The sequence below is a fragment of the Rhinolophus sinicus genome, chromosome 15 (genome assembly GCF_057876585.1).
Source record: "Rhinolophus sinicus isolate RSI-liver-muscle chromosome 15, RSI-T2T, whole genome shotgun sequence".
Classification (NCBI taxonomy): domain Eukaryota; kingdom Metazoa; phylum Chordata; class Mammalia; order Chiroptera; family Rhinolophidae; genus Rhinolophus; species Rhinolophus sinicus.
In genome coordinates, this window is record NC_142515.1 from 108445671 (window position 1) to 108589849 (window position 144179).

Sequence of the window (144179 nt, forward strand, 5' to 3'; positions counted from 1 at the left end):
ATCAACTTTAATTAAATAAAAATATTTTTTCTTCCTGAGAAAAACTTACGAAAACTGGATTTAGCTCTAATGTTATGCTTTCAGAGTCAAGCTGATTAATAGAGAAACAAATTTATATGTGGCTGGAAAAGATTATCAGACCTTTTTATAAGGCTAGATCTACCATCATTATGTCAAAGATTCATCCACTTTGAGCACTGAAAGGTATTTCAAAGTTTACATTGTAAAAATTTATTTTTCTATATGAGGAAAGCTTTTATGAATTTTGTTTTGTTAGGGAACAATGAAAAATTAAAATCTTAGCCAAGAAGTAATAATTAGTAATGAATTATGTCAGAAGCCCTGGAAAATTTTAAGATTCCCATGAAACCAGAGGTAGATATACTTTCCTGTCTCACCTAGTGGCAGTTGGAATCCAGCACTTGAACTACACATGTCTATTTCAAGACAGTCCACACCTCTTAAAAGCCTCTAGATACTGCATTAAAGTACTGCTTTTTTCTAGTCTGTATCCAATTGCATATCGAATATTGCTGATACAAAAGGAAATAGGGGAGAATGAGAGCCATTGATTTATACCTTCTATAGGGTTTTTGATAAGGGTCAAATGAGTTAACACACATGAATGCATTTTATAGACAGTACAATTTAATGCACATTGGATTTGCTATCTTTATTATACGATTCTCTGTCTGAAATACATGAATTTTGAATATTATTCATGTGAGAAAATACCATGAAGGGGTAAGAGAATGAGATTCAGAAGATTTCTGGGTTTTGGCCTCACTGTGGACACGATACTAAACTTCTCTAAACCTCTGAAAATAAGGGAATCGTGGAGATGAAATCCGATAATCCATGTAAAGGATGTATTACAGTGCTTGACACATGGCAAATGCTCACCAAATGTGAACTTTATGATCCATTTAAGAAATAGGTATATAATAATGTAAAGAGTCCATTTTCATAGGTGTGGGGTTTAAGATAATGCTTAAATCCCACAGTGGTATTGTAGAGACTGCAAAGCATGGTTTCCTGATCCCTTCCTTTATTATCAGTCCAACCGCACAGATAGGAGCCACTGTCAGCAGAATAAAGCAGCTCTAGATTTGTTCCCTTCTGTTATCCCAGGTGAATGAAAATCAAACCACCCTGAGGTATGTTTTTCTGTGCATTCACTTATTTTGAACTGTTCTTATTTCTTTCTTCTTTGTACTCTGTTGCTTTCATTTTCATCCCTGCCAAGAAACCAGTAAAAAACCCCACAAATAATTGGTCATAATTTCCAAGGCTATTCAGTCCTACTTTGCGGGCCTTCTATGGAAATCTTTGGTTTTTCCAGTCTAACCAGGGTAAAGATGATTTTAGTGAAATCAAGAGTTTTCTCACATGAAAAAAAAAAAAAAAAGATACAGTAAAGTGAACTGAGTTGGAAAGTCCTGAGCTGTGAGGTGGATCTTCCCACATATGTAACATTAGGTATGCTGTAGTAGACAGAATAATGCCCTCCCCTCGCCACCTCTCAACCCTACCTCAAGATGTTCTTGCACTAATCCCCGAGCCTGTGAATATGTTCCCTGAGCCTGTGAATCACAAAGGTCCTTATAGGAAAGAGGCAGGAGTGTCAAAGTCAGAGAAGATGTGATGATAGAAGCAAAGGTCACAGGGATGTAAGGAAGGATCCATGAGCCAAGGAATGCAAGAGACCAGTAAATGCTGGAATAGGCAAGAAAAGGATACTTCCCTAGAGCATCAGAAGGAATGCAGCCCTGCTGACCTTGATTTTAGGACTTCTGACCTCCAGAATTATAAAGTAATAAATGTGTGTTGTTTAAAGTCATTACATTTCTAGTAATTAGTTATAGCAGCAATAGGATACGAATAGTATGTGTTGAGTATATTTTCTGAACCAAATTCTGAAATGTCTCCAAGACCTTATTAAGGACTGAATGCTTGTGTCCTCTAAAATTCGTATGTTGAAGCCCTACCTAATCTTCAATGTGAAGGTATTAGGGCCTTTGGGAGGCAATAGATTTAGATGAGGTCATGTAGGTGGGGCCCTTATGATGGGATTAGTGTCCTTATAAGAAAAGAAAGAGTCTTCTCTGTGAGGACACAGCAAGCCAGGAAGAGGTTCCTCACCAGGAACCGAATCTGCCAACACCTGATCTTGGATTCCCAGCCTCCAGAAGTATGAGAAGTAAATGTCTGTTGTTTAAGCCACCCAGTTGACAATATTATGTTATAACAGCCCAAGCTGACTCAGACAGACCTATAAGTTACATTTCTATATTGATCTTTCAGAGATGTCAATAACAGAAAGTCTCCCACTCTATTTCACACATATCCTATTACTATATGTACCTACCTTTTGTTCTCCTGTTGACAATGTTGTGTTTCACACATGCATTATACTGCTGTAGCTTATGTATAATGTAGGACACTGCCCCTTTTCCCTCCAATGTATAGCCAAAGCATTCTTTGAAAGAAGGATCCCAGAATTAATTGTCATGGAAATTGTTGGGCTCTTTATTCAAAGTTCTGCATCGCAAGCAAAAGAAATTAGCTGTGGGCTGACTTAAATAGAAAAGAAACGTGAGAATATTGAGTGTTCACAAAATCATAAAGACTGGAAAATTAATGGGAAAAACATAAATTACGTATAATTCTATTCATATTTCAATACCCAAAAGATATTGATTTGAGTCTGTTGTATTGCATATGTGTCTAGATTTTTTTGAGAAGGGTGATGTTTTACAAATAAATAGCATTATATAATAGTTTTTGATTTGGGGAGTCAAAAGTTATCTTTGCTTTTTGTTCTGGTAGGCGCATTTAAGCCTCTAACGTTGTTTTTTCCTAACTTCTCACTGCTAGAAACACTTTTTCCACCACCATTAAAATCCTTGGTCTGTTTCCCAACATTAATTCATTTCTCCATTTTGTTCACTACATTTGAACATCAGGAAAACGTAGGGGGGAGTAGTTCATCCTGGGAGTTGAGAATGAGGTTTGAGAAAAATCCAGAAGTGCAGCTAGAAGGCTGGGAAAGGAAAAGGGGAGCAGCATATGAAACTATTGAACTTGGGGATAAGGAAAAAAACCCAGAGCAGAAGATGAGTCATATTTCAGTGATGAGCCTGCCAATAAAAATTAAAAGATTATTTGTCATGGATTGTGCTAAAGATACTGATCATACAGTTGAAAGTAAATGCAGTAAAAGCTCATTTGGTTGGCTTTTCTAGATCTCAATTCTACCAGTTCGTCTTCTAACCTATGGCTCAGCTATTTCTCTTTGGCACAGGTACTTGGTGACTGCCATTTATGTTCATCCCAGATGTACGAGTAAGTAACCCAATGGTATATGGGTGGTCCAGTTGGTGTCTTTTACTTCATCTAAAGTCGGGGGAAATTCCATAGCACCATTCTAACTATGGCTCTCATCACTGGAACAACTGCTTACAGAGTTTGCATAAACAGTCAGCTATCCCTCCAGGAAGCTTCCCTGAGTAATCAAGGAAACTCACTCTGGAGAGATCTCTGTAGCCATCTGCAGGCCTCATGACCATGGTGTTGCACTGAATCCTTGAAGAGCTTTTGTCCCTTTCTCCTTTCCCAATGCTGAGCTTCCATATAAGTACAGTCCCAGGTTGCACATGGTGCTCCTGGAAAGAAAGTGTTGTTTACCATTTTCGGAATCCCCAACGCGGATTCAGGTAGGGTGCACTAGTTGACAATACCTCCTCTGTCGCTTCCCAGAAAGCTGGTAGACATTAGGGTTCCCAGTTCAGTATGAATAAATGAGTCTATGCTTTGCTCGAGGAGGCCCTCGCTGAGCGCAATTGTCCCAGCCTGTCCTACAGATCCATGACAGCAGCCTATGGCATTCATTAGGCCCATAAAATGACTGAGCAGTAGCTCCAGGAACGGGGCGAGAGACAGGTAGCTTGTGTAGGATATGCATGAGCTATTAACAATAGCTTTTTGAAATTGGATTTTGGCTACATTGACCTATGCATAGCAAAAACCTGAAATCATGATTATTGGTCCTGTGTTTCCACCCGTTATGTTGGTTTCCTCTCTCTGTATCAGAATAAACATATTTGTATTACTTTGAATAATACTGTTTTTATTTGAGTCAATGGTTCACTTTGTTTTTAAATAGAACTCATTTTAAATTTTAAGAAGGCTTTTATTTAAACACTTTTATTACAACATTCATGTGGCAGCAATATCTAACAAGCTTCTGAGACACAGGATAACTTTTTGATAGGCTTTGCAACACTTCCAGAAGCAGAACTCAAAATAAACATGTTATTTAAAGAAACTGTGAAAGTTACAATAAAGGGAGTGTTGTTAATATCAAGAAGATTTTCAATGCAAGGTCCAATAGCATCCTCTTTTACACAGAGAAAAAATGAAAAAATATACTTAAATTAGGGGGCAAATTGGAATACCAATAGCAATGCACATTTACCAAAAGCTAGAGAAAATGTGTTGAGAGATGTATTAAATATTTGCTGAAAAGAAAATTTTAGTTGCTTGTATGTGAAGCCCCATGAATCATTCCACAGAATAGGAGAAACACACACACCCACACACACACAGACACACGCACACACACTTCCTTTATTCCTCAAAAATGGAAAACGGTCTCATCTAAACAAAAAGTCACAGACTTTTTCCCAGTTTCTCTTCTCATTTCAAAGGTTATTTGCTATTTCCACCCTCTAAATAACATATTCTTAGTTTGAAGGTCTATGCTACCACACTGGGGTGGCCTACGTGTAGTCTCTAGGGAGTCCTTAAACCTCTGGAATTATGTACGTAGAAGTCTTGGGTTGGAAGGTCATATGCACGTTTTTGGAGGAGTGATGGCCTATATCTTTTATCCAGTTCTCAAAGTAACAGGTGACTCAAAGAAAGTGAAGATCCACTAGCCAATTGTAGCAGTTTCCAAAATAAAATATAAAGATGATACACTAGAGTAAGAGAAGAAAATACTGGGATTTCTATTTATATTCATGTTCACTTAAAAAATAAAAGAAGCTTTACTACTATATCGTAGGATACAAGTTTGACAGTAGCATATTATATTTATTAATCATAAACACTAATACTAGTTATATTACAATTTTTTAAATATTCATAATGTATTGTCCATGCACTAAAATATTTTATGCGTAGTGGGCAGGAATCCAAAAGGCTGGAGAAGACCTCTCTAGAGTAGCGAATATCATTTCTGTTACAAGATTTTGCAGGGCATCTTTAATTTACATGTGGGAAGAGGTGAAGGAGCAGTTAATACTCAAACACTAATATATATTTTATTTGCTTCAGTTTTGCAAGATACAAGTTATTTGGGGAAGAAGGCAGCTCACTGTGATGGAACAGTGTCTGGAGGCTGCCCACCCCTAAGTCACTGGGCAATACTATTTCCAAAGGCACAGAACTCCATGACCAGTATCACTATAATTTCTGAAAAGGCCTGTTTGTCACTTTTATTCCAGGTGTGGAATACACTGGATTGTCCAACTTCTATAATAGCTTTTTTTGTTTCTATTTGTTTTGTTTTAATTTTCTTTGAGGCCACTTCCTATTTCTTTCCTCAACACAGATGGGTTTGGCAACATTTCAGACTAAACAGACATCTTAGTGGATGCTTTCAGATTTGAGTATTATGCAAAGTCCTTTTCTGCCAAGCAATTTTGTTCACAATCTGTAAGGTTTATTGGCAATTTAATATTGTGACATTAAGTACTTAAAAAATTGAAAGGCAGCACAACCTTATCCAAAATATTCTACCAGAATGTCTGAGATTTAGTCCTACTAGATCTGCCATTTAATTTTGTCCTGGTTTCTATCCCAATGTGTAAATCTAAAATATTAACATTTTCCTGAAACCAAGTTTATCATGATGGAAAAGAATCAGCACTGATGACAAAAGAAGCCTCGCTTTCAGAATATCACTTCCTCTTCTCTCCCCCTTTGCTCAGTTTAAAAAAAAGAAAAGAAAAGAAAAACAGAATCTATGCCCTTATGCTATTTTTTGGCATGCCCTGAATATGGGAATAAATGGGCATAAAGAAGAAAATAAGAGAATAGTTTTGGACGAAAAAGTGTGTAGATTCCATGAGCTAGCCAAAATAAATGAAGGCATGACAAATTTAAAGCTATTTAAAGAGAAATATAGATGGCAATGAAATGTAAAACGTTTGTCATAGCTTAAAGTAAGAATATTAAAGGAGTACACATCATCAATGTAATAAAAAAGCATTGAAAAGGGAGCCACACTATCTAAAATCTGGAAGCAAACATGCAAAGAGTAGAAGGAAACTGAACAAGGGACTAATGGCTCCCAAGCTCATGGCTTTCACAACAGGAGTGGTTCTTTCCCTTCGCTCTACAGGATACCAAGGTTTCTCTGGATTTGAGAAGAACCCCAACAAAGAATGTACATTATAACACTGTAAACTTTGGTTTGAAATTACATTTTGGTGTTCTCTGCTTAACAAAGCAAGCTGTCCCTGCTTTTAGCCTGTGATTAATTAGACAAGAGAACTATATTTCCCTATCCTTTCTGCAGCATTGAGTTTTTGTTTTGCAGGAGATAGTAAGTCCTTCCTCACAGGAATCACAACACCTCTGGTCTAGCTCCTCTAACGACTGCCCTTCTACCTCTCTCACACACATTAAATCCTTCCATCCTTCCACCCTTCAAATCTGCCTTCATTTAACTTTCCAAGCGCAGATATCTAAAGAATGACACCAAAGTACATAATCATGCAAAACGAACACTATGTTTTATTGCTCAGTGAAGGGTCGTGAGCTATCCAGCCACCCAACAAATAGGTATCAAAGAGATTTGTTTCCACGTTTTAATAATGAGTTATCCAGGTAAACTCTATGCACTTAAAACTACTACAATAATTCATTAACCCATTCTCTTTGGGACTTTTAACTGTTGCTTTAACAGGGACCTGAATGTAGCTTTCAAGCATTGAACAGCCCTAGACTTCATTTGGGCTTTGCGTGTAAAGCTCTACTTGGGCACTTTCCGAACTAGGGAATCTCAGGGGGTCATGTCTATTCCCCAGATCTATGTGGAAAAGGCACCCCCCTTCATCATCTCTTTCACGTGCTAGGCAGAAGCAACTCTTCCTTCCCACCAAAGGATCCAGAGGACTAATGGCCTCGAGAGTAATATGAAATTCCAGTGCCAGACATCCCAGCTTTATGTTCATACTTGTGGTAAAATACCCAGGATATAGCACAAATCATACCCTTCTGAGATATGGAAGAATGTTCATTTGGTCATCTGTGCAAGTAAATATCCACCCTTATCCATGCTGTTTCTGACTTGGTCTTTCAAAAACACACATCCGATTTTTATCATTTCTTCCTTTAACATCTGACATCTCCCGTGGCTACTTGTAGTTTTAAAACTGTTGGGGAGGGAGGCAGAAGCCAATGGTCTACTTCTTTTACTCTTTTGCTTTTTTTTTTTCTCTTGTGAGATTTGTTTTGAACCAAGGTCTCCATAGAAATAAATAATGATGATTGTTAATACTAATAATAATCACACACCTTAACGTGACAAATAGTCCCCTTCATGATTTGTATCCAGTGGTCTTTCTGTCCTTGTTTTCCTCACTCCAACTCATCCCTGGCCACTTGCCATCAGGGTATACTATGCATCTCCAAGACTCCATTTCTTTGTGTGTACTTGATTATTTGCTTGAACCAAGTCCTTTCCTCTTGGCTTAATGGACTCCTCTAAGATCATGACACTTCGCCAAGCACTGAGTCTCCTCCTACTTTGTACTCTCACAGAATTTTATAATTAATTATCTTATGTTCATCTTTCATTTTCCTTTTTTGATAGAATGGGCCATATTTTATCTTTGAATTCCAAAACAATATTATTCCTGGCACATAAAAGTCATTCAAGAAATGATGAAATAAATAAATGAAATTGAGTAAGTGAATCTATTTTTCTTTAGGTTTAAACTTTGTGTTTTCTTACAAAGTATAGATGGAAATAAAAAGATGAGAAAAAACGGGAAGAGACATTTTAACTCTCTATCCCTCTTTGCTTCTTGATGCAAATGTCTTTAGAAAATTTCAGGGGAACTCTATGCTTGCTTGAGAAATATATATGAAGAGAAAATTTATTTTGTTTAAATTTATTTACTGGGCACAAGATAATGGGGCAAGAAGCCATGAGTGGAAACAATGAAATTTGAATAAAAGGAACAGCTCCTGAAATTCTCAGGAAAAACAAGCTGATAAGGAAGCAGTCTTGGGACCCCACATTATTTTTTAGGAAAGTTAATCTGGCAACAAGATTCAGAACCCTTAGTTCCCAACCCTTCCACAGGCCCTCTATGTCCATTCTTTTCTCAGTTCTCAGTTCATTCCTAAATCAGAGTTCCTGTTTTGTTAAATTATTTCTGTGAGAATTACCTTTTAGGCTCTTTGTCCCTAGCTACCACCAGTGTTCTGGATATGAAAATGCCTCCACAACCCTTATCCTCCAAATTGGATAAAACAGAGGGAAAGGGAATTCCTTACATTTTTTGTGTGGATTTTGAATGTATTCAATCGTGGAAATGCTGTATGGTCATCTTGCTCAAGGTCCACAAAGTATTCCATAATTAATGAAACTTTGTAGGCTGGTGTAGGGAACGTATCACAGATTATTTCATTTCTGTGGGAAAATATATTTTTGGTGACTTTTTATTCATATAAAATGTCAAATTTATAGAAAGGATGCAGGAATAGTACAAGGAATTCTCCTATAGCTTTTACTCAGATTGCATACATTTTACTCTATTGATTTTGTATGTGAACACACACAGAGAAAATATTTTTTGAATTCTAATTGGACTTACAAACTTTTAGAACACAAATAATTACCAAAGTGGGGTCTGTTTAAATATTTGATAAAGACATTTTGTTGTATGCTTTTAATTTCCTTAAATTCTTATTATTTTCCCTAAGGGCTCAATTCCAGGAAAAAAAATGTATGTAAGTATTAATTTTCCATTTAAGTATTTTTATTAACTTCATATATTTGTAAGACTATAACTATATTTTTCCCAAGGCCTATGGTGTTTTCCAACAATAGGATTGGTATTTAATGAAACACATTCAGTCCTTCAAGATGTTAGGGTATGACGTAGTTAATAATAATCAATGTGATATCTGTATTAGTAGACTCGGGATTCTAGAGGCCAATCAACAATTACTTTTTATTTCTGAGGTCACCATGGGGTAGCCTGGGAACTAGTGGAGTTAATTAAAGAACTTTTAAACTGAGTTACTTCTTAACTCCCCAAAGAAGAGTTCAGCATATCTCTGGCTCTGTTAATATTGATTTAAAAACTATAATGTTCACCTTTCTCTTGCTTTGAAGATGAGCTCTTTTAAAATCAAATCCTTATCCTAAAACAAACTCTGTAGGTTATTTAATTCACCAGAGATCTTAGACTAACATCATGAAAAATTAAAGTTCAAGCTCCAGAAAAATGTTGAAAAGTTTCCAATTACCGCATCACTTTCTTCAGCACTAACAGTCTCTTTAAACAATATCATTGAGATATTTCAACTAGAACACAAATTCACAGATGTGTACTTAATAAGAAAAAAAAAAATGGATAATTCTTAGGACACATACACACAATAAAGTGTTCAAATACTCAAAAATACACTGTCAGAAAAAAAGAACAAGTCTTATTTCCCACTTCTGAACTTTGATTTTCTTATTGGAACTTTATATGGCTCAGCATAGCAACAGAGGTTGTCTGCTGAAATAGACCCAAATTACTGTGTGTTGTAATTTGTGTTGTGTGTTGTGTAAATTACTGTGTGTTGTGTGTGTGTGTGTGTGTGTGTGTGTGTGTAAATATTTTGTTTCTGTACTTTCTGGAATTTAACGTGAATGTTTACTTACTCTCATGTTGCTTCTGGTTAAATTAACTAGAATGATATTATTGCATTTTAACATAGGCTGTAAGCCTCTTTTATCCTAAATACTATAACGCAAAAATGAATAGGAATTAAATTGCTAATATGAATTAAAATAGCTTTCACCATGTGTAGAATAAAAAAGAAAAGTCAAACAAAAAGAAGTATTTATTGTTAATGACACATCATGTTATGGAGAATATTTTTATAAAATAATCTTTGATATTTACATAAGATCTATTTTATATTCACATTGCATCTAACCCATAATTGCTTATTTTATTAAAGAAATAAAAAGAAGAAAGAAAAGTGCAACAGGAACAAAAAACTTAATCTATTTTGTTATATATGCTAAAAATTAAATGAGGTAATAAAAGGCAGAGTTGAAAGGTTCAAAGAACTTACGGTACTGAAGATTATAATTTCTATTCAAAAGCTTTTTTAAGGCAACACTATCACAAATACACTTTAATAACCATGGCATTCCACCAGGACACAATATTGCAAGTGACTCCATCACATTGTACAGGTCACTACAAATGCCTGATATATTATGTACAATGTGCTAAATAAGTGATTGTTATATAATAGATATATCCCCAAAAGTCACTTTTCGAGGTTTCTTTGTTTTTTAATTTCACTGAAGAGTTGAATTATTAAAGTAAATATATTTTGTCATGTTAAGTGGAAGAAAAAGTAGATGGTGACTTAGCTCCTGAAATTTTAATACTGCTCTTTAGCCATCTACTTCCTAAAGTGCTTTCAGAGATTCCACACATGCTCTAAGGAGTCAAACCCCAAAGACTAATAATCGTGTACATATTTTACTAATCTATTCCCGATGCTTTGCCTAAAAAATTAGCATTGCCATTTTCAACATCTTTCTTTTGGAACCACGGTTTTGAATTTGTTCCTTGTTGATAAGCTTCCAGAAAATAACAAATTCCAGGAATTTCACTGGGGAAGTTTGGTGGAAGTTCCTCCCTTGATCGAGGGGTAAACACAAAACCAGGACAATCTTTGAGTAATCTGAGAGATTAAAATAAAAATATTACCATTAAAATTTAATACTGACATAACTGTCTACTCAAAAAAAGTCATAACTAAATGACTATACTTGAGAATATGAATAAACTGGTTATTTTCACTGTGATTGACAGAAAGGTCCTAATGATGTTAACAAACACATTCACAGAAGTACAATAAGTAATTAATTCACAGTAACAAGAAAATTATACCATATAATGTATTTCACTCATATTAGAAAAAATTAATTATAAGACATTTTTGCAAAGATATAATCTATAATCTATATAACAGTGCTATTCACAGTAGTGGGGAAAACAAATAATTCAAAGGTCTAATAACAGCAAAAACACAAATACATAAATATAATGTTATAGAATAAGGCTTCCCTAATTTGAAAGAGTTAAAACATTGTCCATTTATCGATTCATTCATTTTGTAAATATTAGTGAGAAGTAATCATGGGCAAGAAGCTGTGAAGGAAAAGTTTTACATAGGTGTGTGTGTGTGTGTGTGTGTGTGTGTGTGTGTGTGTGTGTGTGTGCGCGTGTGTAAAATGTAAGAATAACTTTTGATCTCTCAATGGAACTTTACAAATTCTAGGCTAGTAGGAGTTAAATGAGATTTAATTGTACATATTGACACTCTACTTCCCATCTGGTACTTGTAATATTTTTCTTTCCTAAATTCATCTATTCTATGAAATTTTATTATTTGCTGCTAACTGCTTGTCCATTATACTAATCCCCTTTTAAATTCCAATCCTACTGATTAAGTTACTGGCTCCTCTTCTCATTTGCTTCCCTAACTTTGTCAAATGCAAACTTAATAAGCATCTCTGTAATCAATTATTCAGGCCATGAAAAATGTTGAATAGTTTTGGGCTCTACACCAACTTCTATATAGAAAATCACTCATCATATCTGCCCAACCAATCATGGTCTTCTACTCACCAGTCTGTGATGCCATGTTTAAATGAAATAAGATGATGGTGCTGCATTAGATTTTGATACTATGACACCCTTCTATGTACTGAAGAAACCAAATGAATAGAAATCTAGGTCTCAAGAATGACAGACCTTGAGTAGAATACAACATGTGAGTATTTTAACTATTTTTTTTTATCAGTGCATCACTGAATATAAAATCTGCAAAGTAAAACTAATGAAAATGATGCTTTAGTCATGAATTCCTAAATATTTTTGAGTGCCTATTTTTTATAAGGCACGGTATTTGGTAATATATAATGAAAAGTTACAGAATCCCATAGTAAAGGTATAAGCTTCAAACTCTGGTAGATTTAGCTTTGAATAGCAGCAAAGATGTCAGTTTTCTAAACTTTAAAATGGGTATAATACTACATGTCTCTGAGGACAGCTGTGAAAATTAAACAAATTACACAAGATTGATCAAGCATTAATTAGATGTCACATAACACCCATCATATTGGTAACAGTAAATCTGATAATATCAGGCTTTGGGGAAGAGAAACCTTCATACACCATTGGTGAAATACATATTGGTAAAACCAATTTGGTCAACAAATTGATCCTTAGTAAAGTTGAAACTGGATAGAGCCTTTGATCTTGGAATACCATTTATAGGTATATTTTCTAGATATGCATGTATAAGAATATTTATCAAATCACTTTTATAATAATGAAAAACTGGATACACTCTAATTAACCATGGATAGAAGATGGATTCTGGCTTATTCGTACTCTAGAATATATATTATATCACATGCACGTATAGTGACATGCTTGGTCTGGCTCGTACTGGCTTGTGACCATCAATTGTTGAAAATTCATGAATTTTGTAAGCTATCAGTGGCCTGAAACTTGCTATGTTGAGAGTATTGACACCAGAGAAATTGGTAAATGCTAGAAATCAGGGATTCTCCATTTCACTCCCCAAAGCTGGTTTACCAACACACCATTGCATTAGAAATAGTTTAAATAAATGAACTAGATTTGCAAGAGCTAGATGTATATTTTGTCAAGAAAAATTTCTCAAAAACGTAGTGTAGGCGTGGATTCAAGGCAATGAGATAAAAGGATATGAATAGGGTCTGTGGAAATTTATTTTCCTCTGGCTTTACTTTTCCATCAGGAGGAATCTAAATGATAGTTATACTTCTAGCTTCTTTCTGCCCATTTTCCTTCCTGATAAACAGAAGCAGCGTATCTTATTACTCTACTCAGTGTCTTCCTGCCTCTCTATTTGGGAGCCTGTTTGTCTGCAGGATGTATATTTTCTCGGATGTTCCTACAAAGCCTAAGGGGTATAGAGTTCAGTACGTCAGACTGAGAATGAATAGGGACAAAGAACCTGTAATATTTTATTTCTTTCATAAAACAGGGATCTGAAACAAATATGGCAAGATGTTGATATTTGTTAAATATTAGTATTGGCTACATGAGTAACATATTTTCTTTGATTTTTTTCCTGTATGTTTGAAATGTTTAAAAATGAGTTGTAAAAATGTATAAAACTATAAAGGTTTAATAGACAAAAACGTATAAAACCATAGGTGCTTAACAAATTTGAAAATATTTTTTCTGCCCTACATTTCTTATTAAATAAGGTAATTACAATCATAACCTTTGTATCATTTGAATTTATTATATGCCTTGCTCAAGATCCCACAGCTGGTAATCCCTGTATTTGGAACCATCAAGACATGTCTTCTGAATACAAATCCCATGCTTTTTAAAGAAACTTCCAGATAAACACAATTAGTGTGTCATGGAGTTAGAAATGTTCATTAAATCATCTTTAAATAAAGATCAAAGTTTATAAGAAAAACAGGTTAGAAAAATATAACTGTTTAGATGAAAACTTGATGGCAGTAAGACCTAAAGATGGCAGCAAAAGTCCCAGGGCAGATGTGCACATACGATGGGCATTTTGCTTTACTTCCTCTTGACCAAATACCATTTCCCCCAATAAAATAATAAAACAGTAAATTTCAGGTGATCAATGCAACAGTACCTGTAAGTTGTTGGACTGACATTGATTTTCCGTGGTACACTGCAGGACTCAAATTTGTTAGCCAAAGTGACATTGTTTCCAAAAAGACAATAACGGGGCATTTTAACTCCAACAACTCCAGCAAAAACCGACCCAGAATGCAGTCCGATTCGCATCTGAAAACAAAAAGTACCACAATGTTCCTGGTCATTGGTAAAACATTTCCCACTTGTCAGTGTTGTTTGAATACTCTGTCTAAACTGTTTTACCAATCGCTCTCACCACACCACTCCCTCCTTCCTCAAAACCTCCAGCCAACTTCCTTCTACTCCTCATAACCGATTAAACATTACCAGGGCAGAATCAGTCTTACCTCTTAACTTTTCCCCATTTACGCACTTTTATTTCACCTGTCTTCAACATCTAAGACAAATTTCCACACATACCTAGCACAGTCACCATAGTGACAAGACAAAGTGTCTATGCACTCTTTATGTGAAAATGCTCTGTCCATCAAGTGAGACAGACATAACTTCTGGACTACAGGAGTCATTTCCCCAAGCATTGTCAGAGAGGGGGCAAAAGAAGCTAGCTCTCACTATATAAAGTATGGGTTTTTAGGCATTTTGCTTTGAAAGAACTTTATGCCAAACATTACCTCAGTATTCAAATGATTATAGCTAGAGAAAGGGAATTGTAATACTTAAGCAAAAAAATAACAGAGGAAGCGGGAAGTTGTTGCTGACGCCCAAATTACAGTGACTATATACACTTTAGTTGAAAACATCTAGACCCATGGAAAAACCAGTGTTGTGCCATATCTAGATATAAGATGCAGTCTGGAATGTGCTGTGGCAAAGGTTTAGGAATTCTGAACGTTATCAATGATTTGGAGAGCCAGTGGGACAGAATACTTTAAACTGGGATATTCTAGAAGATTTAAATAGTTGATTATCTTAGAGGATGCACAAAGTCTTAAATCACTGCTAGTAAGTTAAAGTGTGGATATTTTAAATGACCATCAGAAACCATGTGCATTATTTTCAAGTTCTATGTTCAGTTGACCATTTAAAAATAAGTTTTATTAGATATATGCCTTTTAAACAAAGGCTGAGTACTCAGTAACTCAGATTTTAGAACTCAGTAATCTAGAATTCTGAAGACTCCAGTTCTGCCTTGTTTTATAGCTTATTTCCGATATCTGCTAGAAACTTTCTCAAATTATTTGCTTATAAGGTGTCAGATCATCAATTTTGCAAAATTTCCAAACAAAAGCACCTATTATGAATCAGGAGATTTGTATTTTAAACCAAACTCTGCTAATAATGGCTAGTCTGACTATCTGTAAGTCTTTCTCTCCCTCTCTATTTCTTCATCTATAAAATATATTTTGATATATTTATATTATATAAAGTATAAAGGATGGACAAAATCCCATTTCTTTGTCACAATTTTACTTTCAGCAACAAAACTTAGATGTCTATTACATCTGGCTTTTTCTTCTTTAGGAGAAGATGGTTTTACATGTATAACTACTAAACAATATAAACAGACAAGAAAGATGAGCAAAAGCTATCTTCTGACTATAAACAACAGCCACAAGTTTAGAACATTTAGGTAGAGAAGCTTTTGCTCTCTTTCTGTACTCTTCTGGGTAAACCAGTTTCTCTCTCCATACGTAAGTTATTCTAGCTTTTTATATGGTAAATTTAGCATAGCATTCTTATTTTTCTATTTCATATATGTATTTATGAAATAGATTCATTTAATATATTTTTCCATTTAATCAATGTATAAATACATTCTCCGTATAAAAATCCAAAGAATGCAGATAAACCAAATGCTCCTTTGGCTTCCCCCATGTAGCTCTCCCTCCCACCTCCCTTCTCCACTTCTGAATCTCACTCTCAGCTCTACTGCTTTCTTATCAGGGAACTTTGCAAATGCAGGAACAAGAAACTGACCCAAAGTTTAAGATGCATATTGTTAATGCATCTCTTTTCCCAGGGAATAGACTTCCATGTGAAATCATAAAAGAGACAAAATTCTGTATTCTGGCAAAAGCTTGAATGGAACTCTGCTGAGGAAGTCTTCCATTTGGGGACCACTTTCTTTTTTTCTTTTTTTCTTCTTTTTAGAGGAGCAAAGATTTTTGATTAAAGTGAAAGTACAGCTCTCTCATGAGTGGGTACCCGAAACTGGGATGGCCCTTGGGGGCCACTTTTGACATAGTCCTTTCCTCATCATCACAGGCTTCTGGGAATAGGGAAGGAGGAGTACAAAAAGTTTGCTTCCAAGTTCACTTTCCAGGCACTGACTTTCACTGCTACTTCAGCCCTCCGGTCTCTGTCAGTTTCCTAAGCCTGAGTGGGTGGATGTTAATGAAGAAATCAGTAGGAATCAGTGAATAGATGACTTGTACACAAGACACATTGGAGAAAACATAGAGCTTGAAAAGAAAAAAAAAAGGAAATATTTCCTATTCTTTCACTTTGATTTCATTTCATAGGATAGCTGGGTAAGAGGGAATAAAAGCCTGGGCTTTGAAGCCAAATAGACATGACTCCAAATCCCGATGCAAGAGAAGCTTGTCTATACTTGTCCGTAAGTGAATTGTGGATTCCTATTCCTAATGGTGTTATAAAGATTAAATGAGACAACATTTAAGTCACAATCCTCTCTCTCTGATACACATTAATGTTTCTCTCTCTAGTAAAATGACTCTTCAGTTCTGTCTCTGTGATATTTTATGGGTAGCTCCTAAGGCTACCAGGTATTTCCTAGAACTGCAGGTTAGTACAAATAAAAAGGTGTTTAACATATCACTTTACAGGCCATTAAAACTAAACTATTATTACCCAGGTAATTATCTTTGAAACAAGCTATAAATAATTCCTCTAACTATAAAACTCTAAAAATACACTTCTACAGTAATAAAAATAATATCACTAATCCCCCTGCAACCATATACTTTTTAATTACAAAATACATTTAGAAGTCACAGGTTTTATTTTAAAATTTTACTTTGATGCTATGAGTCGTCTCACAAAAAATGGGGGATACATAATTCTACTCTAAAAAAAAGTGCAATTATAGAAATTAAATCAGGAAGAGTCAGATGCTATGATGCTTTTTAAACACAGCTGCAAATTATTCCACTCTTCGTATTGAGACATGGGGCCTAATTCTCCTTCACTCTATGCAGACACATGATTGCTTTGACAAATAGAATATAATGGAAGTCTCACTGTGTATCTCCTAAGGCCAGGTCATAAAAGGCCATGCAGTTTCTACCAAACTTGTTCACTGGGACAGGAGCCACCATGTAAGAAGTGTAACTACTCTGAGGTTATGTCACATCTAAGCACACGGGCAAACAGTCCTTGCTGAACCCAACCTTTCAGCCATTCTCAGCAAGGAACCAGGCATATGAGTGAAGCTACCATCTTGGAATGGGTCCTCCAGATCCAAGTGGTACATCCAACTATTCTGAATGCCCTCCACCATTTGAGTTTTCCCAGCTGAGGTACTAGCTATTGTGAGCAGATATGAAGAATTCCTACTATGCATCATCCAAACTTCGGACACACAGAATCCATGCATAACAAAAGTTTGTGTTTTACAGCACTAAATATATGGAAGTGTGTCACATAGCAATATATAAGTGGGTAGACAGTGAAGTTAGACAACAATTATGAAGGCTTATGTGTATGGTTTCTGTTAACACTTGAGAGTCAGGACTAGCAGTACCTTTTTTTATTGTATTATAATCATCACCTAGTGTTTTTTTTTCCCTTAGAAAACCATCTAACAATAAAAGAGGATAATCTAGAACTATCTTTTAAAAAAGAGAGAGCCAAGACTAAACTTCTAAATATTATAGTCTTGTTTTAAAGCTTCTTTTCTTTCTTCTCTGTATATCTCATAGCATACCAGAGAGGATTCTATATCATTTCAAAGGCCCATTTCTGAAAGTCATCAAGAGAGGCCTGTTCTATAAAACTTAAGTGGTGATTCACTGCAAGTGCCACAAATAAAGATAATCTGCTCATGTTCTATCTATTAAACCAATGCCTAGCATGTTATTTTTATTTTCTCATCTGCAATAAAATATTATTCTGGGATCTGGTTCATCCAGAAATTTTTGAATTTTATGTGCCCGAGACAATTCTACCATAACATCCTCCCCTGAAGATTAAGAAAATAAAAATTACATTTTCCAAACTCACTGTCAATTTCCATATGCATTTAGGTTTGGTGAATCAGATACACTTGCGTGAGATTTGCAAGCCAGGATTTCTGCTGTGACTGCACTTCTGTTGCTTACAAGTGCAGGCAGACCTGTGGAAGCCTTTGGATTTTCCATGGCATGTTTAGAAGAGAACTGTTTCCAGTCACTTACTTTGTGTGTGTCATGATGAAGGATTTCCATGTTGCTGATATTATAGTTTTGTTCTGTAGCCAGTATTAGAGGCAGCAGCTTTCTCAACACAGAAGTTCCCTGATTGTGGCTGATGTGGTATGTACTTCTGGAGCCAACTTCCTCATCGTGGGAAAAGTAGTGGTTCTCAAGTGTGGCTGTGGGAGCCACTTTTTTGAGAACTCAGCTTATACCTGGGTTCTTTGGTCCTCTCAATGATTATGTAAACCATTTAATACCATGTAGTAAATTTCTTTCTGCTTAAATAAGTTAGAGATTTTGCTCTTTGCAACTAAACCCCAACTAATAATACACTGTTCCTTTGATAACTAATAAGCATTTACTCTCATTTCCTAGACAATTTTTGATCTACCTTACCTTGATAGGTTCGCCATGGGGAGACATGACTTCATCAGAGAGCTCCATCATCTTGAGGGCCATCAGAGCTATTTGAATAGCGTGGGTATCACTTTCTTTGTGTAATCCCCCAGCCACACAATATGCGTCACCAATGGTCTCCACCTACACATAACATATTTTCCATATTACAAATAAAAGTTCAGGAAAAATCAGTAGATAACATATAGCAGAAATTAAGATTCATACAGCAGATGAATGAATCTTAGTGGTATCTGTCTGTGATACTGGCTATGAAAAGCTAACAGTTCATTTAAATCCACACACACACACACACAAATGCACCAAATTGTAATAATATAATAGTTGCATTTTTCTTCCCCTCTAAATATTTATTGTAACTTAGATCATCTCACTCCTCTTATACAAAGCTTACAGTATGGAGAAATGGAGATAAGAAAGGGAAAAAGAGACACAAACTTTCAGTAACTTTCCATTTCACTCAGAATACATGCTGAAGCCCTTGTAATACACCCGAAGTTCTACTTGACCCACCTCTCTGCTAATCCCTGCTTTTATCTCTTAATTCTCCTTCCTGCTCACTCTGACCCAAAGTCACTGGCCTCCTGCTTTCCCTCAAACATACCACACAAGCTCCCAATTGCTATTCCATTGCGTGGAATAAGCTTCCTGCAGATAACCACTTGGATCATCCTTCATTTTGTTCAGTCCCTGCTGCAACAGCACCTTAGGAGAAAGGCCTATCCTGACCACCCTCTACAAAATAGTAATCATCCCTTATCCTCTGCCGTTCTACCCCTTAACCTGCTTTATCTTTCCTCCAGAATATTATACTGCCTGGAATAAATTTACTTATCTGTTTATTGTCCTTCTTTCCCCCAGTAGAACTCTCTGAATTTGTCTATTTTATTAACTCCTATATCAGTGGTGCCCAGTATATTCACCAATGAATGGACAAGGCAGCCATGCCTAAGATTAAGCTTTTCCTTGGTAATGGATACATAAGAAGTGCTTAATATAAAGGCTAAGAGATCACAGGTGCTCAATAAATGTTACTACTTAGAAGTGGTACTCTCACCCCAACTTGGAGTTAGGTGCCTATTCTCTGTGCTGTGATGTTGTAGCACCCTGTACAGACTTAAGTGAAATGGAGCTTTCAACATGTCCCATGGAGATCTAGCATTTGTCAGTGCCACCCCTCCACTGCCCTCCCACATGAACTCTTCTCACAGGGATCGTGCCCACCATGCTGGCAAGTTCTGGATGACTAGTAGGTATTTGCTAAAACAATGGCTAAATAAATTACTAACACACACACACACAAAAAATGACCAAAAGATTGAAAGACAGAAAATAAAATTAAATAAAGTCCTGATATCATCAGGTCCTGGAGTAAATAAACTTGACTATTTCTTGGAAGCAATGACACCTATAGGTCAGCCTATGATTATACATTTTGTATGTCTTAAATTTATTTTATGGTTAAGACCCTTATTTATTTACAGCTGTCTCCAGGTGTTTTCATGCCTGGAAGCGAAGAGAAGGTGGAAATAAGGACTAGTAAAGACGATGATTCACTAGCTTGTGCAGGAGCTGGGTTCATCAGGGAACTCCATGGCTACCACCTTCATAGTAACGAGACTAGATTCTGAACGCTTGATAGGAATCACCAATTTGAAGCTTGTAGAAGAGGCCCACCACTTCTGCTATCACTCACAGCAGTTTGCAAAGGAGAGGAAGACTTGCTTCTCACAATTCTGAGACAGGAAACATTCTTAGATAGAAACTATCTACAAAAACTAGTAAATACAATAAATTTCACAAGAGGTCATCAAGCTTAACCTAACTGAAGCCAATGATTTTATCTGTAGTTATACATGGACCTATTTTTGTCCCAAGGGATCATAGTTCTGTCTGGAATTTCCTGTTAGATATCTTTAAAAGGAAGGGTTTCTTTGTTTGTTTTGTTTGTTTGTTTATTTGTTTTATTTCTAGCATCTAGATTGGGGGGAAAAATAAAACAGGGGCTTATGTAGTCCCACAAATAATTTTCATTTCTTCCTCAATCATTTATCTATTCTGTGCTGAGTTAAGCTCTGAAATGCCAGATTGTTATGTGGCCAATTAAGAGATGATTCCACCCACACAAATGAGAAGCATGTTTTACTCTTAATGCTGGTATCTAAAACAATGCAAAATACTTAAAATCAGTAAAAAAGATGTTTTACTTCTAAAGAGACAGGCAGAACATGAAATCTCTTCCTTAGTTCTCTTATTGATAATAGTTACTTTTTTAAAAAAATAATTTATGGCTTAGGGACAATCACTGTACATTCACAGTGCCTGGAATGATGCCTGGTACCTCACAGGCTCTCAAAAAATCCTGTTGCCTGAAGAATAACAGATATTACTTACCACAATATTTATAACAATCTTGTTCATAAAGATTATGGGACATATTGTATATTATTCATGCATACAAACTCTGGGTGCATAATATTTTCTCTGTTGCAGAAATGAGAAAGGTTGACTTTCTCAGTTTACAAAGCAAGTCAGGTAGAGACAAGGTTTGAAGAACTCTCTGCTCTCGGCCTCTTTGTAATAATGCCGTACATAGATAATTTGGATTTCTGTTAACTGGCCATGAAAATTGTCATGTTAACTCTATTCTCAATTAATCTATTGAAATACAATTTCAATAATCCTGTTTTTTTTTACTTTTATGGATCCAAAACAAAGTGTGGCTCATATAAGCCACACTTTGAATGATCTCATGCTTAATAACTCAACTCAGTTTCTACAGTCAAGTGTCACGTTCATTGACTTTTCTTTTTTTTCGTCGCAGGTGTACAAAACAACATAATGATCACTGACATTTAAACTTTAACTTATCCTGGGTGCTACACTCCATCCTCTACTCAGTGTGTCATGACACCATTCTATGCCTATTCTTTGAGAAGACAATATGGCAGGCCTTTCACGGAATAATCATCTCTGTTTCCGAGCAGATTCAGAGCTCTTTCTGGCTGGAGGACACCCACATAACTGATGCACAGTATCTGCTCTCAGATGTGGCTCCCAGGGTAACCCTGCCAAGGAAAGCCTTTTGTTTGCATTGTAACTCAGGTTCTTGCTGCAGTGCTTTTTCTCAGGGGCTTTTGCCTGGAATACGGGCATCGCCCCCCTCCACCCCTACCTTATAGACATCCAGCTCTCCGCACTGCTGGTCAAAGCGTGTGTAGAGCGCATTGAGCATGGTGATGACCTGCAGCGGGGAGCATTGGGAGCAGATGGCCGTGAACCCAACAATGTCTGAGAAAAGCATGGTGACGTTACTGAACTTCTTCGCTTGCACAACTTGCCCTTGCCACAGCTGCTGCGCAACCTCGCAGGGAAATATAGAGCAAAGAAGATCCACTGTTTTCTTCTTCTCTTCCTCCAGGGCTTGGTGGGCTTGCTCAAGGGTGGCCTTCAGCTTGCCCAGCCTCTTCTTCAGGCCATCTTGTGCTCTGGCCTGTTCTCCTATCAAGACCACATCCCTCAGTGCATTGTGAATCGGAATGTCTGAGAGGTAGAGCCCACGTCCTGTAAAATCTTCTAACCTGTCCACACAGGGTGACCCCAAGAACAAGATCGCACTGGATTCAATGATGTAGATCATTTGGCCTTTGAGGTCCATAACCTATGAAACAAAGGAGAATCGATTGCAGTGGTTAATTCAAGTTTCCAATACCTTTTTGAGACAAAAGGAGAGGAAGTTGATACACTAATAAACGCTTTGTATTTAAACTTGATTTTTTTCTACCTGCTGACAAAGAACAATACGTTTTCTCTAAACTGGAACAATAGTTCCAAGTTACTGTGAGTTCCAAAATGCATGCAGCTATTTAAAGACTATATTGGAGTATATTCTACATATAACTTTCAACGAGCAGTGCAAAAAATTCTTGCTTGAAGGATTTTCTCACTAAGTGCTACGCGGATGTATTTGTTACTACATCCCGTTGATAGTAGCAGCCAGCAGGAATAGTGTATCTAGGAGCCTTGAGAGGGGTGAGACTTTAAGTGATCATCCTGTATCATAAGATTTACTTGAATGAGTGTGGACAAACACGCATATGTGTGTTCACTGCAGCAAAGAGTCCGAAGCAACCTAACTGTCCTTCAACAGCAGACAACTAAATGGAGGACAACTTTACAATGGGTACTACACAGCCTTTGAAAAGTGAAATAGACCTATAGCTAATGACAATGGAATATATCTAAAATACTATATTTTTAGTAATAAAAAGGAAGTTATAAATAGTATTTTTCTGTTTTAAACAAAAATGTGTATAATTAATATTTTTGATTTTTTTGCTGCAATGGACATCTTTTAAGTTTTACCATTTGAAAAAAGAACATTTAGCTCTACATTTTTATGATAAAAAGTAATAAAACTGTTTTCATTTTTGGGAACAAACAGTGCATCTGCTGGGCGTATGCATGTCTAAAAGTTATACGCATCATAAGCCTCTCTATTGCTTTGCTTGTACTATCAACTATGATTTAGCAAACTTTCTTTCCTAAGACTAAATAATTACCAAAGTTCTCTATCATGAGATGACAGAAACCTTTCCCCCCACATTCTCTAACAATTAAACAAGTTACTGATTTTTTTTCTATGTCTATTAAATACTGATTTAAAAATCCACTTAGTGGGGTCCTATAAGGAACAATTGGTTTTTGTTTGTTTGCTGTAGAACAATACCTCTTGTATTCCAAATTAAGTCAGCTATTTCACGATGATTGAAAAAAGGTAGATGACATTCAATGAATATTTGTGAAGAAATGGGTCAAGTAAGCAAGCAAATAAATTCAGAAGGGGTCTTGGTTTAAATTTATTCCACCCTTAAAAGTACCTTAGAGTTTTTCAAACATAAATGTTTTATCAAAACCTTTGAAGTGATGCATATATCTTTATATTTTCTTTTTTGTTTCTGGTCCCTAAATACAAACTAATTTATTTCATATTCAAAATACTGTTATGTCGCTGCTCTTACCCTTGAAGATTTCTTCACAGAACTGTCCCATCTCCTCACACGGACCATAAACTGCATATTCAACATAGTCATGATTCCACTAAATGTTTGGCTGATTTTGGGAGTCAGAATCTCGAAATACTCTGCAAAATTAGGCTTTCCTTGGAAGTCTCTCCTGTTCATCAATCTCCTGATGCCATTGCCAAATTGCAGAATTGTCATATCTTTGTCAAACATGAAATGGAACGGAAATGTCTTACAGAAGAGAGAAGCGGGAATGACCAGCGAGGACTGGGGTTTGCCTGGGGACAGGGATGGTTTGGTGCTTTTGACATGAACGGAGTATAACAAATAAGGCTGATTAACAAACTCGCTGCCATCATTACAGAAGCAGGAAGGCACTAACGACACTTCCACTTCGGTTTCGTACAGGATGTGAGCAGCTGCCTTAATGACGCCGGGAAGAATCAGGGATGTGACCTTCTTAGGGAAGAAATAGTAAACATTTAAGAAATCTTGATCTTTATCCAGGCAGAGAATGGAGGCGTCCTCGATCCTGCCCTTCTTTTCTGCTTCTTGGCAGTGGCTGCTCTGCTTCAGAAGGGTGCTGAAGCTGTTTAAAAAATCTTTGAGGGTTCCTCCAACTACACCCAGGATGTGTTCATCTTCCTCATAACATATTTTAAAAAGCTCTTCCCCGAGAGATTCTTTGATGGTCTCCACTGGAACTCCTGAAAGCATATAATACATTTTCGGCCATATCAAATACGTCATATTGGTAGCACTATGCTATTTACTACTATTTCTAACATTGTTTTATTTGATGATTCATTTCCCTTGATATATGGGAATAAGAATTCCAGCCCAAATTAACCACCTACCTTCAAATTATCAACATACATTAATTACTAAAATTCTGGTAACTCTGAGTAAAAATCCAAAATCAGTTAATTAAAAAAGAATGATCAATTGTGTATAACATCCAACTTTTTATCTCCCTTAAACTTAACTATGAAAGATCAATTGGAATTACAGGATCAGGTCCATTTCAGAAAAAGCTCTCCCATTTCGTTAACAATAAAATCAGCACATGTTGATGAAGGGGTACTGTTCCCCTTGCAGGGCATCCAGGAGTACAAGCTTCAGATACAGGAATTAATTTGAAATCACTGGTCGTGAAACTCAATTTTGTCATTTTTCTTTCCAGATTATAAAAAGCAGGTTTTTGTTTATGTTTGTTTTCTGAGTAAAATACCATTCTTGTTGTTTAATGTTACTCGAATGAATATGTGTTTGGAATGTATTATTTACTTTCTACAACTTCCTCCCTAACCTCCTTTGCTTTTAAACTCTGTGTATTATATTTTTCTCATCTGTAACTTAGAAAAGCAATAGTGCCCTCTTCATAGCACTGTTGGGATATGTGGGGGATGATGTTTACAATAGTTCCTGGCTCCTAGGAAGGGTTCAATATAAGTTAGCCATCATCACCACTATTATTATTATTATTGTTGTTGTGGTTGTTATTATTATTAAATTCTTAATATCTTATACTTTTATAAAAATTTAGCCTATTGGTCCATCCATGTATTCAAACTCTGAAAAGGTCAGTGTGACAAATTTACTCATCTACTTGTCTCCCTAAACTAATTATTAATATGAGAACACCGTTAACCCCTTTCCACATGATTGTTTCCAACATTAAAAAAAGTCATTTATTTTACTTTGTTGATTAGGATTTTCCATGCATAAATGAGGAATACTTAGACAACTTCAAGACCAAAGTATGTAAATGTCTATGAGTCAGTTTCCCATTTGGCCTTATCTACTTCTCAGCAAATAAACAGGACAAGAAGAGGAAATGTTTTAGGTAAAAAAAAAAAATATATATATATATATATATATATATATATATATATATATATATATATATATGAAAAAGAGTTAGTCATTATGCTAACACAATATATAACATTGAACACTTCACACTGGAAGTCACCAACAAATAAATATAAATACTTTAGAAGAAAACATTAGTTTTATAGGTATTTTCTACGAATAGAAAATGGCAGTTTACAGGTAAACTATTAGTTGTATAATTATTTCCTAATTACATATACTTAAACAATTCCATTACCTGCTGCAAGTGCTTGGTCTGCAATTATTTTCTCAAAGTCTTCTCTTTCCACAGATTTTCTGAAATTATTTCAATATTTAAATTATAAACTGACAAATCAACGCCAAAACTTCCGATTATAACATACAGAAATGACAGAAAACAATTTAAATTACCTTTTTTGTAACAGCAAATCTGGACTGACTGTCAAGTTTATAGGAAAGGAGCAGCGACATGTACAACCCAAAACAATGCTAGAAAACTTCCACATATACCTTATATAAAATGTTTCATCTTTTTTATGATGTGGACTCATCTTTTTACTATCCACAGGTTATATTATACAGGTCTACACTGGTAGGGAACCAGGAGTGTGAAATGGTCCAAAAAGAGATGATAGTAAAGCAGCGCAGGTTTTTTTGATAACCCAACCAAGAAGAAACACCTACATCCTGATGGATTTCACTTTTAACTATCACTATTTTTTTTCTAAGGTAAATACACAGTGTAACTTGCTTTTGAGTTTTAGGTCCTAGATATTTAACTGTCAGACATCATTAAACTTTTATCCTTGATCTTGTATAAAAATTAGTAACTAAAAAGTCTATTCTTTAATGTAATAGCATACATTTTAATTGATAGAAGGCTCTCGCAATTTCAATTGGACAACTTGTTGATTCAGGTCTGCCTAATTGTTTGATGATTTCTTATAGCGATGACTTATTATGAGCAAATTTGCCAAACAGCAGAAGCATATTAAAAGACACCCAAGTTCTATTTGTGGTTTAGTTTACCATTAGACAAGCCAAGTTTACAAATAGGCATAAATCCAAAATTTTAAACAGATTTCAATAAAACACTATACATGTAGAGAATTTTCAAAAGAAAATATTTTCAAGAAAAAAAATTGCTAAGTCTACTACTTTGTCACATAAGGGTGTATTGCTTATAATTATTTTAAATGCTCAGTGGAAATATTTTCTTACCTAAATTGGTTTGGGATCACTCTACAATATTATCTAGTTTGACTCTAGAGAGCCCTAAACCCATAGATATATACGGAGATATATATATACACATATATGTATATATCTATATATATAACAGTATACATCTATTAGGGTGACATTAGTTAATAATAACATTATATAAGTTTCAGGTGTATGTCCTTATAATACAACTGTGTACTCTGTTGTGTGCTCGCCACCGAAAGTCTAGTCTCTGTCCATCACCAAACTCCTTGATATATATTATTTCATATTAATCAGTCCTTTTATTTACTTTTTTTCATTTAAGCAATTTCTATTTCTTGCTAAAGAATGAGAGGCAAATCTGTTCAGAGAGCTACAATTCTGCCAACTCCCAGCACCCATGATATGAGATGTGAACAGAGCTTAGCGAGTCCAAAGGACACATATTGCACTTCAAAGTAAGTTCCCTATCTGTCCCTTCAAAATAAAAAAAAGGAAGTGTAAGCTTGTATGTGCACCCGTAAATGTCTGTGTGATGTACACAAACACCAGCCATGAGTTCCTACATATGATGATGTGAACAAAAGTTCCCATAACAGAAACGATGCAAAAGCTCAATGTGCAAACAACCTAGAGAAGTATCAGAATGGCTGCACTAAAATTTATTTAGGGACAGTTTATTACATTGTTTTTGTTTATTTTTACTTTTTAAATTATATAAGATAAGAAGCAGTCCAAAAAGGGGTTAAGGTGTGTTCAACAGCTGGCAAAATGAGAGCAATAGAAATGGTAGCTGCCTTGCCAAAAGGAAGATTGGGGGAAAAAAACAAAAAACAAAGAACAGAAACAAAGAACATACCCACGAACTGAAAAAACAAAGCAGAGAAAAACCATTTGGCATATTAGCAGGCACTCTTACGAGAAAAAAGGGCCCTCATCATATTTCAACAACTGAATGTTATCATGAGGACAATTTAAAAGTAAGATCAGTTCTTTAAGAAATCAGGGAAGTGGTAAAAGATTGTTCAAGATTTCCAAATAAAATCTTTTTCTTTGTTTTTTTCAGTTTCGAGATTTTTAAAAGAGACACACTGCTGGGACCACAACCTAACAGAATCCCTGCATCTAGTTTAGGTACATTTCAGACCTCAAAGTCCTGAGAATAAATTTTGAGTAAACTGGCTGCCAAGGACTTAAGCAGACAGACACAGTAGCACAGCTATAATGACGTGTGGGTATCTTATCAGCGTGACTGAGAATTAAGGTCAGAGGCATTCTGGAATGCTTTTCATGTCACTCGTGTAAACAAAGCTTCTGTCAGACACATGGATTCACACTCTCTCCTTCTGGACCCATCTGTGATGCCTTCTTGGCAGCCTGCTGCCTGCAGTCTGGGACAAGTTAGTCAGCAAGGAAAATTAAGCACAGATAATCCACAGAACAGATTATTAAATCATGAGTAGTAAAGAGATGAATGAATTTATAAAACATTCCTGACAATTGTACTACTTCGCAAAACTTCAATGTTCAGTTCTGTACATTTGAACTCAAGTATTTATTCTATCATTTACAGATGAAATAATCCTTGAGATTTCAAGGAATCAAAAACAAGGCCAAATTAAGTTATCTACCAGCAGTAACTATGCCAACATATATTTGAAAAATTAACTCTATAAGTCAGATCTTTTTAAAAAAAATCACCTTATATATTAAGCCTCTACAGAAAGCTTTCTTAAGAAAATTTCAAAGACAGAGTCCAAGAAAATGTGTACATGGAACTGATATTCAGCCAATGCACAGCAGTATAACCAAACTAGTTTTGAAAATACTGAAAGACTTCCTTAAGGATTAATACATAGCTGCTGCCCCAAGCCCCCCATTCACCCACGTTGATCCTTCTTCCATCTCACCTCCTGTTACAACAGCTTAAAGTTTAACCTGGGTGGGAGAGGGGCAGAAGCGAGGGCAGAGGTATCACTGGGACCCTGCCCCAACCTTTTAGCATATCCTTCAGGCAAGGAGTCTGTACTGATTGTCTGGGATCCATGGCTTACCTGTTAAATATTTCAGAAATTACCCCTTAGTAGGAAAGAAGAGGTCTATGGGAGTTTGTTAAAGCAGCAGTATATGGAACATGGTTAAAATCATGGGCTTTGAAAAATAAGGTTGGAAATTTAGTTTGCCTTTTCCTAAACCCCTATGAAATCCTAAACATTTTATATAAACCTTATATTATGTAAAATATAAACAATAAATGCACTTACTTTCAGATTCACGGCAGCTAAAACACTTAGTCCAGTTTCTGGCATACCGTAAGGATTCCAAATACATTCATACTTTCAGTAAGTGTTGGTTATTAGTAATAGTATCAGAGATGGTAACAGGAAGTTCAGACAATTAAAAGGATTTAATTTACCTGCTTTCTTTTATTTTGTGTTTTGCCAGTGTTCTCTGAAGTGCAAGATTCAGCTGCTCGAACTGAAAATTGAAAACAAAAGTTTTAAACATTCCCTTAACTAAAATTTACTTGAAGATATATTTTAAACGTTTATCCCGAAAGTTTCTTGTGAAAAAGCAGATACAGCAATACTTAAATGATAAGTGTTGTGAATTTACACTTTGGAAAATGAGATTGATTTTCAATGGGTTTTTTCAAACCTGGGAAGAAACAATGAGCTCAGACTCCTTTGAGTTTGGATATGGGCTGTGGCCCAGGGGCTTTGCCCTTGGTGGGTGGTCTCTGACAGCCACAGAACAAAGTCAAGTTGAGTTGGAATCCAAATAGAAGACTCCAGTTTGGTAATGTCAGGTCTTCCATGAATGAATCCTGGGCATCACTACCTCTGGGTCAGGAAATCTCCTTCGATGCGCTGCCAATACTTCAATGTCAGCATGGCTCGAGCCAAGCAATTCCCTATTCCTTTCACAAACCCATCACATCAGTGACTCTCAGCCCTTAACTGCAAATGCCCATTAATGTTTCAGGCATCACTTACATCTCCTGCTCAAGGAAACTGGAGATATCTGTCTTTCCCCTTTCTTTTATCCCAATCCAATCTGTTACCAAGATCAGTTAATCATTAACTTGAAACAAATCTTGGATTTGCCCTAACTTGTACTAGCTTCCTTTCTTTGAACTGACAATCTTCACTGAATAGTTACAGTTTTACTCTCTTTCATTGATTGCTGAGTACTTCATGAATTTTCCTATACTGCAAGATATTTGTGTATAAGCTTCCATACTTTTATAAACTTGTTGACTATTAATCTTTCTAAACAGGTAGTCCTCTCTAGTTAATAAGGGGATGTAGAGCATTGGTAAAAAGTGATGCCAATTTTTTGGCATTCCATATAAAAATCATATATATCTACATGTGTATATATAATCGTTGACTCTTTCTGTAGATTACCCAGAGGAAAGTGAAGAATTTTCTGGCTATGCTCCAAGTTGGGAAATTCCTTTCTCCTTAAGAACTATTTATATCTCTCTTAGAGTTTCCACTGGTCAAATGAGGCAATAGAGTTCAGGAAAATAGCCAATCCTGTTTTAATGAAATAAGGTCCGAAAAGAATTTTCTGTTTTAATATACATTACAGCGCTTAGAAAAAAAATCTGAAATTTATTGAACGAAAATGCAAGGGCCAAAAAGAAATAAAAGAAAACTTAAATTTACTACTGTGTTTCCCCGAAAATAAGACCAGGTCTTATATTAATTTTTGCTCCAAAAGATGCATTAGGGCTTATGTTCAGGGGATGTCATCCTGAAAAATCATGCTAGGGCTTATTTTCCGGGTAGGTCTTATTTTGAGGGAAACATGGTAGTAGAACAACTTCTCTGTTCTGATAAGGACAGGCAAGATATGTCTGCCTCAGGATGAACGAAAGGCTGGCGGGAGACTTCTCGAGTGGGCAGATTCTAAACAAGGTCCGGGGGACCTGTGTGGTGGCAAAGGGCAGGATGCCTGCCAGATGAGGAACATGTTTGGGAAGGGCACGTTTCTCAGCAGTCTTTTATGTCAAGAAAAGGGGAACGTTAAATTGGAGACTGTAAATGAGGTGGATCAGCCAGTGTGCTTGAAAAGCTTCAATTTCCCAAAGGCGTTTTTACTTCGTAGAAAGTTACTCTGGCATTACTAACACCAGCATATTCAGGTGGATTAAAACCCATGAAACCATGGGTTGCTGGGAGTTCTTTCTTCCCGCAAAACATATCCATATGGGCCAACAGGTCATCAATAAAATGTGGGTCATTGCCTTTGTGATGAGTTCTCACTTTGCCTTCATGCATTTGTCACCTGCTGCTATTATTATTATTATTATTATTATTATTATTATTATTATTATTATTTCCTCCACTAGAGTGGAAACTCCAAAAGGGAAGGGAACACCTGTTTTGTTCACCACTATATATCCAGCACCTAGAACAGTACATAGCCATAGGAGATGCTCAATACATATTGATGGAATGAATGAATGAATGAGTGACACTCCCCATCAGAGGTTCAAAGTCTTGAAAGCTTAATATATAAAATTGTATCAGTGAAGCAATAGAGCCAAGTAAGAGGCATTACTCTTTTACCTTGTTTACAAATACATTTAGATTTTTTCCAATTTAAAATAATTTGAATTAGATCTGTTTATATACCAGTTGCTCCTCTGACCAAGAACTCTTGATGGGCAATGAGAAAAAAACCAACCATCCAGTTCTGCCACTGAAGGATTTGTCTGTCCTCCTCCCAAGTGCTAGTAGAGACATCATTCTCTCCCTCTTTACCTCTGATTAAATCCTCAGGTGTACTCTTTTACCCTTTTCAATCAAGATCTTTCTTGGCCTTTCATTTACTTCTCACTCTCACCAGGAACTTCTTTTACTGGTGCTTTCCACTTAACGTAAATGCTGTCATTGTAAGAGGGGAGGAGAAATGGTCCTTCTTCCCATTGCTGGAGCTCGTGGAACATATGTGTTCCTAACTTTTCATTTTGAATCAGAACTTGTTTTTCTAAAGAAAAAGGTGCTGAAATCTTAGCAAAGCTTTAGTAGCATACTCTAGTGATATTATGGGTTAACAGACTTTTATATCTGCTTTTATGATATATCATTGCTCTTCTGGAAAATTGTTATAAGGTAAAAAAAAAAAATCAAAACCCACAAGCTTTCCAGGTAACACATTTATTGTAAAGGCTGATGGTGCATAGAGGTTCCTGCCTTGGCTCTATAGCTCCTATAACATATCCTAAACCTAGACCCTGGGATGACACAATTTCACAATAAAGCCATTGGCAGGACTCAACTTTGAGTGAGGCCTGTCATACAAGGCCAACTTCAGGGCCTCATGACATACAATCAGAACTGCTCTAGGAAGGTCAAATACTCCACATTCTGACAAATCCGTATATTGATTTTTAGTTTAGCATGGTAAATTAGGGCTAAATCCAACATGTTCTTCAAAACACGGTTCCTGCAATCCAATACACATAAATATTGTGTAGTAGTCTTCTGTTGATATTTAGTACCTGACACCCAAACTCCCTTTTATTTGGGAAAGCCTGCATTTGATGTTTGGAAAAATGGACTCTGCTTACATCCACAATTCTTGGACCTGGAAGTGTTGTGGATCATGGAATTTCTGATTCACAGAGGGGGCCCTGTCCCCAAAAGTAAATGAAGTGTTGCTCTCAAGTTTGTTTCTTTTTACTTAACAATTATCTTTTGACTTGATAAAGGATAGATATGTATTCATTGTTAAAACCAGTACTTTTCTCACAAATAGACTATATATTAATATTTCAGGTATAACTATCATTTGATGCAATATTACTGTGAACACTGAATGGAATTTCATTGGTATGGTTTGACTATTTCAGTTGATTTTCAACTTTTTTACAGTTGTAATGATTTTCCAGACCAAAGATAGACCAACTGTGGCTCCTACTACATAGCAAGTTCCTCAAGACACCATCCCTGAAGAGCCTACAAAATTATCCGGGAGCAATAGCCATGAAAAAAATGTGCAAACAATATTATCACAAATAATGGATTGTGAATGAAATGCTGAGACGGTTCCATTTCTTCAGTTGTCTCTTTTACGTAAAGCAAGTGGCCTAACTTTATGTGCCTTGATTTCTTCAACAGAAATGAAAAGTTTGCATTAGATGATCAATAAGACCGTTTAAGCCTGACTATTCCACAACTATGGAATGATACCTCCTACTTTAAATTTGCTAAGAGTAATGAATTTTAATACTTGCCCCCTCAAAAAGAAACACGATAAATTGGGGAGTTAAATCTGATTATCTAAAAAGAACTATAATGCTGTCAAATGGCATTTTGAGTCTCTTCCTTTGGATTACCAATAGAACTGAAACTAGACAATATACTAAGAATTAAATGTGTCTACTGAAAAAAAAAAAAAAAAACAGTCCGAAAAAAGTGCTATTTAATTAAAGACACGCAGATGTTTGGACAGATGATGAAGTAGTCTAGATGATTATTACACAGTCTAAATGTGTCCAGCATTAGGACATTTACTGTTATAAGGCAAATGGCCTCACTTGTTGGAAGAAAATTTCTAGTGATGAATGCCAACTATACCCCTCCTGCCTCTTAGAATTCTTTAGCTTTGCCTTCTCTGTCTTCTATATGGCAGTGTAGTCCAATCTTAACTACCATGAGCTCATAAACAAACAACACAGATTATTCTAAGTAAAGACAAAGAAAAAAGTAAAATATCATTTATATTGGTATCCAGAATGTTTTTAAAAGAGCTTCCAACATGTGTATGATTTCTACTTTAGGAATTCAACATTTATCAAACAAACTGATGAAGCCAACATGGTAATGACAAGACTCAGGGGAAGCATGGATGTGCTCCAGCTTTCCCATCATCACCATCTGTTCAACTCTGGGCATCTCACTCTGTCCTTGGAAATGAGAATACCAACCACTTCCCAGGCTGTGATGCCAACCAGCTGCCTGACAAGGGCTACATCCCTCATCCCAGCCAAAGTTGGCTGTCTAGTGACTAGAGTAGGGTGGGAATAATTAAATACTTCCATTCAAAGGCAATTAACCAAAGTACTTTTGTGTTACTATTCTATGTGAAATAAGCACCTTCAACTTTCTGCTAATTCTAATTTATCCATGCTTCAAGCTTCAATTCAAGTCTCTTCTTTTTCAGTCACTCGAGCCCATATGATTTGACAGCAATAATTGCTTCCTCGGCCCTTCAAAAATTGTGTGACTTTGGTCAAGTTACTTAACTCCCCTAGTCCTTCTAGGGAGGGGAAACAAGGTGACCTCTGAAGTTCCTGTCAGTCATTAAAAGTCAGCAAGTCTGTGCTCCTCACTGCTTTGGTGTTACATCAATTGAAAATTACTGGTAGATTATGATAGCTGGAGTCTAATTATATCAATGTCGAAACTCATAGGTTAAGCGGGTTTCTATAAAACTGAACACATCATGAAGGACATCATGAAGACTTCCAGTTTCTGCTCTCTTTAGCCCTACAAGGGAAGAGGAGCTTTCTACATGCCCCTTCTATTTCTAAGACATTTGACCTAGTTAGGTATATGCCCTTTCCCCAGAGTTTCTTATGAAGGTAGATAAACAGAAAGAGTTCCATGTCTCAAAATGGCATTAGGCTACACAGATGACAGAGCTCTACCAAAAAATGTCCAAGCTAATTATGCATAGATATTGGCAACCACCGGCCCATGACTCTGATCCAAAGGAGTAGGTCAAGCCTGGCTTCAGCAGAGACTTCAGTCTCAGAACCAGTAGGAAAAGGGAGATTTTCCCCATCTCAACAAATAGTCAGGGGATACACGATGCTCTTTGGAATCAGAAGAAAAAGAAAACACTGCAGAATATAATTTATTCTTCAAGGATTTTTAATTTTAAAATAGTAGCTAACAATTACTGGGTGTTTCTGGGGGATAGGAACTGTTATCGTTTCTGTTCTCCAGGCAAGAAAGCTGATGCTAAGGGGGTTATGCAGTTGCTCAATCATAAAGCTTGTCAGAGTGCAAGATCCTTTTGAAACAATTCAAGATCTTAAACATTTTAAGATAAACACAATTTAAGAATATGATTGTTTTAAAGGGATTTTTTAAATATGGTTCCAGGAAATAGTCTACATCTATTATAGCCTTGAAAGTGAGAAAGCAAGTGCTGACATTTTCCTCAGAAAAAAACATCCTTTAACAATTTTCAAAAGAGCAGTAAAATCGCCAAAGGGTGAGTACTCACCTCCGGGAAAATCAGTTTGCAAATGCTCTCTGCCAAAGTGTGGAGATAGACACGGGTCCGACTGGTCTTCCTTTGGGGAAGACTTCCTTGTGCACTCTTCTCAGAAACATCCTGACAGATGGGCAGAGTGGCTTGGCAGCTGCCTGAGCTTCCTGCTGCTTCCTCTGCTTGCTCTTTAGGAACCTGCCCTGGTGCGAGCAAGGAGAAAGGACAGTCCCCTGTGATCTTGAGATCCTTCAGCTTCGTACAGAACATGGCGTTGGTGGCCTCACCTTGCTGTGGATCTCCTCCTGGAGAGCAGTTTTTCTTGTGTGGGATTGACAAACAGAAGCCACTGTCAGATCAAGGACACGGGTGACTAGGGTGTCTGTGAACAGTAGAAAGTCAGAACAGAAAGAGAAGTGACTTTGTACACTTAGGAAAACAGAAAAAGCCAGGTGTGAAGAAGCAAAGACTATACAGTCATACTGCATTTTCAAATTAAAAAAAAAATCTGGTGGAAACGTCAATTATAAAATGGATGAAACATTTGATAAAGATCTTTAATATGTGTGTATTTTAGTATACTAGTAAAATACTTCCTTTTAATATTGTAATACTTTTCAAATGAATATAAATATAATAAGGATTTTTTTTTCCTCCAAAGTGTCCTTATTAGCACAAACTACTGATGGCCATTTTTATAGCCCATGTGGTCTAGTTTAATTCTACATGAATAGAACTCTATGGTTTTAAAACAGAAGCCAAGTCTAAATCTGTTTTATTAGTGCTAATTCTACTACATTCTCATTATGCTCTCATTTCTGATAAATCAGAATAGCATAAACCATTATGTATATGATATATATATAGATAGATAGATAGATATATAAAATCTTGTGTTTCCCCGAAAATAAGACCGGGTCTTATATTAATTTTTGCTCCAAAGACGCATTAGGGCTTATGTTCAGGGGATGTCATCCTGAAAAAACATGCTAGGGCTTATTTTCTGGTTAGGTCTTATTTTCGGGTAAACACGGTATATGTAGGCTTCAATATATGCAGATCTGGAATACTGACTTGTAGATGAAAAAAATTAATTGAAATAGTTACCACAAAAGATACTAGTCTCTATAGTCAAATAACTTTAAAATATCATCACAATGAAAAAAATAATATTTCAAAGAACTCCTGATACCAAAAAACATGCCATTGGATTTGCAAGTCTCTGAATTCAAATCTAGATAACACTGGAGTAAACCAAGAAGGCCTCTCTTCCCAGAAGGCCACTGAAATCATACACAAGGCCATTCCCCTTGTACTTCTGTATTTGTTGATGTTGTGATTGTGAATCCTCACATAATTCACAACCCATTTATCATTGGTTGTTTGTCACTGGAACTGTCTAGTTGTGAGTTCAGCTTATGAGCAATGCTAATGGTATTAATTAACTGGGTTCACCAACTATTTCCACTCTTGAAGAACCAAAAACACAAAAAAGAGTGGAAAATAACCCATGTTTACTTATCCCCTATTATGTGCCTGGCACAGTTCTGAGAACCCTGTATATACATTTAAGCCTTATAGGAATCCTTTTATCCTCATAGCAACCATATGACACAGGTATTATTATCCCCAATGAGCCATAAGCTTAAAAGTTTAGGTCATTTTCTTTCATTTGAAATGCTAGAAAGTGACAGAACTAGAGTTTAAATGTAGGTCCATCTGACTCCAGAGTCAATGTGTTTTCATTTAACCCAAACTTATGTTACCAAATTACACTGGTTTCTAAAATAATCAGGTTTAATTTGTAAACTAGGATCAGTTTAACGTAAAGATATGGCTTAGAAGATTACATTAAAAAACTAACAAGAACATAATTATTTTGCTCATTGGCTGGTGGCATTTGAATCATCCAGGATAAAAAGCCTTATACTTCAGTCTTTACAACTAGAGTTCAATTCTTTCTTTTTTTCCCTATGTGCCTCAATGCTCTTAATATGTCCTTAATATGTATAAGCAACAGCTTGTATAATTGTCACAGATAAGTTATCTAATAAGTTTAGAATGATGGACAATTCATTTTCTGAAATGAGACAAATAAGAAAGCTAAATTCAACATCTGACAATCCTTGGGATGTCACGGGCTATTAAGTATGGGTGAAGATTATGAATGCTGACAGGCCAAAAGAAGCTACCAGTACTCTCTCTTACTTCAAGTCATACCCCAAATCTGTGACCAAATGTAATTTACGTAATTTATGAATCTTCAAGAAGGTACAAGGAAGATCCTATACATTCATGAGCAGAAAACATATTCTGTCAGAATAGAATGAGGAGCTGCCTATCCCAGCAGGCTACTGAGTGACCCAAAGGTAATTTGGCGATGAGTGGAATGGTTACTTGGATTCTGAAAGACCTGAAAATGTAATGCTCTCAACCATATTTCTTTAAGATTCAATTCAACAATTATTTGTTTCTCAGGCCTTAATGTATACCAGCATAATTCTATTATTATTTACTAACTGCTGTCCTCAATGTATGGTTTAGATCAGTGGTCAGCAAACCTTTCATAAAGGACCAGAAAATAGAAATCTTCAGCTTTGTAGGTCTCTGTCAAAGATTCAACACTGCCATTGCAGCATGAAAGCAGCTATAGCTGATGTGCAAAACATTGGGCATGGATGTGTTCCAATAAAACTTTATTTGCAGAAATAGGCTGTAGATTTGGCCCACAGCTGCAGTTTTCTGACCCCTGATTATAAAAAGCTGAGCAAGTTAAATGAAGCATTTTAATCCAAATATAATTTTGACTATAAGGCGAGTTATTTCCTCATCTCTTCTACCTATCCACTCCTAAAATATAGTGGATCCAGTTTTGTACATGAAAGTAAGAAAAGAGAGTGTAGTAGATCATATTAAATAATCACTTATGTATAAAAATTATATCATTACTTTGTGTCAATTTTTAAGAAGAAGAGCCGTATTAACTGAATCTCATGATTTCAGCTAAATCAACCTATAACTACAAAAATTACAAGAAGAAATTAGACGAACAGTTGGAATTTTTTGAGGGTACTCAAAATAAAAGGGAAGGCAATAAACAACAGTATTCTGATTATAGGTTAAATCTAATGAAGGTGTACAACTGCTTCCAAAAGTAAGGTATACATTAGAATTTTAGTACTGGATTTAGGAGTTTGATATAATATAGTTTATGATAAAGTCTTCCATTAGCTTAATCTTCTCATTAGCAATGAATTCCAACCCTTGTCCCTAAACCCAACATTTTTATTCTCATCTTCCTATTCAATCTCACTATGGCAGGATACAACTGAGCAGTCAACCTTCCTTGAAATTCTCCTGTATTGCACAGTATTGTAATTTCCAGAAAATATATCTAGCACTGTTTTTTATGAAACTAAAAACACAACAAGTTGTGCTCACTTCAAGATCAGTTAAGTGTTTAGTCTCATTAAATCACAAATGCATAAACAAACTAATTAGCATTCTTTATCTGTTCAACTGATGAAATTATACTGTGAAACAGATGCACGCAGTGCTGGTACCTTGGAAACCTCTTTTGTCTTGTGTTTGCCTTCCAGGAATACAGCAAAGGTCCATCAACTCAACCAGTGATTTTTTTCACGTGTAACATTAGCAGTAACCTCACAAATAGCTTGATCGCTTGCTGAATTCAGTGCATACTGTGTTTCCCCGAAAACAAGATCTGGCCGGACAATCAGCTCGAATGTGTTTTTTGGAGCAAAAATTAATATAAGACCCGGTATAATAAAATATAAGAAATATAATATAATATAATGTAATGTAATGTAATATAATACAATATAATATAATACCAGGCTTTATATTAATTTTTGCTCCAAAAGATTCAGTAGAGCTGATTGTATGGCCAGATCTTATTTTCAGGGAAACACAGTAGCTGGTTGTAGAAATGACAGTAACATGGTAAAGGAAATGCAAATTAATTAAAGTAATAAATTTGGTGACAAAGCCTTGGGAAGCTGTGGGCTGTATGTTCTCAGAAACTCAGAGAAATATTTGCCATTCCCAAAGTTGATGATTAAACAGCCTCCAAATATACAGGACGCTCTCTCCTTCTTACTAGTAAGTGATTAACTGCTATGGTGAGAATAAGGACCCAGTTAGTGACCTTGTATTAATAACCAGGAGGCCTTATTGTTCAGGTAAAGGGAAGCACCATCATTTAGGAGCCAATTAAGCACAAAAACTGTGTTTTCTACATGTAAAAAGACCTGAGGAAAACACTCCACGGGTGCTCTCTGACACAAGAAGACATTTTTACAGCAGCAAGCATTAAAGAGCAGATTTTAAATTAGAAATGGGTGTGGGCTACGAACTAAGTCTCCATAATCAAAGCAAATACCTATATCTATGTCCAACATCGTACCTAGCAGTGCCCAAATCTGGGTTAAAGAGATGGAAGTGTGTTAAGATGAAATTCCAAAGTCTAGATTTTTAAGAGTAGCTGAAAGGAGGAAAGAACTTCAAAACAAACTGCCTTAGTAAGGATAAAGTTTGCATACTCCGGTACAAACTGCCACAGCCATTTTTATAAACAAATGTCAAGAAAACAGCTTAATTTTTAGGTAGACTGAAAATCTAGAAAGTTTTCATTCCTCCCAAATTGAAAAAATATTAAATAAAATCCCATGAATCAAGAATTTTAAAATGTTTCTTTTCACTTTGCGGTAGGAAATATTTATAGACTTTTCCCCTGTGATATATCAGGAAGGGAGGACAAAGTAGTAGGAAAACCGGTGAGGGTGTCCAAGTCTCTCCAGTACTAAGTTAAGAAAAAGGCAAGCAGATGAAGGTCAGACACTTCAGACCTTCCCTTCTCCCTGGCTTTCCCGTGATCTCTGCTGCCCTTTCTAGTCACACTCTGGTAAGATCAGGGCTTCTGTGCTGTGTTCACTTCCTTAAACAATATTTATTCCTAAATCTCCAACTCTCTGGCTTTTGCTTCCACTGTGTTACTGAAAACCTTCCCTGAGAAATTAAACAGTGAGCTCCTAAAAGTTAAACCCCAAGAATCCTTTGGCTCTTAATAGGCTTCAATTCTCCATGCCATTGGCATTTTCTTTTCCATAATATCCACTCCCATAGATTCTTTGATATACTGGATTCCCTTCTACTTCAGTCATGTATCCATTCATTCTATTCGACATATATTTATGGATGGCTACAATGTGTCAGGCATTCTTCTAGATGCAGTGACAGAGCAGTGAGTAAAGAACATCCCCTGCTCTCAGGGAGTTTCCAATCCAGCTGGGAAACTATTTCTGACCCATTAGTCCAAGTGTGACATGTGCTACAAAAACGGGAGGCACATAGTGCTCGAGCAGTGCAAATCAAGCATCCATACCCAGTCCCGGGAGGAAGAGACATCTGAGCTGAACTGTGGCCCTGAGCCAGGTAGAGAGAGTTGAAGAGAGAACAGTATGCTCAGAGGTCAAGACAGACCTGGTCATGTTCTAGGAACTGAAGTAATTGCAGCCTGGGCAGAGCATGGAGTCAAGGAGAGAAAGGTGGTGGTGGTGGTGGTGGTGGTAAGAGATGAGACAGGCTGGGGTCAGGATTTGGAGGGCTCCATAAACCATGTTGAACAAATTAAAACTCTATTCTGAGGTCAACCAACTGAACGATTAAGGAGTAAGAAAATGAACAGATTAGATTGCATTTTTAAAAGATTATTTGGAATGCAGAATGAGAAATGCATCAGAGTTGGACAGATGGTTGGTCTTGGTTGAACTAAGAGTGACCCTGAGAATGAAAAAGTAGATCAATTCCAGACGTAGTTCAGAGAGAGGATCCACAGGCCTTGGCTACTGACTACATGGGGACTGAAGAAAAGGCAGAACACATTCCTCTCACTTTGCTTCTCAATACCACAGCCAAAGAAAGACTCCAGGGTCCATGGGGAACAATCAAAATGGTCCATAATGTAGTTCCCATGACTCTGGTTATTTAGTCATGAGCAAGTCCAGATCTGAGGTTTTCAATATTACGTAACACCTTGTAGGCGTTGTTGTGCTCCAACTCTCCTGTTAAAATCTCCTTTTGGAAAGCAATTTCTCTGTTTTCAATAGCCGAGACATGGGAAAGCTGACTCCAATTTATGTTACAGAATAGAGCATTCATCTTCCCAACAGACAGCATTTGCATGCAAGTATACGGTATTTTTATCTATCTTCAGGAAGAGTAGAGGGAGCTTATCTTAATTTTTGGTAACTACAGAGCCCATGCTGGTAACTCTTCCAAAAGAAAGAGGTCAACTCAAAAGGTGATGGCAACCTCACCTCTAGGGACCCAGGAATCCGCCCCCCCCATGGCAACTGCCTCACTAAAGCTGCAGTACCAGACACAAATTATGTTTAATAAACTATATTAACTCTTTATTAAAAATAAGGTGTGAGCCACAATCTTTTTCACTGGGGTTAGGGGGCAATTTTATGACATCTTGGAAGTAATAGTAAGGTTTAGTATACTCTAGAGCAGGGAGACTTTAGGAATTAGCATTTTGTGATTCTCAGTCTGTTTTTATATCAACATGTATACAGAATGTTTTATAACTAATTAAAGAGCAAAACCTTTGGGAATATAAATCCTAAATATTTATGATTTTAAAGCTCTCTAGTGTGATAATCACTGAAATTTGAATACAGGCAGTTAGCACTTCTTCAAATTAAACAGCCTTACCATTTATGATAGATCATGCAGGTTACAAAGAAATCAGATAAATGTTTCAATATTTTGTTCCTGAAATATATCAAACATTTTCCTGCAGCTATTTCTATAATTCCCATCATACTTATATTGCTAAAATAGTTCCTCACAGAGACTTAATTATTTAAAAATATATTTACTGAAAATACAATGATTATGAATGGAGTTAAGGGAGAAATGTAATTCCTGTTTACACTATAAACAGTCAATGTTTTTATCTATTTTCAGATAAATACTGTATATTTCTGAAATGTGAATCAGCTCATAGGCAATTATAAGTAGGAGAATACTGTACTATAAAGTAGCAGTCATGCTAGATTCTCACCCACCCCATGTTCTTCCCCTTTGCTCAGTTTGACCACATGCCGTTTTTAGAAGTACTTATTGCACAGTTTTCCTTCATTTTTACGTTGTCTCCACAACTCAACAGGCTCGACTTCTTTTTATAGTCCCTTCCCCTCCAGCTACTTTCACTTTTTTCCCTTAAGCTAGGCCTATAGTTACTGCAGTACAGTATCCGTTAGAACTCAACCTGTCTTTCTAATATGTTTTTAAGGATTGTTATTGCTTTTGTTAGTGCTCATAAGTGTTGATTGGCTTCACCCTAACACATTTTCTTCCCATAAGTTCTTTTTTTTCAGCACATAGTTTTGCAGTATACAAAGATTTTCAGGAACATATATGTCATGTTATGTCAGAAATGCTTGTACTTTCAACAGTATTTGATTCAAATTTATACGTAATGTGAAAAGGCTACTTAACTACCTGGGAAAATCACCTAATCGGGTCACATTCTCTAAGACTAGAGATTTCGAAAACATAATCTGATGAAACTTTTAAAATGAAAACAATTCCATGATGATTAAACAATTGGGCTGATTGATAACTTTCATTTAAGTGACATAATGAAACTGGTGACTAATGACATTATAATTTCCATTTTCTCTTCTCTTTAATTTTGGCCCATCAGGAAGTTCTGGATGCACATCTGTGACTTCATATCATACATACATACACATATACTTATTTTTCCCTCTTCGGCAATAATGATTTTTAAAGTATCACTCATGTAGATATAGAGAGAGATCAGGTCCCATAAATGTAGCCTCAGGGTTGTGCCCTGAGGTAGTGGAGTTCGCACAGCAGTAAAGAACTCAGACTCTAAGGCCAGATGGTCTGTGTTTGCTTCTGGCCTCTACCATTTACCAGCTCTGTGACTTTAGTCAAGTTCTTAACCTAACGTCACCTCAACTTTCTCTATCTGGAAAATAGGGATATTAATAGCAATTATCTCATAAATGTGCGGTAAGAGTAAACATCAATAAATGAAAAGCACTTAGGAAAACACCTGGCACGCAGAACGTGATGAATAAATGCTAACTACCACAACATTGGACAGTAGAGAAGTTAACCTCATTGAGCTTCCGTTACCTCATCTGCAAAATGGTAAAAAAGGTGATGAAACAGAGATCCATGAAGAATTAGAGAAAATACAGGCAAAGTTATTCTACAAGGGAATAATGCTAACAGAAGTCACTAAATAAATAATTGACAAATGTGTTCCATCTTCTCAAGAAGATCCAGAAATGTTTTATACCTATGACACTTTTTCTTATCGCTTTTCAAAGCCAGAGGAACTCTGCTATATAACAGGTGCTTGGTACCATACAAATATAGAAAACATTCTCCACTAGAAGAACATTAATGCAAGAAAATAATATCTGTGTCAATAATTAGGGTTCCTTTTATTGAATTACAAAAAGAGTTTACAGCACAGCCCCGAGGAGTAAGATTCTATTTTGGTTTTATCTTATGTAGTTCCATTAGCTAATAAGTTGCATGCCAAATTTCGTTAATAAAATATTAGAATAAAAATTGAAGGACTATGCTGTATTTTAAATCTCTTTTTCTACTCATTAAATGAAACCTGCTATATAAATCAAGCAAGCCTTATGTTATTAGAGTATATATTGTATTTTGTTGTGTATAATGTGAACCCACATTTTTGGCCTATACTTTCAGGGGAAAAAAATCTTTCGTTTTAATTTTTTAATTCAAATTTTTATTTGTTTACATTTAGGTACTTGTTTTTTGTATCATAAAGGAATTTTAGCATTTATTTTTTAACATATTATGGTACAAGAAATTTTATGCAACAAATAATTACAAAACACAAGAACAAATACAAGGTAGGAGCAATTTCACGTACCAGTAACAAATTTACCTTGTCAATGTTTACTTATTTTGTGAAAAGATTTAGGTGATGGGCAGAGAAAGGTGAGATACTAACTGGCGTGTTAATTTTAGTATGTTTATGAAATCAAGGCAAGTCACCGAGAGTTTAATGAGGAGATGTAGGAGTTTCTGACAAGAATGAAGTGGGTTCTGGGATTGACTCTCATACCTGTAGAGCATTTGAATTAACATTTGAACAATGAGGAGGTATCAAGGTGGCCATCCTTTATGGGAAGGAAGTGGTAACCTTATGAGCACGTAATTCACACTATGACAGAATAAAGTCAAATTATCTGAGCTGTCATATTTGGAACAAAGATTCTGGAAGGAGACACAATAGTGACCCTCATGATTCTTCTACTCCATCCTTTGGCATTTTTCCCAAGATCCTTGAGAAAAATGACAACAAACCAATTGAGCCATGAAAACTTAAGACTTGTAAGCTCTGCTGGAGATAGAAACTTCCTCAATCTAATCAAGAACAAACTAATCAAGAAATGTAGGCCTGGCCACACAGAAAACAACAGAGAAAAAACCAAAGAGAATAGGAACAAATGTTGTCAGTGGTTGAGGCATAGGCAGTGGAGGAGATGCCTACACTGGGCCTGGACTGAAAGGGTCAGACAAAGCTAAACCACTACTGAGGAGAACACTGGACACTCACGACACACACTCACACTTGAAAATAGGGGTTAACAACAAATGGCTTGTGAGCCAAATCTAGCCTGCTGCCTGTTTTTTTATCAGCCCTTGAGCCAAGAATCATCTTGATATTATTAAATGGTTGAATAAAAGTCAAAAGAAGAATATTTCAAGATATAGGAATATAGATGAAATACAAATTTCAGTGTCCCATAACTAAAATTTCATTGGAACATAGTCACACTGACATTATAAGAAACATATATTTGGTCTTTGCCCATCTTCCCTCTTTCCCTGTTTCCTGGCACATAGCTCATAAAACTCTTGAATTGCCAAAGTGATAGCATCTTTCTGTATGCTAATGAGGTAACAGGAGGCTGGGGGTCCTGGATATGTTCAGGATGGAGCCTAGTTGGCAGGGGAACCATCCAGGTGATTAGAGGGTTGGGATTTTCCATCCCACCCAGATCTCTGGGGATCAGAGAAGGGTTGGAGGTTGAAGTAATCACTAGTGGTCAGTGATTTAATCAATGGTTGAAGTAATCACTAATGGTCAGTGATTTCATTGCCTACACAATGAAGCCTCTATAAAAAACTCCTAAGTGGGAGCAGTCTTGTAGGACTGAGCCATTAGTCTATGGGATCTGCCACTAACTCCAGGTAGACAGTGTTGGAATCGAATTGAATTGTACAATATCAAGCTGGTGTTGGAGAACTGCTTGTGAGGAAAACAAACATTTAATGTCAGAAGTGTAGTACTGACAGTAAAAGAAAAACAGGAGGTTTACTTTTACAAGCTCATTTATGGACGTATGGCCTATGGCTGCTGCTTTCAAACTACAACAGCAGAGCTAAGTAATTACAAAAGGGACCACGTGGTCAGCAAAGCTTAAAATATTTACTATATTGTCCATCTTGTCCTTTATACAATCAGTTTGCTGATCTCTGCCTTAAGGGATGACATAGGATATCATAAGCATTATCTCATTTAATCTGCACAAATGGGGAAATTAGTGTGTGTGTGTTTAAGGGTTACTATTTTTTACATAAGAAGAATCTGAAACATAGATTAAGTCATTTGTCCTTTGTCATCGCTAGTGAGTGGCAGAAGTAGGAAACGAACCTTGGCCTATTTTATTAGAGAGCCAGTGCTCTGGATTGGACTTGAGAAGTAAGGGGCTTAGTTATTATTACTGAAATTCCTCTTCCCACAAATATAATCTGGAAACTAAGGATTAAATTTACCTGCTAAAATAGAAGACAGAAGAAAATGGAAGGTCAGACTGTCGGGCATGTCAATTGAGGGAATGAAGCCTCGAAATTCCAGAAATGCAGGTATGAGAGAAACTTTCAGGGTCCCAGTGAGCTCTAAGGAGACTCCCTTTTGTAAAATATTACTTTGAGCCTCTCTTGTACTAGGAATTAGTGTAGATCTGAATTTTTGCATAATGATTAGAAGACATCATTACCAGAAATGAATTTTGGCTTCTGAACACGTACTTTGCAGGTATATATCTGGATACTCACAAAGGATATGCTAAGAAAGACTGAGTTCTTTCCCATTAAATCTGAAACCACATCCATATTCTTTTAACATCTTCTCGCCTCTAATTGGTTCAAAATAGTGAAAGTAAAAAGAAACTGTCCTGTTCACAGTAAACCCTAAACAATTGTTCAGTATCTCTTACATAAAAGTCTACATAGAGACACGGGCATTTTCAGAACAGAAGTTTAGAACCAGAAGCGACGTTAGAGATAAGGTATTGCAATCTTTCCCACTTACAGATGCTCAAGCAGAAGTCCAGATTTTGGTGACTTGACCCAAACCTCAAACTCTTGAAGTATAGAGACCAGACAGTGCCTCAGGCAGTTTGACCAGGAGCTCAGAGTTCACTGTAATGTAGTCTGATCACCTACTCAACTGCAATGCAGAGAAGCGCTCCTCCTTTTGTGGACCTCCAACAATTGTAGCAACTGCTTTGAGAAAAAGTTAACAGTATTTTTATTCAAGTTCCACACTGAATCATTTGAGGCTTATTGTAAACACTTCATCTTAATCCCATCAGAGGCTTATGTTTCATCTTCATATCACACTAATATTAATACACACTATAAAATTGTTTTGGCTGTCTACAGTTTCTAAAATATTTCTACAGGCTCTTCTGCATGATTTTCTCATCACCTTTTGAACTTTCTCAAGAAAGCTATCTTTAGTCCGTTTCAATTTTCTAAATATATTTTCTAAATAACCTTACTCATTATCCTGTCTTTGCCACTTAATTGAAAGTGAGACTTGTTTTTAGCCTTAATCTAACTAACCAATGCAGATCACGATTTATCCAACTTTGGACTTCCAGTAAGTTATTTTGTGCTGAAATTAAAAGACAGAACTCCTGGCTTGAAGTCATCTGGAAGGGATACAGATAGCTTAAGTTCTTATTATCAAATTGACTCAATTTTTTTCCTTTTATTTTCCTTGGATCTTTGGTATGTACAGAGACAAATATACATATGTAAATGACACACAAGAAGAACAACTCTTCAAAAAGTTTTCCTGTATAGTTTCCTTTTTCATTTTATTATTTTATCAGCTATTTTATTTTTTTATTTTTATCATTTATTTTCCTTTTCTATTTTATTATTTATTTTTTACCTTTTTGGAAGGGAGAAATCTCTCCATACATAGAAATTTATGAAGTTCACTAAGATCTGCCAAAAAATGCTCATGTTATTCCTTAGTCTCCTGTTCTACCACTTCACTATGAAATTCGCTAAATGGAAAACCACACACGCTTCCTATAGTTCAGTGCTTTATTAGAAGCACTGAGCACAGTATTACGTATTATTAGGCGTTCCATAAATATTAACTAAAGACAATAAAAATACTAATATTAGGTTATTAACTATAACCACTATATGGGGCAGAACACAGGGAAAAAACCAATAAGATGCAAATAAGATGAGGCTACTTTAGAGCGTATGGAATGCCTGTGTTTCCTGAAAAAAGTTTTATAATGAGTTATTAATAAGTTTATTTATAAATCAATCAATATTTTCTGAGCTTCTGAAGAGAATAAAACTACTCCCTTCTTTAATTTTCTTCAAAGTCTAGTATGGGTGTGTATAAGTGTGTGTGTGTGTGTGTGTGTGTGTGTGTGTGTGTGTGCCCGCGCGCGCACGTAATTTTCTTAAATGACTAAAATAAAAAGTGAAGAATAGGTAGAGACAGAACAGTAACAATATTTATAAGAAATATAACTTTTAGGCAGTGGCAGCAAAAGGATGATCAGGGAAAGCTTTTTGGAATCTATGAAATTTGAGCTTATTTTTTGAAAATGACTAAGGTTCAGACATAAAGATGTTAGCAAAAGGGCATTCCATAGAGGAAGAATGGGGTAAGTGCATTTGAGCAATGAAGGAAGTTGTGGGAAGGGACAGGAAAGGAGGGCTGCTAGAGATATTATAAAATTAAAGTTGTCATCATGTGGCAACTGACTAGATCTGAGGAGCGAGATGACTCTGAGGTTTGTCTGGTAAGATAGTGGTGCCATTAATAGAAGGAGGTAACAGAAGTAGGCTTGAAAGAAGGGATGTTGAATTTTGTTTTATATACACGGATCTTGAACTATTAGTGGAGCATCTACTTAGAGATGCATTTGAAATTTGTAGTCTTTAATGAAGGAGCATATAACAGACTAGTGATATTAATTTGTGGTCCTCCACAGAGAGGAAGCCATTAAATTCAGGAGTTTAATTCAAACTGTTCAGTGTCAAAGGGTTAGAAGGAGAAAGAGAAAATGGCCAAATTTAGTATCCTGGAGAAAATTCATATTTAAGAATTGGAAAAGGATGTTATGACTAATGTGGAGAAGCAGCTATCAGAAAAAAAAAATGATGAGAATGTAAACAGAAGAGGACATGCTCAAAAATAAGTATATGTTATAAGTCTGAAGAGGGTCAGGAGGTCTATTAGTCAGCTAAAGATGCCATAATAAAATGCCAAAGACTGGAGGACCTTACCAACAGAAATTCATTTGCTCACAGTTCTGGAGGATGGAAGTCCAAGATCAGGGTGCCTGCAAGGTCCAGTTCTGGTAAAGTCTATCTTCCTGGTTTGCAGATGGCTACCTTCTTGCTGTATCCTCACATGGCACAGGGAGAGAAGAGAGCAAGCTCTCTGGGTTGTCTTCTTCTAAGGGCACTAATCCTGTCACTAGGGTCCCACATTGATCACCTCATCTAAATCTAATTATCTCCCAAAGATAATCTAAATATCATTACACTGGGGATTAGGGCTTCAACATATGAATGGAAGGGGTCACAATTCAGTCTTTAGCAAGTAGACTGAGAAAATATCATTAAACTTTTAGATGAGACAGACACTTATGACTTTGATGAGACAAATTACAATAATAACAGTGGAGTAAAATGAAAGGAAATAAGGAGCTATGGTGAGGAAATACCGCAGTATTAAATGAATAAAGATGATATTAAGGACAATGGATTAAGGAATAGCAAGTTTGAAAGAGGGATTTTGAGGATTAGAAATCTCCGGATTTATGTATATTGGGAGCTTTCTGTAAAGAGGAATACTTATTCCTACTACACACTGTACAAAGTTAGCTCAAAAAAAGTAAAAGCGGAGTCTACCACTTCTGATTAGGTTACAGAAAATCACAAGAGACTCCTACTCCAAACCCCAATAATAAGAACTAGCTCGATAAGCTATACAATTATAGTTTTTTATTTTTTTTTATTTTTTTAATCTATCCGACAGCGTCTATTAAAAAAAAAAAACTACAGTTAAAGTCATGCTTTAAAGTGAAAGTCTGAACACTTTCTCACTATAATCAGGAAAAAGGCAAGGATGCCACCTTTTACCACATCTAATCAATATCGTATTGAGGCTAGGTCCTAGCCATTGCAATAAGTTAAGAAAAAAGGCAAAAAGATTGGAGAGAAGTAAAACTGTCTGCTATATGCACATATAATTGTTTATGTAGAAATTTCCAAGGGCTTTACAAACTAATAACTAGAACTAAGAAGTAATTTTAGCAAGGTTGCAGGTTACAAGGCTAATACACAGAAGTCCATTGTAATTTCTATACTGATAGTAAACAATTTAGACATATTTTTAAAAATCCATTTATAATAATAAAAACAAATATAAAATACATAGGAATGAATCTAACCAATGGCTTGTAAGACCTCTATACTTAAAACTACAAACATTGGTAAAATAAATTAAAGAAGGCCAAATAAATGGGGAGATATACCATGCTCATTATTGTTAAGGTATCAATTTTCCCTGAATAGTCTTTTCATTAAATGCAATCCCTATCAAATCTCAGCCAGCTTTTTAGTAGACATTGACAAAATGATGCTAAGTTTTAATGTAAAACATAGAACAGTTAAATCAATACTAAGGAAGAAAAACAACACTGAAAAATACACACACTTCATTTGAAACTTATAAAGCTACAGTGATCAAAAAAGTTTGGTATTGGTTTGAAAGGAATAACACAGAGATCAATGGAATAAAGAGTCTAATAACAGATATGCATTTATTTGTTCAATTATTTAAAAAATGTATCAAGGCAATCCAGCGGGGTAAAAGAAAGCTTTTTCAATAAATGATGAATCACCTGAATATCCATATGGGAAAAAAAATGAACTTTGATCCATATTTAATATCAAACACAAAAATGAATTCTAAATTAATCACAGACCTAAATGCAGAAGTTAATACTATGAAACTTCTAGGAGAAAATCTTTGTGATCTTGTATGAGGCAAAAATGTTTAAATAAGCACAACAAAGCATGAAACATAAAAGAATATGATTAACTGGACTTCATCAAAATTTAAAAATATTTTGCTTTTGAAAGATACAGTTAAGTAAATAAAAAACAATTCACACACTGGGAGAAAATATTTCCCACACATATATCAGCAGAGAAATTAAATCCGGAATATGTAAAGTTTTACAGTTAAATAAGTGAACAAACAATTCAATTAAAAAAAATGGGCAAAAGATCTGAACAGACACTTCATTAAGGAAGATATATAAATACCCAATAAATATCTCTTTAGATGTTCAGTATTATTAGTCATGAGGTGAAAACCCTTTACAATAGCTAAATTTTTAAAGTTTGACAATGCCGAGAATTAGTAATGATGTAGAATAACTAGAATTCTCATATACTGCTGGAGGGAATCTAAGAAGAGACAATCACTTCGGAAAACAGTTTAGTGGTTTCTTAAAATGTTAGAGACGTCATCAAAATGGCGGCGTGAGGTGAGCCTCTGTAAAGCTCCCCTGGAATTTACAACTAATCGAACAACAATAACTCCACAAAAGACTCCCTGCATAGCAGACAGGCAAGACGAAGAGGCCCACTACTAAATTCACCTAAAGGTGGGCGAATCACATGAGTGGGGGAGTACAGAAGGGAGAAGTGCGGAGACGGAGCTGCCCGGGCGCAGGACGCAGACCTAGCTCAGTCCTCCGAGCTCGCTGCTTCCCGGAGCTACCGCAGCTGCGGGAGAGGGAAGCACTCGGACTGCTAGGGCTCCGCTTATGGCCCACAGGGCTGAGGGGGCAGCATATAACACGGCTGAACCCAACGCTAACAACAGAGACCTCGGAGAAAAGACTGAGGGAACAAGACTGAAAATGGTGGTATAAGACCTCACTGCTGAGCAGAGAACGGAAGCCTTAGGCACTGAGACTAGCCGCCCCCTCCCTACCCTCCCAGAGCTCGCCCTGCCCCCATCTGCCTGGTGCTAGAAGTGGAACAGTAGCAATATCAGATTGAAAGAACAGAATATTTGCTGTTCTGAGAACTGTGCACTGCAGACACAGATTCGTAGCCCAACTAGTTCTGGCAAAGAAGAGGTTGCTGTGGAAGCAGGACCAGCTGTGGTGGTTGTTGCCGCCATTGCTCTGGGCCACCTCTCACAACTCACCCCGCCCCTGGTCCCACCTATCTGGGCGGATCCCTGCAGGAGTGAACAGAACTGCTGAAACATACGGGCTCTGAATCTGGTGCAGGAAGAGCTTTGGAACATCAAAAGCTCTCCGCATACCCACAGGGACACTGCGCCCTGTGAGCAAGGCGAACTATTAACAGAGGAGAAGCTTGTCTCCCAGGGAATCCCCCCATTGTGTGAGAAGCTGGAATGGTGCAGAGAAAACATAGCAGTACCGTGTAAGAGAGAAAAAAAAAGGCTGCAGTCGGAGAGAAAATAAAACATTCTACCAACAAGTACTGGAAAACAAAAGAAAGACCTCTTCCTATCACCCTGTTGCAGAAGCCACTCCTGTAGATGTCTAGGAAAAGAAATAATAAATCAGCAATTGCCATGAATAACCAAGGCAACAAGACAGCTCAAAAAGAAAGTGAAAAGTCTCCAGAAAAGGAACTTAAAGATATGGAAATATGTGACTTAAATGACAGAGAATTCAAGACTGCAGTTCTGAAAAAACTCAACGAGATGCAAGAAAACACAGAAAGGCAGTTTAAAGAACTCAGAAACTCAATCAAAGAACAACATGAACATTTTACGAAAGAGACTGAAACTTTAAAGAAGAACCAAATAGAATTTCTGGAGATTAAAAACTCAATAAAGAAATTAAGAATAAAATAGCCAGCTTAAGTAGTAGAGTTGGCCAGATGGAGGAAAGAATCAGTGACATCGAAGATAGAAACCTGGAAATGACATGGATGGAAGAAGAAAGAGACTTGATACTTAAAAGAAATGAAAGAACTCTACAAGAACTTACTGACTCCATCAGAAAGAGCAATATAAGAATAATGAGCATACCAGAAAGAGAAGAAAGAGAGAAGGGAACAGAGAATATATATTCAAACAAATCATTCATGAGAACTTCACAAATTTGTGGACAGAACTGGACCCTGGAATCCAAGAAGCAAATAGAACACCTAATTACCTTAATCCCAACAGGCCTTCTCCAAGGCACATTGTATTGAAGCTGTCTAAAATCAACGACAAAGAAAGAATCCTCAAGGCAGCCAGGGAAAAGAAGACGGTAACTTACAAAGGAAAGCCCATTAGATTATCATCAGATTTTTCTGCAGAAACTCTACAAGCCAGGAGGGAGTGGAACCAAATTGAAATTACTGAAAGAGAGAAATTATGGGCCAAGAATAACATCCAGCAAAGACATCCTTTAGATATGAAGGAGGAATAAAGACCTTTCCAGACATACAGAAGCTGAGGGAATTTTCTAATACATGACCTGCACTACATGAAATACTAAAGGAGGCTATTCGACCACCATCAACAGGGACAATTTGTGGCAACCAAAACATAAAAAAGGGGAGAGTAAAGGCCTGAACCGGAATACGGAAATGGAGAAAGTAAGCGTGCTGAAGAAAACGGAATACTCTAAATATCAAACTTTCTTTTACATAAACTTAAGGGTAACCACTCAAAAAAAATCCAGAACTGAAATACATATTGTAATAAAAGAAGAAACAGAGGGAAACATCATAGAATACCACCACACAGAAATAATAGACAACAAAAAGAAAGAAACAATGGAGACACAGCCTTACCAGAAAACTAAAGATAGAATGACAGGAAATCCTCACATATCAATAATCACCCTAAATGTAAATGGACTGAACTCACCAAGAAAAAGGCACAGAGTAGCAGATTGGATCAAAAAACTAAACCCAACCATATGCTGTCTACAAGAGACGCATCTCAGCTACAAGGACAAGCATAGACTCAAAGTGAAAGGGTGGAAATTGACACTCCAAGCAAATGGTACACAGAGAAAATCAGGTGTAGCCATAATGATATCAGATGAAACAGACTTCAGGGTGAAAAGGATAACAAGAGACAAAGATGGACATCTCATAATGGTAAAGGGGACTATACAACAAGAAGACATAACAGTCATCGATATTTATGCCCCCAATCAGGGAGCACCGAAATATACCAAGCAACTACTAACAGAACTAAAGGGAGAAATTGGCCAAAACACAATTATATTAGGGGACTTAAATACATCATTGACAGCTATGGATAGATCATCCAAACAGAAAATAAGTAACGAAATAGCAGCCCTAAATGACACATTAGATGAAATGGACATAATTGACATATATAGAGCATTTCATCCTAAAACATCAGACTATACATTCTTTTCTAGTGTACATGGAACATTCTCAAGGACAGATCATATATTGGGACATAAAATCAGCCTCAGCGAATTTAGGAAGATTGAAATCATACCAAGCATATTCTCTGATCACAAGGCTTTGAAATTGGATATCAACTGCAAAAGGAAAGCAGGAAAAAACACAAATACATGGAGATTAAACAAAATACTTTTAAAGATAGACTGGGTCAAAGAAGAAATTAGAGGAGAGATCAAAAGATATGTAGAAACAAATGACACTGAAAATACATCCTACCAAAATTTGGGGGATGCAGTGAAAGCAGTTTTAGAGGGAAATTTATATCATTACAGGCCTAGCTCAAGAATCAAGAAAAATCCCAAATAAATAACCTCATGTTACACCTTAAAGAACTAGAAAAAGAAGAACAAGTGAAACCCAAGGTCAGCAGAAGAAAGGAAATAACAAAAATCGGAGCAGAACTAAATGAAATAGAGAACAAAAAGACAATAGAAAAAACTAATGTGACAAAGAGCTAGTTCTTTGAAAAGATTAACAAAATTGACAAACCCTTGGCTAGACTCACTAAGATAAAAAGAGAGAAGACACTAATTAACAAAATCAGAAATGAAAAAGGGGAAGTTATCACGGACACCACAGAAATACAAAGGATCATCCAAGAATACTATGAAGGATTATATGCCACCAAATTAAATAACCTAGAAGAAATTGAAAAGTTCTTAGAAACATATAGCCTTCTAAGGCTGTACCATGAAGAACTGGAAAATCTAAACAGACCGATCACCAGTAACAAAATTGAATCAGTCATCCAAAATCTTCCCAAAAGCAAAAGTCCGGGACCAGATGGCTTCACTAGTGAATTCTACCAAACCTTCAAAGAGGATCTAATACCAATCCTGCTCAAACTCTTCCAAAAAATTGAAGAAGAGACAGTACTCCCTAACTCATTTTATAAGGCCAACATTAACCTGATACCAAAACCTGGTAAGAACAACACAAAACACAAAAAAGAAAACTACAGACCAAAATCTCTCATGAATACAGATGCAAAAATCCTAAACAAAATTCTAGCAAATCGAATACAACAATGCGTTAAAAAGATTTTTCATCACGACCAAGTGGGGTTCATCCCCGGGGCACAAGGATGGTTCAACATCCGCAAATCCATCAATGTGATACATCACATAAACAAAATAAAGGACAAAAATCATATGATTATGTTAATTGATGCAGAAAAAACATTTCACAAGATACAACATCCATTTATGATCAAAACACTTAATAAAATAGGTATAGAAGGAAAATGCCTTAACATAATAAAGGCCACATATGACAAGCCCTCAGCTAATCTCATAATTAATGGTGAAAAGCTGAAGCCCTTTGCTCTACGTTCAGGAACACGACAGGGCTGTCCCCTATCACCTCTGCTTTTCAACATAGTGTTGGAAGTCCTTCCCAGAGCATCAGGCAAAAGAAAGAAACAAAAGGCATCCAAATTGGGAATGAAGACGTTAAATTATCACTTTTTGCAGATGACATGATGCTATATATAGAAAACCCTAAAGACTCCACCGAAAAGCTATTAGAAACAATCAACGAATACAGTAAAATTGCTGGCTACAAAATCAACATACAAAAGTCCACTGCATTCCTATATACTAGCAATGAAATCTCAGAAAAAGAAATACAAAAAGCAATTCTTTTTTGCAATTGCAGCAAAAAGAATAAAATACCTAGGAATAAACTTAACCAAGGATGTGAAGGACCTATATGCTGAAAACTATAAGATATTTTTGAAAGAAATTGAAGAAGACACAAAGAAATGGAAAGACATTCCGAGTTCATGGATTGGAAGAATCAGCATAGTTAAAATGGTCATATTACCTAAAGCAATATACAGATTCAATGCAATCCCCATCAAAATCCCAATGGCATTTTTTAAAGAAATAGAACGAAAAATCATCAGATTTGTTTGGAACCACAAAAGACCCCAAATAGCCAAAGCAATCTTAAGAAAAAAGTACATTACTGGAGGTATCACACTCCCTGACTTTAGCTTGTACTACAGGGCTACAATAATCAAGACAGCATGGTATTGGCTGAAAAACTGACACTAGACCAATGGAATAGAACTGAGAACCCAGAAATAACACCACATAAATATGGGCAGATAATTTTTGACAACGAAGCTAAAAACATGCAATGGAGGAAAGACAGCCTCTTCAATAAATGGTGCTGGGAGAATTGGATAGCCACTTGCAAAAGAATGAAACTGGACTGCTATCTGTCACCATGTACCAAAATTAATTCAAGATGCATCAAAGACTTAAGCATAAGACCTGACACAATAAACTGCATAGAAGAAAACATAGGTACTAAACTTATGGACCTTGGGTTCAAAGAGCGTTTTATGAATTTGACTCCAAAGGCAATGGAAGTAAAAGCTAAAATAAATGAATGGGACTATATGAAACTTAAAAGCTTCTGCACAGCAAAAGAAACCATCGACAAAATAAAGAGGCAACCAACTGAATGGGAGAAGATTTTTGCAAACATTGCCTCGGGTAAGGGGCTAATATCCAAAACATACAAGGAACTCATGAAACTAAACAACAAAAAAACAAACAACCCAATTGAAAAATGGGCAGAGGACCTGAAGACACATTTTTCCAAGAGGACATACAAATGGCAAATAGACATATGAAAAATTGTTCAACATCACTAATCATCAGAGAAATGCAAATAAAAACCACAGTGAGATATCACCTCACCCCAGTCAGAATGGCTATCATCAACAAGACAAACAGTAACAAGTGCTGGAGAGGCTGTGGAGAAAAAGGAACCCTCATACACTGTTGGTGGGAATGCAGACTGGTGCAGCCGTTATGGAAGGCAGTGTGGAGGTTCCTCAAAAAAGTACGAATAGAATCACCATATGACCCAGCAATCCCTCTCCTGGGTATCTACCCAAAAAATCTGAAAACATTTATCCATAAAGACACGTGTGCTCCAATGTTCATTGCAGCTTTGTTTATGGTGGCCAAGACATGGAAACAACCAAAATGTCCTTCGACAGATGAATGGATAAAGAAGTTGTGGTATACATACACAATGGAATACTATTCAGCAGTAAGAAAAGATGATATAGGAACGTTTGTGACAACATGGATGGATCTTGAGAGTATAATGCTAAGCGAAATAAGTCAGACAGAAAAAGCAGAGAACCATATGATTTCACTGTGGTATATAAACCAAAAACAACAAAAGAACAAGACAAACAAATGAGAAACAAAAACTCATAGACACAGACAATAGTTTAGTGGTTACCGGAGGGTAAGGGGGGTGAGAGATGAGGGTAAGTGGGATCAAATATATGGTGATGGAAGGAGAACTGACTCTGGGTGGTGAACACACAATGGGATTTATAGATGATGTAATACAGAATTGTACACCTGAAATCTATGTAATTTTACTAACAATTGTCACCCCAATAAATTTTAAAAAAATGTTAAACATATCCTATCATACCACTCAGCTGTTCTATTTTTAAGCATTTACCCAATAAAAAGGTAAATAATATATTCTAACAAACACTTATACGTAAATGTTCATTGCAGCTTTATTTGTAATAGCCCCAAATCGGAAACGTTTCAAATATCTTTCATCATGTGAATAAATAAAAATGGTGTTATATAGCCATATATGTAAAGAACTCTTACTCAGCAGATACATGCAGTAAAGTAGATAATTATGCTGAGTGAATGAGACCACACACACAAGAGTATATACTGTAATATTACTTTTATATAAAATCTGCACACTGCAAACCAATCTATAAGTACAGAAAGCAGATCAACAGTTACCAGGGGATAGGAGAGGAAAGGGGAACTGACTAGAAAGGGATACAGGAAAACTTTTAGGGGTGATGGAAATGTTTTTTGTTGTTTTTTTTTGTCTTGATTGTGGTGGTAGTTTCATAGGCGTATAAACCTGTCAGATCTTACCCAATTGTATATTTTATATATGTGAAGTTTCTTGTACATAAATTATACTTTAACCAAGTGATTGAAAAAAAAAAAAAAACTCAGTCAAGGAGTCAGACAAACCTAAAGGAACTAAATTCCAAAATAAATGAATAGCGGGCCCTAGGAGAAATGAGAGCCATGGTTATTTTCAGCCTAGATGAAGTAGTAGAAAGTGACAGAAGTCCATAGACAGAGGTCAAGAGAAGCTGGTTAAACTTCCAACTGATGTATTACAGATTAGAATCCTGAGGAGCCCCACAACTTATATTGACTCAATCGTCCATACTTGCAGCCTAAGACATATGTGTGATATGACACTCACAACCTATGACACATATGACACATGAAGAGGAAGAAAAATGTGACGCACGCACAAGAGAACAATTAATGGAAACAGACCAAAAACTGGCCCAGATATTATTATCAGACAGGAACTTAAAGATAACCGTGATAAATGTATTACAGAATCCAGGGGTAGAATTGGAGAGCATATATAAATAGGGAGTTTCAATTGAAAAATAGAAAGTAAAGAAATAATCGAAAATGCTAAAAATGAACAATACAATATCAGAAATAAAGGATATAATTGGCCTAACATCAGAAACAAAGAAGAGCATGGTGATTAATTACAGTAGAGACAATATGGACATAACATAGTTTTCAATTAAGAGAATGAACACGGCATTGGATGGCAGAGTTAGGCAGTCAAGTATGGCCGTCAGATTATCTGCTTGAAGTTATGAACACTGTGTGATCCCTACACCACTTAAAATGGTCTTTAACACATGGTATGCAGGAAAAGTTCTTGACAATATTGACCAATGATTATTTACCAAGGACAACAAATTAATGTAAAGAATCATATCCAAAAACCATTTTACTCTGTGTAGAACAGACCAGACTGCACAGCGTGCAGCTACCAGTTTCCACTAGGCACTGAAACATATCCAATAGTAAGATAAAAATAACTAAACCAGTTTTACTCTGGTTTAATTTAAGTACATAATGAAGGCCACAACATGTTGGTGAGGAAATATGTTCTAAACGCCCCCCTTTAACACACTGCTTCATTAGCAATGAAGAAAACTAATAGGTAACAAAAATATAAAGAAATAGTTATTTTCAGGACCTGCTCTCCTTTCGTTTGACCTTCTTCCTGTCTGAGCACCATGTCATTGCCGATTGTTCCCTGCTTGTATCTATCTTTCTTGTCTATGCCCCACATGCTGGGTCTTTCAGTTTCTTTTACTCTTAACTTTAAAAGTCTATGTCCAAGAAACCACGCTCTTGATTGAAGGCAGAAGGCAACATAATAAAAGTGAATTTTCCTATTGGGCAAGCATGGTTGTAGTGGTCTTTTAGGTAAAAGAGTTGTCCCATGGCTTCCAAAAAATAAAATCCAAAAGATTGCAATAATACAAAGGAATTTTAGGCCATGAGAAGGACCAATAGGACAGAAACATTTTTGGGGAGTGGCCTTGCAATACACCTCATTTATAACCTTCTTGATCTTGGCTAAGCCAGCAAGTGAGCTTTAGGTGGTAATGCAACCTAAGTTAGGATGAACTCTTATAGCTTCAGAGGGAGGAAAGGGGAAAGGCAGAAACTTCAGTTGCAAGAATTTGCTATCCAACCAAGGTACATGCTCTGTCAAGAAATATCACAGCTCTCCTACATAATACTGCTGATTTTTTTAGCATTAGATGACACAATAACAGCTTAAGAATATTTTTCTGGGTAGTCACCACAGAAAAGAACCAGATATAAATGTTGTGGCATATTAAATTGTTATTTGGGGTAGAGGTGGACAAAGAGGAATGTTACTTACAATTAGTGGCTGTAACTATTTCAAGCATTACAAAAATGGAGTTTTACCCAAAGAGTTTTTACTGGGAGGACTGCCTTTTGCTAATTCCACTTACAAATGCATAATGCTAATCCTCCAGTGTGAGGACACCTTGTTTTAAATGTTGACATATCAAGTACTGATATGTTACTGTGTTTGTCCAAATCTCTTCCATGTTACCCTTGTAACCTTCTAAACATTTCACCTTTATTGCTATATTGATTGAACTTTGTGCTCACAAATACACAACTTAAAAGTTTATATTGTACTAATGGAGCATTGAAATTCCTCGCCCTGTGTTTTATTAACTTGATATATAAACTACATATCCTTTAATTACTTACAGTAGAGTACATCCGAAGCTGCAAAATGATTGAAAATTGAGAACAATAAGCAGCTAACCATTTCAGTACACACGTATAAAATTAGACTATTGAAATAACAAAACTTCTCTAATAAAAACACGCAGTATTAAAGTTACAGGGTTTCTCAACCTCACGAGTAGAAACACCTGATGCACAGTAAGCCGCCAAATAATTTCCTAGGTAAATCTAGACCTGCATATCAAACTTCAAATAGTTTGAATTGACTTATGAAGGTCTAATTAAAAGTAATGCATACACCCCATCCCAAACTCAAAAAACAAAATGGTTCCATGTTACCTAATAAAGCAAAGAGGCAGCCTGACATTCTGGTCTAGTAATCTAACCCCTCTTTACCTTCCATCTTTTTATAAATATTCTCCTACATAACCTCATTGCTCCAAGCAGACCCATATCATCTCACACATTTTTACTGAGTGTTTATGATCCATGGAGCCCTTCTATTAGGTGTCTGTGAATAGAATGAGAACTAAACAGAAATGGTACCTCCTCCCACGGAGTCTAACGGTCTAATAGAGAAAACAGACAATTCAGCAAGCCATTGTAGTAGAGCATAATGATATGAGGGGAGTTCAGGGAACTGAAGGAAAACATAGCAGTGCCCCCAATTCGGACTTGGAAGATCAGGGATGGTTTCTGAGAAATAGAGCCTCGTTTGAAATGTAAAGACTGAGTAGGTATGGGCCTCTCAAAGATTGAGCAAGGGGAAAGGAAAGCCAGAAAAGGAGGGAGAGAGTAGTATTTTCCACAAAGGAATACCTCACAGCTGTGGCTTGAGAAGATTTGGTGTTGCCTTTTCTCTCTCCATTTTTTGGAGACACACACACAAACACACACACATACACACACACACACACACACACACACACACACACACACACACACACACACACACCTCACCTCACCTGCTTCCTACAGGGCTCCTTTCCTTTCCTCTGTCTAGAACATTCTTTCCATTATTCTCTTATTTAAATCCTACATATCCTACAAAGTCCAACACACTTGTTCTGTTTTAAAATCTCAACTACTGTGTTTCCCCAAAAATAAGACCTAACCAAAAAATAACTCCAGCATGATTTTTCAGGATGACATCCCCTGAACATAAGCCCTAATGCGGCTTTTGGAGTAAAAATTAATATAAGACCCCGTCTTATTTTCAGGGAAATGGTAAGTGCTTGATCTTCTCTAGAAAGCCTTCTTCAATAGCACCACCTTGTAGAACTGTCTCCTTCTTTTAGCTGTTTAGAAGTTATTAAAACTGCATCACAAATGTTAAGTTCATTGTTACGTGTTGACATATATAATTCTGAAACTATTTCTGGCTTCTCTTATCTCTACATGCAGACTTTACATTCCCTCAAGTCACGGACTGTGTCATAAACTTTGCCTGTATCATCCACAGTGACAATCATTATAAACTTTATTGCAAGAAGTACAAAAAGGTGACTGAACCTCTAAGCAGCATGTCCTGAAGTATAAGAAACCCAAAGCTTTCAAAAATTACAAATTCAAAAAAAGTTCTTTTAGTTTTTGTTATTATTGCCAGATAAAGGGCTAATAATGGCATTTTTATTGGCTATAGGAAGAGTATATTGACTGCTGGGAGATTAAGAAATTCAAATGACAGTACATGAACAGACAGGCAGAACTATTCTTGCTTTGTTTCATCTCCGTTCCTCAAGAAAATAATATTCATATTGGCAAAAATAAGACAACAATCAAAATAATAAATTTAAAGACCCAAGATATAGTATGATATTAAATATTCTAAATTAGTTTAAATCCACTAATTAGAAGAAGTTACATTGCAAAGTACTGAAAGCACTTGTGGATGACATAAGGGAAGAGTTAAAATCATCTTTATAGATATTATGATGAATATAAGGGTTGATAGAGAACAAAGAATCCAGCCATTGCCTCAATTTTCAAAATAGAGCAGGTGGATCCAGCAATTCTAGCCTAGAGAGACTGACATTAATTCCAGGCATGGTTCCCAAGAGATCCTTAAAACTATGGTATGTGAGCACTCAACATGTGAAGTGTAGTTCCCTACAAGCTAGTGAGAGGTTGCAAAGAATCTTTCATTATAAATTAATCAAGTGTTATTTCCTCTTTGTTTTAACAGAGTTACCTGATATCTATTCTGCAGAAAGTGGAAATGCATTTCAGCAAGGAATTTGACCAAGTCTGTCACAGTATACTCCTGGGCCACACAAAGGAACGCAAACTCTGAGGAAAGAGAGTTACTTGACTATATAATTGGTCAAATAGCCTTATCAAGAGGACTAATTCATGGACTCATGTAAAGCAACAGGAAGGTGGCTAGGATCATGCCAAATGTCCTTCCAGTTCAGCTTTTTACACAGTTACTTGGATGAAGATATTAATTGTATCCTGATTAAATCTGTTAATGCCTCTATATTGGGAAGAACTGCTAGTCTGCATCATGGAATACATTTTGGATATGTTCCAAAAATATCTTGACCTTCTGGAACAATAGGCCAACAAAAGGTAAAGATAAAATTTAATTGTAGTAAGTATTTTTATTTTAAATTTATTTTATTAGTTTCAGGTGTACAAAACAGTGTAATAGACATTTACATCCCTCACAAAGTGATAACCCCCCTCCCCCAATCTCCACATCCCGTGACCATATATATACACACATATATATGTATATATATGTGTATATACACACACACACACACACACACACACACACACACATATATATATATATATATATATATATATATATATATATATATATATATATATGGGCTACACATATGCATTCTGGGGATGCCAAAAAATGTATACAAATGGATACTTTGATCAATGTTGCTCAAGCAGTAGTTCGCCATAATCAGAAGTGGCTGGGCGCTGATGGTAACCACTTTGAACACCTCTTGTAATTTCAGAAGTCAAATGTGACTTGTATTCATCTTTTGTTATTGCTATACATTGAGTATTACAATTTTAATACAGTTTTCCTTTCTTAAAATGTGTATACATATTTGTGGCACTGTGTATGTGTGTGTGTGTGTGTGTGTGTGTGTGTGTTTAATTACAGTTGACATTCAATATTATTCAACTTCAGCTTCAGGTGTATAGTGCACTGATCAGGCATCTACACAGTCTATGAAGTGGTCTCCCTACTAAGTCCAGTGCCCAGATGGCACCCTATACAATGCAGTAAATATTTTTAAAAGTCCCAAATCAAGTGGCCAAATGTACAATTGGGGAGGAATTTATTTGCAGAAGAATATGCAAAAACAGTGTGCACTAAATAGCATAGTGTGGATGCAAACCAAAAGATAAGTGAGGGGAGGACAGATTAAATTTTAGAATGATTTACTATATGGTACCCAGAGGAAAAAAACTGATATATCCAATGGTATTAGTCCACTCCTCTAGGTGCTATTCCAGAGACCACACTTTAAGTATATATCCAAAGGAGAAACACCCTAATGATATCAAGACTCTGCAACCATGCCAGTTCAAGACGAGTTGAAGGAACTGGATATTACCATAGAGACTATAAGAGTTATCATATACACACAGTTTGTGCAAGTATTCTAAGAGGTAAACATTGGGATATGGATACTATAGAGACAAACAGTATATGTCCATATAAGAAAAGAGTTCTTATACTAAGAACAGATCAAATAAAGAAATGCTTCCTACATTTAAGATAAATCTTGATAAATAGTTTGCCTAAATTGAACTTCATATTTTCTGTGAATTCAGAAATAAGGTCATCTGCCAAGGATGAAAGGAGTAAGGATCATTGGAGTGGACTGGAAAACCTGGGGAAATCTGGAACACGTACTATGGAAACTTTGATATGGAATCATCCAAGAAAGAATAAAATAAATTCCTATCACTGTTAACCATTCATTCAACTGAAGTTAGAGTGAATCAGATTCTAATGGCAAGAGATTTGAGGGTTGGAGCAGAGCTGACATTGCTGTCCAAGGTAAGCGTAAAATAAGAGAGGAAAACATGAGAAAATTGGGGGGTGGCCAAGGAACAATAATGGAAGGGGAGGGTGCTGGGTAGTGGTCAGTGAGTGGAATTGCTGGAAAGATAGGAGTTTGAGGTCAGAAAGGGAATTTGAAGTTCTTAGCTTTCTCAGCAGGGGCAATTTTGAGTGATGCAAAGGCCCACGTGGGCAAATACCTTGGATTCCCAAAGGGAAGTGGAACAGGTTAAGGTACCATGGAAGCCGAACATGTAGATTTTGAATGAAGTCCTGAACAATGACAGGTGATTAATGTGTAGAAAGAAAAACCTCCGTTGTTTTGGATTCCCAAGGAAAGTGGAAAGTTTAGGGTTCGACAAGCACTGGTAATAAGGAGAGTGAACTCAGAAATACCAAGGGAAGTTGGGCGATGGTGAAAGAAATAACAGTTTACAAGCAGTTCTGAACAGGCTGCAAGCCATATTAGAAAAGATCATAATATTCCATGGAGGGTCATTGCAAAACAAACACAATTCTTTAAATTGTATTCTTGAATACAGGAACCTGTAGCATCAAGGCATAAAAAAACTTAATTCAATAATTATGAAGACAACAAATTAAGCTTATCAGACACCTACTATGTGCCAGGCACTATGAGTCCAATGATGAATATTTGTAGGGCGATTTGAGTTTGGTAAAACATTCAGACATCGAAACAGCTATTTTTAATGTAATGTAGCAGAGCGATGTGGGATATGTAGATAGGTTAGACCTGGCAAAAATGTCAAGAATAAGAAGTTTTCCTTGGTCTTCCCAACTTCCTTTCCCCAGGGAGTTCAGTCCCAAAGCTATTGTCTTCTGTTGGCTTCTTGCTAATTCCTACCATGGTGAGAAGGAAGAGGTGGTATGTGAGTTAATTAATAAGAGTTGCCTTTGATTTTCTGAAAGGGAGAACTCATTTTAATAAAAGATTATTAATGTCCAGAAAGCATTCCAGGTAAGCAAAGTTAACTACAAGAAGTGAGAATCACATTTTCTGTGGCAAGGGGAGCTCATACCCCTCATTTTATAAGCTGATCATTCTCTCCACGGTGGGCTGAGAAGGAAGCTGGCCTAAAGCTCTTGTATCCTTGAAAGTAATTCTAGAAAGATAAAGCCTGTTGATCTGAACCCAGTGGAAAGAAAAATATATGAAACAGGTCAGATATTTCCAAACTGCTTGAGAGAAATAGAAGCAAATGTGATCCAGGGTAGCTAAAAATTTATTCCAACCCCAAGGAAGTCAACGAGTCAATGGGCAACTGAATTTGTTCATCTCAAGACCTAAAAATTGCCAAAAGCCCTTTTTGTATTAGATCAAGATGGATATACCCAAAACAAAACTATTGCACGGGCACCTAATAAATACTTCATAAATCTAGATGGCCTAGGGACTAAAAACCATTGAAATTATTGATATTTTAGAAAGGAAAATATCTGTTTCTACAAATATACAGAAAGTAATAAATAGTAATGTTTAAGGAAAGTTGTTTGGGTAAATTTTATAATGTAAGTGATATAAAAATCAGTGCCATAAAAGTTATATATTCTAGCAAATCAAGAAACGCTAAGCAACTTCCTGGCAAATCTGACACATAAAAAATATTCTGAATAACTAATTTCCTCCAAATTTTTTTCCTATTAATAACATACTTTTCGGCTTGGTATATTCAAATATTGATTTATCTTTCCACGTCTCTTTATCTGAAGAGATTCATTCTTAAGGCTAATTTGATTTTTATCTATTTCTGGAAAAAGGTAATTAGAAACTTTTGGGATACATATGTTGTTTTAAACTAATTTGTAAATTATCAGTCTATTTTCCCTCCTACACTCATATTAATTGTTGGCAAATGCAACCTACAATATAAATACAGAATTTAATTTCACTTGTATAGTTTCTCACAAAATTCAACGTTATGCAATATTTTTATTTATCAAAAAAGTAATGTTAACTAAAAATATTTTTGTTTCAAAAATATCTACGACAAAACTGTTGACATTCAGTTGACTTATTCATAACAGAAATAATTTAATTTTATCACTTACTTCTTTTGCTTTTAGTAAAATATAATATTAAAGTTTTCAAAATAATGTCTTAAAGCAAGATCATTTAATAAACAATAGTTACAAGAAAGATAAGTACTAAGCATTGTGAAGTTTTCCATATTTCCTTTTCTTTTAAGATACAAATGAAATAGCTTTACATTTTCTTCCACATTCTAGAAATAACAGAAAATTCTCTTAGGCACGTTATTTTCTACCGGGACATCTAAAAACAGGGATTTTTATGGGCTATTTATATTCATACACTATTAAACACCATATCAGGCATAAGTACTTTATATTTCTGTTGGGTTTCAAAGAGAGAAAAATATAATTTTAATTTCCTCTGCCATATACTGGAAAGAAATCTTATAGTACAAGAAGAAACAAGATTCCCATCTATTAATTACAAATTTCTACCAAATAAACTTAATCTACCTAAGTTTCCTAACTGGTAAATTTGAAAACATGAGTTCATTTTTAATGAAATGTTTAATTATTGTAACACTGTTTAATTAGTCTAGAATTGTTCCTGCTATTTTATATCTGCAGGCTTTATATAGAGAACATATTGTTTTGACAAGAAAAAGTGTAGCTTATATATTTTAATTTCATGGTTCTCATTTTTCTATTGGGTCACAGATCTCTTTGGATATCTAAGGACTCTAGATTATCTCCCTAAAAATGCAGCAACTCAAATGTTTGATAAGATTCCAGGGACTTCATGACCCCTTGAAGCAGATACACAGACTGTGAGTGGTTTAGTAACTGAACAGAATGTAGACTACACAGAAAACCTCCAACAAAAGAGTAATAAAAAGTTTATATGGCTTTATGACAAACTAAGATTTGCTTTGGAATTTTAGACATTCATATGCTTATGTTGTTAATGATTTTCACTACTCCACATAATATAGTCCCTGAAATGACCACAGCAGCAGAAAAATATATATATAGCCATTTTAGGAAAAGCTCAACAGATTATTTCTACATTATGAACCAACATAGAAAAATCTGTATCTATCGCTAAGTGGTTTAATGTTTATTTATATGGAACATTAACAATGTTCCTACCAAGCCCAGTTCTGGTAAGTACAATAGGTAAGCATTTAGTGAAATCAGCATCAGAGGACTAACCCTGGAAAATCACTACTGATATGTTACAAATGAAGTTCTAATTTAAAAAATATATACATGATCTGTTCTATTTCAGAGGAGTTTCCAATATTTTAGAAACCAGGATATCTTCGGCCATTCACCATTAAGTGAAATGTACAACCTTCTGGTTTACTTCAAAAGATGCAAACTGTTTATCAAGTGCAAAATGAAGAAACAACGATGTGAAAACAAACGGGAAAAGAAAAAAAAAAAGACTCATGAGATCCATAGCATGATCACATTGCAGTGCAGCCCCCCTCACACCAATGTCACAGGGAGGCTGCTTCGCACATAGAGTACAGGCTCCAGGCAATGCGACGCGCAGAGATGGTGGTGACCCCTTGCTCACTGTTTCCCCAGGTGCGGCAGTCACAATGAAAACATAAATTAGACTGCCAACCAGTAATTCACACACACACACACACACACACACACACACACACACACACACACTCTACGGTCTAGCTCGAAACAGCACCACTGGAAGTTTGCTGCCCGCTTTCTCTAAGCCATCCAGCTATCGTAGCTGTTTGCTGTCCAGGACAGCGAATCACTCACCCACGCCGTAGCAGGCGGGATGAAGTTTCGGTAAAGCCCAGGCGCAGCCTCCAGCTCCGCGGGTTCTGATATCCCAGCGCCTCTTTGCTGTTCCAGCTCGTCCTAGCGTGCGCCGCAGGCCGCCCGGCTACACTGGGTTGGCGGACTGAGCTGCCCCCGCGACCCAGCCGTGGGAGAGAAGCGGCCCCGGCGCGCCCCGCGCGTTCTCGCGCCTGGGATTGCAGAGCGCAGCCGCTGGCGCGGTCAGCCAGGCGCCCACCCCGCGTCAGTCCTCCTGCCTCAGGCGTCGCAGGTCCCCCGAGCCCTGAGCCGGACACCCGGGCGCCGTCTCCTTTGCTCCCTTGGTCCTTCCCAGCGTGGGAACCGGGCCCCGGCCCCCCAGGGCTGGGCAGCTGGGAATGCAGGGGAGGCTTCCCAGGGTGTGGGGGACGGGTAGGAACACCAGCCCAGGCCAGAAGCCCGGGGACAGGGACCGTCTTTCTAGGGAGTCCCGACCCGCGTGGGTATGCAGCGACCACTTACTCGGTGGCCTCCTAGAGCTCGGGGCTTTGTTTCTGGATCACCAGCAGCTCAAAGACGCGCCTCGCAAATCCTCACTGTAAACGCAGAGAGAAAGTGGGCGTCAAGGGCGGGGGTGCGGGAGAGGGGACTCTGCGGTGGCACCTGTTGGTCCCTGCGTGAGTGCACCCACTGCACACGAGGCCGCAGAGCTCACACTGGGCTCATTCCTGTCTACCTGCTCAACAGGCTGGGCGGGACGCGACGTTTCTAGCAAACCCGATTCCCGCGCTGCTCCGAAACACTAAATCCTTTCCGGTCACGGTCTGTTCTGGTCTCTCTGTATCTCTCTGATGACCCCTAAGGAACCCGGCAGTTCCTTTCCCTACGGCACTCGACTTCTCAGAACCCCTCCCCTTCAGACTGAAAAAGAAAGTAGCGGCTAAAACGCACCATGGTGAGGTCACGCAGGGCCCTGTTCCTGGTCTGCTGGAGGCGCTCCCTCCCTTGCAGGTGTAGGTCGCTTGGGGCAGCTCCCCAGCTGCTGTCTACTTTTAGCCTCGGGTCTAGTGCAGTGAAAGTGTAGGAAAACTGCATAGAAACCTGCTTGTGGAAAACCAGCTCAGTGCTGAGTCCCACCCACCATGCCCAGACTAGAGCAGGGGAACTGAGTCCTGGCCCCTCCAGCTACCCAATGGCCATCCCAGCAGTTACTCTGTGGTGACAAAAGAGGGGACAGGGACAAGGAAAAAGAAAGGAAAATAAGAGGGAGGGAACTCATGGAAAATTTGGCTTATGGAAAAAAAGAAATCCCCACTCTGCACTACGCCAGAAAAACTAGTTTTCCGCAATTAAAAATACCAACATTTCGGCTGGGAAGTTGATATCTGCACGCATGCTTGTCCTGGTTTTCAGATTTAAAGACTATCTACTCTTTTGCAAATGCAATTCAATGATTACAGAGTATTTACATCTTTTCAGTAAGGTCTTGATTCTGCTTGCTTCAGTACATTTGTTTTTGTTTTTTTTTTTGGGGGGGGGCGGGGCAGGTGCGTGAGGAGGCCTTGTGTGTGTTGTGTATTCCAGCATAGAAAAATAAGTTCTGATATTGTTTTTGAGTCACCTTTCTGACTTTTTAAAAAGATCTCATTATGCTTTTCCATTGTGAGTTCACAATTAATCATTATTTTGTGATCCTTCTTCAAACCCAGGAACTTTGAGACTAATTGTTCACGGATATCTCCAATTATATTTCTCCCCAAACCCACTACATAATCTGGTCCCATTTTTGACTCATAGTATTTGCATGTTTTTCACCCATTCTTGCCTACATGCTCTTCTCATGGCAAACAGTTAGAATAAACTGAAAAAAAAAAAGCATTTAGAAAAAAAGGCTTTTAAATATATTTTGCATTAGTAACAGGCAAAAGTGTATAGCTGTAAGTTTGCATGTTTGGTTCTGCCACCTTTGAAATTTGTTCTTCTACTCGCAACCCGTGATAATCTCTTAGGTCAGTAGGGCTTCTCTCCTCATAGTACTATTTAAAACCTAGAAGAAAAAATAAAAAGAAATACCCACTAATGCATAATTGAAACACATACTATTTAAAAAAAAAAAGTTTAATGATATGAATGCAAAGAAGAAGAGTTTTTTGTTTTTTTTTAAACAGGATAAAAACTTCACAATGGAGCAGCATTAGACTTAGGCCTTAAAAGGTTGGTCATATTTGGGAAAAGATGAAATAGAGGAAGTTTGTTTTTGTTTTTGTTTTGTTTTGTTTTGTTTTGTTTTCAGTCCAAGGAAAACGTGAGGAAAGGCATGGTGGTGGGAAGGTATGACATGGATATTCAAGAAACAGGAAGTGCTATCATTTGATAGAAATAAAATGTACATTTATAAAACTATAGAAAGGCAAAGTGGAAAGATCAGTTTGGTTCAAATGGCCTCATTTGCCTGTCCTCTAGTTGCCATGCACTGTAGGCTTGTATAAAACCTGTTTTTTATTGTTGTTTGTTTGTTTGTTTTCATTTTTCTCTACTGGCACTACTCTTGTCAGTATGCCTGTCATCTTGGAATGTGACTTGCTAAAGCTTTTAATTTCTGCTTTTACCATCCTCAAATTCTACAGCACACCAAAATCCTTGATAAGTATTTCATTTAACCTCAGTAATTTCTGTCAGGGGCTACTCAGTGTTACACAGGGTAGAGTCTCAGCTAGAGTGTATCTTGTATACTTCTCCCATCCTTTGTACCAGACAATGAGGTATGTGGGAAAAGCAACCAATCTAGGAATGAGGGTGGCTGGACTCATCAAAAGGTGATTGTGAAAGGCATTCCTTAATCTGGATATTTGATAGGCGCTGACAAAGGATTGAAAGTACTTTTGCACTAGGGAAGTAATCTTTGTAGCCTACTTGCCTAGCAATGAACCTGGGTCTTAATAGGGAGGGATTCAGGAGAATCCTAGTAGAATCATTTATCCACTCATCAAATGACTGATGAGTGGATAAATTAATACCTGAATATTTCATCAGCTTCCAGGTCCATTCTTCTGACTTTCAGGTGATGTGTAGGTTAAAACCTACTTGCCTCCACTTTATTGAGGATAGGAAAGTGTTATGCCAACTTGATAAAAATGTTAACAAGGACAAATATTCACTTTAAAGCAACCCTGGGTAGCTTTGTTGGCTTAGGCAGAATAGATCAAGTGTTCTTCTCAAGATGCCTTGTTATTCTTGTACTTATAATTGCCAAAAGCACAAAACATTCAAACATGTACTCTTTCCACACTTGCAAATGACAACGACAAACAGAGATAGGATAGGAGTTACTGAGTAGTAACTCCTTGCTACTCAGAGTGTGGTCTGTGTATCAGCAGCATCAGCATTATCTGTGACCTTGTCAAAAATATGCAACCTCAGTCCTCACCCCAAACTTACTGATTCAGAATGTTCATTTAATAACCCTCCCCCATTGATTCCTATGCATATTAACATTTGAGAACACTGATCTATGATCAATTCATTAAGTTTGCTAAACCTGGAAACTGGTTATATGATTCTCTTTAAACCTAGGGATTTTTAGAACCAGCATCTTTATTTTTTTCTGCGATATTATTGCCATATCAGTTCAAATAAAGTAATGGGACTGATGGATTCATCTCTGCTGGCTTCTTGGTCCAGTTCATAAACCGAAACCACAAGTTCATAAACCAAAAGGAATTGAGAGATTGGGTGAGGGGGCAATGCTGCAGGAGGGAAGAAGTGAGAGGACTATTGTACACTATTGTATATTTTTTCTGTTATGTATCAGGGGCAGAAATTCACTTTATTTTCTAGCAGACAAAAATAATCACTGATTGTACTATTTATCAAATGAGGATAACTTGTCGAACACAAGAAAAGTAAGATAAACTTCATTATCAATTTTCCTTTTCATTACTCTTTTATCCTCCTTTTTATTTGCTTTCAATTTTCTTTGAACACATCCAGTTAGACAAATTTTACACTGGTAACTTGTAATTATTGGGACCCTGTTAGCACTTCAAAATATCTCTTTCAGAGTGTGACGTTTTAATTAGGAAAAGCAGATCATGGAGGTCGGAATCCCTAAATGTCTAGTCCTGGTAGGACATTCATGAAGAAGCTTGGACTTTAAAAGATTCTAATGGTGACAGAAACGTTTTTCACTACATTTTCTCAAAATAGATGGTGTTTTTTAGCAGTAAATAGAGTGGTAGGCAGAATAATGTCCGCCAACCCCTGGCCCAAAGATGCCCATGTCCTCATCCCTGAAACCTGTGAATATAGCATGGTATATGGTACAAAGCAAGGGGGAATTTAAGTTGCACATAGAATTAAGATTGCTAATCAACTGACCTTGAGTTGGGGAAATTATCCTAGATTACCTATGTGGGCCCATTGTAATCACAGGGTACTTCTAAATGAAGGATGGAGGCAAGGAAGTCCGAGTCAAAGTCAGAGAGAGTGAGAGTGATGCAATGTGAGAAAGACTTGACCAGTAATTGCTGGATTTAAAGATGGGAGGGGGTTATTTTAGGGGATGTGTGCAGCTTCAAGAAGCAGGATCAGAATAGAAAACGGATTCTCCCTTGGAGCCTCCAGAAAGGAACACAGCCCAGCCAACACTTTGATTTTAATCCAGTGAGACTCATTTCAAACTTCTGACCTCCAGAAATGGAGGATAATCCATTTGTGCTGTTTTAAGTAACTAGGTTTGTGATTGTTACCGCAACAATGGGAAAGTAGTACAAATGTTGGCATTAAGAAGTGGGGTGCTTGTGTAACAAATATCTAACAATGTGAAAGTAGCGTTAGGACAGGGAGATGGTAAAGGCTGGAAGAATTTTATGGAGCATGATTTTTCAAAAGCCTAGTTTGCTTTGAATAATGCACTGTTGAAAAAAATACAGAGGTTGACTCTGCTAGTAAGGATTCAGAAGCACAATAGAGAATTGGAAGCCATGGTAGAGAAAACCTATACATCTTAGAGAAGACGTAATATGTTGTGAAGGGACCGCTGGTAGAATTATGAATGTTAAAAGTACTTCCGATGAGGACACAGATGGCAATGAGCAACCCATTATTGGAACAGGAGGAAAGGACGTCCTTATTATATAGTGGCAAATTTTAGTGAACTATATAGTCTGCCGTATGCAGAAATGATGAAATTGGATACTTAAGGGAGAATATTTCTAGCAAAGTGTTGAAGGCACTGCTTGGTTTCTTCTTACTGTTTTTGGTAAAATGTGAGAGGAAAGAGAGATTGAAGGAAGAACTATTAAGCAAAAAGGAACCAGGGCTTGATGATTTAGAAAATTCTTAGCTTATCTAGATTGCAAAAGATACCATTCCATACTTTACTGGGTAAACATAATGTTCTTGTGCTTTGGTGCTACTGAGAGATTTTTATCGATTCTCATATTTTAAAAATCCTCTACACATATTTACACAACAGACACCCATATTTTTATTTTATGTCTTAAGACAATAGTTATATTGACTCTTTTATTCCTAATATCATTACATAGCACTAGTATTCTGTAAGTTGTTTGTGTTTCAAAAGGAGACGAAAATGGCACCCTATAAATATATTTTATGATGCTTTTAAAATGCTCCCTCATAGGAATAACTTACAATTTCATTGACTTCAGGAAATTGAAAAGAAAACATAAGGTGGAGATAATGACATAAAAAGTCCCTAAGATGAATGGGTTAATGGATACTGCAAAATTAAGGTTTGTGAAATTTGTTCAAAGGCATATATTAAATGTAACGATGTCAACTCTGTCCAGTTAAAGGTATTTCACATGATTAAAAATTGACAAGTTTAAAAAGAACGGTTTAGTCATACAAAGATATGGTCTGTAAAAAAAAAAAAAAATAGTCCATAGCCATCGTTAGTTCAAAAATACACTTAATGTTTGATATTGCTTTTTCTTCGCTAGCTTACTCCCCTACCCCACTTTTACAAGATTTCTACGCATTCTAAAATAATTATCCATGTAAAGACAGATTCTACTTACTGAATCTTTGAATTTACTAGTTTTTAAACAGAAAAACTAATGCCAGCTGCCAACAAAGAAGTTATTTGGACTATTTACCATAGCCCTAAACTGGAAAGAATTCAAATATCCAGTTATAGATGAGCAGATGAGCAAATTCCATATAATGGAATACTACTCAGCAGAAGAAAAGAAGGAACTATTAATACACACAGCAACACAAGTGAATCTCAAAAACATTACCTGAGAAAAAAACAGACATAAAAGAGTGCATACTGCAAGATTCCATTTGTATGAAACTCTAGAAAGGGCAAAACTAATCTATAATAACAAAAGGCAGGTTAGTAGCTGCCTGGAACCAGGATGGGGAGTTACCAGCATAGGGGACAAGGAAATTTGGGTAATGGAAATGTTCTATATCATAATTGTGGTGGTGGTTATGAGGGCATGTATTTACCAAAACTCACTGAACTATACACTTAAAATGGGTATATTTCATTTTATGTACATTTATCTCAATAAAGTTGGTTTTAAAACAACAGCTGAAAACAATATCAACAACAACCAAGGTTATTTAAAAAACACAAGTGAATTCTTTTCTGGGGCTCTAACATTGTAACCGTCAAGAAAAAGAATTGCAATAGTTAATGTCATTGGACATTAATTATGTGCCAGACACTGCTATAAACACTATATGCATTATGCCATTTGTTTCCTCTAGTAATCCTTTGAGGTAGGCACTATTATTATATCTGCTTAATGTATGAGAAAATTGAGGCACAGGGAGATTAAGTAACTGTCCCTAAATCACACAGCTAGCAAGTGGCAAAAGCAGGGCTCAAACTCAGGCCATCTAACTGATCACCCTGGAGTACAAATCACTCTGGTCATTCTGCAAAGAGTTTATTAATTATGCAAAATAAAGAGGCCCAGTTTAGAATTATAAAATCAGACTCTATGGGTACTGGTAGGTCACAGGAACCAGCATTTTAACTGGCATCTGTAGATCACGGATGGCTGAGGATCACACTCAGAAACACTAAATATTTCAAGGTAGTAAAGTTGTCTTATTGAAGAAGTCCTTGGGCAGATATATATTCCTGACACCATTATGTAACAGGTTTGGGTTTTCAACATTTGCACTTCAAACTGTTTATATATTCTCTTAATTTCTTTGCTTGACATGAGTTCAAGCTGCCAAATAAGCAGTGGAGAACATGAGTTTCAATAGCTTTACTTCCTAATAGAATGGTTAACTACATAGGGGCAGTGTGTCTCCATTTAATGTTGGGGGTGGGGGGGAGAGAGAGAATAAAAAGAAAGGGAAGGAAGGACGGGGCAGGGAAGGAAGGAAGAAAGGAAGAAAGGAAGGAAGGAAGGAAGGAAGGAAGGAAGGAAGGAAGGAAGGAAGGAAGGAAGGAAGGGAAAGAAGATTATGAAGAAGGTAGGCAAAGCATTGGAAGTACGTATCAACAAATCTGCTTATAGAAAATATTAAGAAAATACACTCCAGTAACTTTCTCCCAATTCTTCAACTATCATAAAGGTTGACTTGTTTCTGCTTCCTTTCATGATAAGACATGTTAAAAAAAACAATCATTGGTTAAATAAATGCCTTTTACAGAGAGTTGAAAATTCTTTAACACTTTTTATCTATAGGCTTATAAACAACCCTATAGCTCCTGTAGGTGAAGGTCCCAAGAATCTTCCTCAACAGAATGACTGTCTACTGTTTCAGGATTTTCTATGTACCTGAGTTGAAATAGTTTAAAAAAAATAGTTCTAATAGAATATCACTTTTAGAGATAGCATTTAATCAAACTGAGAAATTTGACATGTGACTATAGATATGTGAACATCTATGAGCCCTCTCAGAGAAGCTTTCCATGGCCATGACCTACTGACCTATAGAAAAGAGAGTCATCTGTATGGAAAGACGTGTTTGCGGTTTTCCAAATAATGGTGAAAGAAACGAAAAGTATATGTTAGTCAGCAAAATGCTGCTCTCTTTTTAAATACTGTAACAGATAAAACGTTTTCTGCTTCCAGTTATACTTTCATAACTTAAAGATGGTATGAGAAAAACCATATGCCAGCCAGTGGGAGTAAGGCGAGGTGATTTCTATTATTCTTACATAGCACAGTCACCAACTGGTGATGTGTTGTACTAATGAGCTAATGAGTCTGTTCCAGAAACTTCTAACGCATGGGTATCAATTTTGCTTTTGGTTTTCATTTTACTTCCAAAACCAAAATGTTTTCTTTGAGCCTTGCTCATAAGAGTGTTTCGCACAGGCTTCTCTTTCTGGGAGAAGCGAAACACATAGATCTCAAAACTGCAAAGGCAGCCAAGGAAAATGTGATGCGCTTCGATGATGGTCTCACTAGATGGGGCCAAATGGTACACCCTAAGCTTTGGTTTAAAAAAAGAAACTGATTCAAGTTTCAGAGTAATGAGAACTCTGTTTTGACACAAAGAAAAAGCAAGTTATGCCGAGAAAAATTTGTTGGAATCCCATTTTATGAAAATAACAATTATGGCTGCTGCTCTTATATTTGTAACATAGTTTGTTTAAACAGTTGACAATATTACCTAAGGGAAATAGTACCTTACCAAATCTCTTTATAATTTTAATTTTAAAACTAAATTTATTGGGGTAACATTGGTTAATAAAGTTATGTAGGGTTCAAGTATATAAGTCTATAATACATCATCTGTATATTGCATTGTTCACCACCTAAAATCAAATCTCCTTTCATCACCACATAGTTGACCCTCTTTACCCTCTTCTACCACCCTCCTCCCCTCTTACCTTCTGGTAACCACCAAAACTGTTGTCTGTGTCTATGAGTTTTTGTTTGTCTTGTCCATCTGTTGCTTCAGTTTTATTATTTGAATACATTTATTCATAAGATATATGTACCCCTATGTTCGTTGCAGCATTATTCACGGTGGCCAAGACACGGAAACAACCAAAGTGTCATCCTTTGATAAATTATTGGATAAAGAAGATGTGATTATATATATATATATATATATATATATATATATATATATATATATATATATATATGAGTATTCATATATATATATTTGAATATTACTCAGCATTAAGAAAAAATGAAATACTATCATTTGTGACAGTATAGATGGATCTTGAGATTATCATGCTAAGTTAAATAAGTCAGATAAGTCAGAAATAAGTCAGAAATAAGGCTTCTTACTTTTTAGAGTATTCTATTTTGGTCTGATTATAAAATTAATGCAAATAATAAAAGGGCCTTCCCTCTCCAACACCATGACATATATGCAGAGAAACCTTTCCCAGTGGAGAACACCTAACAATGCTGGGTAAAAGTTTAAGCACAATTTTAAGGCTTAGCGAGGCTGGTCCAGAGAAGGCAAGAAGCTGACACTAGAAACAATGAGAAAGAAGAGCCTCACTGGTAAGCTAGCACAGCAGCTGGCCATTGTTCTGAGGTTATCTGCCTATACCTGGTAAGCATGACCTTGGGATACTGGGCAACATGTGAAGACAAAACCAAATACAAGTAGGAAAAGACAACATACTTAGTAGAAATCTTGGAGGGGGTATTTTCACACCAAGTACTTTCTCTCTTTAGGTGTTGACTCAGAATGGAGCAGGAGAGAAAACAAATCTCTCCTGAATATTCTTGATCCCAAGCCTGCAGTGACAGTTTGGATTGGAAATTTATACAAATTCCATGGCTTGAAAATTCACAGGCAGAACCTTTATTTTAAAGTGGTCATGTGTTGGGAATCCCACAGGAGCCTGACAGAAACAAACACAAATCCTCACTAGGGAATCCACTTTAAAGAAAGTCTTTAAATAATTTCTACCAATAAAGTCCCAGCAAAAAATGAGACTGTAATAAGGAAGTCATCAAATACATGAGGTAAAATGCTACTGTAAATAATAGAAAGAAGAACTCAATAAATTAAAAGTAAAACCTGAAAGAACTATGAAAGTAGAAATTATTCAAAACAGAATATACAGTAAGTTTAATAAATTTTTAAAAATAAAATGTATTCATAGCATAAGAAAGGAACAAGAATATAAAACTTGACGAGCTTGAAGCTGGAACCAAAGAAAACTTCCAGAAATGAAAAATATAAAAACTTAAAAACAAAATCTCATGGAAGAGTTAAATAGCAGATTAGATAAATGTGAAGAGAATGTTTTAGGTCTAAAGAAATAAAAAGAATTTAGACCAAAGGGTGGATGAAATATGGACAGGTTAAGACGTATGAAGGATACCAGCAAGAGAGAATAGAGATTTAGTAGAATGACAGTATTAAAAGGGACCAATGCTTAGGTTTTGCAGAACTTAACTCAGCCATCCATCCCTTGTTTACCCAACAATTCACAAGACGTATAATTTTTTTTAAAATCCACTAATGAAGGCATTTCATAAAATGACCAACCAAAAATAATGAGATCCATTACCCTATATTTGACCCCCTTTAACCTCTTCTAACATTCCCTTTCCACCCTTATATAGATGATATATTATCAAATTGTACACTTGAAACCTATGTAATTTTACTAACCATTGTCACCCCAATAAATTTAATTTTTTTAAAAAAGAACAACAAAAAAGATGCAAATGAGTGACACTGGACACTGTTGTAGAGATAACCTTGAATCTCTTCTATTTTTCAAGAAAATCTTTCATATGCTTAAATGTTTTGATAAAATCAGTAAAATTTTGAACACACTTTACAACTGATTATGATAAACCACAATCAAGAATGTGTACCTCATTTAATATACAGATACCTGGAATGGAATAGACTTGGGGCAGAGTAAATCTTCTCTTAGCAAACTTAGGGACATTTTATTTTAGGATCAGTATTGGCATGCAAGTGAGAATCATATCACGGTCATACTGTCCTATTTATCTATCATCAAAACTATTGACCAAAACATTATTATCAAGACATTTACAGGCTCTCAGGGCTACCAAGTATTGTGCAAATTGCACACTGAACCACTCCAGGAGTACCAGTCACATGTACCACTCAGCTGTGCAGTTTAATTCATAGTGGTACATAGAGTCTTTGTGGACCCTCCTAGTGTATTATGTGATGTGACAATACCAAGTTACTGATCATTGATTTACCCTTGTTCAATTCCAGACAGTTCTAATTTCATTCATTACATCAGTTTTCTATGATTTGTTGATGAGAATATCATTTGAGAAGAAATCAAATTATGGACTATGGTCTACAAATATTATCTGTGAACATATTAATACTTTGTGTTTAAATTTTAGATAGTTCTTTTTTTAAATGATTGCTATGTACTGACATCGCACTAGTTTCATTGTTATCTAATTACATCTTAACAGCATGTCATATGATTAACATAGAAAACCTCAAATCATTGATTTCTGGTTCTAAGAGAGGGAATAAATATTTCCCCTGACCAATCATGCTTGAATCATGGAAATTAGATCTCTTAAGCTCTATGCTGCTCACTAATGCCATACAATTATTGCATAAATCATTTTAATTCTCATTTAAGATGTGTGGTTATTAAAGGGAGATTGAAAGTGCTATGATCCAGCCCATAAATTGTGAGTCATTCTGGGGGAGCAAGTTATTTTCTATAGTAGAATATACAAAGTTTTCTCTATTCAATTGCTTTTCAACAGGCTGCCTTGTTCAATTTATTTTTTCAACCAATTAAGTAGATGAATGACTCTTCCTCAAAATAAGTTTTTGACAGGTTGATGATTTGACTTTAAGCACTACCAAACTATAAACTCTTTGAAAGCATGGACAGTGTCTTAGTGTCTTTGTGTCTCTAAATCTGGTGGGAGAAGAGTTTTATGTTAGGTGGTTAAAATATTGGGTATATGTGAGAACAGGCATATATGTTTCCAAGAAATATCACGAATAGAAATCACTTAATATTCAGGGAATTAATGTATCAGTTCATTTATTCAAGATGTTCAAGTAGTGATTTGTGTAAATAGTCTGAATATATTTTAATGACTATCCTGTCACAATTATACCACATGTATCATTCAAATATCAACAAGTAGCAATTTAGCTAATTATTATTATTATTATTATTATTATTTTATTAGTTTATATAAAGATCCTTTTATAAGTAACCATAAAAGATTTTCATAGCAAGGATGTATTAAGTTGATTCCAAGTGAGTTTTAAATGTGGACTCTCTACAAAGAGAAATGTTACGTCTTGGTACAAAATACACTTCTGAAGCCAATATTTTCAAATGCATTTTTAAGGTCTCGCATTATCAGGCTATAGATGATGAGATGTTACTGCATTTTTCCATAGAAGTTGAAAGTCTGTTTCATGCTGTCAGTGAGAACTGTAAAGGTGCCACGGGCGCCCAGCCATGGGCTGCAATGTCATAGTCAACAGCTTCCTACAAGTATCAAAACTGTACCCAACCAGACACTTACTATTAAAGAATAATGACTAAAATGATCCTATTAAAGACTTGACTTGAAAGGGGGACAGAGATAAAATGTGGTCCCACAGATGGAATGTTTAAAACAGAAACAGCTGCTTGCTATCAACTCGTTTTCTTTCACAAATCTCCTAATCATTCACACACTTTTTTTCAAGGCCATGTACAAGGTTTGAAATAGCTATTTTGTCAACACACATCTGCATGATCTCAAAAGCTACATGGTGTGACTTTACAAGGCAATTAGTGGAGTTGCATCTGGAAGAGTCCAAAAGAATGTAAAAAAGAGGAAAATGCCTTTCAATAAGAAGTAAAAGGATGTATTCTAGAAGAATAATGATAACTTTCCACATTAGTGCATAATAAATGTCCATTTTGTTATTGCTTTACAAACAGTAATGAAAAGATTAGGTGACATGTGAAAAAATAGGCTGTAGTCATGGAAGTGATAAAACAACGTTTGTATAAGATTGAAAATCAACATACTCTTCCCTTCCTAAAGTAACAGTTTATTTGAAGTGAGTGTAGGGATAATTGCTAAATAAGCATTTAGTGATTAGCAATTAGCAAACACTTCACTGTTTTTGGCTGGTAGTGATGGGTGACAGAGGGAGTACTGGGAGGACAGTAATGGTTTGTAATTCCATCTGTAGGATTAATACCTGTGGACAAAATAGGTAGTTGCCTATAGGTTTAGTTCTTCTAGCATAAATTAAGTTAAAAGGAAGATTTTTATTTTTACATTCAAAACATAGTTTATGTACAAGCTATATCTACTATAGATAGAGCAGGATGAAATACATTTGATTATTGATATTTTTTGCCTGTCTAGACTGCGGGCTTCAAAACAGCAAACAGTTTTTTTATCTCTTTGACAACTCTAAGTGATTGAAGGTGGCTGCCTGGGGCATTGTGTTGAGAAAGACTCTGAGAACTCATTGAGAAAGTGTATAATGATAGATTAGCGATGTTTGAGGAAGAGGTGGTGACTTAATATTTATCACAACTACGGCTAATGTAACTTAGAAATTAACTGCAAAGACAAAACAAGTTTGACTGTTTACATATCCCAGAATACATATTTAACATTTTATTCTACAAAACTGAAAGACATTTAATTAAATGTATAGTGTAAGTTTTATTTATTTTTCTCTAAATTATGGTACGTGCTGAGGTATATGGTGACTTTCATAGTGTTTTCATGCTTGGGGGACATTTTTGTTGTGAAAAATAAAATGAAGAGATTATAGTGAGATGAAAGCATAAGTCCTACTCTTGACAGAGTATTTAAAATAAAATTTGACATACAACCAGCAGTCCAAAATTTCTTATAAACTGGTTGGATAGTGGGTACAAGAGTGTTTTAAAATTGATGTTAACAAGAACAAAATACATAAACAGTACCAATGGAGGTTGACTCTAATCTAAATAAATAAAAATTGTTGAAAAGGAGATCATAATTACTGTTTGGAAATGTAAGTTATAGAATACACATTCACTGGGCCATTGACAGTGTAAATGCTCTAACTCCTGGTCTCTCATCTCTAAATAAGTCCTCTGGAATTAATCTTTTAGTAAGTATAAGGATGTTCAGAACTTTGGGTTAGTACTGAGGGCTCCACCAGAAAGATCACTGAAGATTTGATGATATAATTAGAAATTTTAACTATTTGCCACCATTCAAATATTTCTGCCTGAAAGGAAAAATAACAACAAAAAAAAATAGGGTTAGGGTTGGGGCAATAGGTTCATTTATATGTAAGTAATAGCCTCCTCTAAAACGAGCAATGTGAAAAAGAACAGTCATTCCGAAAAGATTTCTTACAAGTTTTATTTTCCTTAAGTTTCTACTTAAAAGGAGCTGACCCTTATCTGATAGTTGGTTTTCAAAGGAAAAATGAGTCATGTCAGAAATGTTGTCAATTTTGCTTTTACGAGGTTTGGCAAAGGACTTTCCATTTTCTCCACATTTTATGAGACCTCAAAATAGACTTAGGAATTTCCCCTCCTACAGTGAACATTATAATACCAACTTATATTTAAAAGATACTTTTCCGTTTCCAAAGAGCTTTCACCTATATTATGTAGCTTTGGGAATTCTGACAACCTCATTAGGTATGGAGCAAAGGCATCAGCACTCCTGTTTTACAAATGACAATGTTAAGGCATGGCTGATTGAAAGGTTTTCCAAGGACGTGGTTGCTAAGAGCAAAGCTGGAAACTGGAACCCAAACTGTCTGCCTCACAACTTAATTGTACTTCTGACCACTTTATGTTGAGAGCTTTAGGAGATCCTGAGGAAGTACAACCAGTGACATTTCTTCAAGGACAAATACCCTTCCTCTATGGACAGTCATAAGTATTTTTAATCAAGGCAGTAGGAAACGTTAGTGACATGCTGCAGTAGCATTTTATCCTTTCTCCGTTTCTCCTTTCATATTATCACTCTAGATAATATCAGTCACCCCTTAGCTTAGCTCATAATCTAGACTCTGATGAGTCCCAGATTTGTATTTCTAGCTCAGATTTCCTTTCTTCATAACTTTAGACCTAAATGTTTACCTACTGACTGGTATCTCTGCTGGAAAGCCTTGTAGGAGAGCCAGACTCAAAATGCCCCAGATGTATAATTTACCATCATGCTCCAAAACCTGATCTTTCTCTGTGTTTTCTATATTGGAATTAATATTATTCCTTTATAGAACTAAACACAACTTGGGCGTCAGCATTACTTCTTCCTTGTTAATCCCTCATATCTAAGCATTCTCCAACCACTGCTGATCCAATTTTCCAAACACTGCCTGTTGGCCTTTTCTGTTCCTACTGTCTTTATTTAGGTGTTATAATGTTTCACCTGGATTAAGGTCCATGCTTTCTAACTGACCCCACTTTCTGCAATCTGGCTGCTCTTCAAGCCAGTTTCCATACTCCAAAGCCATCACAGGTTACCCAAAGCATTTATGATAAACTTCTCTCTCCTTAATGTGGCTGCCTAATCCGGCTCATGCTCACTGACCCAGCATCATGCCTAGCACTTTCTGCCTCATCATCTAAATTCAAGCTATATTGAAATCAATTCAAGTCTTAGGCTACACCAAGTTCAACATTGGGTCTATCCGTTTGTTTATACCATTGATAGATAGTTTCATTCTTCTGCTATTAAACCCAGCTCTCAGTGTAGTGCACTTTCCTGCCTGTGGGAAGATTATACGTTTTTGGCCCTGTGAACTTGCCACGTGATTTGCTTTGCCCAGTAAAATGTAAGCAGAAGTGGCATGTGTCATTTTCGGATGCTAGCTATAAAAGCCACTGTGTGCTTCAACATGGCATCTGTCTTCTGTCACAAGACAGGCAATATCCAAAATGGAGGATGATTGATTAACTTGTGTCCTGGAGAAAAGAAAATATGGAGCAGAACTACAGCCAATCCCTAACGAACACAAAATGAAAGCAAAATAAACCTGTGTAGTTATAAACCACTGAGACTTGAAGATCTTTTTTTGTTATCTCAGTGTAACTTAGCCTACTTTTACTGATACATCTTCCTGAAAGAGTCTTCTTTTCCATCTTTGCCCACCTAAATCCACCTTTGTTTCAGCTGAAATTTCATTCTCTTCATAATCCATTTCTAACTCCTTGACTGGTTATAACACTAGTGTCTGTATAGTACTCTGTATTTCCTAAAATGATAATGCTCATTGCACTATGTTCATTATAATTTGGCTATATTTAGTTATCATGTTTGTCTCTTAGTAGATGGTCAACTCTGAGGGCATGCCCCATTTCTTTCTTCATCATTATTCCTGCCCCTTTGTACCTACTCTCTATTGCATAAATGTTATGCAATAGCTATACTGTCTGAATGAATGATATATAAATAAATGAAGAAAAATTAGTGAAATTAGTTCTCACATCCCCCAATATTATGGAAGGTTTTCAGCTTCAGAGCTGTGTGGTCAACAAGGATACTTGGAAATTTCTTTTGCTCTGGTGACAAATAGAACACCAAAAGGAAAGCTTGTTGTCATTGATCTCTAACATGCACCAGTCCCATTTCTGTTATTACACACCTGCAACCTACAGAGCTCTGTGAAAAGTTTTAGTTATAAATTGTAGCCTAGACTACGTTTTTGTCCTGAATCCCTTGAATGCATTCAATTTCATTCTGGTACTCATGTTCAGTAACAACTGCACTAGCCATGAGGCACAATTTATCCTTGGATCACAAACATGAGATAGTAGGGAGGTCATCCAATTTCAGACAGACCTATAGAAGTTTTACAAGGAGGTTTTGTGAATCTCCATCTTCCTTAATCTGGCTGATGTACAGGCTTTCTTATCATGCGTGTTTTTATCAAAGATGTTAGGCAGTATAATTTTGGTCTAGAATTATGATAATTATAGTTTTACATTAAAGTCAAAGCACAGTTTTAGGTCCATGTTTGTGTTATATATTACTGACTCTCTAGAAGAGTATTACACATGTAGTGTGTTCTCAATATATATTTATTTCCGATCTGCAACCTTCTCTTGTTACTACTTATAGTTTTCCCTCCAGTATCAAATGTCTTAAAAGCATTAAAAGAATAGTTTATATATTTTCACCTTCATTTTCTGACATCTCATTCCCATTAGCTTTTCAACTTTTATCTTTTATGCTCTACCCAAACTCTCTCTCTCTCTCTCTCTCTCTCTCTCTCTCTCTCTCTCTCTCACACACACACACACACACACTCACACACACACACACACACACACAGAGCCAGGTCAAAGATTTTAGCCTGGGGCCATGAAGATCCTGTGATAAATTCCTCCTAATAAGAATTTCCTGGAATTTCTCTCTGCCTCATAGATATGTTTCTCCTTTCAGGTCTATTTGGCTTTGGATTCAGATGGTTACTAAAATGATCTCTAGGGTCACCCCTCTGTGCCTCACATTGCAGCCCATGGGCAAGAGATGCCTTATTTTATGAATATAACTGACTCAGGCTCCCAGATACTTCACCCCAACTCTGGCTCAGCATTTCAAATCCTGACTTCTTAGTAGGAGAAACTGAAGAATCACACATTCTTTCACTCCCCTCCAACAATCCTGAGCACCACTTGGGGTTCGCTAAGAACTCTCCTTGACTCTATAACCTTCTAATAATTTAACTTGAATATCACAATCTGAAAAACAGGGATTTCTTAAGGAAAGCCATAAAGTGTGAAGGCTAGAAAATATTTTATGCCACACAGCATAATGTCTCATCTCATAGATGAAGACACTGAAAGCCAGGGGATGTTTAATGTTTCCTAGAGCCAATTAGTGGAAAGTATGGAAACCCAGGTCTTCTAAACTTTTATTGCATGCTCCTTTATTTACAACATCTTTTCTTTTCTCCCCTCCCTCCCTCCCTCCCTCCCTCCCTCCCTCCCTCCCTCCCTCCCTCCCTCCCTCTCCTCTCCTTTCTTCTTCTTCTTCTTCTTCTTCTTCTTCTTCTTCTTCTTCTTCTTCTTCTTCTTCCTCTTCCTCTTCCTCTTCCTCTTCCTCTTCCTCTTCCTCTCTCTCTCCCTCTCTTTCACACACACACACAGTGCCTATTTCTCAAATAGTTTCTGAACCTCATTGGACTTACTGCTACTGACATTTTAAAGGAAGCCCGTCAGTGGACCTATTGCAGAGCCAAGTGCAGAGCCAAGTCATTCTGAACATGGAGTCACTAAAGGATAGTAACTTAAATAAACTGATATCTCAGATAAATGAGTTAAAGAGAATATAGGAACTAGAGCACTGGTTTGCTGAGAATTAAAAAGAACTCAAGGTTTTCAGCCTGGTAGAAAGCTGACAGTATGTATGGGCTTGGCATAATGTGGCATTAAGGATTTTTAGGAGAGAGGAGATTATAAATTTAGGTTTGAGCATATTGAATTTGGGATGACAGTAATTCATCCAAGTAAAAATATCCATCATGTAATGGAGAGAAGAAAAAGAAGGAGGAGGAGGAGGAGGAGGAGGAGGAGGAGAGGAAGAAGAAGAAAGGGGAAGAGGAGGAGGAGGAGGAAGAGGAAGAGGAGGAGGAGGAGGATGAGGAGGAGGAGAGGAAGAAGAAAGGGGAAGAGGAGGAGGAGTCAGGGCTGAGGAAAGATGCAGACTGGGAGAGGTATTCTCTAAGTATTGAGTGTAACTCAAAGAGAAAATTTGCAGATCGGCAAGAGAGAAAAGGTTATGCCCATGATTGGCATTTCTAGCAAAGGAAGCAGAGAAGATGCAACCAGAGGTGTTCTCCTCTGAGTAATAGTGATACAGTTTCATGAAAGCCAGAGTGGAGAGATTCTGTGGAAACTGTCAAGACAGCAGATGGGAGGAACATGGAGACAGCGTGGAGATGTGTTTGGCACGTCCAGTCAGACGTGCTCTCTAGGACTTTGCCTCTTATTTGAATAAGACTTGGACTCCCACACAAAGATGCTTAGAAGTTGACATAAGCCAAGTGCCTGCAGTGTGAGAACAAGAGACTGCTCTAGTCACAAGAACTTGGCAGCTAGTGAATCCTACTGCTAAGACCCCTTTGTTCTTGCCAGTTTTCATGGCCAGGTCCTCAGCTTCTCATTGATGATGAGACACTCTGCCCACCCTCCCCATTCTGTCAAAAAGCTATGATTTAATTCTATCTTAAGGAAATATAGAAATTTGCATTTTTCAAAATGTATTTGCTTCTTCATGATGAAATTGCCACAAACAACATATCATAAGATAGATGTTATTATCTCTAGCCTAGAAATAAAATATCACAATGTCAGAAAGATTATCTTGATACCAGAGTTATGCAGATAATGAAGAAATAAATCAGAGACTAATACTCAGGATTCTTATCTGCTAAATGAGTATTCATTATATGAAACTTTCTTTCATCTTTTATACTATGAAGCTTGTTAGTATCTTTCAGAAATGAGAACTCTCCTGACTTTGACATGAGCAAAATTTTAACAGCATCATCAAATTACCGCTATACTCAGTCATGACGTTAAGTGTAGAAAGACATTATTTAAATATAGTTCTCCTAACCTCCCCCAACAACAACAGAGAGTGGGTATTTTAGTTAGTAGTATCAGGATTGCCCATTTCCCAGACACATTGTGGATCTTCAGAATATAGGGATAACATAGAAAATAAAATGATCTCAAACAATGGCTTCCAATTATGCTGTTTTACAACTCTTTTGGGAATCCACACGATTGAGCAATACAGTACTTTAGTTACAAGTCAGAGGAGTCATTCAAAAGATTTAATGGGTTATACTCTTTTCTGTATCATAATTATCTTCAATATTTTTCTAATTCTGGCCTTCTCAGACATTTATTCTATTCTACAATGTATGTATAAGAAGAGACAAAGCTTATCAAGTAAATTTTTCGAGGGCCTAGTTTTCATGTTTATGTGCTATATTAAACAGAATTTCCATGTACTTCAATTGTATTTAAGAATATTTATGACTGAAATAAGTATCAGGCTTTGTTCTATGATCCTATCTAAATTGGGAAAATTAATTTTCTATGTGAAAGAAGAGGAACCACAGTTACAGAAAATACCTAATGTCCTAGAAGTGATCTTAAAGTTCATTAAATAGATAAAGAAAGAAAACTCTTCAAATACTGGTCAATATGACTACTCAGCATTCAGTAAGAATGTTAGATACCTGCTTTGGATACAGAGAAAGACAGAAAAGCTTCCACTGCTCTGCCCATCAGCATAAACTGCTCTATATGGTTGAATGTTAAGCTTCTACATGATCCATGTTCAGGTCTCTAAAAACGGAAATCAGCTTCGGAACTTTCCTTAGCCTTCATCAATACTGTTAGATCACTGAGTATTTCCTGGGAGTGACCAAGTCCTTAGTATTTTCCTCCTTCCTCACCGATATACCCAAGCCCTCGTTCAGACAACTGGCAATGATGATTATCATTTACTAAAATGTATCTTTGCAGGACACCTATGTCCTGTGGATTGTTAAAGATTTCAGGTGTGTGTATGGGGCGGGGCAGGTCAGAGAGGAAAGTTGTTTGCTGAAGTTAACTTGGGAAATGTTGAATTAAACAAAGCAAAAGCATTTTTTAGCACAGTAAAGTTTCAAATTATGAATAAATTAATAATATTTCTAAATCATATGTAATCACTAACACTGTTACCCACAACCTTCCGTTTCCACCACTGTGGACACCATTTAAATAATTTATGGGAGTTTAGCGTTCCACTGACCCCTGACTTGGAAAATGCTGAGACTAGCCAGCTGCTTGCCCAGTGTTGTGCCTAGCACATATACAATCGCTAAACCCTCCTTGCCCCATTAAAGAAGATTTTTGACATGTTTCCTGGTTGCTGCTGTTCTGTCAAATGAACTAGGTAAACCCAGAGCAAAGCTGAAATAACGTATCCCCCAACCCCATAGTTCATGTTTAATTCCCTTCTGTACGATTTAGACTGTCTTGCTTCTTCAACCTCTAGCCATTCTACCCAAAACATATATAAGTTTTTCACTTTGTTCTTTCCTGATTTAGGAAATATAATTGTTTCTTAAATTCTTATATTTTCTCTCTGTGGCCTACAAAAAAGCAATAAGACATTTGACCCTTTCAAATTTAACCTGGAAAAATGACAATTTCAGGGGCTTGTCTGTGGTTCATTTTCTAGCATTCTACTATTTATTGGTTACTTATGAAGGAAAGGTATATCTTTCTAGATCATTTTATATTATCTTCCTCATGGTTTTTTGCTATGATGTCCCCATGACATGAATTTTTGCTCAAGTGCAATGGGTGGGGGTGGGAGAAGAAAGGAAATTTACTAGTAAGAATACAAGTCAATCTTCGGTTGAAATTCCTAATTGCTTTCTCACCTAAAAAGGAAATGATATCTAATGTTGGTCTTTCATCAGTCTAACTGGCAAAATGACTGAATTAACTATGGTAAGGGTATTGTTAATATTACAATTTGTTTGGAATTAGGCTGTGGGAAAGAGGAGTTTCTATAGAAAGTTTAGCCAAGTTAAACAGAGAAGGGAAAAAAAATACTGTTATTCCCTTTACTCCAAGTCTGGGTTAAAGGGTTGATTATGTGGGAAGAAGCCAAAGGGTCAGATATTCAAGACCCATGGAATCTGGCTTCTTGACAAATACCTAAATATAACTTATGGTTTCAAGCACTTTTTTCTATTTTGTTCCATTAATTTGGAAATTCTGATATAGATCATTATCTAAATCCAAAGAAGTAGTTTATTCTTTATTAAAAGTGGTTTGGATATTTACAAAGTATATAAAAAGTATATAACATAAGTTGTATACATGTTTATATGGTTTCATAGACATCATATTTTTCAGATGAAATGAATATACCCGCCCATTAAGCAATTAGCCCCTAATGTATTTTTATACATTAACAATATTATGGTTTCATTGAATCTTTAGAGAAGATTCTTAATGGAATAGACCATGATTTCATATAAAATTACGCAGTTTTTTTAGTTTAGATATGAAGTTACACTAATTTAGCATTCCTGTGTATTATGAAATTGACTTAAAATAGAATCATTTAATCATATAAATTATTGAAATGTAACTGTGGGAGTGATTGCTCCATCTTAAATCTAGTGTAAGTTTGGTGATACATATCTATATTGTCATTAATGGAAGCTTGCTCTATAAAATAACACTTCTGTGGTTGACCATGTGTTGTGTTGCCTTATTTTAGCATGACTTTGGTCCAAAATATACACTGTTGTATATTGCAACATCAATATAAATAGTATAAGATTGTCAGTAGAGTAGATCCCTCAGATGTACTGATTATTTTATTGAAAAACAGTCTTGATACTTTTCCAAGAATCATAGTGCTGTTATTTCTGGTTAAGCTTTATGTTCTTTTGGTTGTGATTTTTAGATTTGAAAGAAATCTCCTACACTCTCTTGAAACACAAAATAATTTCTGCTTTTCCTTTTCCTCATCACAACCGAATGCTTACAGCTGTCCTGATTTATATCTGTTTTAGTTAATTGTTCCTTTGACCAAGAGCTAATGTATTTTTCCCCATAGTCCATTCACCCTACTTTAGGAAGTTCAAGATGTTTCTGGAAAGGACTGGATATGTTTCCTTTCTAAGCAAGAATTGCTATTGTCCTCTGACAGTACACAAATAGAAATGTCAGTGACTATGGAGTTAAGATCAGACCCTAAGTCAACAATTTAATGAGAATGAACAGGCTATATACATTTTCTTACTAAAAAGTCTTCCTTCAATATGTTTTATTTAGGCTTCTCATGTTGCTGCTCTGGAAAACGTGCAAAAGGAACCTGTCTTTTACGTGTCAGCCTTATTGAAATAATATTTCAGGACTGACTTACTGACTTTGGTATAAAGATCCATTTTTAGAAAAAATTAATAAGTTCAGTTAGGAGAAACAAAGGAAACTTAAAATAGCTGGGTGGAGAGAAGAAAATAAGTAGCGAGTTCTACAGTTAACGTTCTACAGTCAGTTTTTCTGTAATCAAATAGAAAACTGAAGAAGTTGGAACTGTTTCCATTCTAAAAGTAGATTCCTGATGCTTCTAGCAGGTATGAAACCCACAAAAGAATCTCTTGTTTGTATTGATTTTGTGCAATTCATTTATTATACATTTTATACATAGGGCTTAAAAGATAATTGACTTCTATTTTTTTTAAATTTTGAAACAATAGAAAATAATAATCTTTGTTTTTTATAGGAATTTAAGCCCCAGAAGACAGGATGTATTTTGAATGATTGTAAGAGAAAATAAAACTAGTTTATATGGTTTGAAGTTTTACTTTATTCCTGGAGAAAATATAGTTGTTTTAGAAAAAAGTATAAACTACTCTTTTCCATCTGAGTAATACGTGTCCTTTATTAAAATCCTTGTCATGAAGAAGAGTTAATAAACCTTAACTTTCATCAAAAACCTTTAAAACAACATAAAGTAGGTGTTATAAAGAGACAGAAAACAGTAATAAAACAGAAAATTCCTTAAATAGATAATTTTCAACTAGCATGAAGCTATTTTCTTGCCCGTCTTGAATACAGAGAAGCAGATAAACGAAATCATTCAATTAGCAGGCTCTGAGTCTCATTTGTGATCTTACATACCAATTCTCCTCCCAATGCTAATACAAGATGGAACTACTGTAGTTTATTTATCTGGTGCATTGTTGTTGGAAATATGTCTACATTGTTAAACCTACAGTATGTTATGTCTACATTAATAAGAATGAGCAATTTAAAGTTAACAAATATTTTCACCTCTTCTTCTGACTGGACAGGTTTCTGGGATTTCTCTGTTGGTGGAAAGTCTCAAGTCAAGTCAGTCAGAAACAATCAAGGCCAATATTCTTCAGTTTTGCTTCTGAGTTTAAGGTCTCATAGCATTAGATGGCGAAAAATCTAATTACCTTACGGGGTTAAGAAGAACTAAGTAAAATCCTGGTGGAAAACAGCATTTACCACCCAACACTTTGCATTCTCTGATACACCTTTAACTTTTAGAAACAACCATTGAAAAAGTGGAATTAGAGAAGGTATTATCCTCCATAAATACAGTTTGTTTGGAATGTCTATACATGCTCAGTGAGATCTTAAGTCTTTCGAATGACAGGTGGAAGTGAGAAGAGAAGAAAAGGAAAAAAAGAAGTTGGGAGTGAAAAAGGAAGACGGAGAGTAGAGAAGAAAAAATGCAAACTTAAGAAGATTTGTGGTGAGCAGAAAAGAGAGAAGTAGAATAAGAAAGGGAATGTTTAGTGAGAAGAGAGGAAGAAAAACAAAAGAAGCCGGTAAGAGGGAATAAAGAAAAGAAAGGGAAAGGATAAAGAAAAGAGGAAGAAATTAGAAGAGAGTAATTTGTCTGTAGACCTTTGTTGCTGAAGCTACTGCAGAAGACTGAAAGTGCATTCTCTTCTGTCCTAGGTATTTGGGTCTGGGCACTTACCTCCTAGGTGTCTTTCCAAACTAAACAGCACTACTAAGAGATTGCAGCTCAGTTGCCAGGAACCTTGCTCAGCTGACAAGGAAAACTCCCTGCAGCTAAGGAGAAGCGTGGGCTGAAAGCTGAGCCCTCTGATTTGCCTTCATACACATATGGTATCTTCTGGAAAACAGTAGAGATGAAGGCAATTGCAAACAGGCCGCAAAAGCAATTCATTTTTCCTGTGGCTAATATTCATAATTGGGGTTATATTCATAATCACCTTAAAAGGATTTAACAATAAACAATTAAAAGCATAGTTATAACACTCATAGTTTCTACACTTCTCTGCTACAGGCACTGCAATGTCCATAAAAGGTCTTTCCAAATTTAGGAAAACATTAAAATTAGATCCAAAATCATCATCAATTGGCAAGTTGCTTTCACTCTTGTATGAAGAACTTGTTCTTGATCAGTCTTAACCAAAAACATCAACAGAATATTTTCAAACTCTGGCATAAAAACATAACAGTTGTCCTGTATCTTTGATCAAGAACTTTGGTCCTAGCAAAAAAAAAAAAAAATTCATTTTCTTCCAGTCTGATTTACCGATAAGCACTAACAAAAGATTTCTCACACAAACTAGGTCTTATTAAGGGAAAAAGAAACTATAACAATAAACTAGAGTTATCACATAAGGCTTTTTAAAATTAAGAAATTGTTTTCTAGAGCAGATATTTCAAAGAGCCCATTGATTCTGCTGTAATCAAGCAATCCTTAGCAAACAATTCAAAAGCGTGTCTCCATTGGCAAGGTGCTGACATTGATTTGCTTTAGACAAATGGAAACACTAATTGAGGAAAACAATCTGACAAATCCTGTGAGCAAACATATTACTTAACAGGAAATCAGAAAGGACTCTACAATGGATCTCCCTTATTATCTACATATTGCGATTCCTATCCCTGGACCATAAGAGACTCCCATAGAGTTGAGGGTCAGGGTAAGATGGAGTAATCGCATCCAATTACTAGTTCCAATTTGGGATTTTCAAGGTTAGACTGTGAAGGAGGAAATGCTTGGCCGGGTGGATGTGTCCCTGTGAGGAGTCACAAAGTATGGGGTTCCTTTGTATAAATATATTGCAGAATGTGAGGCAGCTTACTATTAGAGAGTGAGCACATTACAAACCATCTCTTCTACAAGCCTTTACTAAATTCATAATTGTATACTGTCTATGAATTACATAAGGTCATTCAACATGTTTGGCAATGCCTCGGAGCTTCAGACATATTTAGGAAAGTGCCCCGGTGTCTGTGGTTTGAGTTCTAAGAATACAAAGGCTTTAAACTCAGAGACATGAGTGTCTCAGCTGCTGAGTGAACTGTGGTTGGTTCACTTGAAGTGACAATGGTCATGCTAGTCTGCTTAGTCAGAAGATCTAGAAAGCACAACATTCTCCAAGCCCAATCGCCTTGAAATCATGGTAATTCTGAGCTTTTCCCTTTCAAAAGGGCTTCAGAGTAACCAAATAATACTAGTTGATGATAGAAAGTTGTTTTGTTGTTTGTTTTTTTTAATTAAAGTTTATTAGGGTGACTGGATAAACAAGATGTGGTATATGTACACAATGGAATACTATTCTGCCATAAGAAAAGATGAAATAGTGCCATTTGCGACCACATGGATGGATCTTGAGATTATTATGCTAAGTGAAATAAGTCAACAGAAAAAGTCGAGAACCATATGATTTCACTGATATGTGGTATACAAAACAGAAAAAAACAAAGGAACAAGACAAACAAATGAAGAAACAAAAACTCATAGACACAGACAATAGTTTAGTGGTTACCAGAGGGTAAGCAGGGAGGGTGTGGCATATGAGGGTAAAGGGCTGAGCACTCAATGTGATACATAGAAAGTTTTTAAAAAATATTCCAACTAATAATTGCCAAAGGACTGAGACAATTAGAAAATCATTACTTTGCAACTTCTAATGAAATAAATGATACAGGCATCAACAAAAATCTGCCAAACTAAGGCTCAGAGGAGATTATCTTCAGCATGAGAAAGCAGATACAACCTGGTAGACCCTTGTGTGGCTCTGCCTTTGGTTCTGAATGGCCTAATGATTTTTATACTCTTGAATTCTCTTCACTGCATCTCCTTGTTCCTTTCTCCATTCCTCTTTTCTTCCTTCTTTCTGTCCTTCCTTCCTTCTGTCCTTTCCTTCCCTCCTCTCATAACTGCTTATTGAGACCATGTTGTAATTGCCATTGAGGACATAAAAACCTAACATCTGTTCTTTGTTTTGTCTTTGAGGGACAGTACTGAATAAAGTGCGAGGGCTAAACCCAACTAGATTTGAATATCAGTTCTATCACTTTTAAGCTGTGGGATTTACTATATGCTGTTTAAGCCCTCTGAGCTTGAGTTTTCCACTTCTTATCGTTACTGTGAGGATAAATGAGAGAATTTGTAAAGCACCTAACATAACCACTGGCATGTAGTAAGCACTTGAAAATGGTAAGTTCGTGACCATTCCTATCCTTCTGCCTCACACACTGGTGAGTGAGACCAAAAAGTGCCTTGACCCTCATCCCCTGCCCAGCCTGGCCCGTCTGCTTTTCAGGGACCTGGGAGTAGGATGAGATGAGGGTCCAAAGGATCCAGGGTGATGGTGAACCAGAGTGGATGTGGTTAAGATTGTGTTCTGCCACAGTTCAAGAAGTTGTAAATTGAGGCAGGGTAGAGACTGTGTCTTTAATTTTTGGAGGAAAGTTCACCAGCAAACATCTCTAAAAATGGTACCTGCTATTCTAATACCATGATACACGGCTAAGCTGGCTTTTCAAAAGACTTATATCCAAAGTTCAACCCAGTGCCTTTTAGATAAGGAGAACTCATTTTATAAAAAATAAGAGTTATATTTAGCCAATCTTTTTTTTTTAACCTGGATGCTTTTTACTTCATAAAACTTCCAAATAGAAATACATTACAAACGAACTTCAAGATAAGTTACCAAGTTCAAAATATAATGTAATTCTACCATGCCACTGAACATGAATGTCCATTATGTAACAATACAGGTTTTGCACATAGAGGTGAATATATTATTAATTTCTTTTTTATTTAAAAAATGACAGGCAATATAAACTTTGCTATTGAAGATTTCAAACCTAACTTCCATTTGTGGTTTTGTAATTGATGATATAATTACATAAGTCATTTTCATAATTAAAGAAACTAATGATTGTACATTGTGAGAGTAGAATGTTAATGACACTTTCATACTGTAGACCGAGGGAGAGAGTATTAGATATTAATATTGTGACCTGATAAGGAAACAGCATTTCTTAAGTGGGTCTAGTGAAATGAGTAAGCTGGGTATCCTAAAATTCAACTCAATTCTGGTACTATTTACCTGGACATAGCATCAGATTCCACAGGTTAAGGGTTCACTCCTTCCCACAAACACTTCAGATGCCAATCACAAGCCCAGGTTATCATTTGTGCATCTGCCCTACCTGCTACAGAGTGTAGGTTCCAAAGACGCCCTCCAATTCAGGTTGTCAATCACAAACCCAGGTCGTTACCTGTACTTCTGACCAACTGGCTATAAATCAGAGGTTTCCATGACCTCCTTTTTGGGTTTGATTATTTGCTAGAGCAGCTCACAGAACTCAGGGAACTCAGAGAAACATTGTACTTACTAGATCACTGCTTTGCTATAAAAGGATATCATACAGGAATGCCATATAGAAGAGATGTATGGGGCAAGGTATGGGGAAAGGGCCAGGCCCTCTCCGGTAGCAACACTCTCCCAAATCTCCACATGTTCACCAATCCAAAAGCTTTCCAAATGCCATCTGTTTGGGTTTTTATGACTTCATTACATAGGGATGATTGATTAAATCGTTGGCCTTTGGTGATTGAACTGCATCTCCAGGTCACAGGGTGGGACTGAAAGTTCCAACCCTCTAATTACACGGTTGGTTCTCCTGGCAACCAGCCCTCACCCTTAAGTTACTTAAGGAGCATCCCACAGTCACTTCATTAACATAACAAAAGATACTTTGATGTTGTCACTTAGGAAATATATTTCTTATTATAAATCACAATATCACAAAATAGGTACTAGTATGTTACACACACACACACACTCACACACCACATCATGTGACAATATACCACCTACCAATGTAACATATATATAAAATAACTACTAATGTCATTGATGCTACTATGCTTAAAGAATAAATAAAAGAAAGTAAACATATAATGAAAGTAACTATTTAAGGACAGGGATCAGTTAGGAGTCACGAAGATGAAGTTCTGACTGTTTAAGTCTCCCCAAAACCAAGAGCAGGACTGATGCTTTATAATTTATGAGAACAGGAATCTTACCATCTGCATGCCAGACTGAAAGAAATGAAATATACTGAATTTGTCTTCCTTGCTCTTTTGCAGTGTTCCAGAGCATACACCTTATTTCAAGGAAAAGACATGCAGCTTCCTTTTAGTCAGTTCACTGATTAAAGGAAAGAAAGCCAAAGATACAGATGCTCAAAACCTGTATCCCCGAATTTGACAACTTATTTTGCATTACACAGACCTTGCTCTGTCCTGCTACCCCACCCATGTCATTATCCATGCCACAACTTCCTTACTGGAAGAAAAATCAGCTTCACAAGCTATGTTCTTCTCTTTTCATATTATGCAGTCAAATGCACATTAAAAAATAAGCAAGAGCAAATTTTAATAGATACTTATTAATCACATATTCATTACCATTTGGCACATTGACCTTATATAACTATTAAAGGGATTGGAATGGAAAAAAATATCTTATGTAAGAATTAAAATGTAGGAATGGGGAAGGTTATCAATGGGGGGAAAAACAACCAACAAACCCCAAACAGGAAAAGTAGCGAATTGCAAGCATAATTGTTGGACTTGCTTGAATTGTTAGTAACGAGGAAAAATAGCAACAAGCTGGTCAAGATTTATGATTCCTGGTGCATGCTATTCCCAGGCCAACACTTGGGAACTTAGAAGAAGAGAAATCTCTCATAAAAGTGAACTTTTCCCCCCAAGACCTTATTTTCCATGTCCACTATTGTGAGAACATCTTACTCAGATGACCCATCCCTGCAGGTATTTCTGTAGCTTTCTCTTACACTGATCGCTAAATCCTATTTGCTTTTCGCTTCCACTATCCTCATTCCTTTGGTAAACCTGATTATGGTACACTATTAAGGGGTTTACTTATTTGATAGAGAAACTGGCTTTTCCCTGAAGGAGTTTTAGCTCAAGTTAGCAGTAAAGTAATGAGTTATTTTATAAGAAACGGCACAAATCATGGAGATTGTGAAACTCTGTTGTGAATACATGATTCACATCACTACTGCAAATAAATTTATACCAGATAACTTTAAGTTTGATAACCACCGTGCTTTGCTAATCAACATAAGTTGAGCGTGAATGTTATAGAATACCCTGAAATAATCTGAACATCAACGGTACATGAAAGTTCTATGAAAAATCATCTGTTCATTACACTATTTCTTATAATCTATATGATTACATTATAATGTGTGTTCCTTATTTATTGTGGAAAAAACACACATAACATTAAAAAATTCAACAATTTTTATCATGTGTGTTCTTTATGCTGCTCTTGGGATCCAGTAAGATTGTGAAGTGCCTTTTCTGAATCAGCGGAGACAAAGGTATTCGATATAGTTTTAGGATCACATTATTTGAGGAAGTTTAATAGTTTGAGAAAAAAACATAGTCATATGAATTATTTTCCCCCTAACTTGCTACATCTTTAGAATTTCCAGGGGAGGGAAATTTGTCAAAAGTAGAATCTTCCCAGGTGATTTTGAGTCAGTGGTTCTGGGATAGACAAGGGGATCTGGATTTTTAACAAGTACCTCAGGTAATCGTTTTGTGCAGGCTGAACACAGACGCAAAAACATGGACCCCTCTATATTTATTAGACTATCTCATTCCTCACATGCTGGAAATTATGTTGTCAATACTGTCTTATTTTATACATTATTGAATAGTGGGGGTTTTCTTTATTCTTAGAAGGTTCAAACACTTAATGGTTTCTAACAGGCTGTGGCTCCTCTTTGATTTCCTCTCTGCTCTTGTAACATCTATCACGTGGCACTTCTGAGAGGAATGGGGCGGTTGTGTTAGGGCTGTGGCATGCCCGACATGTTTGGACCAGTCCCTTGTGAAAAATTCAAAAGGGGAAGTTCCTGAAATAAAGTTTTGGAAAAATCATCTACCCCAAAGGGAAAGACTGGTTCAACAAATAGTTGATTAACAAAGGTAAATGTTCATCTCGAATGTTTTATTTGGAATACAGACAAAAATTTTGGATATTGAGTATGTCTTTTTTTTCTCTATAAAAAGCAGTTACTTTTGTATTCGCAAGTGATAAACATCTGGCTTTTAAACAGAAGGGAAGAATAATGTAAATATTAAATCACAAAAACAGAGAACTGAAGCTATTTAGAAGGCTATAAGCTGATATTAAAGCAAAAAAAAGCAAGTTTACAAAATATGTGCAATTTGATTACATTATTTTACAATAAAAATAAACATAAAAAGACCTATATAATAGAGAAAAATAAAGACTGAAATAAAATACACCAAATTGCTGGTAGTATTTCTTCTGATTCTGAAATAATAATCTTAGTCTTTCTCCTTTTTATTTGTATTTTAAGCTTTTTTAACACTTAAGATGTATTATATTTATAATAAAAATTGTTTATAATTATATTGAAAAGAATCACATTTTTTTCCCTAAAACATTACTGAGGATAGATTTATTTTTTTTGGAAACTTGCTTCTCAATTCCTCCATAAAATTTACCTTGGAAATTTTGTATTATATTTGTACATCAATGTTAGCAGTAAATTTATGCACCAAAAATCAGCTGTAGAAAGTTCACACTGAAAGGTGTATTTAATAAGATGACACTAATAATATACTGTCAATTCTGTATTTATATATCTTCCAACTCATTTGGAAATTTTAGCACTAAATGAAATCAATTCAATCTTTGATGAAAAAAAGGAACAGTATTTAAAAGAAATTATTTAACAAAAGCATTAGGGAAAAGGTTATGCAAATAAGCATCTCACATATAAGTGATTTTTAAGAATCCTAAACTATGTACCTGTCAAAGTGAAAATGTCATAGCTGTCATTTTTGACATAGTTGTTTAGAGAAAACCTAGAGCGCTGGGTCCTAGGACAAGCATTTTCACCTGAAGAGTGGGGGGATTATAGATAAGTGTGGATCTCCTCAAAGATTTAATGTAAACATAATTATGTTCCTTTTTAACACCTTAAAAATAATGTAAGTAAAAATTTATAAGAGATACAGATTGCTTTGAACTGTTAAAAACACACTCTAAAAGCCTCACATGGTTTTGGCCAAATTGAAGTGAGATGGTTCACTTTCCCACAAGCAACAACTAACACAGAACAAAATACATGAAATACTTGTATTCCTAGATTGATACTGGACCACACAAAGGAGTGATCCCTGAAACAGGGGAGACAAATGCAGTAGCTATATTGCTCCAGTTTATTTACTACAGGGGGAACTCAGGAAACAAATTGAGAGAGTCTTGTGTTCTCCCTGAGTTGAGGAGACGTGGTGAGAATCTGGGACTGTGAAGGAGGCTCCAAGTATTCATAGGGTACTTGAGAAGAGGAACTACACAAAGAGGGAGAATTCCAGAGAGCTGCAGAGGTTCCTACTTATTCAGGTCATTCATGTGAGGACTTTATTGGATGCTAGGAAATAACCACTTTTAACACTCAAGCCTCACAAAGAACTGAGAATACTTTGTGTTCCCAAATGAGCAGAATAGAAAACCTTTTTAATTCCAAAGTATATTATTTTGAAGAGTTTGGCCTCAATAGTAAGGTAAAATTAGCCTTAGACTATAAGATACTCTGAGCCCACCTAACAAAATTGCAAGCATAAACCTGTTTCCAAATACCTTAACTGCAGCGCAGAACATGTCTCCAGAACTTTAATACAAATATCAAAATATCTAGCAAGAATGGACTAATTAACAGTTTATGGCATCCAGTAAATAAGTGAGAGGCATACACAGTAACAGAAAAAGTAAGACATATAGCTACTAGGACAAAAGTCAATCTATTTAAAAAAAAACTTAGAAATGACCACATGATAGAATTAATAAATACAAACTTGTAACTCTGTTTCATACTTTCAAGAAGGTAGAGAAAACATGTTCAAGAGATACCAGAAATATTTTTTTAACAGCATCCAAATCAAACTTTTAGAGATGAAAAAACAGTATGTGAGAAAAATACACTTGATAGGATTGACAGAAGAGTAAATGCAAAAGAAAAAAACAGTGAACTTGGTATATAACAATAGAAAGTTTCTAAAATGAAACAGAGAGGAAAAGGACTGAATAAAGTGAACAGAGGGCCAGTGAGCCATGGGAAAACTTCAAGGAGTATCAAATATATGTAATTAGAGTTCCCAAAGGAGAGAAGAGAGATGGTTGTGGGGGTAGAAATAAGGATAGAACATTTTCTAAATTCAATGAAAATTATAAAAACATAGGTCTAGGAAGTTCAAAAAACATGTACAAGAAACATGAAGAAAACTATTTCAAGGAACACCATAATTAAATGGCTTAAAACAGTAATTATGAGAAAAAACTTAAAAGCAGCCATTGGAAAAAAGATAGATTAAATGCACAACAACAAAAAACAGCAAAAGACTTACCATCGGAAAAATGCAAGTCAGACACAGTAGAGCAGCATCAGAAAAGTCCTGAAAGGGGAAAAAAAAAAACAACAACAAAAAACTGTCAAACTAGAATTCTCTCTCCAGAAAAAATACCTTTAGAAAATAAATGCCCAAAACAGTGGCTTTTCTGGATATATAAAAGTTGAACAATTTTTTACCAATAGACTCTTACTACAATAAATATTTCAAACAATTCCTTCAGGCAGAAGGAAAATGATATTATATGAAACCTTGATCTACACAAAAAATGAAGAGTAGTGGAATATTCAAATATGTGAGTGAAAATAAAATATTTTTCTTATATCAGAATCTCTTTAAAATATAATTGACTGTCTAAAGCAAAAATAACTGTACATTGGGAGCTTCATAACATATGTAGAAATAGAAAATATAACAATATTAGCTCAGAGTTGGGAGGAGAAATAGAAGAATTTTGTTGTAAGATTTTTCTGTAAGTGAAATGGTATGTTTTTACTTAAAGGCAGACTGCGATAAGTTAAGAAGGTATAATATAGACCAGGTTTTGGCAGACTTATCTGTAAAGGGCCACATGGTAAATATTTTAGGCTTTCTGACCAGTCCCTGACTCAAGTACGCAATTCTGCCATTGCAGCAATAAATAGATAAGGAAAGAAAAAAAGAAAGAAAAGAAAGAGAGAGAGAGAGAGAGAGAGAGAAAGAAAAAGAAATATTTTGAGTGTGTCTGTGTTCCACTAAAAATTTACTTATAAAAACAGAATGAGCTGGGTTAGGCCTGTGAGCTGTAATTTGCTTACTCCCTATATAGTCCTTAAAGCATATGATTAAAAAAAAAAAAAAAGAGTTATAGTTAAGAAGCCAAAAAAGGAGATAAAATGAAACAGTAATAATAAAAATGTCTATTAATCTGAAGGAATGCAGAAAAGGAGGGAAAGAGACACAGAACAGATGTAACAAAGGAAAGTCAAATAACAAGATAATAAATTTATACCCACACATCAATAATCATATTAGATATAAATTACCTTAAAAATGAATTAAAAGGAAGATATTTTCAGATGATATATATAAAAAAAGATTTTACTAAAGGCTATCTCCAAGAACCCCAATTTTTATGTAAAGACACAGATAAGTTAAAAATGAAAGATGAAAGAGTCGATAAATACTATGCTTTCCTTATCCCATGAACATATCAAAATTAGAACTAAATTTTAGAACAATCAACCTGGAGAACCATCTGAAGTCTAGCTGAACAGAAGTTTTATAATTAAGAAGCCACGTCGATACTGGTAGGAAGGTTGTTGACAAAAAATGGGCAGGTTCCACACCCATGTGTGGCAGTTGAAAATCGGGAGAGATATCTCAGCCACAGAGGTTCCCCACGGGGGGACAAAGAACACAATCCCCACACCAGAATCCCAAGCCCGGAGTACTGGTGCCAGGAAGAAGAGGCCCCACAACATTTGGCTATGAAAAACAGTTGGCATTCTGACCATCCAGGGGGCACAGAGGCTTCAGAAAACCTAGACAATCTCTTAAAGGGCTAGTGCAGGGATTCACCCTAGGCTCCAGAGAAGAGACAGTGACTCAGGGGACAGTGGAGACATGGGGAGAGACTGAGTTGTGTAACTTTGGGATGAGGACTGAGGGACAGTTGACATTTTCCCTGTGTGGGTCGCACCTCTCATGCAGTTGGCAGAAAGACATCATCTTTTCTGTGTTGAGTCCCTCCCCCATGTCCATGGCCAAATCTGAATTTGTATTGGTCTGGTGAGCTCTGCTCCTTCCACCCACATGACTCAGAGACCCCACCACACCCAACTTTGTACCTAGGAGGATTTGTCAGCGGATGAACCTTACAGGAGTGGGCAGGTGGTAGCAGGGCCCAGAGTGTCCTGGCTTTTTGTGAAGCTACCCCAGACCTGGTATTGGTGGCAGCTGTCCTCAGTTCACAGCATGGCCTCTACCATGTGCCTCCAAGTACAGCACAGGCATCAACCAACTATGGATCACTTTGCAGCTCCTACCAGGTACTCTCTGGTGGGTCATGGGCAGTGGGTGACCTGGTCCTGCACTGGAGCCCTCCCAAGAGGCCCCAGAATAAACAAACTTAAAGGTTGGCTTCGGATCACACCAGAGAACCACCCAATTAGCCCCACAAGTAGCACCCAAAGGGATATCTCAAGGGGCACTAGAGTCTGCTGGGGCAAATCCCACTCCACGGAGAAAGCCCACTGTACAGCAGCTTATAAGCTATGGACATGGCCAAACACCACAGCCAGTCAGCCTGAAGGTCAATACCACCCACTGATGTGCCAACAGCAATCAAGGCTCAACTATAACAGAAGGGCACACACAAGGGACACTCCTGGAGTACCCAGAGCAGGTGACCAAGGAGACTGTACTACTGGGCCCCACAGGGCACCTACTACATAAGGCCACCCAGCCAAGACTGGAAGACACGGCAGATCTACCTAATACATAGAAACAAACACCAAGAGGCAGCCAAAATGAGAAAACAAAGAAATATGTCCCAAAATAAAGAACAGGAGAAAACTCCAGAAAAAGATCTAAACAAAATGGAAGCAGTATCCTACCAGAGTTCAAAACAATGGTTATAAGAATGCTCAAGAAACTTAGTGAGAACTTCAACAAAGAGATAGCAAGCATAAAAAAGGACATAGAAACCACAAAAAAAGAACCAGTCAGAGGTGAAGAACACAATAACTGAAATGAAGAATGCACTAGAAGGAATTGCCAGCAGACTAGATGAAGCAGAGGGTCAAATCAGTGATTTGGAAGACAAGATAGCAGAAAACACCGAATTGGAACAGCAGAAAAAGAATCAGGATAGTTTAAGAGACCTCTGGGACAATATCAAGCATAGCAACACTCACATCTTAGGAGTACCAAAAGGAGAAGAAAGAAAGCAAGAGAGTAAGAACTTATTTGAAGAAATAATGACTGAAAAATTTCCTAACCTGGTGAAGGAAATAAACATACAAACCAAAGAAGTACAGAGAGTCCCAAACAAGATGAACCCAAACAGGCCCACACCAAGACACATTATAATTAAAATGGCAGAGGTGGAAGACTGAGAGAGAATCCTTAAAGCAGCAAAAGAAAGACAGTTAGTTACCTACAAGTGAGCTTCCATAAGACTGTCAGCTGATTTCTCAACAAAAAATTTGCAGGCCATAAGAAATTGGCACAAAATATTCAAAGTGATGAAAAGAATGACCTACAACCAAGATTACTCTACTCAGCAAGGCTATCATTTAAAATCCAAGGATAGATAAAAAGCTTCCCAGACAAGAAAGAGTTAATGGAATTCATCAACACCAAACCAGTATTACAAGGTATGTTAAAAGAATTTCTTCAAAAATGAAAATAAAAAAATTAAAAATATGAACACTAAAATGGCAATAATTACCTATCTATCAACAATTACTTCCAATGTAAATAGATTAAATGCTCAAATCAAAAACATAGGGTGGCTGAATGTGTAAGAAAACAAAACCCTTATATACTATGCTGCCTGCAAGAGACTTACTTTGGTTTGAAAGACACACACAGACTGAAAGTAAAGGGATATAAAAAGCTATTTCATGAAAATGGAAAAAAATAAAATAAAAGCTGGGGCAGCAATACTTATACTAGACAAAATAGAATTTAAAACAAAGGCTATAACAAGAGACAAAGGAGAACCCAGTAATTCCCAGTTCTGTGTATCTATCCGAAGAAACCAAAAAGATGTGGAAGCAGCCTGGGTGTCCATCAATGGAAGCCTGGATAAAGAGGAGGTGGTACATATATACAATGGAATATTGCTTGGCCATGGCAGTGAATGGGTTCTCGCCATCTGCAGCGGCACATATGGACCTGGAAGGTTTTGTACTGAGTGGAGTATGTCAGACAGAGAAGACAGATACAATATGATTTTGCTTATATGTGGAATCTAAAGAACAAAAACAATCTAAATGAACAAACAAATAGAAACAAACTCATACATACGGAGAACATTTTAATGGTTGCCAGATGGGAGGGGATTTGAGGGACAGGGTGAAAAAACTGAAGGGATTAAGAAATACAAATTGGTAGTTTCAAAATAGTCATAAAGATGTAAAGTAAAGCATGGGGGGTATCGTCAATAATATGGTAAGAACTATGTATAGTGACCGGGATTACTTCTTAAATTATACAAAGGTCTAACCATGATGCTGTACACTTAAGATTAATATAAAATAATATTGAATACCAACTGTAATTGAAAAATTGAAAAGGGGCAGAGAAAAGGTGAAGAAGAATAAGTTTCCAAATGTCCAGGTATAAAACATATAAGTCATGGGGATGTAACATACAGTATAGAAAATTTAGTCAATAATATTGTGACAGCATGGTACAGTATCAGATTGTTGCTGGACTTACCATGGTGATCACTTCTTTGGGTATATAAATGTTGAGCAACTATGGTGTACACCTGAAGTAATGTTGTATGGTAGCTACATTTTTTTAAATAAATTTTTTTTTTAAATTTAAATTAAAGGTTGAAAAACATATGGCTGAGACAGATTTTATGAATGGAACCCAGATCAGATTACTCTATATCCAATATTAAAATTTGGAGCAGAAAACAGTGATAAAGCTGTTTAGTCAAGGATGCTTTCTTTCTCTTCTTTATATGTGCACAAGACCAGAGCTTTGTCCCTGAGCATAGACCAGGGCCCATAACTCAAATTCCATGAGATGCTAGTTAGGTAACATATTACACTGAAGTTCAGACTCTAATTTACTTAAAAAGAAATGAATATAAACCCCAAACACTGTACATTCAAACCAAACACATGTCTACAAGTCCGATGTATACAGCTTTTGGAACAGATTTTGATCTCTCAGAACAATGGGTACCTCTGTGCCTAGAACTTCATCTGGCTCAGAATGGCACTAATAAATCTATGGTGTGGAGAGTCAGCTCCTCTCTGTGAACCACAGAACCGTCTGACATTGTTGGAAGCTGCCTTATACGGCTTCGTTTTTAGAAAGCATAAAGCATAAATTGAGGTTTGTTCCAAACAGAATTAATGAAATACCTCAAGGTGATTTTAAAATTTAATGGCATTCTGAAATCTATTATTTTGTTGAATAGGATGAAATTTGAATAGTGCCAGTAGTTATTATCTAAAGTTTCCTTATTTGTATTGATTCCCTGCCAGCTAATGTTTTGAACCTCTATTAAGGCCTAAGTAGTTCCACTAAATTAAAGATAGTGCCAACTAGTCATTTAAATTTTTTTAAAAAATTACTTATAACAGCATGCTAATCATGGATATATTGGAAGGGCTGACCACAGAAATTGATTGCACATGTTATGATTCTTGCATAAGCCTCTCAAGAGTCCCTTCTGAAGGAACTTAAGTAGATTCAGCTACTACAAAAATTTCCATAAGAACTTCTAGTCACACTCATTGGACCATGTAGCTTACCTCAACACTCCAATCTTTTATCCAAGTGGGCAATGAACTGGATTTGGAAGCTGTGCTTGAAATGCCCTGTCTGCTCTTGAAATCCACTTTCTAGTCTCTCCACTTTGCTCTGTGTCATGGGACACTGATCTGTGAGGAATGCCTCAAAATTATTTCTTGCTCTCTGGTTTTTGATTGGACTCAACAAATGAGGAATGCTGGGAAGAGATCAGAGGAATGGAGAAGCATGAAGCCCTGGGATTTATTTCCTTGGAACTACCTAGTAGGAGTTACCATGAGTCTCATCCCTCAACCAGAGGACACAACTCCTATCAAGGAACCTTCCTTCCCTTTACAGCTCTCTTATTCTCTGGATCCCATTAATGACTTCCTCTCCTTGCCCCATCAAGAGGAAGACTAGTAATGGCTTCCACTCTTACCAGCCCTGAAGTGGTTATCTTCTCTGTTGCTTTTCCTAAGCCCCGCCCACATCTTTTAAAATAGTTCTTATTAAATGCTTGCTTCTCAATTAACCAGCTTGAGGGTACCATCTCTTTCTTGCTGGGGATCCAACTAATATACAGGTGGAGTGAGAATAAGAAGTATTTGGGTACATGAGAAGGGACAGGAGGCCTGAGTTGATGGACAAACCATCTGAGTAATCTGATGTGTAGCCCACAGGAGTGTGTGTGGTTGGTGGTCCACATTACCCAAAGGAAAAACTGTTTTTAAAAGATCCTAATAATTCTCTGAAGCTTTTAGTTAAATTTAGGTGAGTAACATTCTGACCTCACACAGCAAAGTACAGCTTAGTTTGATTACTAAGACAGTGAAATTTATTTAAGATATTCTTAGCTTACAGTTAAATCTTTAGTCAAAGGTTTAAACAAAATATTAGTTTAAAATGCTTTACCATTTATATTATCCAATACAGTGATGGAGAAAGAATTATCAGAATTATCAGATAGTGAAAATGTAAATAAATATGAAAAAGATAATCCTAGGGAAAATGGCTGACATTGAACTAGTCATGAAGTTACAAAGTGCTTATGGCTTTCTTACCAGCATGATTTTGCTGAAACCTCAACAAAAACATAGCCTTAACAAAATGTGTTTTTGAAAATTCTATATGTGGAGTCAATTTAGTTCTGTCGCAATGTACATTTACTGAGGAACTAAACAAAAGTAATAAAATTGTAGATTTTCTATAAAACATGAAGTCCCTGGGTGTTAGGGGAACTACACAAAGTAAAGGTTCTTATATGCCAGCATCAAATGACGTAAGCCCAGTATATGCAGGTGGTATGAAAGCTAACAGTGGTTGTGTGAATTGGATGTGCTTGAAATCAGTTTGTTTTGTATCTTAGAGTGTTTCACCTATGGAGTAGTATTTCCCTGGTTGAGTTCTTCTAATCTGTTAGTTTTACAATTCTTCTTTCATATGAGCAGCTTCACTTGATTAGAGACATTTTAACAGCTAAGCAAAGTACCTGATCCATTCTCTAGTGAGTAGTAGAGTTTTCCTAATGACGTCTTCTCAGACAGAGAGGAGTGAGTGAATGTTTGCATATCAAACTTTATGTTTCAATAAGCTTGAATTCAGAAAACATTCTCTCCAATGACTATGCAAAACTTAGAAAGCTGAAATGTGCTTGAGAAGATGAAAATGTCTTACCAGTGTCACCAGCTGGACTCTTTCACTGCTCAAAATGTGGTTTTCATTACGAGTGAACTGGCCTTCAGGGGAGAATTTTCACAAGAATATGAACTCTGACCACTTCATATTACCAGTAAGCACAAATTAAACAAAATGGTCTGCGTAAACGAAAGCTGTGGATGCTGGAATCTGGTACTGTATACGGTTCACAAAGATATCTTTGTGTATATTGTCAAAATGTGTGCCTGGGATTACTCACACTGGGATGTGCTAAATCACCAGGCATCTTTTTTCTCACACTTAGGCTTGCCATGAAAAGATAAGGAGAAAATATTTTCTTTTCTTGCAGCAAAAGTATATTCCCACGCAAAGGTGGCAAGTTCTTTCCTGGAGGTTTCTGAGAAATGGACCATTGCATTTCTGGGAAAGAACTAGTATGGACTTCTTTAATCCAAAGAGTAGAATACAAGTATGTCATGATACTTGGAGTGTCTTGAGCCCCAATGACACTGCCTGCCACTCTCAACTTTAGCCTCTATCATATTTCACTTCCAGGTCTTCTTAGGGTCTAAAGCCATAAAGGTGAAGTATTTCCTCTGATCACATAAACCAGCTTATGTAACTCCCCTGCTTAAACTTTCAGAGGTCCCTCATTCCTTTCAATGCAAAAGTAGTCCTTACAATGGTTCTCCAGGTCTTACTCCCGCCTTTTGCCTGTCTGACCTGATTCCTTATTCCAATCGCCACCTCCCTCCTCCTTGCTCACTGCTCACTCGGCTCTAGCCATACTGAATAACTGTCTGTTCACAGACTACGTGTGCACAGGCCTTTGCTCTAGCCTTTCCTGCACCAGGATGTTCTTCCCAGATATCTGAATGGCTAACTCCTGCATTTTTCAATCTCTTCCGTTTACCTTCCCAACAATTTCTACCTTGACCCTCTATTTGATGAAACAAACTGGCATCCATTCTCTACACCAGCTTTGACCCCCTTCCCCTGCCAATTTTTGTTCTGTTTCCAAAGCATGTATTACCTTCTAAAATACCGTAAAACTTATTCATGTTTATTTTTATTATCCATCTCTCTTCCTCTGGGCTATAAGTAGCATGTGGCAAAATTCTTTGATTCTTCAATTCACTGGGGTCTTATCTGCACCTAGAGCAGTGGCTGACCTGTGATAAGTGGCAAATAAACATTTGTCTAATTTTGAGGACTGCATACTTGAAAACAAGAACACCCAACTTAAGGTAGACACGACCTTCATCAACCTATTCAAAATTCATTAAAAAAAATCTAAACCCAAAAATATCTAATACACATGAATTCTACTGAGAAAGGAAGCATAGCACTTAAAGAATTAGCATAAGTCTTTAAAGTACGCTATTTTGCTATTTAGAGTAGTGGTCAGCAAATGACGGCCTGGGCCAAACGTGGCCACCCTTTTTTGTAGTCAAAGATTTATTGGAACACAGCAATACCCATTCACTGACATGCTTGTCTAATGCTTCTTTTTCTCTACAATAGCAGAGTTGAGTAGATGTGACAGAGAGTGTCTGGCAAGAAAAACCTCAATTATTTTCTGGTCTTTTAGAGAGTTTGCTGACCCTTGATTAAGATAAAAGTTATGGACATTTTACAAATAAATTAGTTTCCAAATTCCAGCAGTCATGCAAATAAATGTTTTAACTTACACATTAAGAGAGTGGAAGGAATCTAAACGAGAGGGAGTACTTAAAATGTCATTGCTTCTTCACTGTAGGTACCTCTCTCTCTCTCTCTCTCTCTCTCTCTCTCTCTCTCTCTCTCTCTCTCTCTCTGACATCTTAAGTGTATGAATTCTCAGTGATTTATGGACCTAAATTGAAGTTGAAATATGCCAGAATTTTATACCAAGTGACCTCTTAAAACCCCATCCTAATTTATTTTATTACTCAGATTCTCTGTGTCACAATATTATTTTACATTTTATTTACATATTATAATATGCTGAATTATTCAGTATATATGTCCTCAGTGCCGCTTTTCTATTTAAAAACAGTTCCCTTGACATTCTCTAAAAGGTATTGTCAGACTCTATTATACTACATTTATCCTTCAATAATTTTCATAAAGGAAGATATAATTTTCCTTAACATTTAGTCTTAATGTAAAATTAGTGTACCTTATTTAGCAACATCATTATTAACCTAATAGCGGCATTAAAATTAATAATAGAGAAAGGCAGCTTGAGATGACAGATTTATCATTATGCTGAGCAAAACATATGATACATAGTACTTTTAAGGGAATGCATTTAGGTGCTATTTTTATAACACTTAATTAAAAATATTCAAAGGTTTTCTCTTATCAGAAATTAGAGTCAACTTGAGGCAAGTCTTTAGATAATTCAAATAAAAAACTATCTTTTCTTAATTCTCTAGATATTTTTAGATAATTTTTTATATGTATGGTGTGGGTATATGTCTGGTTAGACAGATAGACAATTTAGATAGATATAGATAGATAGATAGATAGATAGATAGATAGATAGATAGATAGATAGATAGTAGTAAGTTTTCATGTTAGATCTGAATCACTCAGCTAAGCTTTTTATATGAACCAGAAAAATGACCAATTTATTTGGAACTCTGTAAATACAGATTTAAAAAAAAAAAAAAGAAAAAGAAAACTTTTTGAGGGCAGTTAAATCTGGAAGGTTTTTTGTCCTACCACCTTAAATACCATTCTTCATGTCATTAAAATATTAAAGGGTATGCATGCACATCAAATTCACAAAAAAAGATTAATTTGTCACCAACCAATGTCAAAAAGTATTTGCTGAAAATACGAGAACTTTTGACTTTTCTGCTCTAACACCATTGGTCACATTGCTGAATATTACAAAGCTGTGTAATTAGGAAGGTACCATCATGCTATAAGTCATGGGAGTCTAATATCGTGTAGAAGGAAGCAGATAGAACTGCAAAGGAGAGGTTCAAATGAAATATTTATCCTAATAAATATAGGGGGAAAATAAGGGAATGCAGGAAGCGTTTCTCATGCACATCCTTCAGGGATTCTACTACACATGGAACTGACGTGCATCTTGTGGGTTCTTACAATCCATACTCAACTCCTATTAATTGCCAGAACAAACCATATGCTTTCATTTCTCAGAGTTTGCATAGAAAGCTCTTCCTTTTTTTTTTCCTGCTTGCCTAGCTAATTTTCACACTTCCTTCAGGTCTCAGCTTAAAACTCTCTTCTTCAGAGTGACCGTCCTCAACTCTTAGAATTTGATTCCTCCAAATCGTGCTCCCATTAAATTGCTTTTTTATGACACTCATAATTATCTGTTTAAAGTATATTTTCCTCCATGGTGTTAAATCTACATCTAACATGTATGTTCACTGTTTGTGCAACATCTGTACCTCCATGACAAGAACATTGCCTGGCCCAAGTAGATGTTTAATAAATACTTGTTGAATGGATAATAAAAGACATCCAGTGAGAGGGCTCTGTAAGTTTCAATGGTGCATTCACCTAGGTCTGAGAAGCAAACACCAAGTTGGAATTAGTCACACAAGAGATTTATTTGTGAGGGGAGCAAGAGAAAGAAGGAGAGCCTTCAGACTGTGACTTTTATAGAAGCAGAGAATGGAGAGAGAAGTATTGGGTAGAAAGAATGCTGGGGTATGGAGTGGGTTCAAAGGATGTCTAACCAGGCCGATGGGTAGTCCTGGAACCAAAGGTGCCCATTAGAAGAGTCTCACATGTTACCAGAATGGGTCTACCTGGATACTCCCACCATGCTCAGTCATGAACTAAGAGCAAGCATGGTAGCTGATCCAGAGAGACAGCAGCTGGGGCCATCGGCCAGTTATGCTCCCTGCAGAAGGCGATCGGAACAGCACATTTTGATGGCTGCCATACATGGTAACGCTGAGGGAGATTCCTTACCAAATGGCCTTTTGGGATGCTCCTTTACAAAAAAACCTCTAAAAATACATGTGAGCTTATAAGTTAAAGAATAATTTTCTCTTCTATGGTCAAACATTGTTTATTACATTTTATTTGGCATGGACATTTTGATCTAGTTGTGATAAAGTTTTGCTTCTTGTGTTTACTTTTCCAAAATCAAAATAAAATACTAAACCTTTGCAAGGAAATGTGAAAAAAAAGAAAAAAAAAGGTTAAAATAGTGTTTATAAATGGCAGTTTTTCCTGAACCGGACTGTATGGACTAGTTACTTATGCAATGCCGGTGGAGCAGGCACTTTTTTTTTCTCATTAATCATCTCTGCTGTACAGTGAGTAGCCTACTGTGAAAGACTAACCAGGGCAGAAAATCCTGCATGATGCCTCTAGTGTTCAGTGAGTAGCCAGGCAGTGTGCCCTTGGCATCGAGAATGCCCTTCTATCCCAAGCTTGGTTACTGGTTGCATTTCAACAAACTAGGCCATTTAAAACAGGAAGATATATTGCCTTTGCTACTAGATTTACTTAGCAAGCAAGTGAAGCATGATTTGACTGACACAACCTTCCCCAGGGACCAAAAGCAAAGAACATAAATACACTGTCTTTAAGATATTGCAAAGACCTGTGGGCTGTGGACTGACAATGCTTTATGTCAAGATCTTTGACAAAACTTCATGCGAAAGTCTTAAATCCTGGCAGTTAAGAGTGGGCTTTAGGGAACCCTCTATTTTGTTCAGTGTCAATTAGGATCAGCTATGTGAGACTCTGTAGACTCAGGCCAAACCTCAAAGTCTGGGTTCAACAAAGATATCCCACTCATTCCGACTTGAAATTACCAAGGACTCCTTTCTTTGTTTTTGTACTTGGAAAACTGATTTAGAAAAAAAAAAAAAAAATCACTGAAGAGCTCAGTTTTCTCTTGAAGACTTTAAGATAGCCTAGTATTTCCTCAAGATTTGGCAAAACCATCCCTAAAATGCTTGGTGCCTATGAAATCAGGTAAAATGGTTAACTTTGAATATTTGACTTCTGTCTTCCTTTAAAAGATGACATGGGAGATATGTGTACAGGATTCTGAAGGATAAGGTAAATAAAATCATCATTCCCAGCACCACTAACAAATATTTTCAAGTTATTGCGAAGTTTAAAAGCAGAGGTATAAACAAGAAAGATACAAAGTATGTTTTTATGAATGATACCAATAACTCTGGAGGCTTTATTTACCATTTTATTCAGTGATCAGTTTCCTTGACTCTGTTAGCCACTTTTTTTTTCTTTAAGCGGGCACATACTTATCGAGTGTCAATTATGTGCCATGCCCTGTTTAAGGAGCTGAGGATACAGTCCGGAAAATAGTCTCTGCCTTTTTGGAAGTTAGCTTATAGGGAGACAAAATAATTAGCAATCAGACAATTACTTGTCTGATACTTACTAAGAACTATGGGACAAAGTAAAGCAAAATTCGTGACACGATCGTGCAGAAGAAAGGGGAGGGGCAATATGAATGCCCTTTCCTAGAGTTGCTGTGGAAGAGCTCAGTGACAAGATGACATTTGAGCCGAGAACTAAATTAGGTAAGGGGTAAGATATGCATTTTTTATGAGAGAAGAGCATTCCAGGAAGAAGAGACATCAAAGGCAAAAGCCCTGAGGTTGGGGCCTGGCAGACAAGTTCAACGAACACTGCAATCAGTGAGGCTAAGGCAAAGTTAACAAGGGAAATAGTAGAAGATGCACTGCGATAAAGGAGTTGAATATGATTATTACATATAAAATCTCTAGGTATCTTAATCAGTGCAAGCCACTGTAACAAAATACCTAGAAGGGGCACCAATCCCACACTGAAGATAAATCACTTCTCTCCTGGTGAGCTCTAAATCCATAGTAGGGAGGGAAACCGGAAATGTTTCTTTAGCCCAAGTTCCTGAAGATGAAAACACGTAACAACAGAAAAGGAGCTTCCTCATAGGGTATCTCATTCCTGATTTGTCTATAGCAGTAAAACCAAAATAAAGTCAATACCTCAATGCCTCATTCTGCCCAAACTGCAGGCTTCATGTCTACAGGGACTTTACAATAGAATATAATTCTCTTTCCAAATGTGTAGTTCATAGTAGGTCTTCAGTAACTAGTTATTACGCACACCTCTGTGAGCTGATGGATGGTGATTTTCACTTTATTTCCCTACATAGAAATCTTCATATGACTCACTTTAATTTATAAGTTAAAGTGGAATTATTTTTTTTTTTTTTATCCTAGACTCCGAAGCTTTCATACGTGGTCCTAACCAGTCTTTCCATATTATGTTCTTCACCTGCCCAACAGAATCTTCTCATTCCAATCAAAGGGGTCTAGTGAGAATTAGTTATGGCATGCTCCTTCTCATTTCTCATTGTTTGGATTGCACTGCTTTTCTTCCTATCCCAATCCGACCCATCCTTCAATATCCAATTCAAATTTCACTTTGTTCCCCATAAATGTCTAATTAAACTACTCAAGATTTTCTTTTTTTTCCCCAGACTACTTATAACTTCTACTGACCTGTATAAGTCAATTGTTATTTTCCAAATATTTTCTTATATGGCTGTCCCGGTCTTTTCATTGTATACATCTTTTCTCTTAAATGAATAAAATTCTGGACGATAAGAAACATGCTTGACATTTTTTCTATATACTCTGGGCCTAGAGGAGCACTGAGCAGAAGCTCAGTGCATTTCACTGACTGTGATGAGTAACCAAAGCCTGATGTGCTGTGTCGTTTCCTGCCTGTGCGCTGCAGTTTAGTGGTCAGCTGAACATCTTTCACAGCAATTTACGTTTCAGAGTCAAGCCACATTGTAATCAAACATGCTCCAACTAAGTCACAATTTAAACTCCTGCCACTGTCATCCCCTTTTTCCAGGCTATTTTTCTAAGGCAATTCTGAGATGTTAGCTTTCATGAAAATTAGCATATAATTAAATTATTATTATTCTTTATTAGCACATAATTTCATCTCAATGATGAAATGCATGATGTCTTCTTCTTGCTTTAGCTTCAGAATATGGTTATGTCATACAGAGCAAGTGGGAGCATGACGTTTTAAATTTGGGGAGAGCTACTTAGCAATTATATGTCACATGGTTATAAATGTATACAATCTTGATTAATAAGTTCTATCTCTGTATCTTCAGGAAATAGTAAGAAATATGCTCAAAATTGAGTTAAGGATATTGTTTATCATGGCATTATTTATAAGGATTAAAAGTTGAAAACTAATTTGTCAAGAAATAGGAATTGATAAAATTACATTCTGATATGTGTATTGTATGTGTATGTGTTATTTATGAATGCATGTGATTAGTAAAATAATGAAAAATAATTTTTAGCTACGTGGTGGTAAGTTGTGGTAAAAATGGTTGATGAACACCATGAATGACACAACACATTTAAAAATGTGAAATAAGTAAACATATAAATAAACACAATGGAGGAAAGTCTAAAACATTTACACAAAAATGATATGTTTATCATTTGGTGCGTGGGGTAAGATGTGTTTTTTTCCTTCTTTTATTCAGTTACCATTACCCTATATTTATTTTGGTTAGCTTAGGTTGCTTTGGAAATAATTTGAAATTTAAAACGTAAGTATTCAAGTAAATTTAATTATGGTTGTGAATGCTCAAGTAACTCTGGTGGCAGGGATGTGAGATGGGTCTGACATACTTTCCTGGTAAATGCACCCTAGGTCATAAGAAAGGAAACGGTGACCAAGGTTTGAAAAACATTTACTCCCTGCATCCACTAGCAAAAGTCCATCTTCTTCTAGAAGCTGAAGGCCTCCCGTGCACAGTAATGTGCACAAGCAGTCTGCACAATTTTATTTGCCTCCTGCAAGTGATATGCATACTAATTTGTCATGAGACTTCCCTCTGTGCTTTCACGGTCACAGAGTTAATGATAGAGGCATGGTTTACGGGCAGTTCTTCTTCCTTTTTATAAACAATGATAAACTGTCATATGTTGCTTATTATAAATAAGTTTGAAAATAACAATGAAAAAATAAATATTTTCACAGAGAGAATGAAGGCATTAGGAGGAAGAGACTGGATATGTGTTTATGGAAGAAGTCTGTACCGTAGACTTTATAACAATAGTTATTATTTCCATAGTACCTTTGGTCATGGCTTCATGAAAATATTTAAAACAATAATTAATTAAGAATTGCGAGTGGGTTTAATGACTAGCGAGCTCACTGTGACGCTCTTCTTTAGGGCCTGGGCCACTCACTTATTCATGGCCTACAGGCTTTTACACGCATCTATTGAGCACTTGCTGTGTGATCCCAACACTGTGCTGAGGTTTAGTGGTGAATAGTGCTTTCTTAAGGAACCAAGGGTTCAATTTTTCACTATGAGCTAATGCCCTTGGTTCTTAGCACACTCCTAGAGTGTTTCACATGGGTTGCTTTGGAAAGAAATACAATTTTAGAGAGTTACCCCTGGTTTGCACTACACCACAACAGGAAGCTCTCCAGACCAGCCTTTATAAATCACATGCCTGAGCACCACCCACAGAGGGGACTCTTGGGACTCAGTATTCTGGGAACTCCTCAACCAGATAAGTCCTCCATGTCTTCAGGGTTTTCGACACTCTGCCCAATATATATCCCTTAAGGCATATCCCAATCTTGCTTTAATATCTTTGATCCATTCCAGTATCTTTGCCAACTCAGGGCCTCTTCTTGGCAGGTTCCTTGAGGTCTCATCTTAAATGTCCCTTCTTCTCTAATCTCACTACCTGAGTTAGGTCTCCTTTTGCCATTTTCTATCTAACCACCTCTATTCCTCTCTGTATTTTGCTCTCCTCGCAACAATCCCGGCCTAAAAACATCTTATTTTCTACTTACTCATGTATTGTCATCATATCACGTAGACTCTAAGACGCAAGAGGGCAATGATTGTGTTTTCCTTCACTATTAAATTCCTACCGTCTGGCACAATTTATAGACCATACAAAAGGCACTCTGTAACTATTTTTAAATGAAAAAAATAAATCAATTAATTGGCTAACTACTATCACCTTTCTTTGGCAGAACACTTCCCAGAACACCTCTCTGGATTGTTGGCAATACTTTGGTTGGTCTCTCCTGCAGTACATGCCAACTGACCTCTGTATGATGAGTGATTGTCTCCATGTAAAGAATGTCTGAAGTGCTGCTTTCCATTTACAAGACTTGTGACAGAAATGTAATATTCACTTTTAGAACAAACTCAAAGGGGTTAATTATCTTTTCCAAGGTCAATATTTGAACTTGGATTTGTCTGACATTAAAACCCAGGCTGTGTCCATGCCAAATAAGCACTGGCTGATATAATGAGATTGAATTTCTTATCTGTCGGCTTCAATCCCAAATGACATTGTATTCTGCACCTCTGGAAAAAAAAAAAAAAAAAAAGGGAGGAGAATGGTTGCTGGGCAACCAAGGCACCAGGATGTCCTGGTTGCAACATAATCAGTCAGAATCTGGCAAACTTCCCAGGATTAAAGTAACAGGAATAGTTATTTATCTGGCTTCTAATATTCTATCAGAGTTGTCTTGAATTCCAGACTTGCATACTAAAATAGCAAACATTATTTCCAATTTCACATCATCTAAAACATAACTGTGTTCTTTAGGATAATTTAAAACTCTACTGGCTAATGATTTAATCTATTGATGAATTTCCCCAAAATTATAGTAGCAGTCTTGAGTTTCTACATGAACCATGATTTTTTAAAAGGAAGTTTTCCTGATTTTAAGACAGTTCTATTTCTCCTTCAGGAAGTCACATATCTAGCCAATTAAATGATCTAAATATAACCAGTAATTCTGATTTGCTTTAGAAGTGGTTTTAAGATTATAGCCCTTAACCGATCTCATATTTCCAAGTAAGGTACAAGGCAGCCATATAGAACATGCTGAGAGGGGTTGCAGAACATTTTGTGTAACACATAGGCCCTCACTGAAAATATAAAAGGTTTGAAATTGAAATGACTAGGAAAAATAAAAAACTGGTGAGGCTTTCTTTGGAGGGAGCTATGCTGTGTTCCCACTTCCCAACACACCCCACAGGCATGGTGAAGGAATGACAGCTGTTTGTTCACGTCAAGGCTAGTGAGGGGGCATCAACTGACCACCAAAAGAACTTGCTTTTTGAAGGACTTTTGTGAACTACTAACGTACACCTGAGAAAATTCAATTGTCAGAAGCTGCCTGAAGTGACCTTTTATGACAGAGTTCGGGTGATGTTTTGGAAAGAAACTACACTGACGCTGATCATAGTTCTAAGATATGTGTTTCCTGTGTCCTGTGGGCCATACCTGAGATGCATGACAGGGGTTGCCTTGTACCGTGTGTTAGAATGTCACCTGGAGGGTCAGACCTCCTGAGAAAGATGCCAGAGGTGCTCAAAGATGTTTGACTGGAGCCTGAGAAAAGAGTCATAGATGGCCAGCATCAATGGCCAGTTCTTACTCATGGGAGGCAGGAGAGGTGTCTGTCAGGGCTGATTCAAGAGAGAAGAAGGCAATCACAGCCCCTTTCTACTGCAGGCTTCCAAGCTATGGGAGGAGAGACCTTTAACTGTTAATCAACTCTCATGTTGAGATTGTTACACCAGACTAAACATTTTCATTACTAAATGGAGTCTGTTTTGGAGAACAAAGTTGTTGAAGGTCTTTTCACTATGACAGTGTCCAAGAAAGGTATGGAGCCCACAGAATACATGAGAGAAGAACTAGCCCCAGAATGACATTCCTGAGCAATGAGGAGAAATGACACAACAATTTTGTTTCTTGTGATTTCTGCTCCTTAATGCCACTTGGCTGTCTATATTTTCCTAATGGGAGAGCTCCACGTTTAGCTTTACTAGCATTTTTGACATAATGTGAAACACTTGATAATTGAATTTCTTAGCTCACAGAAAATAAAAGTTGAATGGTAGGGAGTAGGAGAAAGCATCATGCTAGAACGAAACCCAGTGACAAAAATTATTCACGGCAGACATCATTCAGGCTCTGCAATACCCGTGAGTTTTCATCAAATACAGTAAAGTCTCATTAATTTAAGCTAACCAAGTGGAACTAACATGGTGTCATCTGTTTGCCAGGCACTCTGGCATTCATTGAAACTGCATGTGATTTCCTAGGCTAGAATTTCTCCACGGGTTGCTGGAAATGGCTTATAGGTGGGTAAAGATACTGAGAGCCAGAGGGACTTGAGGTTGAGACAGCCTTGCCTCTTCACCCCAGTGAGTGTTTTCTATGCTTGTTCTGACTTATAAAGGGTTGAAAAGGAGTCTTCTAGGTAATTTTGTGAGCTAGATATTAATAGTCCCATTTTCTGAAGTAGGAAATGGAAGCTCATAAAGATGCTAATTAAATTTGCACTGTAGAACCAATATTGAGTCTAATTTAAACTCTTCACTAGATGACATTTTCCTCCAAATTAACAGTAAATTAGGAGGCCAGATCTTTTCACTATAACTTAAGTGTGAATTGCAAATAAAATGGCAAGAGTACAACATAACTCCTTGAACAGATTTTCTGAGCAATTTAACATTTTCTATTTATACAGAGGGGATGCATATACAAAATGTAAATAAGAACTAATACTCTATGTGAAGCACTGTCCTATGTGCTGTATATGCACTGTATAGGCACTCATTTATTTAATCATCACATAACAATCAATAGGAAACACTGACGCAAGGAGAGTATAAGTAACTCACATACTAGCACAGCAAGTAAGCAGAGTCAGGATTCAGGCTCAGCTCGCCTGACTTTAGAGCCAATGCACTTAACAGTGAGTGGATATTGCCCTTTGTTGCTTTAATATGTGAGTGACAAAAGCCAAGAAGAAAGGAAAATTATTTAAGTTAAGAGCAATGACGTATGAATTGTTTTAAGGTTGTTTGGTCACATGTTAGAATACATTTAAACTAATTTACATAAGAAAAACCTCTCAGGATGGAGATGGAGAAGGCCAGGCACTAAGTGGTAGGTGAAGCAATGTTTATATACTAATGAAACTCACAGGCTGTAGCATCAGTGCTGCATTTCAAATCTCCACCTCCCTCTATGTGATTTGGGGGGCAAGTTCTTCCTCAGGTTTAAGCTTTAGTTCCTTCATATAAAGATGGGTGATTACAACATCCTGGGAGTGTTGAATGAGGTTATGTAGGTAAAATGCATAGCACAGCACTGGCACATAATAAGCATTCAATGTAGTAAATATTATCATTATGTCCAAATTCTCTTAAATGTTATAAATAATAAAAGCAACAGTTTCCATTTAAAACTATTATCAAGGTAAATTGTTATATTGATTAAGATTATAATTACATATTTAAAAATATCCATATCTGAATAATTCTTTTTCTTTCCATGCAATGATAATACAAGGAAAAATATATATATATATATATATATATATATATCAGAAGCCAATTAACTATGAACTGTGATTTTGAGCAACTGACAATCTCGCTAAACTGTAGTTTTCTATACGTTAAATTAAAATAATACTTACTGCTACCTGGGAATGTTGTGACCATAAAGTGGGAACTAGACTGTACAGTTTAAAATATTTTGTAAACTGTAAAAACTATACAAATGTAATAAATTGTTGTTATATGAAGGTCCAACAATTAAATTCACAAACGCATCCTAAAAAAAGTGCTACATATCTAATTGCTGAATATCACTATGGTTACCTTCAAAGTATTCCCCTTAGGAAGCTATGCACTGACACCAGTGCCTAGTCCACCCTTCAAAGCAATTTTGGAACTCTTTTTCTGGAATGGCCATCAGAGCTGTCATTGTATTACCTTTGATGTCCTGAATGTCATCAAAATGTCACCCTTTCATTATTTCCTTTATCTTTGGGTAAAGACAGAAGTCATTGGGGGCCAGATCAGATGAGTAGGAAGGGTGTTTGAATGCAGTTATTTGTTTACTGGCTAAAAATTCCCTCACAGACAGTGCCGTGTGAGCTGATACATTGTTGTGATGCAAGAGCCATAAATTGTTGGCAAAATGTTCGTCTAATTTTTTTCACACAGCCTTTTCAGCACTTCCAAACAGTAAACTTGATTAACTGTTTGTCTAGTTGGTACAAATTCATAATGAATAATCCCTCTGATATCAAAAAAGTTTAGCAACATTGTTATAAGTTCACGAAATTAATTGTCAGACCTCATAGGACAATGTGTGTCATAATAAGAGAATTCCTAATTCCCATTAAGAATTATGTGCTTTCAGATAGTCACTGTCTTCAACATAGATATCAATGCTCATGTCTGAATTTTCAATCTTGCTCATATTTGTCTCAAATGTCACTTATTTGAAATTGACATACTAATAAGACAAACATGTCTTTACTACATTTCCCAAATATCAACACTTGCTATACAGAGATCATATTTTATGTTGAAATGATCACCTTTTGTGGGCCATTAAAAGCGATGGGATTTTTAGTTATGATTAGCTCTCTGTGTGATTTTAGCATATAATGAATCTCTCCATGCCCCTGAAACTTTTATATGATGAGGATTGTATTATAAAACCTGCCCTTTCTATGTTATGAGTATCATTCTTCTGTAGAGTGAAATAGTTTGCCTGAAGTCAAGTTGAACCCTTTGAAATGCTGGTGCTGTTTAATAATATTAGGCAGCTTTGACTATTTGCTATGCATTTGAGAAATGTGCATTGACCTAATTAGACAGGGAAAGCTATTCAATTCAGCTCAATTTATATTCACTGAGCCCTTATCACATGCCTACTGTATCAGTGAGACTCTATCATTCTGTTACTATTACCTGTCTGTAATTTATACCAATTCCAGTTCCCTTATCCAACTCTTCCCTCTGTAATTACAATGGGAACTATTGGAGCAAAGGGGACAGGGGCTGTGGCTGGAATCTGGGAGAAAGTTTAGTGGCTAACTCACTCTGCATGCATCACTCAGAATATGGGATCTGTGTGGGAAGACAGGTAAGTAGTGGTAGCTGGATGTCGGGGTTTATAGGACCAGGGCAGTGGTTTCCCAGTAAATGTAAGAAGGGATGATTTGAGTGTTTGCCCATTTGTATTGTATAAATGCTCCCCCACCTTGGCTGACTTCATGCTACCACTGTGATGTATATGAGCCTCAATGGCTCTCTTGAATCAGTGCAACTCAGCTCCAATACAACACTGAATCAGGGTCATGATACTTAGGAGGAAAAATGACTATTCTTGTCCTGTCCTAAAAAGAAGCACTAGCAAGATTTGCCTTTTAGAAATAAATGATAAGAACCAACACCATTTAAATGATAAGACCCAAATAAATGATGAGAACCAACACCAACACTTTTAATCTTTCCTCACCAACACTAAAGAATCTCTCAAAACAATAAATTGAAGTTTTATCCCTTCATAATTTCACCCTCTTATTTAGGACATTGCAGTTATATATATAAAGACTTCTTTCCCTCCTTCAGGGAATATCTTCCTTGATATTCTGGCAATAATGAATTTTGTTTTCATTGTCTTTTTTTTAGTCAGCAATTTCTTTTGTAAGTTTTGTTTTTTTTAAGAAAGATGCAACTATTGCAATTGTTAATATATTTTCTTCTTTTTCTAGATGAATGTAATTATTTTGCTGGATATAACATAATATTTTTTCACTTTCTGAGTATGAGAGGAAACAAATTTAAAGCTTTGGCTGAAGTTATTTTGTCTAAATACAAGATTGTCACTCTTGTACAGTATGTTTCTTACACATCCAATGAGTTTGGTCACTGTGACTTTCTGATGCACATATTCATAGGACACCCTGGCCACACCTGGACAGCCAGAAGAAGTCACAAACCTTTGACTGGTCACTCTAATCTAGGAGGGAATATTAAAATGTCAATGCCATATAACACTAAAGTCACAATCCATGAAAGAAATAGTTGATAAACTGGACTTCCTTAAAAATTAAAAACTTGCACTCTATGAAAGACAATATCAAGAGAATTAGAAGACAAACCACAGAGTGGGAGAAAATGTTTGCAAAGACACATCTGATAAAGAACTGACTGCTATCCAAAATATACAAAAAACTCATAAAAGTCAACAATAAGAAAACAGACAACCCGTTTTTAAAAATGGGGCAAAGATGTGAACAGACACCTCACCAGAGAAAATGTGCAAATGGCAAGAAAGCACATCAAAATGCTTCACATAATATGTCATCAGAAAAATGCAAATTAGAACAACCATAAACTACCGTTACACACCTATTAGAATGGCCAAAATTCAGAACAGTGGCAACACCAAATGCTGACGGAATGTGGAGGAACAGGAACTCTCATTCATTGCTAGAGGGAATGCAAAATGGTCCAGCCACTTTTGAGGCAATTTTGGCAGTTTCTTACTGAACTAAGCATACTCTTAACCTATAACCCAGCAATTGCACTTCTTGGTATTTACCCAAAGGACTTGCAAACTGATAAATACACAAAAACCTGAAAACAGAGGTTTATAGTATAAACATTGAAAAATATTTATAGAATAAACATTTATTCATAATTGACAAAACTTGGAGGCAACCGAAATGTCCTTCAGTAGGTGAATGGATAAACTGGTGCACGCAGACAATCATTATTATTCAGCACTAAAAAGAAATGAGCCATCAAGCCATGAAACGACATGGAGGAACCCTAAACGCATAGTACAAAGTGAAAGAATCCAATCAGAGAAGGCTACATACTGAATGATACCAACTATTTAACATTCTGGAAAAGGCAAAACTATGGAGAAAAAAATCAGTGGTTGCCAGGGGTTTCGGAAGGGGAGGGATAAATAGGCAGAGCAGAGAGAATTTTCAGAGCAGTGAAAATACACTGTAGATACTATAATGATGAACACATGTCATTATACATTTGTCCAAACCCATAGAATGTATATACAACACAAAGAGTGAACCCTAAGGTAAAAACTATGGACTTGGGATGATTATGATGTGTCAATGTAGGTTCATCCTTGGTTAAAAAAATAAAAAAAATAAAAAAGTACCATTGTGGTACCATTCTGGTGAGTGATGTTGATAATGGAGGAAAACACGCATGAGTGGGGGCATGGGATGTATGAGAAATCTCGGTACCTGCCCCACAGTTTTGTGGTACACCTGAAATTGCGCTAAAAGGAAATAAAGTCTTAAGAAAAGAAATAGTAATGTCACAGGATACCTATAACAATGTATTCCTTTTATAACATTATCTAGTAAGGTTGCCATTGATAAATCCAATAATAACATATAATAGCATCTTTAGGGATTTTCTAATTGATAAAAATGGTGTCCTTCCCCAATGATGAATTGCTTTCCCAATTAGCGGCAGAGCTGGGGTCTCCTTACTCATAGTCCAGTGCTGCTGTTCTACGGCACAGCCGTCCACGGTGGTCACACACGTGGATTCTCTCTATGAATGTTGTGCCCACTCATATAAATTGAGGTCTATTCAAGAAATTGCCACCTGGTTCTCAGAAACATACTAAGCTAACAGGCTGCCAGTTTATCTCTTCCCCTAAGCAAGCAGTGATTGAGAAGCTCTGATACCTCAGGAAGGCAAAGGTAAGGTTCCTCGTGTTGGCATGTGGGTTTGTTACAACTGCTATGTTCAGGCTCTTTGGTGGTGCCAGGAGTTGCAGAGATACAGAAAGCACAGAAGATGGTTTAGACTTCTTCTAACAATAACATACTGTGTGAAGAAGAATAGTGCCACACTCAGATGTAGATATAAAAGGTGGTTTGGTGTACAGTACAGTAATCAGGCATCTAACATCATCCCTGAAGTGGTCTCCCTAATACGACAAGTGTCCACCAGATACCCTACAAAATCTTTACAACATTATTAATTAAAGTTTAACTATTACATTTGTTTGTACATCTGAAACTAATTTTAAAAAGTGTTTTAAAAAAAAGAATAAAAAGGAAAAAAAAATGGTTTGGCCAGAGGTAAAATAAAAGAGCTTTATTTTCTGCCCTGACACCTATAAAATGTTAACATGTGTAAAGTGAATTAAATGACTAACAGGTTACAAGCAAACAACCCTTCCTTGAAGTAGTTGAGAATCAATGTCACGTTTCTTAAAAGAGGCAAAATGCATTGTCTTTATGAAGAGCAGAGTAAAGAAGCACTAAATATAGAGACACTGCAAAAGAGTAAGAGATAAACTCATATTCACTGAAATCTGGAAGATTCATATATTTCCCCCTGCATCAGTTTGTTTTTACAGTCCACAGAGCCCCTAAAAAAAGAGACCTAGCTTCTCACTAACCAGTCAATCAACATACATTTATTTATTTTAAATAGTATTTCAAATATTCCACCACTTATGAGAATGTCAAATAAAATCTTTAGTGATTGAAAAAGTTTTATTGCGGAATTATCTTTTTGACAAGTAAAACCTAAAAGGATAAAACAGCTCACATTCTGCATTACAGCAATTATGTAACAATACCACCGTGACAGGGGCACTCAAAGAAGTAGGGGGAGGTATGCTCTTAGATAGTTCAAAGAATAGAAAGTGACAATGAAATAAAAGTCTCACCTCATAGCCTGAATCACAATGGGCCACACCTGCAGAAATGACAGGATTTTGACATAAGAAAGAAAGGGAAGTAATTTTCCCTTGACAGTAAAACGAAATTCTTCTTTAAGACAGCCTGGCAAAGATTGCAAGAAAGAATAAGAAGTCGCAAATTTGGAAATCCCAAGGTCAAAAGCCAGCAGAATCTCAGTTAATGAAATCATTAAATGCCACTTCAAGTCTGGTTGATGGAAATGAAATAAATTGACAGCATCCACAACAGAGCTGTCCTCCAAAGGTCAGAGCAGAGGGACATGGCAGGCAACTCACAGTTACCCAAGATTCCTTGTAGAGACCTCTCTTCCCTCGTACCCCATGTGCTCATCATGCTAACATGTTGAAAACTACGTTAACAAAGCTCTCACGGATTTCACATGTAGCTTCATTATATGCTATTCAATAGAAAGAATACACTTTGGGCCAACTAAAGTCTCTAAGATTTTAAATGAAAAAATACAATGTTTTCCTTCTTAATCATTTTCCATGAAATGGAAGCATTTGGCTATCTCCTTTCACACCACTCGCCCATACAAATCTGTCAGAAATTCCTCTTGATTGTTCCTTCAGAATACATCCAAAGTCCAACCACTTCTGACCACCTCCATTCTTACAATGCTTGTTGGAGCCACCAGTCTCATCTGGACATTTGCCTCCCAAATGGTCTCTCTGATTTGACCCTGGGTTTTGCTAAAGTGCCTTCTCAACACAGCAGACAGACTGATCCTCTGATTCTTTGAAAATCTAAAGTACATTAAAAACAAACAAACAAACAAATAAAAACCCAGCAAGTTGCATCATGCTTCTCTGGTGCTTAATCACTGCATTTTACTCTGAGGGAAAGCTGGCGACCTCACAGTGACCTACATCTGCCTCCTCTCCATCAGTGTTTCTCGCTCACACTGCTTCAGCTGCACACGAGCCTCCAGCCTTTGGTCTTTGCACTGGCTGTTCCCTCTGCTTGGAATGCTCTTCCCCCAGATAATGGCATGGCTACATCTTAATTTGCTTCAAGTGACAAGTGTCACTTTCTCAATGAGAACTACCCCTCCCACCTCAAATCTTTTTTACCCTGTTTCTCTTATATATACTAAATATTTTTACAGCACTTACCACCTACTACTATAGTATATCACATATTTGTTTATTGCAGTTGTTGTTAATTGTCTATCCCCCTGTTATAATGTAAATTTCATGATAAATAGGGTCTTTGTGTTGATCCTCATCATATTTTAGGAACCTAAAACAACCTGGCACACAGTTATTACTCAAGAAATATTTGTTGAATAAATGAATTCTAGACAGTGGCATAGAAGCTCACATCCCTGGCAGGACTGGGGTAAAATTTAATTTTAAAAGAACTATGCTTGCTTGGAAGACATCAGACAATAGGGCCACCTCATAATTATATACTGAATAAATAATGTGCACATTTAAATGAGTGATTATAAACAATATCAGCATTTTAAATTGATCACACAAATTAGGATCTGATTAAGAAATTTCATGTTAGGAAATAATTTCCTAAATTTCATGTTAGGCATTAGAGTTAAAATGATCAACATGCTTAAAACGGTTTCTTACTTATCCATTTCAATAAAATGAGGATGAGAAATAACATTTGAACAGAAGTTATACTTTGCAAATAACTATTCTAAGCATTCCACATTGCTTGTGCCGTTAGCTTACGGGAAGGTTCTCGGCCAAGGCTTATTATATACGCTTTCTCTAATCACAAACCAGCCAAAAGGTTAGTATTAGGATGGACGGTCAACAGACAAGAAAACTGAGGTTCCGGGAATGTCAGGGGTCTTGCCCAAACTTTCTCAGTTAATTTAAGACTCTACTCACGTGGCATCTTTCCTGATGATGCCAAAATACAGTAATGATTCTATCTTCTGTACCCACGACGCTCAACATACTGAAACAACAGTTAACTTACTGCCTCTGTGACGATTATGTTTGCCTCCCCCACTCCTAGAAGAGGTATCTTTGATTTATATTTATTTCCGCCTTGTCGAAAGCAGTTTGGGAATGCTAATTTAGCACATCTAAAACCATTTTGCAGATACCTTGCTAATAGCTTCTATCATTTTGAAGTCCTATGATAGAATTATTTTATTTATATTAGTAATTTCACACTGGAAAGGAAAAATTTACAGTCTGAAGATTATGCCAAAACTAGTTAGATGAGCCACTCCAAGTTCAGAGACATTTACATAAGCTTGGCTGAAAACTAGTCTAATGAGTTGCCAACACCATCTACTCACAGGGATTCTTTTCATGTTTGTGGGATTTTTTCCCAAAATACACAAAGCTTGGATCTAAGAAAGTTATTATTAATCTACTCCCAAATACTTTGGTTTGACAATGATAAAATTGGAGTAAACTAAGCATGTAAATTGAATATATTTCCCCCCCATTGGTTTTAACCAAAGTTAGTCTTAAGAAAACACTCGGCTGCAAACAGAACAAATGGTTAATTTTCATAGAACCTGAGCAATATAAAATTATTAGTTATTATATAAAACTGTTGCACGTAAGTGTACAGACCAGTGATTTTTTTACAAACTGAATGTCTCTGTGTAGCTGACATCCAGATAAAGAAACAAAACTTTCAGAATTCCAGAAGCTACCCTGCACTCCACTACCTTCTGTTCACTACAGTACTACCCAGTGCCCACAAGGGTCATCATTATGCTTGGTGAAATCCTTGTTGCTTCAATTATTTTTTTATTAGTATTCTTTCCCAGCTTTACTGAGGTATTATTGGCAAATAAAAATTGCATCTATTTAGGATGTACAATTTGATTTGGGGGTCATATGTCAGATGATTTAATATATATATACATTGTGAAATTATATATATATATATATATATATATATATATATATATATATATATATATATATATGTATCAGAATCAAGTTAGTTAACACATATATCACCTCCCGTAGTTAGATTTGTGTGTGTGTGTGTGTGTGGTGAGAACACTCACTATCTCCTCTCTTAGCAAATTTCAAGTATACAACACAATATTATTTACTATAGTCACCATGTGGTACATTACCCAGAACTTATTCATCTTATAACTCAATAATGTTGTACCAACATCTCCCCAACCCCAAGCCTCTGGCAACCACCATTCTACTCTCTGGTTCTGTGAGTTGAACTTTTTAAAATTCCACATGTAAGAGATCATGAAGTATTTGCCTTTCTGTGCCTGGTTTATTTCACTTCACTTAGCGTAATGTTCTCCAGGTTCATCCACATTGTCACAAATGGATTCTTCATTTTTTCATAGCATTTCTAAACATTTGAAGATGAAATTCATCTTGGAGCAGCGATGGAGGCTGCCACTCTACAAGTGGATAGACGGAAGTTGTTGAGATGGTATATCATGTGTTGCCTTGAAAACAAGACAAAACCACACACCTCTTTCTCCATGGTCTTTTCATCCTAACAAGTAGGACTAAAGTTCTATACTTTATGTTGTCATGTTCATCTGAATTTTCTGGAGCAGGTATGTTATTAAGAAAAGGAGGAGAGAGAACCTAAAGAACTTTAAATTCATATAAATAACTGAAAAAGAATTTTTTAGACTGGTAATCATGGTGTTAAAGAAAACTTTAGAAGAGATCTTAGGTCAGCAAAGAGTACAACACTAAATATTCAGTGATCTCGTTTTTTATATTAAAAGCCTTAGCAATAACAATGTTTTAATTTAATTTTTGTATCTAATGAACTGAGCTTTTATGCAATTTTTTTGGTAATATCAGTGGTGAGTAATTTTTTAAAAGTCCAAATGAGGTTAATTTGTTCAATGAGGGACAAATAGTGTAGATGGCTGTGGCTAGAGTTTTCTTAAGGGAAAATTACACTGGGAAAGCAGTTATGTTGAAACCAATCTGCTTAGTGTCATAAAGAGGAATCTTCTAAGTGGCGACATCTGTTTGACCTATCACGTTGAAAATGCAAACACTCCAACCACGTAAATTATAACAAATTCTATTTGCTCCCACAACCTCAGTTGCTTTGTCCTAGATCTAATTAGAAAAGAAACATCTATTTATTTTGTGTGGTTTTATTTGTTGAAATATAAAATATAATTAAATTAATGATAGAACTTTATGAAGTAGATAAGCAAAAAAAGAAAAGGAGAAAAAAATCATCTGCAATTCCACTATTCACAAATAACTTAAAATTTTACTATGTGTTTTGTCTTTTTCCACCGTGAATATACATGTACACATATTGTTTAACAAGATAATACTGTATCATTTTGTAATCTGATTCTGTCATTTAATAATGCATTTTAAACATAATGTCACATCATTATTTATTTGTAAAATGCAATTTATTTCCAAGACATGTAATACCATAGACATACTGGTGAGATTATTGATAAATATTTCATCTGTTTTAGATGTGTGTGTATATGAATTTGTGTATATATATAAATAGATAGATATAGATATAATAGATATAATATATATTATATATAGGTATATATTATATATATAAAGAGAGAGAGAGCCAAAAAAAATGTATACACATTTCAAGAAAGGAAAACTATATTAAAATCACAATACTCAATATATACTGAAAACAAAAGATGAGCACAAGTCACGTTTCACTTCTGCAATTACAAGAGGGGCTCAAAGTGGTTACCATCAGCGTCCAGACACTTTTGATTATAGCAAAATACTGCTTGAGCAACGTTGACCAAAGTTTCCACTTGTATACATTTTTGGCAGTATATACATATATATTCTGAACTGGCACAACTTCGCACTATATATATACTCTGAACTGGCACAATTCCACCTCTGCCATATTCTATAGGCCAAGAAAAAAATGTCGCAAGGCCAGTCCTGATTCATGGAGCAAGGAGGAGGAATGAAGAATTGTTGCCATTTTTGTAATTATTTTATTTTATTTTTATTTTATTTTTTTAAAAGATTTTATTGGGGAAGGGGAACAGGACTTTATTGGGGAACAGTGTGTACTTCCAGGACTTTTTTCCAAGTCAAGTTGTTGTCCTTTCAGTCTTAGTTGTGGAGGGCGCAGCTCATCTCCAGGTCCAGTCGCCATTTCTAGTTGCAGGGGGTACAGCCCACCATCCCTTGGAGGGAGTCAAACCGGCAACCTTGTGGTTGAGAGCCCGTATTCCAACCAACTGAGCCATCCGGGAGCTCAGTGGCAGCTCAGCTCAAGGTGCCGTGTTCAATCTTAGTTGCAGGGGGCAGAGCCCACCATCCCTTGCGGGACTCAAGTTGTTGAACCAGCAACCTTGTGGTTGAGAGCCCACTGGCCCATGTGGGAATCGAACCAACAGCCTTCAGAGTTAGGAGCATGGAGCTCTAAACGCCTGAGCCTCTGGGCAGGTACTTCATAAGTAAAAATATTGATTGCATTTCACAATTGTATTGATATCCTGTAACACTACTTGATCAAGACCTAAGATTGTCCTGAAGATGTGGGTGGATTACAGATAGGCTCCAAGACTTTTTAAAAATGTGATTTAAACATAAAGAAAAACAGAAAAATTCACTAAAGAATCTTACGATTTGACCTATATACTCCCAAGAAGAGATGGGTCATTAAAACGATGGTACCAGTGGTCTCAGATCCCATTTAGTAGGTTTTCCTGGGTTCACTTAGAAATCAAGCTTAAACATTTCTCAGGGGACATTGGAGGATTTTCTTCTATAAACCAGGACACCTCAAACTGCGCCACCTAACAGGGTGGCAGTGGTGTCCAGCAACTGTTGGTGGGGGCACTTTCTGGGCCATTTCAAGGGATACTGGTTCCCCCAATCATTGTTTCTCTTTTCTCGAATATTATAAAAATCTTTACCCTAACACCCAAGGAATACAATGCTTTGACTTTACAAGTTTTATATCTAAAGCCTTGAAAAGAGAACTATTCAGTTAGAAGCGAAGCCCATGGTGCTGATTGCTCCAACAAGATATTATGGACTTTAATTTACATAAAACAACAAAAATGTCTGTGCATAATACTGTTCTGCAATGGTGCATAGATGAAATGTAAAGTAAAACTTTTTTCCAGTCTGAGTTCATTTATAATCTGAAAATCGAACTGAAAATTGAACTTTTAGGACTCTGAACTAAAAGAAACCATTTAGCAAAACAAAATGGAAAACCTTTGTTTTTAGATTAAAATCCTCTTAAAAATGGATCAAAGAACAAAATGCTTTAATAACAGACATTATAGCAGAAAGAGGCATGAAGAGGAAAAGTAAAGGGGATCTTGCAATGTTTAGATTCTAAGCGCTGGGCAAAATGTATTGCATAAGTAAGACTGTCATTAGGTATCACATTCCATTCAATTCCTGTGCACCTTGCTCCTGAAATGACTGTCAACTAGATTTCTTTAGTTCCATACTCCTTTTGAAAAGTAAGATTGATGGGTCAGTTACTGAAATATGTCGGAAGAGGGCCTGGAAGAAACAAGAGATTGACGCGCTGTCAGAATTTTGGCATTTATTTGCCAAGAATGACAAGGCAGGACAGGTGTGAGACAATGACTAGAAAACACTAGAGAAGTAGGTGTACGTCTTAAGTCAAGAAAAGAGTTGTCAAACTAAATCTCAAGTCTGTATGTGGTGAGGCAAACACAGTACTCTGTGGGATGCTGTTAATATTCAATTAATTATTCTGGGAGGTTCAGAACAGATAATAAGTTCTCCATTTTATATGAAGACCAGTTTTCAAACTTAGGGAACATTCCTTGAGAAAGTATAGGCAACACCAAGCACAGGGGTCAGACCCTTAGGTTTGGGGAATCGGCAGACATCAGTCAAAGCCTTTGGTCCTGCAGATATGACTCACTGCCACATAAGGTCAGACGGCCCTGGATTCCCAGATGTCAGTGAAAGGTAAAGTGGAACCCGGATAAGTCTCAGGAAACATATGCAGGCATAGGAGATGAGAAAACCATCTATCAAGGACTCAGACATAAGAAGCAAGTTAGGGCCAAAGACTGACAAAACCTTGTTCATGGGACTCCCTTCCGGTTTTGTGGGGCCTGAAGTTTATACAATTGGGAAAAGTGGTTCTCTTGAAAAAACAATTACAAAGAATACAAAATTACAAATATGAAACCAAGCCTGACTGTAAATATTAATTTAGAACGGCAACAGAAAAGGTAACCAATTTCTGGAGTCTCAGAGCTTCATTTTTTTTTCTGAAATGTTTTTAGTTAATTTACCAAAAATATTTTCCTAGTTATGTTCTCTGATTGCAGCCTAACTTCCCCTCTCACCTAGAATATGCTACACCTCCCACCTACTCCCAGATCTCAAGGAGTCCATGTAAGGAAGGATACCTGAAACTTAACCCTTCCTTATCTTCACTATAAACCTATCTTGTTCTGATTCAACTTAACACAAATCTTGAATGACCAGACTTGTATTTAAAAATGACAGTCAGTGAAGTTCCATGTCCTAGTAACATTGTGGAATTCTGTATCTCAGAAACTAGAACTTTAAGGATCACCTGGGCTATACCTAATATTTTTCATATCAGTAAACTGAAGCTCAGAGGGTTAGGGAATTACTAAGAGTGCCAAGCCAGGTCCCCGGCCTCATGCTCATTCTAACACAGCCCATGCTCAGCCTACCTCTTCAATCAGAACTGGAGTGTTAACTTCAAGGAGAACCTGTGAATTATTCCATTTTGATTAATGCATTAAACGGTATTTGCTGAGGGATACCTAGATCTATATTGAGGGGATAGGAAGATGTGAGAAGATTTTGCACTTCCTTCCTCCTGAGCATAATAGTCCAGCAAAGCAGGACAACAAACACGGATGACAAATGATGATAAGACAGTAAGTCTGGCACACGACATCTGTTCGTCACTCATAATCTAAATAATACTGTATACATCTTTGTAAAGTATTAAGTACTAAGAAGTTACTCCTATTAATACCAATTCCTGCGAATATAAAGATATGTGGGTGCATTAAGTATTATCCAAAAGACCTGACTCATGTCACTGCTCTGTGTCTCTCTCTAGCCTGACCTAGCTTTCTTCCATTATCATATTATCTCTCTGCTGCTGTTCGATTTTTCAATTAGCCTGACACTACTGAGTCCCTTCTTCAGGATTAGTAAACTGGATTTATTTTCAAAGCTCTTCGAGCAAAGTGCGTTTACTTCAGACTTGGTTCCGGGAGATCTGTGCCCTGTCATTCTCTTCACATCTGCCTCCCATTCACTGTAACAAAGTTACTTGCAGGTGTCATTTCTCCTTTGGCTCACAAATGCCAACCTCTGGAGCTGGTTCCTCACATTCATTCTTTCAGAATGAAAGAATCTGATGCAAGTGTTTTGTTTTGTGATACTTGGTGCCTTTTGAATATGAATAGTTAACACTGCTGCTTTTCAGGCAGTGACTACATCGTTTATGATGGGAGTCAGTAGAGTTGTCTCCATTGTTTGGTTTGGGTTTTTTTGTTTTGTTTTGTTTTGTTTTGTTTACTTTGCCTTCTCCAATGTCTGTGAATGTGAACTTCGAATGGGCACCTTCTGCAGATCTAAGACTTTATTTATGAGTCTTATCCAGAGTTCCAGGAATGAGTGTTCATGTCCCGGCACTTCCTACCCTGACACAGGCTCTGCTAACTGTTGTGCTTATTCTTTGGACTCCATTCCCACCTTGATGTCATAGGCCCCCTACTTATCTTATTTGATAATGCAGATGGATCTCAACAGGGAGTCTGGTGGTCTTAATCTATTTGTGCTATTCTTATTACACTCTTAAGCTATCCATCTGTATTTATTCAACAAATATTAAGTACCTACTAGATGTTAGGCACTGTAGTGGGATACAATGATATGCAAAACATGCATTGCATACCTGGGATTAAAACCTAGGCTTCCGTCCTATTTGTCAACTATCAGTATGAATTAGCAATAATAAACACTTGAGGAAGCATGATATGTCTACGCTTACTTTTTTTATAAACATTATGTATTTTGGTTGCCTTTATGTTCTAATTCATGCAGCATTGACAGATGACCTTTTTTATTTAGACCTTCATACTTAATCACTCTGGATCTCTGTAAATTAATTAAAAAATATATTGTACATCTGCTCTTGTCTCTGTGTGAATCATATGAATCAAAGTGAATCACTGTTCCATAACCTTAGTTGATTACTTTAGATGATTTCAAGGAGAGAACAGAGCTTAATCAAGTGAAACATTTTTCTAAAGGAGTTAGTTACAAATCCGTATTTTATAGTTATGAGATTAAGTTTGATCATGGCAGAAGAGACAAAAATGAATAGAAGACTAATTTATAACAGAAACCAGTTGTCTCTGGGGACTGACTTGAATTTTCTCAGGAACTGTAAAGCAACCTGTGATTTTCTTCACTTTCATAGAAGCAAGACTAGAAAAGAGTCTATACCAGAAATATCTTAATAGTCAAGCATCATGGGAATTTCTTAATCTATTTTTACGGAGATAATACCACCCACCAGCATATCACTGCTAATTACAAAGTGAAATAATACAAAAGAAAACTGTGTTCTACTCACTGATTTATATACACATGCATAATGTAAAAATTTTTCCAAGTATTAGAAAGCATTATATCAGAACTGTGAAGCAATTGTTGAAAAAAACAAATGGTATAATCAGGTTAATGTGCAACTTATATTTACAACACTTTGCAACCAGGAAGGATTATTTTGTTATATATCTTTGCAGTCAAATGCTCTACCACTGAGCTATACCCCCTAATTATATATCTTTGGTTCACTTTCTGAAATCCATTTCAGGCATCTACTCTGCTCTCAATTTGCTTCTTCTCCACCAGCCAATGAAAGCATTGGGCCTCGCTGTCCTGTTTGCCTGTTTAGACAGCATAGATACTGGCCCTGGCCCATGAGCTAAACTATTCAGATTAGCTCGATCACAAAGTGGTCTAAGATGCACAGAAGCTTAAAGACATTAGTCTGTGGCATCCTTGGAAATAGAAAAGTACAGACTTAGGAGTAAGACTTGGGAATAAGGGAGGTCATTTAGGGCTATCTGTGGAACGAACACAGAGGGATAACCAACAGAAAAAAGCAGGATGAGCAGGGATGAGAGTCAGAGAAAGGAGGTACTTTGGATCCCCCTGGATTATCTCCATACCCTACCCTGGAGTTCTAGAAGATTCTACCAGCCCCACCCTGCAACCTATTGACTCCTCATGGTAAATCCCCCTTTATAGATTGAGCATGAGTGAGTCTCTCTTTCTTGCAAATATCCTTGTGTTCATTTTTGATAACTGGGAAACAATAATATTGCCTCAAACTCATCATGTGTGGAAAAGAAACTCCAAGTTAAAGGTGACTAGGATATGAAATTCTTATTAGCTTTCTCTCAGTACCAGCATTTTGGGGAGGAATTATAGAGTACTATGGAAGGAAACTGTCCTTATGCACATTTAGGGTATATGAAGGAACTAAAAAGAATGCAAATGCTTTTCTCCTGCGTGTGGGGCTGTGAATAAAGCTAATGCAACATGGGGCTCATCATACTCTCAACTGCCTATCTCCTGCTCAGCCTCATAAACGTATTTCCCACAGCAGCTGGAGGAACAACTGGGACACCACGAGATTAGTGACTACTCATCCATTTCAGCTGCTGCCAAGGTGAACCTTCCCAAATCCTGATTGTTTATTTAAGTAAAACATCTGCCAATAAAGAGGAGACCTGTTTATAGTAATGGCAGCACCATGGCTTCTGTTCTCTGAATAATAACACACACTGGCTGGATGGCCGTGTCCTTGGGGATTTTCTTTCTTCCTTTTTATGATTATTACTAAGCAATAAATTCTTTAAAGTGAACTTCTTGTGCCACTGAGATTGCAATGAAAGCAGCTTAGCAATGAAAGAGCTGATTACTGCCTTTCCTGTTGAAAAAGGACTGACGGGGGCAAGGGAAGCACTCAGGAAGCAACTGAGTTCGCTAACATAAACTAAACTTGGACGTTTCTTTCCAGAGTTTAGACACTAACCAGCGATGAACCAGCTGAGAACTATGAGAACGCTGCATATTTTCACAGATATGAGTGGCCCAAGTGTGACTTGTCCTATTTTTTTTCAATATTCTGGGAATAGTAATAAATACAAAGTTGTCCACTATCTGAGGATAGGACTGTAGAGGACATGTAAATAGACTGAAACAGTACTTCCTGGGTATGACGGTCTCCAATCCTACTCATATCTCTATTTGGAAAAAAGAATGGACTATTACAAAAACATAAAACTTGAGGCCCTTCATGTTTCCATTCAAAAAATACTTTAGTTCCCATTGTGTAAAGTACACTTTCTCTAGGGGAGACTAAGATGACTCAGGCATAGTCTCTGGCCTCATGGAACTTGAATCGAGTAGGACTGAAAGAAAGACAGGTGCATATGTACTTGTTTGTACCAAGTATTCACTCTGCGGAAATCACCAGGCTGAGCAATGAGGATACAACAGCAAATGCAATAACGTCTTCCCTGCCCTTCAGGACTGTATTTGTTTCCTAGCATTGCCAGAACCAAGTACCAAGTACTGCTCAACTTAAAGCAACAGTTCATTCTCTCATACGTTGGAGGTTAGAGGCTGGAAATGAAGGTGTTGGCAGGGAGGGCCGTGCTTCCACTGAATCATCCAGTGGAGGTTCCTTCCTTGTCTAACCAGGTTCTGGCGGCCCCAGGCATTCCTTGACATGTGGCAGCATACCTGCAATCTCTGACTCCACCTTCAGTGGCCATCTTTGTTCTGTGTCTGTGTCTTCACTTCTTGTAAGCACCCCAGTCATGTTGGAGTAGGGGTCCACCTACTCCAGCAGAACCTCATCTTAATGAATTGCATTGGCATGATGCTATTTCCAAAGAACGTCACATTCTGAGGTACTGGGGGGTCAAGACTTCAATATTTCTTTTTTGGGGGGTGACCCTATTCAACCCATCACATGGAGCATTTAGGGAAATATGTTATTTATAAAAGTGGAATGATCACATATCCGTAGAAAATAATGGGATCTAAAGACAAACAAGAATTGATCATGAACTGTTGAGCAATTTGAGCTTGAGGTCGGCAAAGATGAAGAGGTTTGTAATCCGAGTTCTCTGGTTCATCACTGGTCTCCAAATCAGTCTTGTTCTGAACTGAGAATGCTGCATTCGTCTCCCTCACCAAACACCTCTATAAACTAAACACAATGATGGTATTGTCTCACCTTTCAATCCACTGTAACCGGGCCTGGGCCCTTGAGACCTAATATCAGATCTCCCAAATCGGAGAGTTTACCTGCTTGAAACCTTGACAAGCCTCTTTCACCAGGATTTCCTAGCTGGCTACTTCAATAAGGATAGGACTGAAGTCCAAGTCATAATTCGGCTCAGTTCTCATCTTAAAATACTGACATGATGTTAGTCTCAGATTTGTTTCTTGGCCCTACCTCTCTATGTGAAAATCTTTTGAAAACTTTCCTTTAAAAATGCTCCCATGCTCCTTCCTCAGCGTTTCCCCACTTGTGTGGGTCAGCCAATGTTTGGCCCTGCCTTCTACTACTGAGTCCCAGTTACAACACATCGATGGATGGAAGGAAGCAAGCGGATTGGACAGGAGAGATGGGGGGGACACATGTTACTGTTCTGTGGGGAACAATGGGCAGTCTCTACAATACAAGTGGAATAATATTATACTGAGCACAGACTGGACTGGAAGAAGCCCGTTGAACAGAGAATACTTTGGGGCTTGAAGAAGTTGCAAGAGACTCATGTGATCAAAATAAATAAACCTGAGAGTTGGGGTTAGTTAGGATGCTATAGTTTCTAAGAAATAACAACCAAATATGTAATCAACACTACCAAAGAAAACTGTCTACAGAGTATACAAGTGCAGTTTTATGTTTCCCATTTTTAAAGGGAATACGTATCACCTATTTAAACACTCTGATACAAATGATACTTGTGGTTTCAGAACAATAAGCTAGTTTATTTTGAAACTGTAACACACAATTAATTGATTTTCCAGCAGACACTTTATCTAGACAGCATTTTCAGGGAAATGAGTATACATAAACACTCACAATGGCCCATTCAATACAAACTCTGTCCCAGAACAGGTATTTCCAGTGGTGTTCTTCCATGAATAAACACAACACCCACTGAAATACAAAGCTAGCAGGAATGACACTTTGCAAACAGAGAGATTTCAATAGCACCAAAGGAGTTCAGAGTCCCTGTGACATCAGCAGAAAGAATCGTCTTGGTGAAGCCACCTCTGTGTGGTTTGGTAAAGCAGCTTGTGATTATTCCTCACGTGTTTACTCATCAATCTTCTGATTCTTATTTTTAAAAAAACTAAAATACACATGCACCTCACCCTATTACATTCTTCTAAAAATCTTTAACATTTTCTGAAAACAGTGTGATTCCCCACCCCCAAATATCTATCAAGTTTATTTCCGTAAATAAAGGCAAGCACTTGATAGAATTGGTTCTCTTTGATTCAGCTTGTATATAAGCTTTATTTATCTATTTTTACTTTCGTTGTGAAACATTAATTGACTATACAAAATGATAGAATCTAGTTTGTTGTGTGTTGTTTTATATGGATATTTCCAGATTAAAGAATATTTATAGAATTTTTATAATAAAGCATATCATCTGGAATTGTTGCATTTCCTAGTAAAAGCTGCATTCACTCAAGCACGTCTATATTTTTTTACTAATAAAAATATACTAGTTTCCCTTTACTTGGTTTTCAAAAAATCTGTCTGGAAAAAAATAAATTTCAAGAACTAGGAGAGAGACAATGGGGCAAAAAGTTTCTGGAGGGTATTAGTAAAGACTGTTTCAGGTATGAGGAAAAGCTGGGAGGTCTGTATAATTTATCAAGGCAACAATAAATAAACAATGTAAGATACAGGTAGAATGCTAAGAAGAATCCAAGAAATAAAGACATTCTTAACAGAACCTAAAAATAGTACCTGATGTTTATTGACAGGTTACTATATGCCAAGTTCTATGCCTGAATTATTTAATTTCCCTCCAATTTTATAAAGTGGGTACTATCGTTGTGCTTATTTCATGGCTATTAAATTGAGGACTAGGGCAATTTGCCTGATTTACCACAGCTCAGGAAACCAAGGCTCTACTGCCCAACAGCATGGCCTAGAGCCACAATGCCAGCTGACAAAAGGCGGTCCAGAGCCGGATCCGAAGAGCTGTAACACTGTTCCAAATTTTTGCAGCTTTTATCTGTGTAGGGAAAACTACCAGTTTACGCAGATATTAAGTGTGTTTTCCCTTGGAGAAACACAGAGGTAATACTATTAAATAGAGGCATCATTGCTTTGATTTATCTCTAACCATGAATTGTCTCTGTAAGAAAAATAAGCGCTGAGTAAGAAAATTTGTAAATAGAATTCCTTTTTCTTTTATATGTTTTCCCCCTGATGTTTCCCCCTGCATCTGAGGCACAGAGAGTGGAGTTCATTGTACTATTCTGTACACAGTGCACTAGTGTCACTGATCTTTGTAAGGCCTCTCCCTTTCATTATTCTCTTTATCCCTCATTACCATTCCCATTCTATAGCAAATGTGTTTATTGCATGTCCTAGGACATAGACGTATCCTGAAGAGACATGTGGAATTGTTTTCTGAATGAAATCTGTCACTGGGTAGTAACATTCTTTTCACTAAGTAAAGCTTGTTTGAGCTCCAGAATGTTTGAGCCCAGTTTGCATTCTCACCAGACATGCATGAGGATTTTCACGTCCTGGCCAAATTTTACTTTCCACATTCATCTCATTTGATGAGTCAAAAAGAATCATCTCACTGTTTTGATTACTAGTGTTTGTTAGCACACATTATTTCATACACTTGCTAAGTCATTCAAGCTTCTTTGGAATGATCTACGTAGTGAATTTACTCATTTTTCTACTGGGTGTTCTCTTTGCCTTAATGATATATTTCCCAACTCTAATGTCATAAATATATTCTCCAGTATTTTCTTCTAGTATTCTTTAATTTTAGCTGCAAATTTAGGACTTGAATCCATCTAGAGATTATTTTTGTTAATATGTTCTGCAATTTTATTTTTATCTATATAATGAAGTCTCATAAATGTATTTACTAAATACTCTTTTGTTGTTGTTGATGACAATAGAGATTGATTCCATCTCTATTACGCACAAACTTTCCAAACAAACTAGACTCACCATCTAGATAGAAAATAGGAATATTATCAGCACCCCAGAAGTTTCCCTCATGCCACCCCCAAAAAACTTTCTTCTTCCCAAAGTAGATGCTATTTTGATTTCTAATATTCTACTTCAGTTTTGCTGATTTTTAGGTTTTTACATAAATGGAATCACATAGACTATAATTTGTGTATTTTATCACTTACCATTGTGTTGGTGAGTTTCATCTATGCTATTTTATGTAACAGTAGTTACCTGCTTCTTAGTATAACAGTTTAATTTTGCCTAAATTTATCTATTTGGACATTTAGGTATTATCATTTTGAGGGCTACTATGAAAAAAATCTACTACGCACAGATCTTTTGGTGAATATGTAATGAGGAGTGAAATTGCTGGGACGTAAGTATTCATACGTTCAGTGATTGCCAATAGTGCCACGCAATTTTCCAAAATAATTATAACAATTTACTTACATACCAAAAACAAAGAATTCCATTTGCTCTATATTGACACCAACTCATGCTATAGTTAGGTTTTCTTTCTCCTGTGTTCTTAGTAAATCACAACAAGAGGAGAATAGTGTTGTTTTGCTCCATTGATTGGACGTATTAACTTGAATGACTTGATTAATGTGGATTCAACCAAGATCTACTATTTTAAATTGAACAGTTTCTCTTTGCAATTACTAAGTGATTTGAGGGAGATTATCTGAAGCTGTGTAAATATCCTGCTCTTCATCCACCTTCCACCCACTAGTTTTCCAAGCCACTGATGATTTTCTAACTACATTCTTCTTCTATATTTTTAATATAAATATAAATATAAATATAAATATAAATATAAATATATATATATATATATATATATATATATATATATATATATATATTTGGCTTTGTGTTGTAAAGTGCCATCTGTCCTTTTTAAAACATACTCTTAAGAGTTCAATAATAGTAGAGAGATCCAAGATGGTGAAGTAGATAAACCCTGTGCCTGCTTCCTTCCATGAACACATTAAAATCACAACTAAATTATAGAACAATCAACTTGGAGAGCCATCTGAAGTCTAGCTAAACAGAAGTTTTATCACTAAGGATATAAAGGAGAAGCTGCATTAAGAGTGGTGGGAGGGGTGGATACGTGAAACAGGCTAGCCACAAACCTCTGATTCGCGGCTGAGAATCAGGAAGGATGTCTCAGCCACAGACGTTCCCCCTAGAGGAGCAAGGTTCCCCAGTCCGGATCACTGGTGCCAGGAAGAGGAGCCCCCCCACAACATCTGGCTATGAATGCCTGTGGAGATTCTGACCAGTGGTATTTACTGGGATGGAAGGCTGTGGGAAACCCAGAAACCCTCTTAAGGGGCCCCCACCCAGACTCACTCACAGACACCCACCTGGGCTCCAGCAGAGGGACTGTGATACATGGGGGAGGGCAGATTGAATTGTGTAGCTAGGTGTGGAGGGCTGGAGGACAGTCGGCATTTTCTCCTGTGACTAGACCTCTGCCTGTGCAGCTGGCAGGTGGCTGCCATCTTTAATGTGTTGAGCCCTCCCCCAAATGGGCAAATCTGAATCTGATTGGTCAGATGAGATCTGCTGTTTCACTCTATTGACTCACTGGGACCCCACCCCACCCAACTCCCCCAACACCTATGGCACTTTCTCCATCAGCAGCCAGTCCTGCCTGCATTGTACTCTTTCTTGGAAAACTATCAGAGTCCACGGGCCCCAGGCAGGCAGCTACTGGCCTCAGTGTGCTCTGAGACTTTTGCTGAGTAGCTCCAGGATCAGCACTGGCACCAAACCAGAAGCTACATTAACTTGATGACCACAACTCTTCCCACTCTACTGATTCCCTGAGACCCTGTATCACCCAACTCCCCTACTCTATGAGGCTTTATCACTGGCTGAATGAACCTAAAGGAGCCAGCAGGTGGCAGCAGGCTTCAGGGTGTCTTGGCTTTTTGTGAAGCTACCCCAGATTCAATAAAGGTGGCAGACATCCTCAGTTCATAGCGTGGCCTCTCCCAAGTGCCTTCAGGTTTAGCACAGACAGCACCTAAAGCAGGTGACTACGGAGACTGTGCCAGGGCTCTGCAGGGTACCTACTACATAAGGCCACCCAGCCAAAACTGGAAGTCATAGCAGACCTACCTAATACACAGAAACAAACACAGAGAGCTAGCCAAAATGAGGAAATAAAGAAATACATCCTGAATGAAAGAACAGGAGAAAAATCCAGAAAAAGAACTAAATGAAATAGAGGCAAGCAATCTATCAGAGACAGAGTTCAAAGCAATGGTTATAAGGATGCTTAAGGAACTTAGTAAGAACTTCAACAGGGAGACAGCAAGAATAAAAAAGGACATAGGAACCATAAAAAAAGAACCAGTCAGAAAAGAATACAATACCTGAAATGAAGAATGCACTAGAAGGAATCACCAGTAGACTAGACAGATAAAACAGAGGATTGAATCAGCAATTTGGAAGACAAAGTAGCCGAAAACACCCAACTGGAATAGCAAAAAGAAAAAAATAACTCTAAAAAATGAGGATAGTTTAAGAGACCTCTGGGATAATATCAGTGTAGCAACATTCACATCATAGGAGTACCAGAAAGAGAAGAGGGAAAGTAAGGGATTGAGAACCTATTTGAACAAATAATGACTGAAAACTTTCTTACCCTGCCAAAGGAAATAGACATACAAGTCCTGGAAGTGCAGAGTCCCAAACACGATGAATCCAAACAGGTCCACACCTAGACTCATTATAATTAAAATGGCAAAGGTTAAAGACAAGAAGAGAATCCTAAAAGCAGCAAGAGAAAGGCAGCTAGTAAATCATAAGTGAGCTCCCATAAGCTTCTCAGCTGATTTCTCAACAGATACTTTGCAGCCAGAAGGGATTGGCCCACAATATTTAAAGTGATGGAAAGTAAGGACTTACAACCAAGGCTACTCTACCCAACAAAGCTATCCTTTAATATCCAAGGACAGATAAAGAGCTTCCCAGACAAATAAAACTCAAGAAGTTCATCACTACTTAAGCAGTATTACAAGG

The 144179-nt window shown here is 36.6% G+C and overlaps 1 protein-coding gene across 11 annotated transcripts; it reads right to left on the bottom strand.

Annotated features, from left to right (window-relative positions):
- Positions 1-7518: 7518 nt before the first annotated feature.
- GUCY1A1 (guanylate cyclase 1 soluble subunit alpha 1) lies at positions 7519-101197 on the bottom strand. Of its 11 annotated transcripts, none has more exons than XM_088792565.1 (11): positions 68893-69018; positions 68464-68537; positions 46535-46728; positions 35125-35491; positions 29291-29352; positions 25925-25983; positions 23809-24518; positions 21963-22448; positions 18767-18910; positions 13990-14144; positions 7519-10998 (listed from the first exon to the last, which is right to left on the bottom strand). In XM_088792565.1, exons 4-11 carry the CDS (start codon positions 35377-35379, stop codon positions 10797-10799), a joined length of 2073 nt encoding a protein of 690 aa, XP_088648691.1. In that variant the 5' UTR covers positions 35380-35491; positions 46535-46728; positions 68464-68537; positions 68893-69018; the 3' UTR covers positions 7519-10796. The 11 variants fall into 11 exon arrangements, with proteins under 11 accessions (XP_088648691.1, XP_019588789.3, XP_074194509.2 ...); XM_019733230.3 differs by lacking the exon at positions 68893-69018 and adding an exon at positions 68678-68831; XM_074338408.2 differs by lacking the exon at positions 68893-69018 and adding an exon at positions 68633-68810.
- Positions 101198-144179: the final 42982 nt, after the last annotated feature.

What these genes read in the sequence shown, in the direction of transcription:
- GUCY1A1 (XM_088792566.1), bottom strand. Translation starts at nt 35,379, where the DNA reads ATGTTCTGTACGAAGCTGAAGGATCTCAAGATCACAGGGGACTGTCCT. An exon ending in AGACCAAGCACTTGCAGCAG is followed by an intron (nt 24,519 to 25,924) that starts GTAATGGAATTG and finishes ATATGCTTTCAG; the next exon opens with GAGTTCCAGTGGAGACCATC. An exon ending in GAGAGCTGGATGTCTATAAG is followed by an intron (nt 18,911 to 21,962) that starts GTAGGGGTGGAG and finishes TGTTATGTGTAG; the next exon opens with GTGGAGACCATTGGTGACGC.